At 38.3% G+C, this 144,179-nt stretch overlaps 1 protein-coding gene across 1 annotated transcript; it reads right to left on the bottom strand.

The window, feature by feature from the left end:
• Positions 1–67,166: 67,166 nt before the first annotated feature.
• Positions 67,167–68,933, bottom strand: LOC127130008 (uncharacterized). Its single transcript, XM_051059095.1, has 2 exons — positions 67,941–68,933; positions 67,167–67,454 (listed from the first exon to the last, which is right to left on the bottom strand). The coding sequence occupies exons 1-2, from the start codon at positions 68,931–68,933 to the stop codon at positions 67,167–67,169; spliced, it is 1,281 nt and encodes a 426-aa protein (XP_050915052.1).
• Positions 68,934–144,179: the final 75,246 nt, after the last annotated feature.

Genomic DNA, 144,179 nt, shown 5'->3' with positions numbered 1-144,179 from the left:
TCAAAAATGCATTTGAACATGGATCAATTGGAAGAAACTGCTTCATGAATTTATCTTCATCCATGTAACTGTTAATATGTGCAACATATAAGAAGCCTTCTCATATTCATTAATTGCATGATGAACAATCGTTGTGGTAGTCTTCAAAAATGAAGAAGAACTTTTTGAACCGCTGTTGAATATAGAATTAGAGTATCGGGTTTTTGTTATCGTCTCCACAGGGATTGTGAGATATCACCGTCGTTCGACAGTTGGTAAGTTCTTAACTTATAGAAACAATGGGGTTTTATTTTTTGGTAACGGTAGCTTGCATAAAAAGTAAGAAATTGCGGTAAAAGTTTTGGTTTTTCGATTTGAGAAATATTGTCAAAGTTAGGGTTCGACGATCACTTTGCATGCATATGTTCGATCAACAAAACTCATAAACTCCTTTAGATGTTAAATACATTCACAAAGTCCTCCCAATGTGTTTATCTCTAACACACATTGTGGATTTTCCCATTTTGATCCATTGTTGATCTCTCACACAATCTATCAAAATGACAACTTTTAGGTTCAACTTTTTAGTGAACAAAATCATTCATTACTATCTCTAGCTAACAAACAAGAATGGATGAAAACCTAGGTCAAGAGTTGGTAAACATCTCCCGATCATAAACCAACATAAAGAGTTATCAATAAAACAAAGTTTTCACCATATATTCATCATCAAAGAGTTTACAAATGAAGATCATCCCATATACACACAAAGCTTATGATCATCTACATCTAACCTTAACAAAATGAATGACTTAGATACTCATTTTCATGGTAGCTTGGTCAACAAGTTTTGGTTGAAGGTTGATCAACATCCGAGTCGAAGAATCGAGATTGGATGGGAATCCACCTTCTTTTTGTAGAATATTGTTAAGAGATGAAGGAAATGAGAAAAATGGGTTTCTAGGTTACAAAAATGTGATCCCAAGAAAAATGCTGAAAAATATCTAAGTGTAAAAGTTGTGTCCTTTCCAAAAAGTAGCCCCTGCTACTTATACTACTGGGTCCTGAGTTGTCATGCTCGCTAGGCGAGCAGAATGGTTCGCCTAGCAAGCCCCAAAATAGCCACCAGAGGCACCTGCATCCAGAGGAACATCCCAGAAAAGTTACATATGTTCGCTAGGCGAACAAACCTTTGCTAGGCGAAGCCCACGCTTCACTCCTTCGCTCCAACGAGCCTTGATGAATTTGCCACTGGAATGCTCGCTACCTGCTCGTTGGACACTCGCCTAGCGAGTGTTTGGCTACTTCCTTCGCCACAGCGAGTTCTGAAGGTTTTGCTACTGGAATGCTCGTTGCGGCCTCGCTGGATACTCGCCTAGCGAGTAAGTGCTAGCTTTGGTTTTGTCCAAGTCTGGGAGTGTTCGCTGGAAACTCGCTGGATGTTCGCCTAGCGAGCACTTCGCTACCTCACTCGCCTAGCGAGCTTGCTGATGTTTGTATTCGTTCTTGGTTCCTTTGCCATCTTTCTTGTGCCTTCTTTTTCTACTCTTTCATGCCTCATTTCTGCACAATAACACACAAATTAAAGGTACCAAGATCATTTCACATTGTATTGCAAATCATCAAAAGCAAGGGCGGCTTCGAACACTTTCTCGACAAAAAGGAGTGAAAGATGCCCACATTAGATAGCTCAAATAAGCACTTTTGGGCATCTAACAACTCTCCCCAACTAGATTCTTGCTTGTCCTCAAGCAAAGTATGCCTCTTGAAGAACAAGAGGATTTGCTTAAAGAAAAAGGTTTCTCCGAAATCGGATAAAATGGCTCAAACACAAGAGAATCACTAGACACAAGTTCCCAATGGTTAGAATAACATAATACACAAGAACTAAAATTTTATAGCAATGCAAAATATGTATCAATCCACAATAATTTTATATTGAATGAAACACCCTATCTCTCCTCTTCGAATAAGGATTGAAGAAATTACGCGTTTGCAACCGCGGGGACAATTTCACACTCCAAAAAACAATGCATAAAACAATTCAATTCATACAATTTCTAACAATTATAAATGAAAATGCGGAAGCACGAAGGTCACTAAGGTCTTTTCCGGTTGTAGCTTGGTTAGGTTTACAAACAAGGGTCATATCTAAGGCCATTGAAAACGAACTTGCCGATGCAAAAGAGACATTCACTGTACAAGCTATTCACACATCTCAACTTCGTTTCACTTGTTTCTCATTTGAAACCTTCACAACTCTTATTTCACAACTCAATATTTTTGTTTTTCACTATTTTTATTCCAAGCAAGCATTCATTTTCATTTTCTTTATTATTTTTTTTTCTTTTTCTCTTCACACTATATACACAAAATAGATGTTTCTCTTTTCTAATTTGTTTTCAATGCTTGCTCGGTTTTTCAAGAGTTGTGACACCTACCGATTCTTATTTTCGTTCTCCCCAACTTATCTTTTACTCATCCTAAGTGAATGCTCTTGACTTTTACGGCAAAAGAACAATTATAAAAAATTTCAGGGTTTTAAGAAAAAAGATTTTGACATCTCGCCTTATTTTAAGCACAAAATACTCTCTCTGCTCACGGGTAAGTTGTATTTGGAATTGGTTGTGCTCGAAAGAAAACAAGCGCATTGATCATTTCTAATTGCTTCCACAAATTCACAATAATAAAAGATAAAGCATGAATCAAATAAATCAACAAATTTTATTAGAATCCAGCATTTTAGTGTACAATGGAGGTTTCCTCACAATTTGTGGTTTTATGTCCTAGATGAATCATTCATTCAATTATGTTGCAAAAAGAACAATATTCAATTACGAAAAGAGTAAAGTTCTTAATGCATTCTAAAATTATAACTGGAGGTAACCATGTACCTTAACATTATTCGCTTGTTTATTTTTATCATTGCCATCCAAGCTCGGATGCACCTTCATTGGATACTTCCTTGAGGAGCAACCAATCTAGAAGGTTTGACCCTCAACAACCAAAAATTTATTAAACAAAAGAAATTAAACCAAACACAATAATTTAAAACATAAAAAAAAACTATTACTTTAGAATGTTAAAAATGTGCGTGGGGGACAAAACACCCCAAAAGTACATAACCAAATATCTAAAAATACTAGAAAATAAAATATAATATAAATAAAAACTTAGTCCTCATAGGACCCCGAACTCTCATCACTACCGGCCTCAGAACCGGAACCATCCTCATCATCACCATCATCATCATCATCAGCGCCACCAAAAGTATCAGCACCAGAAGCACCAGCACCTGCCCCCTCTCCGAAAACAGGCCTGTCCACATGCCAGCTAGCGTGCTGCAGGAACTACTCACGCGTCATCATCGGATGCTCTCCGGAAGGGTCACGTACCTGCAACTGTAACAACTGCATAGAATCGTGAATATCAACCATGGCACGCTGAGTTGCCGCCATCCAATCCCAATTATAATTGTAGACAACCTGCTGGAAATGATCAAATCCATGAGCAAAAGTACCAGGACCATTAGCAGTCCCGGTATTACCAGCACCTGTACTACTCCTGAAATTCTTTGGCTTACAATACTTGGCCACATATCTGTCGTTGATGGCTGGCGGAATCCTCACTTGACTGTGGGAGGGTAGCTTCACCCTCGAATGTTGGCACAAAGCCATGATGAGACAAGGGAAAGCAAGGGGGCAGTTAAGTCGTGCCCCCGACTTCAGCCCGCTCTCAACCATGGACTTCATCTCTAAAGCAATGATTCTCGCCACATCAATCTGTATATTAGTGAGAATGCAGTGGACCAGGTGTGCCACTGGGATCGGCACGGTCGAAGTGTGGGACTTGGGTTTAATATTTGTCAGAACCAGCATTAGGATCAGCTGAACCAAGGGAATCATGTCCTCCCTATGGTACCTCATAGGAACCCCAGATGGGTTCAACTCAACTGATTTTCCCTCAAATAACAGGGTTGCAGAAATAGAGTCGGTGTCTCTGTGTAGCCTCAAATATCGGTGGTATGTGTCCCTCTCATTTTTCCCCAGATGGAGCGGTTCACCCAGCACACGGTTGATAGCATCCCGATCGAAAGCAACCTGACGACCTGACACTCTTGTCGTCCAAGTGAAAAGCTCGTCGTCGTCAGGCAGTGCGTTCGCATAGAACTCACGCACTATCTCGATGTCATAGCTCTCAAGTGGAGATATCAACCGGTCCCATTTCTTGCTATGAATCAACCCAGCAAATGTCCGATAGTCGCCTTCGGGGTTGATCATAAACCTCTTTTCTGGCAAGATATTTCTTTTTTCCAATGCCACATAGCGAGCGGCTTGCTTTGCCCCGATGAATTTGTCGGTATCAAACTGAATTGGCACCGTACGGGAAGTTCTCCCGACCTTTCTCTTTTTCGAAGCGCTGGACCTGGATGCCATCTGTAAAATTATAGAAAATAAACAACACAACCACAAAACATATTAGAGAGAAAAACAGAAAAACCAACTACTGTCATGGTCGCTACTGCTTCGCCTAGCGAGGACCTAGCGAAGCTTCGCTACAGGTTTGCTTAGCGAAGTGGCAGCGAATGCTCGCCAAAGATTCGCCTAGCGAGGTGCTAGCGAATGTTACGGGATTCTGAGTTCTCATTTGATAACCATCCAAATTCATGAAACCCTAAGTCTAATGGTACCCATTTCAGAAACTAAGTGATTAAACATTCAAGGCATCGTTCTACACATTCATGCAAATCTAAACCCACATGCAAAACCTAATGATACCCATCCCCAAATTCACCCTTAATGTCACATACTTCAGAATTTAAAAATTGAAAGCTTAAAGTAATGTAGATAGGACAAACCTGATTGGAGAGATCGATTGAATTTGAAATGCAACGGTGGAGTTTGCAATGCAATGTTAGGGTTTGTGTGAGATGGAATTGATATAGGTGATTTTAAGCAAGTGAGAGTAAGTTTGATCCTTATATTCAGACTTAAAACGAAATAACAAGTTTTTGGGCCCAAATGAGTGGCCCTGTGAAACAGAACTAAAGTTTTGTCATGCTACGCTCGCTACTGCCTTCGCTTAGCGAGCAACTAGCGAATCAGCTCGCTACTGCCTTCGCCTAGCGAGCAGCTAGCGAGCATGACAGTATTTTGTTTTTTTCAAAACAACATGCAAAGCACATTTCAGCAAGGTTCTTCAAATTGAACACCAATACCACATAACAGAAAGCTGTAAATACTTACAATGTTGGGGTGCCTCCCAACAAGCGCTTGTTTAACGCCAGATAATCTCGACGGTTCGAGATGCTCACAGAGGAGCATCCAAGGAGATAGCACAGATCTCGCGATCCACAAGACCGCCAAGATAAACCTTCAAACGTTGGCCATTAACAGTCCAACTTTCTTTCTCGTCCAAGTCCTCAATGACAATAGCTCCATATTCTTTGACTTGTTTAACACGAAATGGCCCGGACCATTTAAATTTCAATTTTCCGGGGAATAGCTTCAACCTCGAATTGAACAATAGGACCAACTGTCCGGGCACAAATTCCTTCTTCCTAAGCTTTTTGTCATGATACTTTTTCACCTTTTCTTTGTACAACCAACTCGAGTGATATGCGGCATTGCGCATTTCTTCCAACTCAAGCAATTGTACTTTTCTTTTTTCACCGGCCAAATCTTTCTCAAAGTTTAAAAATTTCAGGGCCCACAAAGCTTTGTGCTCCAATTCGACCGGCAAATGGCAAGTCTTACCAAATACCAATTGAAAAGGAGTTAGCCCAATTGGAGCTTTGAAAGCGGTACGGTATGCCAAAAACCTTCATCCAACTTTTGCGACCACTCTTTTTGAGAATTTGACACGGTTTTTTGAAGAATTCTCTTAATCTCACGATTAGAGACTTCGGCTTGACCATTTGCTTGTGGGTGATACGGAGTCGCCACTCTATGTGATACACCGTAATGTTTCAAAACGTTTTCTAACGGTGCATTACAAAAGTGTGACCCTCCATCACTAATCAACACTCGGGGGGTTCCGAAACGGGAAAAGATGTTTTTCTTCAAAAAATTTATTACCGTTTTAGCATCTGCCCGAGGTGAGGCAATCGCCTCAACCCACTTAGAAACGTAGTCAACCGCCACAAGCATATATTCATTACCATATGAGGGTGGGAATGGTCCAACAAAGTCGATACCCCAACAATCGAATACTTCAACCTCTTGGATGTTTTGGAGAGGCATCTCGTCTCTCTTACCAATCCCACCACTTCTTTGGCAACTATCACAACTTTGCGCATGGGCATGTGCGTCTTTAAAAATAGTGGGCCAATAAAATCCCGACTGAAGGAATTTAGTGGCCGTTCTTACCCCATTATAGTGTCCTCCGTAAGGCGAGTTGTGACAATGCCAAAGAATACTTTGCGCTTCTTCGCTCGTAACGCACCTTCTCAAAAGGTTATCACCACCCAACTTAAACAAGTATGGGTCATCCCATACGTAGTACTTAGCATCTGAGAGAAATTTCCTTTTTTGGTTTGAAGTTAGGTCGGGAGGAACCAAACCACTAGCCTTATGGTTTGCAAAGTCCGCAAACCACGGCCTAACTTGAATTTTGAAAAGTTTTTCATCAGGAAATTCTTCCCGGATTTCCTTCTCGGAAGCGGTAACCTCCACATTAACTAAGCGAGATAAATGATCCGCCACCAAAATTTCCGATCCTTTCTTGTCTTTGATTTCAACATCAAATTCTTGCAACAAGAGGATCCAACGGATGAGCCTTTGCTTCGAGTCCGGTTTGGTGAGCAAATATTTAATCGCCGAGTGGTCGGTATACATTACAACCTTGGACCCAATAAGATAGGACCTAAACTTTTCAAGCGCATACACTATCGCAAGTAATTCTTTTTCAGTGGTGGCATAGTTAACTTGAGCCTCATTAAGAACTTTACTTGCGTAGTGTATCGCATGAAATTTTTTCTCTTTTCTTTGGCCTAATACCGCTATGATTGCATAGTCGCTCGCATCACACATGAGCTCAAAATTTAAATTCCAATTTGGAGCGACTATAATTGGAGCGGTAACCAATTTTTCCTTTAAAATTTCAAAAGCTTGTAAACACTCATCAGTTAAAAGAAATACCTGATCCTTAGCTAGCAAGTTACTCAAAGGCTTAGCTACCTTTGAGAAGTCTTTGATAAAGTGCCGATAGAAACCGGCGTGCCCCAGAAAGCTTCGGACTCCCTTCACATTCGCCGGAGGAGGTAACTTTTCAATCACTTCAACTTTAGCACGATCAACTTCAAGCCCTCTTGAAGAGACTTTATGGCCAAGCACTATCCCCTCGGTCACCATGAAGTGGCACTTCTCCTAATTAAGAACAAGGTTCGTCTTCACACATCTTTCAAGAACCGTTTCCAAGTTGTCCAAGCATAGACCAAAAGAACCACCAAATACGGAGAAGTCGTCCATGAAGACTTCCATTGTTTTCTCGATAAGGTCGGCAAAAATAGCTTGCACACATCTTTGGAAAGTCGCCGGTGCATTGCACAACCCAAAGGGCATTTTACGGTATGCGAAAATTCCAAAAGAACATGTGAAAGCCGTCTTTTCATGATCGGCCGGGTCAACCGCAATTTGGTTATATCCGGAATAGCCATCTAAGAAACAATAGTATTGCTGCCCAGAAAGTCTTTCTAGCATTTGATCCATGAACGGGAGTGGAAAGTGATCTTTTCGAGTTGCGGTATTCAACCGCCTATAATCAATGCACATACGCCACCCCGTTGCCACTTTTGTCGGGATCAATTCATCCTTTTCATTCCGAATCACGGTAACGCCACCTTTCTTCGGAACCACATGTACAGGACTAACCCATGGGCTATCCGAAATTAGGTAGATCATTCCCTCATCCAACAACTTTACAACTTCCTTTCTAACAACTTCCTTCATAGTAGGATTTAAGCGGCGTTGTGGTTGAGCTACCGGCTTAAAATCCTATTCCATTAAGATCTTGTGCATGCAATAGGAAGGACTAATTCCCTTGAGATCGGAAAGAGTCCAACCCATGGCTTCTTGATTCTTTTTCAAAACATCGATCAAACGGGCTTCTTCATTCTTTGACAAAAGATTGCTTATGATAACCGGCTTTGCTTCGGTCTCGTCGAGGAATGCATGCTTCAAATTGGACGGTAACATTTCAATTCAATCGACGATTTTTCTTCATTAACCTCCTTCTTCAAGTCTTCTTCCTCAACTTCCCACGGATGTAGCTCGTTTAAACTATCAAGTTCCCTTAGGCATTCATCAAGAGCTTGCTCTTCCTCAATTGTGAAAACTTCAAAAGAATCATCAAGAGCTAACTCCATAGGAGATATCTCATGAATATGTTTAGAAACTTCAAAAGTTGCCTCTTCGATCACATCAATGCGAAAGCTATCACTTCTATCCTTTGAATGCTTCATGGCTTCGAATAGATCAAAAGTAACTTCTTCATTTTGGACCCTTACCTTCATCAAACCGTCGTCAACGTCAATCATCATGCGTGCGGTTTTCATGAACGGTCGGCCAAGAATAAGCGGAGCATCGTCATCCTCTTCCATATCAATCACGATGAAATCAACCGGGAAGAAGAATTTTTCAACTTTAACCAATACATCTTGGGCTAACCCATGAGGATGGGTAGTTGACTTATCGGCCAATTGCAAAGTCATCCGGATGTCCTTCATTTCAATGTTGCCAAGCCTCTTCACAATAGACAATGGTATTAGATTAATGCTTGACCCCAAATCAATTAGCCCTTTTCCGACATAGACATCACCAATTTTAACCGGAAAAGTTACTCGTCCCGGGTCAACTTCTTTTCTCGGAAGCGTCCGTTGAATGATTGCACTACAACTAGCATCTAGGACAATTGTCTCCGGTTCCGTGTACCTCCGCTTTTTAGTAAGTATGTCTTTCATGAATTTCGCATACTTAGGCATTTGCTCCAATGCTTCGGCAAACGGAATGTTCACTTGAAGTTGTTTGAATATATCCATGAACCGGGTGTAATGCCGTTCATTTTCCCTTTTAGATGGAGCATGTGGATACGGAAGGTTTTGGATTGGAGTAGTGCCCACTACCTCCTTTCCTTTAGAAGCTCTAGAATTCCTCTCTCTTTTCTTTTTTACTCCCTCCACCTTCACTTCATCACTCTTATTTTTTTCGACTTCCACACTCTCTTTATTTTCTACTTCACCATTCTTTTCATTCTTTTCAACTTCTTCCTCACTCCACTCCCCAACTTCAACATCAATGCTATGGTCTATTTTTTTCTCCTCATCTTTTTCCTCATCCTCTCTTTTTTCACTCTCATCTCTTTTTTTACTCTCACTAATCAACTCCTTTCCACTTCTCATCGTTATCGCTTTACAATGCTCTTTTGGATTCGTTTGCGTGTTCGCCGAAAAAGATGGTCCGGTTTGTTGTTCCTCTAGTTGTTTAGCAAGTTGTCCGACTTGAGTTTCGAGATTTTTGATTGCCGCATCGTTGCTCTTTTGATTAGCCATTGACATTTACATAAATTGTGTCAAAGTCTCTTCTAACTTTGAAGTCACGACCGGTGGTGGTTGAGGTTGGTAAGGATTTTGACGGTTAGAAGTACCACCCCCATATCCTTGGTTATGGTGATAGTTGGCCCTTGGTTGGAAGCCTTGGTTCCCTTGAAAGTGTTGTTGTTGATTTTGAGGATGTTGTTCATACGGTTGTTGTTGCGGTTGCCTCGGTTGGTAGTCTCGTTGGTTCGCCATGTAATTCACTTCTTCGAACCCAGGAGGTGGACAAAACCCGGTGTCATGATCACCCTTGCGAAGCTCACAACACGCTATTTGTTTAGCTCTTGACGGCTCTTTCAACTCTTTGATTTGTTGAGTTAAGAGTTCAACTTGTTGTGAAATGAGCTTATTTTGGGCAAGAATAGCATCGTTTGTCCCAAGTTCAAGCACTCCCGGTTTCTTCAAAGTGTTGCCTCTACTTTGACTTTAGAGGTCATTTAGAGCCATACGGTTAATGATATCAGTAGCTTCCTCAGCACTTTTAGACAACAAAGAACCACCCGAGGTAGCATCCAATAAAGTCTTGCAATTAGCTTGAAGGCCATTCTTGAAAATGTGGATTTGCGTCAATTCGTCAAAACCATGCCCTTTGCACTTTCTAAGCATGGATTTGAATCTTTCCCATGCCTCATTCAATGATTTGTTGGTTCCTTGCGAAAACACGGAGATGGACGTCTTGGATTCCATGAACCGGTTGTGGGAGAAAAATCTTTCAATGAACTTCTCTTCCAACACGTTCCAATCCGTCATGACTGCAGGTGTTTGATCCAAGTACCAATCTTTGGCTTTGCCGAGCAAAGCATGAGGAAGTAATCTTTTGAACAACGGTAGCTCTTGAGCTTGATCAACTCCCGCCGCCAATGCTATCTCGTAAAATTTGGTGAGAAAAGCAAAGGGGTCTTCGTGGTCCATTCCGGTGAATGGACTTCCGTATAGCAAGTTAAGAGTTCCCGTCTTCATCTCGGCTTGCCTTCCTGTGTGGTTAGCAAACTGAGCTGTATTCCTTGGACTGTTGACACATGGTGTGGAAACGGGCGGTGGTTGTGGTGGATCCATGATAGGTATGAAAGGTGGTGTGTGTGTTGTAGAAGAACCTTCTCCTTGTTCTAGTCGTTGTCTAGCTTGTTGCCTCCTTTGTCTCGTTCTGCTATTCAGTCTCCTTGCGGTTCGTTCGATCTCGGGATCAAAAAGAAGTTGGTCCTCAGGAACCTGCCCTCGCATAAAACAAAAGTTACACACTAAACCAAACAAATTAACAAGCACAAGTCAAAAATTCAAAAGTTAAAAATTTAGCAACTATTGCGATGCTCGCAATATCAATTCACAATCCCCGGCAACGACGCCATTTTGTTGAATGTAGAATTAGAGTATTGGATTTTTGTTATCGTCTCCACAGGGATTGTGAGATATCTCTGTCGTTCGACAGTTGGTAAGTTCTTAACTTATAGAAACAATTGGGTTTTAGTTTTTGGTAACGGTAGCTTGCATACAAAGTAAGAAATTGTGGTAAAATTTTTGGTTTTTCAATTTGAGAAATATTGTCAAAGTTAGGGTTCGACGATCACTTTGCATGCATATGTTTTATCAACAAAACTCATAAACTCCTTTAGATGTTAAATACATTCACAAAGTCCTCCCAATGTGTTTATCTCTAACACACATTGTGGGTTTTCCCATTTTGATCCATTGTTGATCTCTCACACAATCTATCAAAATGACAACTTTTAGGTTCAACTTTTTAGTGAACAAAATCATTCATTACTATCTCTAGCTAACAAACAAGAATGGATGAAAACCTAGGTTAAGAGTTGGTAAACATCTCTCGATCATAAACCAACACAAAGCGTTATCAATAAAACAATGTTTTCACCATATATTCATCATCAAAGAGTTTACAAATGAAGATCATCCCATATACACACAAAGCTTATGATCATCTACATCTAACCTTGACAAAATGAAGGACTTAGCTACTCATTTTCATGGTAGCTTGGTCAACAAGTTTCGGTTGAAGGTTGATCAACATCCGAGTCAAAGAATCAAGATTGGATGGGAATCCACCTTCTTTTTGTAGAATATTGTTAAGAGATGAAGGAAATGAGAAAAATGGGTTTCTAGGTTACAAAAATGTGATCCCAAGAAAAATGCTGAAAAATATCTAAGTGTAAAAGTTGTGTCCTTTCCAAAAAGTAGCCCCTGCTACTTATACTACTGGGTCCTGAGCTGTCATGCTCGCTAGGCGAGCAGAATGGTTCGCCTAGCAAGCCCCAAAATAGCCACCAGAGGCACCTGCATCCAGAGGAACATCCCAGAAAAGTTACATATGTTCGCTAGGCGAACAAACCTTTGCTAGGCGAAGCCCACGCTTCACTCCTTCGCTCCAACGAGCCTTGATGAATTTGCCACTGGAATGCTCGCTACCTGCTCGTTGGACACTCGCCTAGCGAGTGTTTGGCTACTTCCTTCGCCACAGCGAGTTCTGAAGGTTTTGCTACTGGAATGCTCGCTGCGGCCTCGCTGGATACTCGCCTAGCGAGTAAGTGCTAGCTTTGGTTTTGTCCAAGTCTGGGAGTGTTCGCTGGAAACTCGCTGGGTGTTCGCCTAGCAAGCACTTCGCTACCTCACTCGCCTAGCGAGCTTGCTGATGTTTTCATTCTTTCTTGGTTCCTTTGCCATCTTTCTTGTGCCTTCTTTTTCTACTCTTTCATGCCTCATTTCTGCATAATAACACACAAATTAAAGGTACCAAGATCATTTCACATTGTATTGCAAATCATCAAAAGCAAGGGCGGTTTCGAACATTTTCTCGACAAAAAGGAGTGAAAGATGCCCACATTAGATAGCTCAAATAAGCACTTTTGGGCATCTAACAACCGCCACCATAGCTCGAGTTTGCAAGTTTAAATGTGCCTACCACAAAATGTCATAATTAAATAAGCTTCTAGGTTCAATATATATAATACCAATAAAGACACTACAATTGTTTTCTAAAAACAAAGACACTGCTGCAATTATCTTCTAAAAACAAATACACTACAATTAAAAAAGTTATACATAATTAAATTACCTTCAGTAGCGATTGTCTTCTAAAAACAAAGACATTGCTGCAATTGTCTTATAAGAACATCGACAAGCATGCACCTGTGTAAAAATATTATGATAAAAACAAATGCATATAGTCAATTGACTAACCATCTATATATTAGATAAAACCTATAAAATTGTATACAAGAAGCTTTAGTAAACATAGCATACACATGTTTAGATAGAGCTTGTAAAATTATAGAAAAAGTCATACAATTAACAACCACTAACATTTGTCATTTAAAAAAGTCATACAACCTTCCTAATATTGTAAAGTTGATTGAAAATACAAAATAAAGTAGTCATAGGTACAACAAAAAAACCCCTAATAACTCGGAATATATTCAAGATGAAGTCCCAAAAAACATACACAAAAAATAATCACATCCGATATTAATTCATTGTACTAAGAGTACAAGATCAATCTTCATCTAATGACTGATCGTCCAAATCGTCATCATAATGATGAGGATGTGATCCTATATTTGAGGCGTTAAATTTCTTCATCATAAATTCCTTCCAAGCATTCATCTCCCTCTCCATCCTCTGTGTAGTATCGATAGCAGCTTTTGCAGCCTAAGTAGCAGCTCGAATAACTTTGTTAGCCTCTTCAAATCGGACTGTTGCAGCCTCGACAATTTTTTCAGCTCTAATTCTAGCTGCTCTTTCAGCTTATAATGAAATCCCAAACATAGAGTGTTGAGGAGTTTAAGATTGCTGGGTAAAATTTTTTGATCCACGTTTTAGATTAATAGCAAAATCTGACGCGCCATAAACCTGGCCACGGCTACGGCCCCTAGCAGTCTCTCCATAGCTGATTTACATGCTCTCCATCTAAAACTCGAACATCATCTCCATTCCCTTCTTCAGTTGGCTGAAGTTCTGCATCAAATTTCTCTTTAAAAGTCTTTTGTACAATGAAAAAGTAGTTAACATGTCAAAGTTGTATGACTGAAAGTTGCGTTAAAGTTGGAGATACATGAAGATAAAATAAAGTAAAAAGCTATGAAAGCAAAAATTTTCCAAGGAGAAAATGAGATGTGAGTTGCAATATAGGTTCCGATATGTTACATTAAATTATATTAAGATATGCATGTATACTTATCTTACATGTATGTGCAAAAAATAAAAGATTATACTTTTTGTATTCTCCTGGGAAAATTGTGATGGTCTTGTAGTTGACACACTTTTGGTGTTTTGAAGTCAGTTATTCATTTGTTATGAGAAAAGTTTTTGGAATTTACAAACTGTTTGATCATGTATCTTTTCCCTTTACAAACTTTTGTTAGAAATTTTTCATGTATCTTTTCCCTTTACTATTGTGCTTAGCAATAAATGAAAAATAAGAAAAACAATATGATGATATGACCTAGTCTGTTACAATTACATCAACTTCACATGGTAGAAGATGTTGTCTGAAAATTATAGAGAACTCTGATTATGCTTCAGGAAATAATCTGCATATATATAAGAGATGAAAGACATGAAATTAAATGCAATAAGAGATATTGATGCAGTAATAGTAGTGTTTAAGCTAAGAAAGTTTTGTATGCAGTAACATTTATGAGAACTTACGTAAGTAGATGCAGCACAATTATCAACCCATTCACCATTTTTCCTCTTGTGCGTTTTTAAAAATAACTCATCGGGACGCAGATCCCTTTGAAGTTCACGTGACTACGAATAATCAATACAGAATACAAGTAAAATTACTGTGATATAAAGAATCTTCACAGTAATTATTATTTGTTATGATTTTATTACTTACAAGTTTAAGTACAACATCAATATGAGCCTTACGGTCTATGGTGTGGACTGCTCCGCCTCTTGTAGAAGCTCGATTGATTTTGTTTTGAGAAGGCACACCCAAAAACTCGGCCTTTTTCCAATAAGTTTGAAGTTCAACCCAAGCATCATCACCAATCCATGAAGGTCGAGTCCCTTTTCTCCTTGCCTTCCCCAGCATGTCGTTTAATCATTTTCTTCCTTTTTTTCAAATGCGATATAGACAAATGCATGATCGCAAGGATCCCACAAAACCTTCTCCTAAAACTAATTAAAATCGCATAATTAATATTTAATAACTGATCCGTTACTTGTTTAAATATAGTTTGATCAGCTTAAGTGACAAAAGTCAATAAATACTTACTCCAAACAACTTAAACCAATCAACTTTTGTATCTGGATCGAGTTCAGACCAATGATGTATAGGTTTATAAAATTGTTTGTGTATCACATAATTAATTGCACCTGCAACTTCTTTGGCAGGAACCAGCCTGCAAAATATTGAAAGCTTCAACTAAATAAGACTCACTAGCTCAATATTATTGAAAGATTCATGATGCAGATTATAAAAAGGATTCATGATGCAGACTATAAAAATGATTCAATATACGAATCTGTCAATTCTAGTTAGTTATTGCACTAGATGTAACTTAAAATAAAACTAACATAATATCTCATCAACTCTATCCCCCATTCCAACACTTACTCTTTAATTTTGTTCCAAAATATAATTGGTTACAACTAACATCACTTTGTAATAGCAAAAATGAGAGATCAAGGGAAACGAAAAAAGGTATAAACTGAATTAAGTTCTAATCCTTTATAAAGGTGAAAGCATCAGTGTGTTCCATACAATGAGGGCATGCTAATTTACCTTGTGTTCCCCATCCAGATAACATACCATAGGCCGGAAAATCATTAATTGTCCACATTAAGCATGCTTTCATGATGAAGTTTTGTTTTATAGATATATTATAATTCAATATTCCATTGGACCACAATCGACGTAGATCATCAATCAATGGTTGCAAGTATACATCAATCTTCAATTTAGGGTTTTTAGGTCCGGGTATGAGACATGTCAAAAAAAAGTATGGTTTGGTCATGCACATTTCAGGGGGAAGATTGTACGGAGTAACTATTATTGGACAACATGAGTATGGAGAAGCAGACACTTGAATGTAAGGAGTAAATCCATTTGAACAAAGGCCAAACCTTACATTTTTGGGTTTCCTAGCAAAGTCCGGATATACACCATCAAAGTGTTTTCACGCTTTTCCATATGACGGGTGGCGAAGGATGTTGGAACTATTTTTGTTCATGTGATGCCATCTCATTTCAGTTGCCGACTCAGTCGATGTATACAATCTTTGTAATCTGGGAATGATTGGGAAGTAGAACATTCTCTTCACTAGAATATCTTTGTACTTTCCCATGCCAGTCTTGCGAGGAATGTACCTAGGAGTATTACAAAATTTGCACTCTGACAACTTGTTATTATAATATAACATACAACCATTCTTACAACAATCAATCTTCTCAAAACCTTTATCCCTAACTTAGATACCAACTGATTTGCTTGGTAATAGTTCTCTGGCAAGCATTTTTGAACTGGACATACACTTTTAAGCATTTGTGCAACAAAATCTAAACCTTTTTGTGGAACATGCCATTTAGACCTAATTTCAAGAAGTTGGGTAGATATTGATAATATTGATTGGGTAGCTCCCTCATAAATGGGCTTGTTGAAAGATATCAACTTGTCATAAAACCGTTTAGCATCTTCGTTGGGAAACTCGTCCTCCGTAAATTCCTCATCTTCTATGTTATCATTCACGTGAGAGAATCCTCTATAATGCCTAATAGCATCATACACCATTTGATTCATTACCTCAAATTGGTCATCATGACACACATGGTCACTACTATTTGAATCATCCCTTGTATTAACATTGAGCTCTACTTCTCCATGTTGAGTCCAATCCAATAGTCTGGTTGAAATCCATCTCGATACAAGTGAAGTCTAACATTAGTTGGTGTTCTTATCTTGAGACACTTTCAATTTATACACGGACACCTTATCCCTCCCTCAGATTTATAAATAGGTTGTTTCAAAGCCCTCTTCACGAAGTCTTTAACCCCATGAACATACTCTTCTTTCAATCCGTGCCTATTGGAATATACTCTACCGTACATCAAACTACGATTCATTTTCTATAAGAAAAACAATTAACTTGTCAGTCACTAAACATTAAAACATATATTAGACAAAAACGAATGGCTTATATAATTGTCCTACAACTAGAGGGAAAAACCATTTATAAAAAATATGTTCTGGAATTTATTTTTAAAACAACAACACAAATTTAAACATTTGAAAATATAAGGTAGTACAATGTAAAGAGCAAAAATTGGCTACATTATATTGTATCTAACCAGGGTCATGATAAATAAGAGAATTTGATATAAATTAAAAATTTATGTGATTGATTCAGAACAAAAGCCACAATAAAGTTAGTAATTAGTAGACTGAAATAGATTATCACAAACGTTTATGCTTTTATATAAGTGTGCCCAATAAGTTTCTTTTTTTTTCTTCTATTTTTGATGACTTTTCAAAAATGACTTCTTAATATACATGAAGTTACATAGTTTTTCTTCTTATAGAAAAAGCAATAGCATATTCATGATTTTTATGTATATCATTATCTTTCTAGAACATTCATACTTGTTTCCTTAACAATGTGAATTTAGTATTTGAAACTAAGATAGCATATGATATTATATATTTCCCTACTTCCCAGTAAAGAAAATGACTCAGCGTTATATAATTAACAATTGTTATTCATTTAAACACATTATCTCAAATTATTATTATTAATTTGAATCATATAGTAACCATTTCATAGAAAATATAGTGAAGAGACTACCAACTTGCTAAGAAATCAAGATTGATGCATCATAAAAGAAACGTAGTTCAACGTAATATAAATGGATATATGGTTGTCATTATGATTGGCTTAAGAATTGGCATGTATTCATCTTTGTCATTGTGTCTATGCTATCAAATGCAACTTAATTAATTAAATAATAAATACTTTCTCAATAACTAATTTGTTTCTTTTACGTTTTTTACTTTCTTTCAAATTTTGGATTCTTTACAAGAAAGAATACTCCCATGTGAATGGTAAAATATTTTAATAAATAGGTGAAAACCATCGAACTACAATAATCCAAAAGTACATTAAGTGTGTAAGAATTCTAAAGTGTATAAATAAAATCAACAAGAAAAACACCAAAAACAACAGAAAGCAATAAACGGACCAAATAAAAAGAACAAGTAAAGCAAGAGAGCAACATATATAATATAGTCTTAGTATCCTATTATTGAAAGTAAGTTCTCATATTGTTGAAAGTAAATTCTTATATCACAATAGTCCCAGTATCCTATTGTATAGGCCTATCCTAAATTTAAGGATGAAATTAATTTTGCAAATTAATATATATTGAATACTCTTATTCAAATTTGTTCAACAGGTTCTTATTTCATTTTGGATTCATGTTATATATGGTGAAAATACAACTTTAACATGGCCCAAATGGACGATTGATGCCTCTCTGCCAAGCTTTACAATTATGTACTTGTTGACAACTTAACAAGGTATTTTTTCAGCAAATTCTCACTTTTAAGTATTTGTTTCATTTACAATCTTTATACATGTCATGTATTGGTTTGAAAAATGGATCTTGTTATTTTAATTTTTTTTACATTTCCACAATAGTCTATGCTCTGTCTGTGTATTTTGATTATCAGTACTATTGGTAATTGTTGGTGATTTTAGTATCATCAATGTATTTTAGTAGTAATGTGATTTACTATAGGCCGATGCAATTATGCGTTAAAGCTTGGAAACGAGTTAGGGGTAGTGCGGAGTGCACGCTCGTCGAGCCAACGTATAATTGAATGCGAATAATTGAAACGAGGTTCCAAGGGACGAAGCCCCTGGCGGGGTGCGGGGTAGCGGCCCGTTCGAAATTTTCTTTTGAACAGTTGAATCCTTTCCCAACCGACGTAACCGTTTCTGAACAGTTGCGTCTTTTCGGTTTCTGTTATTGATCTCCTATATAAGGAGTCATTTGGCCTCAGTTTAAAATAATAACGAAACCAAACTTTCTCTCTACATTCCTGAACATTTCTCTTTGCCAGAAACAAATTGTTCTTCAAGAATTATCCCCACAAAGATTTCGTGAACCCAGGCAAGAATAGGGTCGAAATACTTTGTTCGGAAAGTGTACGAACACGATTCTTCGAAGTTATCCAGGATTATCATACCCGATTCTCTCACAAACGAACAAAGTATTTTCTGATAATAATGGCTGGAGGAAGCACCGTCAAGGAGATGACTATAAACTTCGGAAAATTGGACAAGTTTCAAGGACAAGACTTCAGGCGTTGGCAGAAGAAGATTCATTTCATGTTGACAATGTTGAAGGTGGTGCACGTCCTGTCTACACCGATTCCAGAACTTCTGGAGGAAGACACGGTTGAAAATCTGAGACGCATATCAAAATGGGAGAACGACGACTACATATGCAGAGGGCACATTCTTAACGGTATGTCTGATCCCTTATTTGATATTTATCAAAACATAGAATCTGCAAAGGAATTGTGGGATTGTCTCGAATCCAAGTACATGGTAGAGGACTCATCCAATAAAAAGTTCCTGGTAACCGAGTTCAACAATTACAAAATGGTTGAATCGAGGTCTGTCATGGAACAATTCAATGAACTCCTCCGAATCCTTGGACAGTTCACACAACACGGATTGAAGATGGATGAAACAATATCTGTCTCAAGCATCATAGACAAGTTGCCTCCTTCGTGGAAGGATTTCAAACACAATCTGAAGCATGGAAAAGATGAACTGTCTTTGATCCAACTTGGAAGTCACTTGCGCATAGAAGAATCTCTAAGAGCGCAGGAGGATGACAAAGGAAAAGGCAAAGAAATTGCTGGACCCTCGGTTAATATGGTCGAAGAGGGTGGTAAGAACGGTAACAACAAAACCAAAGGAAAGAAGCGTGCTTTCAAGAACAATAAGGGCAGTTTCGGTGCTAACAAGAAACCGAAACTAGAATGCTGGAAGTGTGGCAAAACAGACCACTTCAAGAAGGATTGTCGTTCCGGAAAAAAGCATGATAACGCGAATGCAAGTGGTTCAGGAAAGGGGTGTAAGGACCAATCCGAAAACCAAGGTCAGAAATCAATTCGTGATTTGAATAGTTTGATTAAACATTCGGTTTCACTAAATTCTGAAGCATTCTATGTGCAGGATGATGCTATCGCGTGGTGGATTGATTCTGGCGCTACAACACATGTTTGCAAGGATCGTTTCTGGTTCAAGACTCTTGTTCCAGTGGAAGATGGTTTTGTCCTCTACATGGGAGATGATCACTTCGCTCCCGTTGAAGGCAAAGGAAACGTGGTGCTAGAATTCAGTTCTGGAAAGACTATTACTTTGTTTAATGTTTTGTATGTTCCTAAACTACGTAAGAATTTAATTTCTGGTCCTGTATTAAATAAGCTTGGATACAAGCAAGTGTGTGAATCCGATAAATATGTTTTATTGAAGTCTGGTGTGTTTGTAGGATTTAGATATTATAATAATGGTATGTTTATGATGAATTTGAATGGAGTTCCTAATGATTTTGGTTCTATATTTATGTCCTCTTCGAATGTTATCAATTCATCATTATGGCATGCTCGTCTAGGACACGTACATTATAAAAGAATGCATGAAATGTCTAAAGATGATTTAATTCCTGTTTTTGATAAAAATGTAGAAAATTGTAAAACTTGCATGTTAACAAAGATCACTAAGCAACCTTTTAAAAGTATAACAAGGAAATCTGTCATTCTTGAGTTGATACATAGTGATTTATGTGATTTGCATGCTACTCCATCATTAGGATATAAAAAATATTTTGTCACTTTCATAGATGATGCATCTAGATTCTGCTATGTTTATTTGCTGCACGCTAAGGACGAATCCTTAGATAAATTCAAAATTTATAAAACTGAAGTTGAAGTGCAACATAATGTGTTGATTAAAACATTACGTACAGATAGAGGTGGTGAATATTATGATCCTGTATTTTTCCAATCCATAGGAATCATTCATGAGACTACGGCACCTTATACACCTCAACAAAATGGTGTGGCTGAAAGGAAAAATAGAGTGCTTAAAGAAATGGTGAATGCCATGTTATCTTACTCTGGTTTGAGTGAAGGGTTTTGGGGAGAAGCTATGTTAACGGCTTGCTATTTGTTAAATAGGGTTCCTAATAAAAGGAACAAGACTACCCCATATGAACTTTGGTATAAGAAACGACCCAACTTAACATTTCTAAGTGTTTGGGGTTGTAGGGCCGTGGTTAGACTCCCGGACCCAAAAAGGAAAACTTTGGGTGAAAAGGGTGTAGCTTGCATCTTTGTTGGATATGCTGAGCACTCAAAGGCCTATAGGTTTTATGTTATAGAACCTAATGACTCGATTTCTATTAACACGATTATAGAATCGAGAGATGCCATATTTGATGAGAATTGTTTCTCTTCTATACCTAGACCAAAGGACTCTATACCTAATTCAGATGAATCTCTAAGGGATGATCATTCAAATGACGTGCCAAGTGAGACACTTGAACCCCGTAGGAGCAAAAGAGCTAGAAAATCTAGATCTTATGGATCTGATTTTCAACTATATTTAGTTGAGGGATCAAAGGATCAGATTGACACTCAATACTATTATTGCTATAGTATAGAGGAGGATCCAAGAATGTATGATGAAGCTGTGAAATCTCGAGATTCTTCCTTTTGGAAAGAAGCAATTGACGAAGAGATTGGTTCTATCATGGAAAATAATACTTGGGTATTATCTGATTTACCACCAGGTTGCAAACCATTGGGTTGCAAATGGATCTTCAAAAAGAAGATGAAAGTCGATGGTACAATTGACAAGTTTAAAGCTAGATTAGTTATCCAAGGCTTCAGACAAAAGGAAGGGATTGATTATTTCGATACCTATGCTCCTGTTGCCCGTATCACTACTATTAGATTGTTCATTGCCTTGGAGGCTATTCATAATCTAGTGATTCATCAAATGGATGTCAAAACAGCATTTCTGAATGGTGATTTGGAGGAAGAAGTGTATATGAAGCAACCTGAAGGATTTGTAATGCCTGGTAATGAGCATAAAGTGTGTAAGCTAGTGAAGTCGTTGTATGGGCTGAAACAAGCTCCGAAGCAGTGGCATCAAAAGTTTGATGAGGTTGTTTTATCTAATGGTTTCATTCTAAACCAAGCTGAAAAATGTGTATATAGCAAATTTGATACTTCCGGTAAAGGAGTTTTCATTTGTTTATATGTTGATGACATGTTGATCTTTGGCACCGACCAAAATCAAGTTGATAAAACGAAGAATTTCTTGTCATCAAAGTTCTCCATGAAGGATATGGGAGAAGCGGACGTTATTCTTGGTATTAAGATTAAACGGGAGAATAAGGGGATTGTAATTACGCAATCTCATTACATTGAGAAAATACTCAAGAAGTTCAATTATGAAAGTTGTTCTCCAGTAAGTACTCCCATGGATCCGGGAGAAAGGCTTATGCCAAATACAGGTAAACCTGTGGATCAACTCGAATATTCAAAAGATATAGGCTCTTTGATGTATGCTATGATTAGCACTAGACCGGATATTGCTTATGCGGTTGGAAAGTTGAGCAGATTTACTAGTAATCCTAGTAGACATCATTGGCATGCGATAACTAGGGTATTCAAGTACTTGAAGGGTACAATGAATTATGGATTGTCATATATGGGATTTCCTTCGGTGTTAGAGGGTTATTCGGATGCTAGTTGGATAAATAATGCTGAAGATTCATCCTCTACAAGTGGATGGGTGTTCTTGCTTGGGGGAGGTGCCATCTCATGGGCTTCCAAGAAGCAAACATGTATAACTGGTTCCACAATGGAATCTGAGTTTGTAGCATTAGCTGCTGCTGGTAAAGAAGCGGAATGGCTAAGGAATTTGGTATATGAGATTCCGATATGGCCTAAACCGATATCACCAATTTCTATCCGTTGTGATAGTACTACCACATTGGCTAAAGCTTATAGTCAAATATACAATGGAAAGTCTAGACATTTGGGTGTTAGACATAGTATGATTAGGGAATTAATCATGAATGGGGTGATATCTATTGAGTTTGTTCGGTCGCAACAAAACATAGCTGACCACTTGACGAAGGGGTTAGCTAGAGACTTAGTGAAGAAGTCGGTAATTGGGATGGGATTAAAGTCCATTTAAATCTATTAGCTATGGTATACCCAATTCCCTTCTAATACAACATTAGAAGCAGAATTCAATGTGGAAAGATCATAGTTAAAGATTGGAGCAATTGTGTTTATCTTCCCAAGGTATGTGCTCAGACATGCAAGTGATGGCTAGGTTGAATTATATCTTCTTAATGGTTCTTTTGGAAAATTGCAAATGCAGGTGCAAGATTAAAAGAATCACCTATGTGAGCATGAAGTTTTGCCGCTTCAAGAAGCTTGGACTTGGCTTCCTATATGCTTATTAATGGATAAGGACACATGGCTTGTAAAGTGTCAAGTATGAATAGTAGAGTATAGTAAGAAACATATGTGTACTATATCTTCAGACACTCAAATGGATTGACGGGTTCAATCGCTATGACACCCCGATTTTCGAGTATTTGGAATGTGTATTTGTACTAAGATGAAAATTCAATCGCAAGACATTTTCATTTATGCATTTGTTTGATCGTTATACCTGTGTGTTATACCCTTGTATATATTATTGTATATACTGAGTAAATCAAGGATTACACTAAAATGGGGGAGATTTGTTGGTGATTTTAGTATCATCAATGTATTTTAGTAGTAATGTGATTTACTATAGGCCGATGCAATTATGCGTTAAAGCTTGGAAACGAGTTAGGGGTAGTGCGGAGTGCACGCTCGTCGAGCCAACGTATAATTGAATGCGAATAATTGAAACGGGGTTCCAAGGGGCGAAGCCCCTGGCGGGGTGCGGGGCAGCGGCCCGTTCGAAATTTTCTTTTGAACAATTGAATCCTTTCCCAACCGACGTAACCGTTTCTGAACAGTTGCGTCTTTTCGGTTTTTGTTATTGATCTCCTATATAAGGAGTCATTTGGCCTCAGTTTAAAATAATAACGAAACCAAACTTTCTCTCTACATTCCTGAACATTTCTCTTTTTGCCAGAAATAAATTGTTCTTCAAGAATTATCCCCACAAAGATTTCGTGAACCCAGGCAAGAATAGGGTCGAAATACTTTGTTCGGAAAGTGTACGAACACGATTCTTCGAAGTTATCCAGAATTATCATACCCGATTCTCTCACAGTAATATATGGTAGGCTATACATTTTATGGAGATTATTGATAAAGTTATCCATATTTTCATCAATGTTCTAAAGAAGTTTCACCAAACAAAGAAAATAATGCAAACAAACAAAAGTATAATTCAATCAACATAAACAAAAAAGAACCAGTATAAAAATTAAAAAGCTATAAAATCATCACATTATAGCTAACTAAATATAAATCTAACAACTATTAAAATCATACAATTGTAGATATGCTAGAAGAAACATAATAATTGGTTGTATCAAAACTTGAGTGCAACAACACAAACTTAGCCATTTGAAAATATAAGGTAGTACAATATAAAGAACACAAATTGCAGTTAACAAATTTTTCTTTTCTCAGTGAGAATTCAAACTCAAAGACATGAGTTCTGTTATGCACTGTTATTCTAATCTTTCATATTATTTTTCAGCAACAACATTAACAAATCAATATGAACAAAACATCTTTGTATTAATTACTAACGGTTCAGTTCGGTTCCAAATTAACATACATTTCACCAAATCATTGATTCAGTTTAGTCAAATTTTAAATAAATTATAAGGATTCAACATAAGTAAAGTATAGTTAGAGTCAAGACTAGGGATGACTAACCTTGATAAATAGTTGTCTTTGCAAAAGCCCGAATGATATATTTCTTCACTAGTCTTTATTCTTTGATATATGTCTACGACAACAAGAATTAAGACGCATACATAATATTACAACTAGAAAAAAAACTTAAAGAAAACTGAAATATGTGAGAAAACAACGGTATGCGCTATGACCACCACCGAAAATGAAAACACGAAAACAAATAATTTCAACAAATTAAGAATCAAATTTGTGACAACAAAGAAATCCTTCAAAATAACCATTTTTATAAACCCTAAACCATAAAGAACCCAACAAGAACACTTCATCTCATTGAATTGAAGAGTTAACCATAACAATGTTTCTTGAAATTTAAGAATTATACAATCAATCACATGACAAAAACAAAAACAAACACAAAAACAAAAAATTTACCATTTTTTATTCCTGCTTATCAAAATCATTGTAGTTATTAATAAAACACTTCAAACCCTATTTTGCAACTGCATCATAAAGATTGAAAACCCATTTCAATTTCATGTTACTCAAGAAAATACTAAAAAAACATCAAAAACAAAAGTTGCTTCCTACATCCACTAAGTTGGGAGTTCATGAAAAATCAAAGTTTATCACTCTCTCATACACATGAACTAAAACTCCATGGAAATGAAAATGGATTCTTCGAAATAGAGGCATTATCTTTGATAAATCAGAAACCCTTGAACTCCATGGAAAGAGCTTGAAACGAAAATGGCTTATTCAATTGATTCACGAATTAGGGATTTCAGTTCAACTCGATTCACGGTTTAGAGAAAAAGTGATTTACGGTTTAGGGAAAAAGGAGAAAGAGATTAGGGTTCTACCATTGTTGTGAAAAGAAAGGGAGGGAACGTGAAATACAACGAGGAAAAAGGAAAGAGTGAATGTTGTGTTGTAGCGATCAGTGCAATATATTGGGGTATTATTTTTAAATATAAATACTTATTCACCATATATTTCAACAACATTGTTGTGTTGTAGCGATCAGTGCAATATATTGGGGTATTAAAAGTCTATAGTTCGATCTCTCCATTAGCATAATATTATTATTATTTTTACAATAAGTTGTTGTGTAATTTTTTTTCGAAATAGCAAATTTCCTAGAGTCGGCCAAGCGGACTCTAGATAATATATAGAATATTTAAAAATATTATATATAGACTCTAATTTAATAAATTAATTTAAAAAAGTGTATGTCATTAGATAGAGTCGGACAGGCCGACTTTAAATAATTGATTTAAATAATTAAAAGAAGTATGTGACTTAATAGAATCAGCCACACCGACTCTAAATAATAGAATTAAATATAATTTAAAGTTAATGAAGTAAGTAGACTTGGCTTAATGGACACTAATTAAATAAATAGTAAATAAAAAATAATGCTACTCAGTATTGTCGGTTAGGCCGACTCTAAATAAATAAATTAAATATTATTTAAATATAATAGTAAATATAGAGTCAGTTCGGCCGGCGCAAAAAAAAATTAGTAAAAAAAATGTTCCTAAATAGAGTCCGTTAACGTAGGTTTAGCCGACACTAATAACGTCTGAGTCGATGTCCGACTCTAAATTAGAGGCTAAAATATCATATTCTAGTAGTGACTATTAGAATTTAAGAGAGATTTTTTAAAAAAGTTAATTCTATTAATAGAATAATCTCGATGAAAGGATCTTCCTTAAATTATTAACTATAAATTAAACATAAGTTGTTGTTCTTGGAATTGTTCTTGATTAGTAATTTATCTTTGATCAATAATGTGGAAAATTTATCTTTTATCAATAATGTGGAAAATACCACAATCAAACGAGTATAAAGTTAAACTTGATGTTAGTATTATGGAAAATACCACAATCAAACGAGTACAAAGTTAAACATGATGCCAGTCTTTTTTTTGAAAAATGACAAATAGGATTCACAAGAGAAAAAGTTTCTCTATTTATATAGAAAGTTATTATAATCTTAATGTTCTTATTTTGGATTTTTCTGAAATAAACCCTATATTATTTATATTTAATTAAATATTTTAATAAAATAAAATATTAATTATATTAAATCATAGTTAATTTAATTAATTGTTGCTTTTTACTTATTTAATTAAATCATATTTAAAAAAATGTTTTATACTTGTGTTAATGTATTCAATAATACAATTAAAATTTAAATAAACTAATCTTATTTAATTTAATCATTCATTTTTTAAGTATTATATGCATGTGGATTTGTAGGTTCTCCTAACATTGACAATAGTTTTAAATCACCTATTTAATATTATAAATAGTGAGAGATATGTTGCAATATATCACTCCTACCTAAGTAACGAGAATGTAATATGATCTCACATAATCTTTCAATGATAATGATCATGTGCACAATTACTCTTTTGTTGTTATAACTATATTGAACACAAAACATAAGTTTTTGTCACTTTTGTAAGTCCAATATTATATTCTTTGATCTCCGAGTATATTCGATAACCATCAATAAGCTTAATATTGACTTATTTGAGCTCTCTCATGCATTTTACAAACACACTCGATCAAGAGAATCATAAATATTACTCTTGTTATATAAGAGGGGTGAATCTCGTATAGGTAACCATCAACCATAATTATGGTAATCCTATTGCATACAATGTTTTAAAGTTGTTGTTCTTGGAATTTTTCTATATTAGTAATTTATCTTTGACCAATAATGTGGAAAATACCACAATCAAACGAGTACAAAGTTAAACATGATGTTAGTATTGTGGAAAATACCACAATCAAACGACTACAAAGTTAAACTTGATGCTAGTCTTTTTTTGAAAAATGACAAATAGGATTCACAAGAGAAAAAGTTTCTCTTTTTATATAGAAAGCTATTATAATCTTAATGTTCTTATTTTGGATTTTTCTAAAATAAACCCTATATTATTTATATTTAATTAAATATTTTAATAAAATAAAATATTAATTATATTAAATCATAGTTAATTTAATTAATTGTTTCTTTTTACTTATTTAATTAAATCATATTTAAAAAATGTTTTATATTTGTGTTAATGTATTCAATAATACAATTAAAATTTAAATAAACTAATCTTATTTAATGTAATCATTCATTTTTTCAGTATTATATGCATGTGAATTTGTAGGTTCTCCTAACGTTGACAATAGTTTTAAATCGCCTATTTAATATTATAAATAGTGAGAGATATCTTGCAATATATCACTCCTACCTAAGTAACGAGAATGTAATATGATCTCACATAATCTTTCAATAATAATGATCATGTGCATAATTACTCTTTTGTTGTTATAACTATATTGAACACAAAACATAAGTTTTTGTCACTTTTGTAAGTCCAATATTATATTCTTTGATCTCCGAGTATATTCGATAACCATCAATAAGCTTAATATTGACTTATTTGAGCTCTCTCATGCATTTTACAAACACACTCGATCAAGGGGATCATAAATATTACTCTTGTTATATAAGAGGGGTGAATCTCGTATAGGTAACCATCAACCATAATTATGGTAATCCTATTGCATACAATGTTTTAAAGACAATAAAGTACACGACTCCACATCTAGGATCCCTAGTGGTTTTAGGTCGATGGTATACACCATTATTAATATGAGATTAACTTTACACTTACTTTAAAAACTATGTAATATTCTCTTTGCGGGTCAATCTAGTGTAAATATAACTCCTAATAATTATATCTATGTAAATACTTGATATCTCATATCCATGAACCGTGAGATTCAGTCATCAGTCTACTCACATAATAGTCTTTATGTAGTTACTTATCCGACAATAAAGCTTGACTATAAGTACTTTGAGAATAACATCCTTATGTTTAATAAGTTCTCACCATTAAGTCACACTTAAAGTACCATTAAATAAACTAATTGTTCTAGGGACTTTATCATGTCATATATAAATAAAACAAAAAATACAATGTCTAATGTTAATATATTAACAAATAATATATATCCAGGTAATAATACAAAAGTAAATAAAACCAATAATAATTGGCTATTAGGGCTTACTCCAACAACTCAAACTACTATTCCATTTATAAATTGAATACAACATGAATCTGAACCTTCGTAATCAAGTCACCATATGGTAACTATTTTCTTCCCTTTCTGTGGCATTTCAACATGTGTTGGATTACCCTAAAAGCCTTGTTTGTCTCGATTTTTTTGTTTAGTGACCATGGGCTTACCACATCTATTTTTTATACTTGTCCAAATGTAAAACTTCAAGGGATTAGCACATGGTTTCCACATAGCTCATGATACAAATATTATGGGTCACACATACAATAGTAAGAGGGAATTTATGACATGATAATGGTTCAATCATAAGTGATTGAAAAGAAAGAGAAAATCAAAATCATCCATAAATAAAGGAGCCTTAAAAGTGTAGAGAGATCCATTTTAGGGTAAATTATAAATAGTTGCAAATTCCTCAATAGAAAGAGAAATTTTAGTCTTACATACCTAGATTTTGATTTCCTAATCTTTGAGCTAAGGTTGGCGTAAAATATTTTATCCAACTTTTGTAAATTCTCTTCAGGCTTGTTGCAGACAAAAATATTTAGATTAACTTTAGTGAAGGATTTAAAGAAATCAAACTTCTTAAAGTAGATTTCATCAATATAATAAGCAAAGATGAGATGACAGTCGAGAAAATACTTGTAAAATTTGTTCTCTTGTTCTTGAGATGAGAATTCTTCGGAGACACACACTTGAGAAGATGAACTATCGGTGATACAAATTCTATTGGGGTGCCATTTTTGGTGATAATGATGATGAATGCACAAATAACACAAAAATACGAGAAATAAAAAAGATAGAAACAAGTAGAAGAATATGAGAGAGATAAAAAATTATGATATAAGGGGTATCTATTTATAGAACTCCATTTAATTGATTAAGGTTTAATTTAATCGATTAAGCCTTCAATTCCATTCGATTCCTGATTTTATGCCTAAAGTGGATGCATTTATCTATGTTTTATTTGATTAAATGAAATCTAAGATCAAGGGATGTGTTTCTTTTGAAGACACCAATAACTAATTCATTTTTTTCTTCTTTGTTCAAATGTTCAAACGCGGAAAGAAAAGCAACCATGGTCCAAAAACTTTCAAACGTGTTAAGCAACATATATACCCCCCCCTAACATTTCAAAGTTCGTCCTAACACCTCCAAACATGTTTCCACAACCCTAAACATATCTTGTTGTTTTTCCTCAAGCATCTTTTAAAAAAATATTTTAGCATACCAACCCAAATAAAGTCAAGAGTTTAAAGATTTATACCTCCTTGTTCCTCTGTGATTTTCTCTTACTATTATCTTGAGCTTCACATGTTACCGAATTCAACTAATCTTTCGTATTCTCACTTGATGGTACTACTTCAACTGTCATCCACTTACAGATTCTCACCATGTCTCTCAAGTGTTTATGTGTTTATTTTCTCAAAACTCGTAGTATGTAACATTTCAAGTTACTGGTACATGGGAATTTTCTCAAGTGCTTCAAAGAAAGGGATGTTGATCTCTAACTTTATGAACATTTCAATAAATTTCTCAAAGAGTTTCTCGTTTTGATCCTTCTTCTTCACCCTTGGAGGATAAGGTAGCATAATCACCGATTTGGTCTCATTCTTATTTTTTTCTTCAATTGTTTTTTTTTTGGACATAAATTATTCTGGTTCTTTCATGTTCTCCTTCATTTCTAGATCTACCTCTATAAAATTCTCATCATCGGTTTCCTTCCCTTCTTCATCATAATCAACCTTCTGACTTCTTGTCTTTAAAGTAGTAACATTCATATGATCTATGAGATTTGTGATTGTGGTGCTTAAAATACTCCCTTGTTCTTGGTGTGAAACTTGTATTGCTTTTTGAATCATTCCCTTTTTTAATCTTTGTGGGTGAGGAAATTAGATTTATAGTTTTCGGAAGTTTTTATTTTTGATTTATGTTGGTAACAACATTGACACTCTCATTATTTTTAGGATTACTAATGGTGTTGCTTGAGGAATTACCTTGAACTTGTTGTGAAATTTGGTGAGTTATTTGTCCCACCTGAACCTCTATATTTTTTTATAGATGTTATAGTGTTTCTAAGGTTATTCATCATTTCTTCTTGGAATTGGGAATTTTGAGAAGGAACTTTCTCAAGGGCTATCTCCCAACTTGCTTTCTTTTGAATAAATTGTTTATGATTTTGTGGAACTTGCACTAGATAGTGATTGAACTTCCATTAAGGGTTCAGATATTGAGTTGACACTGGTCTCTAAATGTTCCCTTTATGATCTTTTGAGGAAACGCTTGGATGATTTTTCCATCCTGGATTGTATATGTTTGAATAGGGATCACCCTACTTTAAATAATTGACCTCCTTCACTTGGGGTAGATGGGCTTCACAGTACATAGAAAATAAGGACCCCAACAAATTTCACATCCTACTGACGGTGTTTGTTGCACTTGAGCTACCTGTGAAGTTCCAAAATTCATGGTTTTTGTCTTCTTTCATATTTTGTTGCAAAATTTATCTTCTAGCTTAACATTTAGAGTTGTTGGTTTTCAATCGATCACCTCTTATGGTTTGTTGTTGCACCTGTCATATAAATCTAGGTACTCATTTGTTACAATAGCTTCAATGTTTTTCTTGACACCGGTGGTCACTGTCAAGTTAGTTGAGCCACCAACTAATGCATCAATTAACTACTTCATTTTCAGATGAGTTACAAAACATTTGCATCAGCTTAGTCTAATCTAGGTTGTGATTGGGGCACGCGTTGAGTAACTTTTTAAATCTTTTATACTCGTCGCCCAAAGAACCACCTTCCTTTTTCTTAAAATTATTAATCTCATAGGGTTTTTTTAAAACGGATGAAGGAAATATTCATTCATGAATGTTATCTCAGTCTTTACACAGATTATGATTTTATCTATTGGAAGTTAATAGAACCATTCTTTGGCATCTTTTGCTAAGGTAAAAGAAATGATTATCATTATCTTGCCCATTTTTGTGTCCCCTTCTCACTTCAAAGTTGAACTCATTGTTAGGAACCATTGTAAGTGCTTGTTGGTATCTTCATTTATTTTTCATGTGAGTGGTCTCTTTTCCAGCTGACTCAACATAGTCAGGTTGAATTGAAATTGAGCTACATAGGCTGGTTGATTGACAATTGTCAACCTACTTCCCTATGTGCTTTGTCAACCATTATTTCTTAAAAGTATTTCAGCTTCTACTTCTAGTGCAACCATTACTCTTTCGAGTTCTTCTTTTGTTTCGATATAAGATGGTTGGTGATTTATTTCATCTATCTTTTCCATCTTTGACAACTGAGCTTCTCTAAGATTATTATATAGTGTCCTCTAAATTTCTACGTTAAAAGAAAACTTAGCTGAGGATTCAGCTCACATACAAATGTTAAACATGCGTTAGTGAGAATAAAACAATAAAATATACCTTTAAATATTCCTAATTCTATATCGAATAGACCTTTGAATATTAAATTAATTTCTATGGCTATTAGTCAATCATAGATAAATTCAAGCATTTAGTTATCATAAACGATTCAATTTCTAGTTGATATCCCTAAGATTAGTTGATAACCAACCAAGAATATTTTTATCAAGTGTTACTTGTTGAAAGGAATTTCATAGGTAACGCTCAATAAAAATATTCTTGATTAGTTATCACCCAAGCCTAGGGATATCAATTGTAAATTGAATCATTCTTCATAACTAAATGCTTGAATTTATCTATGATTTAATAATATCCACAAGAATTTATTTAACATTCTAAGGTTTATTCGATGAGGAATTAAGAATAAATAACCTAGAGAACCAGTAATCATTAGGAATAAAACTTAGTTTTTACAAGGTCAATTTAGGACAACAAAAGTATTAAAGATCTAAGTATCATCTCTAGCATGCCTTTCTCATATTATTTTATACCTTTTGCAAACAAACCAAATTCAAACCCTCACATACCAATTATTCAACTGGAGTTGCATATTTGAATCTGGATCTTAGGGCATCCCCCGACCGACTTCCCCTAGTTTTCCAGGTTGATGCTCACGGTCGACTAGTGCGTTCCTTGACAGAATCTTGGTATGAGGCTTCCATTGATGTCATTTTCTCGGCATTGAATCGGAGTTCGGTGAATCCAACGACATAGATCAGAGATTTTGGCACCGTCAAACTTCGATTTCTTTGTCGGAGATCTCTTCGGATCTTAGATCTAAGAACCAAATATGAAATCATGGAAATCATAGGAATTGGAAGTCGATTCCCACATATAATGCCACTATTCCATTGCAGAACCAAAAATGGTAATGATTGTAGAAACTAAGACAGAATGAAGCTTTTGATGTTCTTTGCGGATGCGACGCCGTGAATAAAAGGTTGCAATAATTGTGCTTCTTGAACCATAGATAGTGGTGCTAATACGACGTTGATAACCAATGTTGTTATCTCCATTATGGTGGACCTAAGTGGGGTATCTTCATGGTTAGCACTCCAACGTCCAAGTCAGTTAGGGTTCAAGATATGTGATAGTGAAAATGGAGGTTAGGGATTGGGTGTGTGTACCTTAGAATCCATTACGAAGATATTTATACCTTGGTCCTGGCGGAGTAGGCTATCTAATGGGCCTTATTCCATTGGGCCTTTAACCGATGATGAGTAGTGGAACTAGGATCTTTGGTCGGCACGAACCTGGGGGTCTCAGATCTTTGTTGACACAGACCGGTAGGTTCTAGATCTTTGGCCGACAAGGAAAAAGTAACAAAAAAAAACAATAAAATAAATAAATTAACATGAACAATAGCAACATAAAACAGAGTTTGGTTTAGGGGAGGATTATGAAGCTTGGAGGTAGAAATATGAGTTAGGCTTAAGGTAAAAGTGAGAATATGGTGCTCTATATTTAAATTTAGGATAACCTTTTCCCTCAAATTTTCCATGTAAACGAGGAGAAACATTATTTATTTTGTATATTAAAATTAAAAAAAGGAATGTGTCATTATAATTATAAATAAAATACAAAATTGAAGTTGTTAGGAATCACTCTTATCCTTGATGGACCTTTCACCACAATTTTCCTCTCAATAGAAGGAATAGGTGATATATATTTTTAATTAAAAATTAAATTAAATGTAAGGCACCTATCGAAAGGGATTTTACCTCGAGTCAGTAAGACTGAATGCATTCAAGGCATCACCTATCTCGATTAGAGAAGCGTAAGTCTTTTAAACTCCCTGCAGGTACATATCTTGCTGAAGCTTTATGTTTTGAACACTCTCCTCTAGTAGTTTTTTCTCCTTACGATGTTGATCGGACAAAACAATATCCCACCGACCAGTCCCACCAATAGCCAGGGCGGTAGAAGCTTGGCGAGTTAATATGCCAAATTTGACAGCTCCTTCTTGAGAGCCTCAACTGTCAGATTAGCGAGGTAAGAGAAGTCCTCCTCTGAAGTAGACACACGATGCTCTTTCGTAGTACGAGGCCCTGGCCTAGACAAGAAGACAATATTCGAAGGTCCTGGCATATATGACACCCTTCTGGAATCACCGGGAATACCATCATCAAAAGCAGACCCTGAGGAAGACCCCCTCGAGAGTTCGACCAAGAGGACCGAGGAAAAATCTTCGCCATTATAGCCAAAGAAGGAGCATTGATTGCTGTTGGAGTGTTTGAAGGATCATTGATCTTTAGGGTAGCTCGATTTCCCCCATTTATTTGACAAATTATTTTCATATTCTTCTTCGATTATGCGTATTATAATGACCAAAAGATAAAGGAATTTCAAATAATAAAACAACTCATGCCAAAGTATAAAAACACTAGAAGCTTACCAAGAATGATTGTCCTCTCTTCCTTGGTACGAGCGTTCATCAACAGATGGGTTTCAACAAGCCATTTCAAGCTTTTCTTTCAAGTTTCATCATGGGGAATAACATCGCCAACACGACCCAACGCTTGACGAATGGAGCTATCTGTTTCTTCAGATAAAGCTCCTCATAAAACATATCCTTGCCTTGTAACCATACAATCTATTCTCCATTAGAAAGTGATATTGGTTCCAATTCTTATGAAAAAGTTGACACACCTGTCCTTCGTCCTGATTCTTATGGTGCATATCATCGCATAAGCCTCCTGGTGGAGAAGGGCAACCAAAAAGAACTGATTTTTGAAATGCTTCACACTATCCGAGAAAACTTCAAAATAACGGGTAACCTGCACCAATTTTATCAAGGCATAACCCTATTCGTGTTTCGTTGAACTATGTTGTACTCTAAAATGGTGAAAGAAGAAGGATAAAAATGGTTTTTCACCCAAATACTCGTACCATTACTGGAAGACATAGATGTAATCCCAACTCACAAGGTTCCGATGCGAGGGAACAATCATGAAGTGGTTAAAGACCTCTATTCCAAAAAAATTTAAAGGCAAACGGAGACCCGAGATCTCAAAAGTGCACTCATGGAAAGGAATTATGCAGTTTTCATACTCACTACAAATCCTTTTATCTTCCTCAAGGGTTTGTCCACCCCGATCTGAAGAAGAACCCACATCGAGGAAGGCCCTCTCAAGACTTCCTTCACGAGCAAATGTAGAAGAAGATGCCGAGATGACATGATCAACCCAAGAAGCAGAAGTATGCATTTTAAACTTTTGACTCATGACATGCATCACTCTTTTTTGCTACATAAATAGTATGTTGCGAAAACACATATGACGAAAGAAAAATGTAACATCTCAAGAAAATATAGAACTGACTCTCTAGAGATCGTGTGATGACTTACCAAAGGAAAGATAACAAGCACTATCAACGTCTCAAATTGTCTGAGAAAGACACTTAAGTACTTCAATCTCCAAAGATCATTATGATGGATCGTACGAAAAGACAACTGGAGCATGAGGCACATTTAAGACATGAGTTCCCAATGACATCAACGACACCTATTATTTTACTAATCAAGTCGGGTGACGACCATCGAGAAAGGGCAAAAGCTACAAAGCCCTTACACTACAAAGCATATGCAAGAGCTTGGGGGCAACTGTTCTAGGTCGGATTGAAGGCCCAACAACCATGGCATAAAGAACGCAAAAAATTACCAAGTCAGTCATAATGCAAGGGTGTTATCCTGGATTAGATCACATGCATTTCAAATCAAGGATCCATCCAACGGCTCCTTGCGTCCTTCGCATTGAGATTTGTATGTTGTTATAACCGATCCACTATACAAAGAAGGAGGAAGCACGTCATTTCCAAGTACAATTCAAATTCAAACTTCATTCACTTATCTTACTCACATACTAGCATGAGTCTTAGAGTAGTAATCCTACGTATCGACCCCTTCTTCACCGTACCTGAAGCTCAAAACCAATATTGCATCACGCAAGCTCCCATCTCTAATCCATTAAGGTTCCCTTAAAAAAAATCCTTAATCATTAGAAGGAAGTGATAATCACAAAAGTGTTAGGCCCCGATCAAGAGAAGAAAAATAACATTAAAATAAAAACCAAAAAATTGAATAAACTATCTATCTTTTAAGCATGTGGAAAACTGAGGTTAGCTCAAAGATTCATAAAATTGACGAATTGATACGCTAAAATAAATTATTTAAAAAGACCTACGCACTTTTTGTAGTGGCGTTTAAGTTTTCTATATAATTTTAAATAAATTAAAATATTTGAGTTTGTGCAATAATTTTTTTTTAAAGGTAGAAAGTAGTATAAATCGAAATATGAGAAAATTCAAAAGTGTAAAAAATATTATGCAAAATTATAAAATGATAGATTTAAAGTAACATAAAACTATTTTCAACTTTAATATTAAATATATTATAATAGTTGGTTGGGTTGTTAAAAATTAATAGTATAAATTGAAGGTCAGGGTGCTATCTTTAAAATTAAGAGAGAAACTGATAAATTTATATAAGCAAATTTTATTTTTTATATTTATTAAATAATTAATATATTTAATTTATATAAATAATTTATTATATTTTATTAGAGTTAAAATCTTGATAATGAAATTCCATGAAATCTGAAAAAACAAAAAGATCTAATTATTGTAGTAGAGTGTCTTTATGTTCTCTTGGATTTGATAATCATATCATATGTGAAATCACTTAAACACATATACAGAAATGGTATACACAAATAGGTGTCAAATGAGAGTAACACATTTCGGACGCCCCGATGTTACGAAAAAAGAGAATGAAAATGATAAAAAACTATTTCATGTCTCTTGAGTATATCCAAGTTTGTTCCTTTAAAAAACTAAGCAATGAGTTCACATAGAAAAAGTTATTAATTATAATAATTCATTCCACTTCTATTTGCAAAATTTTGATTATTTTATAACCTTTTATAGTAGAAAAATATTGATAAAAACAAGAATAATATTTTTATGTATTACTCAATGTCTCATTTGTTTTTTAAGGCAATTACTTAGTTAAGCCTCCTAGAGATGTAAGAACTTAAAAAAGTGAGATAACATCGTTTAGAAAGATAACAACAGTCATATAAAAATCCTTTACCATAAGCTAATTGCCATTCTACACGTAACAAACAAATTATTAACAGATTCAACTGTCCTAGCACACACCCCATAAGAAATATCATTAGGGTCTAGAGGAACTGGTCTATTCAATAAAAAAGTAACAATTTTGAGGGAAGTAGAACTACACCAAATAAAAGCCAATATTGTCTATATTGCAATATTGTGTTATATTTTGTTGGAGAATTAAGCTAATTAGAGGTTCAAGTTCAGAACGATATATGAAATCTATATATAGTCATAAAAGCATTACAATGTTAGATGTTGGTATGTACATTATGTAACTTAAAATAGAGCTTAAAACCTTGGCAGTCTTAAAAGGATTACAATACCATATTTTGGTATGTACACCATCTTTTTATAACAAACCATTCAAAACTTATCCCTCTTGGGTCATCAAATCTTTGGGGTTAGCATGAGAGAGTGTTTTTTTATTGGATCATTTCAATATGAACAACATATCTTATGAGAGACATATCACATATTCATTCAAAATTTTAAGGTGATAGTTGTATGAATTTTCTAACTTATAAAGAATTCAATCTTCACTTTTCTAACCAATTTAGGATTTCCTCACACTTGTTTCTCAATACCTCTAACTCACATTTATTTTTCACAACACTTCCCCTCAAGTGTGATTCTATCAACAATGCTCCCTTTCAAGCGGAAGCTTGTTCATCCACATAAATTTGTACCGCCATTGCCTGTGACACCCTAAAACCCCAAACTCTTTTTTCTCTAAAACATATTAGACATGACTTTTGCAGAATATTTATTTAATATAATAAACATGGCATTACATTAACTCAAAATAACCCTCATATATGAGAATTTGTTCAAACATTAAATCAAACATGGAATTTAAAAGAGAATTCTCGACTCCATGATATCACAATATCAGAGCTTTATTACAACCGAACGTACTAGCTAACTTAACCATTCAACAACATAAACACAAAAGAAAACTAATGAAGAGGTCTTCTACACCATCCCCGATAAAAATACCACACTATTCCTCAGTCTCGATATGAGGATATTCTGCACATAGATTCCAATCATAAGGACATATAAATAGAGGGGTGAGAATATATTTTGCAAGTTATAAGGTATAATAACAACAAAGGGTAGCATAAATCATAACATACAACTTTACACAATAATACAACATGACACAATCATACAACATTACACAAAGTTACACGATATTATGTGATATACAATGAATTCTTATGTAACGCGCCTTATCATCTACTCTATATGTATAAGGTACTAGTAATTAAACTCATGGCTTATTCTGAAGGACATGAAGGTTATCTTACGTACCACAACACTCTTCTTGAGTTCCATAGTTTAGGAGTACATGTGAGCTACTTTTTGTACCACAACACTCTCTATAGACGTTCGTAGACTCTCAAATATCTAGGAGGACATGCGAGCTACGTACGTATTACAACATTCTCTCTAAATTCTAATCTAGGAGAACATGCAAGCTATCACTACTACAAATAATATATTTTGTTGTTGGTGGTGGTGGTGTTGATGATGATGATGCAAAAGATTTTGAATTTGTCAACAAAATTGATGCTTTGCAGATTAAAACAAAGAAAAAAAACAAGTTAAAAATAAAATTTTGTAAGCAAGACTTTATACAAAAACTGAGGTAAAAAGTAGCGCTGTTTTGAAAATCCAAAAAATGAAGTTGTTGGGGATCGAACCCATGACCAGTGCCACATTTCCCCTTGGTTATTCAAAAACCGAGGGATAAAGTGACAGGTTTTCATGTCATCCTTTGTTACCTCGCCTGTATAACTGAGGTTATATCTCCTTCGCGTCCGAGGTGAAATGATACTATTTGTAGTAGTGTATGTCTGTACTACAACATTTTCTATAGACATTTGTAGTCTCTCAACTAACTTGGAGTACCTGCGAGCTACATTCGTACTACGATACTATCTCTAGACACAAACTTACAACCACTCTAGTATGATACATGATGATCAAACATATGTGAATTCCTCCTGAACCTCCTTCTTCTCTTGAAATACATTTACCTTGATTACCACATTTGGGTTTTCACAAGGTCTTACCACACATTCACTTTGATTGTTTTATTAGGGCTTCACAATGATTTTATCAAACCTTTAACTCGATTACCACACTAGGGATTCAGAATGATTTTACCAAACGTTGGACTCATTTACTATGGTTTACCTCACAATCATTTATTATCCAAAGTATTACTCATACATATAGGAATCATGAAACTTTACCATAAGATAGGTATTTGCGTTAGATTTCTAACGCATCTAGATGCACCTCAATCAAAGTTTTTAAACTCAAGATATGCAATTTTCAGTAACTCTCAAACATGTATCGATTACATATTTGGTGTAATCGATTACACTACTGTATTGTTTGAGTTTTCACAATTATTGAAGGGGTGGTAATCGATTACACTAATGTAGCGGCAAAAATTTTGAGATTAAGTTATTGATTAACTTAATTCACAAAGCAAGATTCACCATCACGCTTTTATTGTTTCTAAAGGAAAAGGGAAAAAGTACGAATAAAACCCGAAGAAGTTTTAAAACAAAACTAATAAAAAGAGAACAAGGGTTCGGGGGTTAGTTATGCAAAGAGAAGGTATTAACACCTTAAACATCCATGGTACTCCAAGGGAACCTCTTTGAAAAAGTGCATATTTGGTTTGAAAAATGTGTTCTTTGTTAAAAGATTGAAGATATAGGAAAAGAAGCATTTTCTTTATTTTTATGTTTGCCAAGACTTTTGAAGTCTCATGCCTACGTACCAACAAGGTGTAATGGAGGATCAAAACCTCATAGTTTGTGGTAAAAATAACAAAGGGAGTATGTTTTGATTTATTTTTATGGAAAAGACATTTTGTCATTTTAAGGAGAATACTCAACTAGTCACCCACAAGTATGAGAACTTTGCATCATCATGAGAAGGACTCAAACTTGGATAAGAATCAACAAGTATGCCACTAGCTCCCACAGATGGAAAAGGATTATCATAAATACTATGGAGATAGGAGAATTATAACTCAACTATGGAAATTACTCATGTCTAATGCCTTGAGAAAAGTTTTAAAAGTAAAAGGGCACAAGGGCACAAAATGGTTTGATTGAGTTAGGCATTTTTTAGTCTTTTGAAATTGGTCTAAATATGCTTAAGATGAATTAGTATTAATTGAGAAAAAGGTTTTAAAAATAAATTGACAAGAGTCAAGGTTTATTGAGAAAGAAGTTCAATTTAGAAAGCAAGAAGGTTTTGAAAAAGAGAGAATATTTTGAAAATTAAAGAGAGGGGAGAAGAAGAAAAGACTATTCTAGAGCATAAAGTAAAAGCCAGGGAAGAAAGATCTAACCAAGAAATAACAAGCTTTATGACATAAGTCAAGCAAGAATTCCCTCCTCTAGATTAAGCCTCAAGCAAGCAAAATAGGCAAATAATAATCCATGTGTTAGATGAAATCAAAGTAACCAAGCCAAGTCTTCACAGAGATGTCCAAAGTCATAGGTATCAGATGAATTCCAAGGTCTCAAGTTACAAGTCCCAAAGCAAGGGTTAAAATCCTAATTCTAAGTCCATGACTCCACAATGATGCGAAGGATAGTAACCACAAATCCATGAGTTAGGAGTAACAAGTTTTTTTTTTTATTAGTGTTTTATTTACAATGATACAAAAATAAAGGTTCAAATGGACAAAGAACAAAAATGGCATAATCAGAAACAATATGATATGAAATGCAAAATATAAAGTATAAAATAAATGACATAAAATAAAGGCATAAAGAAAATGCCTTTGAAGTAAAAGTTAATACAAGTAAGGTGTTAGTGAAAGATGAAAAGATGTTTTGGTAATGTTTTGGAGAATACTCAACTATCCACTCAAAAGTATGAAAATATGAACATATACATCATTTGTAAGAAGGCCTCCAACTTGGATAAAATCAACAAGTATTCCACTAGCTCTCACAAATGGAAAAGAGCAATATTTTCATACAATACCATGAGGAATAGGAGACTTACAATCTCACTTATAAAAATCCCATTTTCTTCGGGACAAATATAGCGTTATGTTAAGCAATCGTAATTAGACTTATGTAGAAGTCACAACTATCTGAGGCTGGTCAATAATAATGTTTGTGTTATTACATGCTATAGAAATGATATGTAAATCATTCTCCTAAAGCCATTCCACACAAGAAAAGAAAAATGGATGATCAAGCACAAAGGCTAGGAGGATGATCCATTACTTCAACCCACACTTCATGACACTTAGGACAAACTTATGCATCAATCTAAAGTACCTTAAATGATCCATGATCACTTAGAAGGTAGATTTGAAATGATGAAAGTTCATCAAGTACAAATCCATACATCATGAACAAGATGGACATAAGTCATCCAATTGATCAAAGGGAAAAGAAGGAGATGAAGAAGAAAGAATCAAGAGAAGTCACACCCAAATTGGGTAAAAAGTTTGATCAAGTCATTATCAAAATCAACCATCCATTTTGGTGGATTAGGGTTTTCACCCCATCAACACCCAAGATCCATTGAGTTTGATGAGACTTGAATTTCAAACCATCACGATCCAATGCCAACAGAAGTTCACAAGGTCACACAAATATAAAATGTAATTAAATGAAATAAAAAAGCTCCAAAGGTATTTTTAAAATAGAAATAAAACGGAAAATCCATTAAGTACTTCAAAACACCAAATAAATGGGTAAGAAAATTATGGAAGGTTAGAAATAAAATAAGAAACATATAATAAAGTTTTCAGAATTTTAAAATGCAGAAAAGTATTTTTAGACCAATTAAAATAAAGGAGAAAAGATAAAATTCATGAAAAATAAAAAATCAGTGAAATAAAATGTAAAAAAATAAAAATCAGATGAAGAAAAATAAAAGAGAATTTTATAATTTATTTTGGGATTTTTTGGATGAAAAATGAAATTACTATGAGTTTTTAATGAAAAAGAAATTAAAAATAATAAAAGAAAAATAATTAAAATCAGAAAAAACACGGAGCGTTGGATCACACCTCATTAATTGACGTGGCAGATCCAACACTCCAAGGGGTATGATGCACGATGGAACACGCTGCAAGTCAAACACATGATCTAGTTTAAATTCAACCAATCAAAACATTTTGTTTTGCCAACGTATCTGGTCCAAACTCAGACCACCTGAGGAAAACTCCAGTCGTTTTCTCTGATGAGCTCTCATCGGAGTTACATCATTTGGTAAATTTAAAACACGAGACCACCACCAGTGTAATCCTCTTCTCATCCCAAAATCAACCCCATACTCCAAATTCATTTATGTGAATTAAGCAAAGGGAATTTCAAAGAAGTTTCAGAAACAAGCAAGCCATGAAAAGTACAATTAAATGATGAACACGATCAATCAACACCAGATAAGTTAGGGGAAAGCATCAAAGAGTGAAAGACTACATTGTGGTAACTTGTTTGAGTTCAAATGACGCTCAGAACTACCTTGTCCAGATGGTGATCATAAGTTGATGAAGCTCAATCTAGTTAGAGCACTTCAGAAGGTCTCAGAGCTTGGGTATTGTTGCAAAAGTTTAAGAGGAGTTAACGGAATCAAGAAATTGGATTGAAACAGGCTGAAACTCAAAACACGATAGTTGAATTTTCTGTAAAAATTCCAAGTTGCAGTAGGGGTTTCTTGGATCTCCAAAGCTTGAAAATGAAGACAATAGCTCCCTCTATTTATAGGGAATGTGTTTGGATCCAAATTCGTGTGGAATGATGCTGAATTCATGCAAAACGAATTTGATCCAAGTGTGTGAAAAGTGTGACTTGAAACTCACCAAAACTCAGCCAAATGATGCATTTTAAGTGTCAATTAACTTTTGGAGTCTTTTTAAAACATGTTTAGGACCAAAACACTTGCTAATTTGGCTTGGAATTAAGATTAGTCATGATCAAATTTCGGGCAATGGTGATTTCTTCCGTTTCAAGTCACCATGTTTAACTCAATGGGGCATCCTACTCAAGAGGCTTTTTTATCCCATTCTTTTTGCAATGTGTTAACATCATGACCAAGATTACAATGTGCCAAGAAAGGTTGAATTTGGATGTTTGAGCATAAAGTTATGGCATGTTTAAGTTGGCATGAAAATCTGGCTCCATAACTTGGAAAAATTTGAGTGCTTCATGGCTGAAAATGGCCTATAATGTCCCAATGAATTCCGTGGCCTTCCAAGCATATTTTGACCTTGGTCCTTGAAGAAAACTTGTAGAGGGCATCACCAATGACATTGGGAAAAAAGAGTTAGCTTCATATGTTGAAAATTGAGGAAGTTATGATCTTTGAAAGTTGGAAAAAAACCACTTTGAAAATAGGTCGAATTTCACTAAGTCCACAAATGACCTATAATGTCTCCAAACATTTGATTATCCTCCAAGCATAATTGGCTCTTGTCATGTAAAGAGAAGTTGTAGAGGATGTTGAGAAGAGTCATATGCAAAAAGGGGCATTCAAAAATGTTGAGAATTATAGGAGTTGTGTCTTTGGAACTTTGACTTCAAAATATTGACTTTTAGGTCAAACCCCTGGGGACAGGCTTGTGTATTTGGACTTTCCTTGCATTTAAAATCACATGGGTCATCATATGAACTCAAGATAAGATGTCCTTTATTGCCTCTTGATTAAGTTTCTCAAATCTTGAAGCTTCTTGTTGAAGAAGGCATGGAAATAAACATATGAACCTTTGACTTTCCTTGAGAAGTAAGCAACTAAACTTTGAGATGCTCTTGATTTGAAAAACCCTACCTTTCACAATAAACTCAAGGGAAATAAGACATTTTTTTGGTATTTTGATTAATGGTTAAATAAGAAATGAATAAAAAAAACACAAAGGTAAAACAAAGAGGTTCTTGGTGATCCTTGCAAGAAGCAAACCCAAAGATGGATGAGGAAATGACCAAGATGTGACCTTGCTTGTGTGTAATAATGCAAATGATATGTGGGATATTTGGATTAAAAATTAGGGTATGACATATGCCCCTATTTAAGTTTCTTCAATTTAGAGATATGAAGGTTGAAATCTTCATCTCGACAAGATTGAAGACTCTTAAATATCAAAGATCCAATTTTTGGTCCTATGATACCGCAAGATGTTTATGATATGATATGAATGGAAACCAGGATCTCTGTGGGGAGAAGCAATTTCCATAGGGAGAACTGGCCAGGGAAGAGAGGAGATTGAAATTCTGCGGGGGGGATGACAGATTCCAAAGGGGGACCCAGCTGGGAACACACAAAGTTCCACAGGGGGAAAAGGAAGAGCTGAAAAATAATCGACACTCAGTTATAAAATGAGTTAAAGATCCAATGGGGAAGACTTATCAAAGAAAGACTTCGTCGAGGAAAATCAATCAACAAAAGGGGAAAATCCCGACTCTGTTAGGAGAGGAATATTAACTTACTATCAACCGAGTGAGAGCGTAGCAAAGGTAATAAGCTCAAAAGGAATGATTACCAACTACAATCCAAGTGATAGATTAACAAAGGTAACCAATCAAAGGTAAAAATAATATTACCTACTATCATCCAAGTGATAGCTTAACAAAGGTCATAAGCTCAAACATATTGATTACCAACTACCAGCCAAGTGATAGCTTAACAAAGATAACAAACCAGAGGTAAAAGGAACTATTACCTACTATCAGCCGAGTGATAGCTTAACAAAGGTAATAAGCTCAAACAAAATAATTACCAACTATCAACCAAGTGATAGCTTAACAAAGGAAACCAATAAGAGGTAAAAGGAACTATTACCTACTATCAGACGAGGGATAGCTTAATAAAGGCAATAAGCTTAAATAGAATGATTACCAACTACCAGTCAAGTGATAACTTAACAAAGGTAACCAATCAGAGGGGGACCGAAGCTCAGACCAGGAATGAACTGGAGAGAAGCGGTCAAAGAGGACTCAATCCAATGAGGGCATGAACTAAGTGGGAGATTGATCCCGTCCAGATAATGAACTGGAGGGGAAAACTGAAGCAAAATATTCCACGAGTATCAGACTCAGTGGGGAATTAGAAAGGATAAAGTCTTTCTGCTTAAGGTCAACACTCTTTTAGAGAGAGGTTACACACACTCTATAGGGAGAAAAGTTCCATAGAGTGGGGAGGAATTATCGCAAAAATGTAAAAATGTGTAAATAAACATCTTATGCATATGCGTATGATTATGCTGACAAAACACACGCAAAGGCACGAGACTAATAACACGGTACAACCAGATACTCGGTTAATCTCAACAAGATGGAGATACTGGAAGATATTCGCTAAGGATCCTAACATTCTTGCAATCTGATTTTGGAGAGACTATTAAAAAAGATAATTCGGCCTAGGGAAGTTACTGAATTCGACTCTTCAGGATATTACCATCCTTGGGATTACTATTAACATTCCTCTTTTGTATTCACAAGTTAAGGAAAATACACATCTTTTTTGTAAGATGGTCATAAAAAATAAATGAAATTTCTTAAACTAAAAAAAAATAAGAATAATAAACAAATGGGCAAAAGGCTCAAATTTTATTGATAGAATGGTAGTCCGCAAATGGCGTGACTCCATGGACCATTACAAAGTTGGAAAATGTCAAATACATGGAAAGGGATACATTGAAATACAATGACCACTATTCTCCCTAACAACTTTGAGTTCCAGTATGCTTTGGACTTCGCTCGAGGATGATAGAAAAGGAACATGTGATAGACACTGTTGCTTCAAACGATAAAGTCTGGCCTGATGTAGTTACTTGCCATAATCCCTAACTTTTGCCTAGATTTCCTTTTCAGGGTCAATCTACCGGGATGATTATTTTCTGTTTATGTCTCTAACTTTTTCCTGGACCTCTCTTTCAGGTTTCAAATCCACCGAGACACTCATTTTTGCCTAAACTTCCCTTTCGGGTTTTCAACTTAGCGAGTTGTTCTTTTATTTTTTCTAGGCGAAGTATTTCTTGACTTCATTGGCATTCACAGGACAATGGTGCTCCTCACCATCCATAGTTTTAAGAATCAATACACAACCAAAGAAAGCTCTCTTAACAACATGTGTGCCTTCATAATTAGGAGTCCACTTGTCCCTAGAATCAGTGTTGAAAGACATGATCTTCTTGAGCACAATGTTACCTTCTCTGAATACACGAGGTCGGACCTTATTTTTAAGTGCTTTCTTCATTCTCTTTTGATATAACTGACCATGACACAAGGGTGTCATTCTTTTCTCTTCAATCAAATTCAACTGATCATATCTGCTTTCACACCATTCATCCTCAAATAAGCTGTCTTCCATCAAGACTCGCATTGATGGGATCTCAACCTCTATGGGGAGCACTGCTTCCATACCATACACAAGAGAGAAAGGGGTCTCCCATGTTGAAGTGCATACAAATGTATGATACCCATATAAAGCAAACGGGAGCATCTCATGCCAATCTTTATATGTCACAACCATCTTCTGAATGATCTTCTTAATGTTCTTATTTACGGCTTCAACAATCCCATTCATCTTGGGCCTATAAGGAGAAGAGTTATGATGTTCAATCTTTAAGTCATCACAAAATTCTTTAAGTCATCTTCGACCCATTATCAGTAATGATCTTACTTGGAACACCGTATCGGCAAATAATCTGATTCTTGATAAATCAAACCACAACATGTTTGATCACATTAGCGTAATGTAGCGGTAAATTCATGACCATTAAGCTATGGATAAACTTAACGTCAATAAAACCAGAGTCTCCACCGCGCTTTTATTTTTTCCAAAGGAAAAGGGAAAAGTATGAACAAAACCCAAATATAAAATGCCAGAGATTACAGGTAAGGGGGTTGGTTACACAGAGGGAAGGTGTTAGCACCCAAAGTGTCATAGGTACTCCTAGGGAGCCCTTTCTTATGTGCGTATGTGTTTTTGGTATAAAATGATGTTTGCAACAAATAGAGTGTGGGGGTGAGAAAAGAATTCATTAATTATACTTTTTTGTTTGACAAGACATTCGGACTTGTGCCTACGTACCAACATAAAAATGAGGGATCAAAACCTCGTAGTTCGTGGTATCAATTTCAAAGTGAGTGAATTGCTTTTAACAAAAATTTAAGTTTAGAAGAGGCACAAAGGGACCTAAAAGAGTTTGAATGAGTGTTAGTTTTTTTTGTGTTTTGAAATTTTAAGTCATTATGGTTAGATTTTTTTTTTCATTTACAAGTTTGATTTAAGAAAAAGAGTTTAAAATTACAATGGCATAAGGCCAAAGTTTCTAATTTGCAATAAAGTCTAAGTTTCAAAATTACAAGCAAAGAAGATTTTGAAAAGGGGGAGAGATTTGAAATTTAAGAAATGGGAGGAGATGAAGAGACTAATCCTAATCAATAATTTAAAAGTTAAGAGCAAGGCATCAAATAAAGATAGCCACATCCAAGCTAGCAACTTCATAGTATTCTTATTAGTATTCTCATGCATCAAATGACATACTCCTTGAATGGCTAAGAATAAGGCATTAGACACAGGTTCAAAGTAACATTTGCATCAAGACCATACAACAGATGAACTCATGTGGATCTCAATACTTGCATCAGATGAAAATTCAATTCACAATAACTTGGTTTCAGAAAAGTTGGCAATGGCCAAGTCCTTTTGCATAAGGAATGTTACCTAATTCTAAGTCCAAAGCTCAGATCAAATCCAACAGTCCACACAAACATCTTTTAGGGTTTTTGTTGTTTATTAAGTATTTTAAGGTCCTAAGACCACAAACAAAAAACAAGATACACAAACAAATATATACAATCACAATATATGGCTCAAGTGAGCAAAGTGACAATGGCATTAACATAAACAAGTTAAATGATATGTAAAATGGAAAATGAAATGGTAAATGACTTGAATTTAAATTGCATAAAGTAAATGACTTGAAATTAAAAAAAGTTAGTCAAATGTTAGTTGATTAGAAGTTAGTGGAGTTTTGTTTTTTAATTGTTTAAGTCATTCTTTGGAGAACACTCAACCCTCTATTCACAAGCATGGATCCTTGAACCAAGACATCTTCCAAAGGAAGGAAAATGACCAAGTTTTCACACAATACCATGAAAGGGGGGAGACTTACAATCTCACTTACTAGAATGCTATGCTTTTGGGTCAATATTTAACGCAATGTTAAGCAATCGTAATTGGACTTATGTAGAAGTCACAACTATTTCAGGCCAGACAATAGAAATTTTGGTGTTAATGTATGTTAGAGACATGGTATGATGAACCATACTCCTAAAACATACCACAAAAAAAATAAAAGTGATAAAAGGATGGACCTAATCTCATCCATACTTGTATTGGTTCATCTAACACAAAGTTATTGATGAACCAATTAACCTAAGGATATTGAGACTTCATTGGTCAATGAAAGGGATGGGATAAAATGGGATTGAAGATAAAGAGGGAGGGGAAATGAGACAAACACAAATTGGTCATGGCAGGAATTTTATCAAATTAAAATCATTCATTCATTTTGGGAGATGAAATGTACATTTCATCAATCCCCTAAATTCAATGATTATAATCCAACAAAAGTCAAATCAACCTTGACCAAGGCCCAAACACATAGTCAAACTTCACAAGTCAATAAAAATGGCTCAACATGATTTCTACACAGTTAAACAATTAAAATGCATTTAAATTAAATTATGTTTGATCAAAATCCTAAAACCTATTCAAAACACCAAATAAATGACCAAGACATTTATCATAGGTCAAACAAGGTCGAAGGACCTTGGAGAAAAAAATTCATTATTTTTGAAAAGTCAGAAGTTTTTTTAAACAATTAAAAATATGCACAAAAACAATTAAATCATGAAAAATATCAAAACTAATCCAAAAAATAATTTTAATTCAGAAAATGAAAGAGAAGAATATTTGAATTTTTTTGGTGAAAGTCCCATATTTTTTGGATTAATAATGAAATTAATATGAATTAATTAAAAATAAGCAATTAAAGAAATATTCAGAAATTCAGAAAAAGGAGAGCCATCTGATCTACCTCATTAGTTGAGGTGGCATATCATATGGATGGAAGTGTGCGTTCCATGATGCACTGCAGTCAATGCGGCATAGGCTTGGTAATCAAAAGCAATGCACGAGATTAAAACGTTTAAACTGGATCCTATGGTTGAGATGCATGATAGCACATCACCGGAGCCAAGGCTTCGGTCTTCTTCTCCGGTGGACCTCACCGGACTGGTCCACCATCAACCATCACCAAAATGAAAAATCAAGACATGGTTTAAAGAAAAAATGCTCAGGAGCTCGGATATGACTTCAATTTTGTCCAATTCCAAGTATATAAAAAGATACAGGGATTTGAATTTTAAGGATCATGAACTGAGTTGCTTCGATTTGACCTCAATGCAACTCAATCTTCTTGGCTACTGTAGCGGGGTATTCGTCACCATTAGAGATATTGACTAAATCTAAGGTAAACCATACAAGTCGAGTCGCCACCGCACTTCTATTTATCCAAAGGAATGGTTAGAAAGCGAACAAAAACCTAAAAGTTTTATCGAATCAAAAACTAGTAAAAATGTCAGAGATCTGGGTAAGGGGGTTGGTTATGCAATGGGAAGGTTTTAAGCACCCAAAACATCCTAGGTACTCCTAGGGAGCCCTTTTCATACTTGTTGTAAGGTTGGTATTTTGTGAAAATTTATTTGTGCAAACATGATTGAAGAGATGAGAAGAGAATATACAAGTTTATTTACATTTTGTTTGGATGGATAAACCCATTGCCTACGTACCATCTTAAAGAAGATTAGGATCAAAACCTCGTAGTTCGGGGTAAAAATCTCAAAACAAGTTGGTGAATTGATTGGTCCAAAAGCCTTAAGGTCTTTTGTTATCCAAGGGAGAAAACTCAACCTAAAAACCACAAATCCACCATGTGAGGATAGCTTCAAGATGCTAGTGAGGGGTTAACCCTATAATAAGCATGGAAGACTTATTGTCCATCACTAAGGATATAGGTGAGTATTACTGAAGGTGAGAAAAACAAGAAAGGGGGGGTTTGAATTGTTTTGGAAAATAAGCACTTTTTAAAATAAAAACCACACAAGGAATTTATACTGGTTCGCTTATAACACAAAGCTACTCCAGTCCACCCGGCCAAGGTGATTTCGCCTTCAACAAGGACTTAATCCACTAATCTTGAAAGATTGTTTACAACCAACGTCTAAGAGAAAGATCTCTTAGTCCTCTCAAGTATACAGACTGCGCAGAGTCACTTGAGGAAATAAAACAATAGATGAAAGAGAATGTAATCTAGAGTGCTTCTAAGATAAGCAAATATTACAACAGTAAGAACAAAAGTGTTTCACGTTTTAAGCAAAAGCTTTGTGAAATATTGAGAGAGATGAAAAATGTTTTTGTGTATGCTTGCTTCTTAACCTCTCAATGTTAATTGCTGTCCTTTATATAGGAAAGAAAGAGCCGTTGAAAAATCATAGCAGATAATTTGTCTTGAATAATAATTAGTGCCATAACTTATGTTGTTTGTTGCCAAAACAACTTTTTCTCCTCGAAAAACTTCTTTCCAAAAATGGTTCCTTTCCATTTGAATTTGAAATTAACGTTACTCTTCCTGTATTAGGAAATCCATTTCCACATTGAATTTCAAGTTAACGTTACTCTTTCTGTATTAGGAAATCCATTACCAAAATCTGCGTGACTCTGGGAATCTTGGAATCTTGCTGAGTTGATTCGGAGCTTCTGGAATGATATACCGTTGGTCAGAGTCAGAACTTCTAGAGTGTACTTCTTCTTCAGATGCTTCTGATCTTCTGCTGTTTTGCTCAGAGTTAGAACTTCTTGAGCGTGTTTCTACTTCAGATGCTTCTGATCTTTTGCTATTTTGCTCAGAGTTAGAACTTCTTGAGCGTGTTTCTACTTCAGATGCTTCTGATCTTTTGATAATTTGTATCTGATATGATTCTGTATCTGATGATGTCATCAGATCTCTTCCTTCTTTCCTTAGAACCCTGCACACTTAGAAACTTTTCGTTAGGGTGCCATTTTTGGTTTCATCCTTTGTTATCATCAAAATCATGGAATCTGTTGTAGAACAATTTTTGTTCTTACAATCTCCCCCTTTTCGATGATGACAAAACAAAGTTAGATAACAGATGAAAGATAACAAAAATCAGATCAGATAGAAGAGGGCTCCCCCTGAGATAGGTTAGGGAGTTCAGAAGTTCTTACCAGAGCTTCTGAGGGAGTGAAGTTTCTCTTATACCTTCTGCAATTTCTTAAGTCCAATGTTAGATGAATTTATATATTTTTTTAAAATAATATGTTGCAGAGGCTTAAGGTATTAGACAATGTTCATCAGAGCTATATTGGTTTCTCCCCCTTTTTGTCAGAATCAAAAAGACTTAGACAAGTAAATCAAAAAGATGTTATATTCAGATAAAAAAAAAAAAAAAGCAACAGAGATAATGGCAAGAGAGAAAATAAGCAAACATCAGAACAAGGAAAACATGACAACAAACAAACAAAATCCTAAGTGCCTAAGGGTTGGGAGGCGGAGGCATCCTCTGAAGCAGTTGAGCCAGCATGTTCTGAATGTTGTCGTTGACAGAGTCTTGTTTATCCATTCTGGCACGGAGTTCCTTCTGGTCGTTCTTGAGTTCTTCAAGCGTCTGGAGAACCATAGGGATAACTGTAGAGGACTCCCCCTGAGTCAGAGCACTCTGTGCTTCAGCAGCGGCCTTTGCTTCAGCTTCAGCGGCAGCTTATGCTTCAGCTTCAGCAGCGGCAGTAGCATCAGCCAGAGCTTTGGCTTCAGCTTCCTTTGCCCTTTGGATTTCTGCTTGTCGAGCTCTTTCTTCTTCTTGTCTTCTTGCTTCTTCTTCAGCTTCTCTGGCAAGTTTTTCTTGTAGTCTTGCCTCAGCATCTCTGATGAAGTCGTTTCTGACTTGCTCAGAGATGTGCTTCAGCTTGAAAGCCTCAGAAGTCATCCAGCCAATGACTCTGTTCCAGTGTGTCCTTACAGAGTCAGGATCATCACTGATGCCAAAGTTAATGGTCAGAGACTTGACCTTCTGTACTGAAGCCCCTGCGAACAACATTATGGCTTCCTCAAGGGTAGGAATGGAATGTTCAGGTTCAGGTTCAGATGTTTGGGGTGGAGAGTTTGGAGGGTTTAAGTCTAATGTTAGAGGTTCAGGTTCAGCGGAAGTGGTTTGGGGGGTGATGTCAGAGGGTTGAGCTTCAGAAGGGTCGTTGGTTGTTTGTTCTGGGGGTGGTGAAGTAACTTCAGTTTCAGGTGGAGGTTGTTGTGGTTGTTGTGAGTGTTGGTTTAGAGAGTAAAGGTGAGCTAAAGTGGGAGAAGCGGGGTCAGAAGGTTCTGGGTCAGAGGAGAGGATAAGGTAGGGGGGTGATTCTGGATTTGAAGATGAAGAGGTGGTTTGATTGAGTTCTTCAGCTTCGGATAGAGGTAGTGATGTATGGGCAACATTAAATTTAGGTAGAGGTTGTGAGGTTCTGGTTGTAGAAGGTGGGGTTTCAGAGGTGGTGTATATAGGTGCTGGGAGAGGATTAGAGGAAGCCACAGAAGGTTCAGAGGGAATAGAGGGAGCAGACTTACCAGTAGATACTTGTAGAGGCGCTGGAGATCTTGTTTCAGAAGTTTCTCCTAGCCTTGCTCTCTTTGCCTTTGAAGACTTCTTTTCAGAGGGACCTCTTTTGAACTTGACGAAGTCTTCTGCAGAATCTAGACAATCTTCCAGTCTGAAGTCAGAGATGTCAACTCCTTCATCCTTCAGGCGCTGCATATAGTGAAGGATTGCTTCTCTGGGTTCATTCTTGAAAAACCTGGCAAGACCATGTGGTAGCTTCCTCTGATCTTTTAAAGCATCCCAGGAGGTGTCCAGCGTAGGCTTGACTCGAATCTCCTTCAGAATTCCCATGCTTTTTAGATTTCTGGAGTTAAGAGGCTTTCCAGTATCTATTGCCAGATCTTCCATAAGCTTGTTCTTCTCCAGATGATCTACAAGCCCATTTTCGATGAAAACATCAGACATAAGTCTTCCCAGAGGGATGTAGGATCTGGGTTTCATGTTGTTTCTGGTCTCCCGTACAGAGTCTCTAAGATACTTGAAGAGGAGTGCTGGGAGGCAGAGCTTCAAACCCTTGTGAATGCAATACAGAATGCACTTCTGATCTGTATTGATGTAGTCAGAGGAGTTTGATGCTGGCCGGTGATGAATGGTTCCCAGAATGATCTTGAGCCATACTCTGAGGTTCTGATGAAGTTCTTTGTTCTTTGATGGATTGCCTTCAGTGTTTTGTTTGAAGATGGTGGGATTGATTTCTGAAGCAATGTACCTTGATCTAGGGTTGATATCGTAGATTCTTCTTCCCCCAGTTTTCTCCATGTTCAGTAAAGAAGCAATTGACTTTTCAGTAATTACTATCTTGACCCCCAACACATAGGAGACGATGAAATGGTCATCAGCGTCAGCAAATCTCCAGAATTCTTTGATGAGGTATGGGTAAACAGGACCATAAAGACGTTGGAAATAGTTTTCCCAACCTTGTTGACGAAGTTCTTCAGTAAGATCTACTTCATTCCTTTTCATGTTGTTGAAGTCTACCAGTGTTTCACATAAAACTTCCAGTCCTTCAAAGGGGGTTGCTAGGTTTATATGGGGTTCACGATCAAGAACATGGGGTTCCTTGTACACTGGAGTAATGGATACGCCTGTAACTGTTGGAGTGGAAATGCTTGAACTTTGAGCAGTAGTGTTGGATTCCATTTGTTGAGAAAAGTTGAAAACTTGTTGTTGTTGAGCATCCATAGTTGATGAAAAAAGGGTTGAAGATGAACTGCTTGCAGAAATGCTTCAGAGAAGTTTGAGAGTGAGTGAGAGTGATAAGTGTGTGAAGTGTGAGAGGAGTATTTAAATACCCTAAACGAGACACATGCAAAACGACACACTATTCAGCGTTAGCACAAAACACAAGTTAGCATGCTTGGGGGAAAAATGATTAAGGCTCATTAATGAATGTATAATCCCAACAGTATGCACACTGCTCGAGGAGATCTCAATCGTCTGGCCTTTGAATTTCTTCTGGACAGCTGTCTAGAAGTTCCAAGGTTAGACGCTAAGTGCTCCACGTGTTTTGATGTTTCTGATCTTCAGGAATACCAAAGGATTGGTTCCTGGAGATTTCTAACTCAGATATCTTCTTAACTTGGTAGAAGTATCAGAGTCAGAGACAGAAACTTGTTTGTTTTTGTCAGAGTCTCATTTTACATCTTCAGAGGCACAATTTATTCAGGGCAATTTTGAATGTTCAGATTTTCTAAGATAAAAAGAAATCTATCTTCAGCTAAAGGCTTAGTAAATATATCTGCCCATTGATGATCTGTATCAATGAACTTCAATGTTACTATCCCTTTCTGAACATAGTCTCTGATAAAATGATGTTTTATTTCAATGTGCTTAGCTCTGGAGTGTAGAATGGGATTCTTACTTAGACAAATGGCAGCAGTATTATCACAGAAGATAGGAATGTTACTTTCGAAGATTTGCAGATCTTCTAACTGATTCTTCATCCAGAGCATCTGAGTTGTGCACAGTGATGCTGAGATATATTCTACTTCTGCAGTAGATAGAGCAATAGTTGACTGTCTCTTGCTGGCCCAGGATATCAGATTGTTTCCCAGAAGCTGGCAATTTCCAGATGTGCTTTTTCGTTCTAGTCTATCTCCTGCATAATCTGCATCACAGTAACCCGAAAGTCTATACTCTGATGTTTTCTCATACATCAGGCCCAGGTTAAGAGTTCCTTTCAGATACTTGAGAATTCTCTTAACTGCTGTTAAATGAGATTCTCTAGGATCTGATTGGAATCTGGCACAGAGACAGACACTAAAGAGAATATCAGGACGAGTAGCAGTTAGATAGAGAAGAGAGCCTATCATACCTCGATAGAGCTTCTGACAAACCTTTTTGCTTACTTCTTCCTTTTCAAGAATGCATGTCGGATGCATGGGAGTTTTTGTAGAGTTGCAGTCAGCCATATCAAATTTATTTAGAACATCTTTAATGTATTTGCTTTGATGAACGTATGTAACTTCTGAAGTTTGGTTAATTTGAATTCCCAAAAAGAACTTTAGTTCTTGCATTAAGCTCATTTCAAATTCTGCCTGCATTAACTCAGAGAATTCTTGACAAACAGAGGCGTTAACTGAACCAAAAATAATATCATCAACGTATATCTGGCATATCATGAGATCATTGTTAAGGTTCTTACAGAAGAGTGTGGAGTCAACTTTCCCTCTGATAAAATTGTGTTCCAGAAGAAAATTGCTTAAACGTTCATACCAAGCTCTGGGAGCTTGTTTAAGTCCATATAAAGATTTTTTAAGTTTAAAAACATGTTCTGGAAAATTTGGATTTTCAAAACCTGGAGGTTGGTTGACATACACTTCTTCTGATATATAACCATTAAGGAATGCACTCTTGACATCCATTTGATATAATTTGATAGAGTGGTTTATAGCAAAAGATACAAGAAGACGAATAGATTCTAACCTTGCGACTGGAGCAAAGGTTTCATTATAGTCAATACCTTCTTGTTGACTATAACCTTGAGCTACCAGTCGAGCTTTGTTTCTGACGACTTCTCCTTTCTCATTCAGCTTGTTTCTGAATACCCATCTAGTTCCAATAACGTGAGTGCCTCTGGGCTTTGGAACAAGATCCCATACATCATTCTTTGTGAATTGATCTAATTCTTCTTGCATGGCTGAAACCCAGTCGTTATCTTGAAGTGCTTCATCACAGGACGTAGGCTCGATCAGAGACACTAGTCCCAGAGGAGTATCTTCAGAGGTCCTGAAGGTAGATCTGGTTCTGACAGGTTCGTCCTTGTTTCCCAGAATCAAATCTTCAGATACGTTGATACGACTTTTAACTTTCTTTGGGATTTCTGGGGATTTAATTTCTTCAGAGTTCTGAGTGACAGTTTCTTCTGGAGCTTTATCAGATCCTGCAAGAGTGATTTCTAAATCTGCAAAATTTTCAACTAGCTTTGACTTTTCAGGGTCAAGCTTATCATCAAATCTGACATGAATTGATTCTTCCACAATTTTGGTTTCTGTGTTGTATACTCTGTAGCCTTTAGAGCGTTCTGAGTATCCTAACATAATACCTTTCTGTGCTTTGGAATCAAACTTGTTCAGATGTTCTTTAGTGTTTAAGATAAAGCAAGAACATCCAAAAGGATGAAAATATGAAATGTTTGGTTTTCTTCCTTTACACAGTTCATAGGGAGTCTTTTCCAGAATAGGTCTTATAGAGATTCTATTCTGAATGTAACACGTTGTATTTACAGCTTCTGCCCAAAAGTGCTTTGCCACATTAGTTTCATTGATCATAGTTCTGGCCATCTCTTGGAGTGTCCTATTCTTCCTCTCTACAACTCCATTTTGTTGTGGAGTTCTAGGACAGGAGAAATCATGGGATATTCCATTAGAGTCAAATAATTCTTCAAAATCTTTGTTTTCAAATTCCCCACCATGATCACTTCTGACTCTAACAATTTTAGAGTCAAATTCTTTTTGCACTTTGGAGCAGAAACTAGTGAATACAGAGTGAGACTCACTCTTGTGCTTTAGGAATTTCACCCATGTCCAACGACTGTAATCATCAACAATGACTAGTCCATACTTCTTTCCATTGACTGATGCTGTTTTCACAGGACCAAATAAGTCAATGTGGAGAAGTTCCAGAGGCTTAGAGGTAGAAACAACATTTTTCTTTTTGAAAGACGTTTTTGAAAATTTTCCTTTCTGACATGCCTCACATAGAGCATCTGAAGAAAACTTCAGTTTAGGTAGGCCTCTGACTAACTCGAGTTTATTTAGCTAAGAAAGTTTCCTCATGCTAATGTGGCCCAAGCGTCTATGCCACACCCATTGCTCTTCGTGAACAGTCATCAGACATTTAACATTTTGTTCTTTTAAATCAAAAAGATTGATTTTATAAATGTTGTTTTTCCTCTTGCCTGTGAATAGGACTGAACCATTGTTTTGATTTATGGCTTTACATGTTTTTTGATTAAAGATCACGTCATAACCGTTATCACTTATTTGACTTATGGATAACAAGTTATGCATTAATCCTTCTACGTAAAGAACATCAGATATAGAGGGAAGAGTGCCATTACCAATAGTTCCGGAGCCTCTGATCCTTCCTTTCTGATCTTCTCCGAAGCCTACGAATCCAGCATCTTTAAGTTCCAGGCTTTGGAACATAGACTTTCTTCCCGTCATGTGTCGCGAGCATCCAGAGTCCAGGTACCATGACTGGTGTCTGAACTTTGCTGCATAGGATATCTGCAACATAAACAATCTTATCTTTTGGTACCCAGAATCTCTTGGGTCCTCTTTGATTAGTTTTCCCAGAGTTTCTTATAACTTTGGGTTTTCTAGCATTTTCAAATTTTTGTTCTTGTGTGTGCGTATAGTGATATGAAAACGGAGATTTAAGTTGGTCACCAGTAGAAATTTTTTCTTCCTTAGAATCATACCCAATTCCCTTTTTATTGTTCTGACTGACTCCATAAATCATGGATGCCATGACACTCCTTCCTATCCCATTTTTCAGAAATTCTTGAAAGGCTTCTTCGTATTTATAAATTATTGCATTTGAAGTCTGTGGAGTTTGAGATAACACTTCTTCCAGTTCTAAACGTTTTTTATTCGCTGCATCTCTTTGTAATGTTAAGGATCTGATTTCATCCTCTCGTTTTAGAATTGTCATATTAAGTTTGCCACATTCTTCAAATTTTGCTTCAAGACAGCCTTTTATATTTTTAAACTTTTGTTTTAATTTCTGATATGAGCTAAGAGTTTCTGACAAGCATGATTCTAGATCAGATCGAGAGAGTTCAGAAAATACCTCTTCAGATTCTTCATCTAAGCTGCTCCTGGATGTGGTAGCCATAAATGCCATATTTGCCTGTTCATCAGAGTCAGATTCTGATGAGCCAGATTCACTATCATCCCAGGTAGCCATTAATCCTTTCTTTGTCCTGAAGGTATTTTTCTTGAAGCTTTCTTTTCTAGAATTGTCTTTCTTTAGCTTGGGGCATTCATTCCTGTAGTGACCTGTTTCTTTACATTCATAACAAGTAATATCTTTGTTAGTTTTACCTTTTGAGGTTGATTCTGATCGATCCCCTCTGGGTCTTGGTCTTCTGAAGTTGTTGTTCCTCTTTTTACAGAGTTGTTTAACTCTTCTGGTCAGGAGGGACAATTCTTCTTCATCATCAGAATCTTCTGGTTCAGAGTCATCAGCATCTTCAGTTTCTGCCTGGAAAGCTTTGGTTCTGTCAGATTTGCGTCTTTCAGATCTGGACTTTAATGCTACAGACTTGTTCTTCTTCTGAGGTTCATCTTCCTCTAGTTCTATCTCATGGCTTCTGAGAGAACTGACCAGCTCTTCAAGACTGATATTGTTCAGATCCTTAGACAGCTTCAGAGCAGTGACCATGGGTCTCCACTTCTTTGGCAAGCTTCTGACTATCTTTTTGACGTGGTCTGCAGTTGTGTACCCTTTGTCTAGAACTTTGAGACCTGCAACAAGAGTTTGGAATCTAGAGAACATTACCTCTATGGCTTCGTCATCCTCCATTTTGAAGGCTTCATATTTCTGGATAAGCGCCAGAGCCTTTGTCTCTTTGACCTGAGAGTTTCCTTCATGAGTCATCCTCAGAGAGTCAAGTATGTCTTTGGTTGTTTCTCTGTTGGTGATCTTTTCATACTCGTTGTAAGATATAGCATTGAGGAGTATGGTTCTGGCCTTGTGATGATTTTTGAAAACTCGCTTCTGATCATCTGACAACTTACTTCTGGGAACTTCAGCTCCATCCTCTGTGACAGGGGGTTTGTATCCATCTGTGACAATGTCCCAGAGATCAGCATCATAGCCTAGAAAGAAACTTTCAATTCTATCTTTCCAGTAATCGAATTTCTCTCCATCAAAGACAGGAGGCTTAGCATTGTAACTATCTTTTTCATTTGTGTGGGCCATAGTTTTTCTCGTTCTGGATCTCTCTACACTGTTAAGTGTTTGATTAGAAAATCAATAACAGAGCCGGAGCTCTGATACCAATTGAAGGTGAGAAAAACAAGAAAGGGGGGGTTTGAATTGTTTTGAAAAATAAGCACTTTTTAAAATAAAAACCACACAAGGAATTTATACTGGTTCGCTTATAACACAAAGCTACTCCAGTCCACCCGGCCAAGGTGATTTCGCCTTCAACAAGGACTTAATCCACTAATCTTGAAAGATTGTTTACAACCAACGTCTAAGAGAAAGATCTCTTAGTCCTCTCAAGTATACAGACTGCGCAGAGTCACTTGAGGAAATAAAACAATAGATGAAAGACAATGTAATCTAGAGTGCTTCTAAGATAAGCAAATATTACAACAGTAAGAACAAAAGTGTTTCACGTTTTAAGCAAAAGCTTTGTGAAATATTGAGAGAGATGAAAAATGTTTTTGTGTATGCTTGCTTCTTAACCTCTCAATGTTAATTGCTGTCCTTTATATAGGAAAGAAAGAGCCGTTGAAAAATCATAGCAGATAATTTGTCTTGAATAATAATTAGTGCCATAACTTATGTTGTTTGTTGCCAAAACAACTTTTTCTCCTCGAAAAACTTCTTTCCAAAAATGGTTCCTTTCCATTTGAATTTGAAATTAACGTTACTCTTCCTGTATTAGGAAATCCATTTCCACATTGAATTTCAAGTTAACGTTACTCTTTCTGTATTAGGAAATCCATTACCAAAATCTGCGTGACTCTGGGAATCTTGGAATCTTGCTGAGTTGATTCGGAGCTTCTGGAATGATATACCGTTGGTCAGAGTCAGAACTTCTAGAGTGTACTTCTTCTTCAGATGCTTCTGATCTTCTGCTGTTTTGCTCAGAGTTAGAACTTCTTGAGCGTGTTTCTACTTCAGATGCTTCTGATCTTTTGCTGTTTTGCTCAGAGTTAGAACTTCTTGAGCGTGTTTCTACTTCAGATGCTTCTGATCTTTTGATAATTTGTATCTGATATGATTCTGTATCTGATGACGTCATCAGATCTCTTCCTTCTTTCCTTAGAACCCTGCACACTTAGAAACTTTTCGTTAGGGTGCCATTTTTGGTTTCATCCTTTGTTATCATCAAAATCATGGAATCTGTTGTAGAACAATTTTTGTTCTTACAATTACATCTACCTCAAGGATAACTCAAACCTAATAGCTAAAGGTTATGAAAAGTTTTTGATAAGAAGTGGCCATTGAAATCACAGAAGTATTTGAATGAGTTATATTTACCAATGAAGAGTATTTACAAAATATGGTCAAAGTTGATTTAAAAGTTCAATTCAAAATAAGTGTTATGAAAAGAAAATTTTGAAAATCAAAAGCATAATGCTTAGGTTTCTAATGTTTGAAAACAAGTGTTAAATGTTTGCACAAAAGTTTTGGCTTAGGTTAGAGTGGAGGGAAGAAGAAGAATGGCTAAAATCCTAATCATACAAGAGGTAAGGGATAAGAAATAAGACCACAAAAGAAGTTCCTCTCTTGAGATCATATTGATGATCCAAGTAGCTCACATCCTTTGGAATATGCAAGCAAGATAATAGTAAGCTCAAGCAACAATCAAACAAGTCTCTTAAGGGATCCTCGATGCATCTTGTATCTTTCATTTTGGATGAACATGGCAATGGTTCTTCAATTTAAGCTCTCATAGAATTCCCTAGCACAAAAGCACACACATCAAAGAGTTTTATTGAAGCAAATCAAGAATGGACAAGAGTGAGTTTAGAGGTTTGGTCCTTCTAATCCATCTTCAACATTAATGTCCTTTTACTCCAATTTGCATAGGGAAAGTCCTAGAAACTAAGTCCATTTGTCCATTTCTTTGCATTTGGTTCACAACAATCAAAACAAAACACAAGCACAATAGTATATACACAATTATGTGCTCAAGTGAGCAAAAGACAAATTGCATTAACATAAACATGTTCTCAAATAAGCAAAGGAAAAAGCAAATGAATAATATGTGCAAGAATAGTAAATTGCATAAAAGTAAAGAGAAAAAGGTAAATGTTAATTGTTAATGGTTAGTGTTAGTAGTTAGTGTGCCATAAGGCAAATTTAGCGCTATGTTAAGCAATCGTAATTGGACTTATGTAGAAGTCCCAACTATCTGAGGCCGGTCAATAACAATGTAGGCAACAACACAAGTTAGAAGGCTTGATTAGTGAACCAAGTTCCAACAACTTGCCATGCCAAAAAAAGAAGAAGAGAAATGATCTTGTATTGGTTTAAGTCCTTTGCATGATTTAGGAAGCAATCTATCCTTAATGCAAAGCCATTCACTTGATCATTTGATCAAGATGAATTAGATTTGGATCAAGGAAGATTAAACCTCCCTAATCAATGCTAACTTATCAACCTTTAACTCATTGATCAAGAAGAGAAGAAGAAGAAGAAGAAGAAGAAGATGGATAAAGGAAATGAAGAACATAAGGTGCATTAAGTAAAATGGAATGTACCAATCCATAAATGTTGACCAAAGATAAGGAAGATCAAGGTTAAACCCTCAAAATCAGAAATGAGATGAAGATTGGAGGTCAAGAAATAAACAAAGTATTTTTGGCATTTTTAATATTTGAAAATAAACTTGAATTAAAATATTAAAGAAAGGTCAAACTTCAAAATCACTTCAAATCAACTTTAAAAAGTCCAAGTGAATTATCCCAAGTTCAACAAGGTCAAACAAAGTTTGACAAAAAATTTCAGAATTTTTAAAAGTCAGAAACTATTTTTAATCAATTAAAAATGAATAAAAATAACCTAATTGAACTAAAATCTCAAATAAATCTCAAATCAATTAATAAATTGATGAGAATATTTTTCATAGATCCATCATCATTCAAAGAGGTTAGAAAAATATTTTTGTATTTTTTGAATATCAAAAACCATTTAAAATGAATTAAAAATAACCAGAAAAGAGAAAATTATTAAAAAATAGCAAATGATAAAATAAAAAAGATTAAAAATCATTTTCAGAAACTAGAATTAAAAAGAGAAATAATGCAATTGGTCCCATATTCTTTGGACCAATAATAAAAGAGATATGAATTTTTGAAATAAAAGGAAATAAAGAAAATAGAAATCAGAAATAAGAAAATAGCAAAAATCAGGAAGCGTTGGATGACTTCATTAATTGACGTGGCAACATGCAATGGATCAGGAGCGCGCGCGTACCATAGTCATTAGTCAACTGAGAAACATGTTGAATTAAATAAAGTCATAACATCCAAGCGTGGAAATTAGATCTGGAGATTGAGATCAATGGCTCACATTTAATCTGGGAATGAGACGGTGGCTAGCGCCACCGTCTTCTCTGGTGAGCTCCGACAAAGGCCAAAAAACATAGAGGTTCAAATGCTCACTAAAATGGACGATCCAGGCACCGTTCGAAAGGTGAAGTGATGTACATCACTCCTATACCACTCACTTCCACTCTAGATTCCTATTAAGAGAGAAATCAGAGATGGAAGCTTGATGGTGTTCATCATGAACTTGCTCGATTTAAAAAATTAAGCATACAACAATGACGCCTCTATAGAGAGGACTTCAGACAACACAATATCAAGGCCAATGGATCAAAGAACAAAGAGATTCGAAGCAAAAACCAGTTGATCCAAACCTTTGGATTATGAAGATGTGAGTCCCTTTCCTTGGTTCCTTTTGCAAAACAGAACTTCAATGGATCAAATGATGAAGGTTTAGGAACTTTAGATCTGAGAACTCAACCAAATGTAATTGAATTTCAGATCTGAGTTTTTTGGAAAACTGAACTTAGTTCCTTTGGTATGGTTAGAGATTCACTCTTGCAGCATTTCAGGTGCCTTCAGGTTGGAGAACTATGAAGCATAACACATGTATTTATAGCTGGAAATGGCTGAGCAAGTGAGGAACTCGTGTGCATGGCAAATGGCTTTCTCATTGCATGGGCTTGTGTGATCATGTGGGAGGCCCAAAATCAAGTGCAAATGCAAGCTGATATCATACTAAATTGAAGTGGACGTGCATTCTGAGTTGCAATGGCTTGTGCATGGAGATTTAACATGAAATGCATAATTGGTCACAAAGCTTCAAGTCTTCGAAAGTCCCTTTTGCAAAATCCAAACATAGGCATGTTGGTAATGGTTGGAAAGGTCTTGACATAAGGAACAAATGTTATGTTGAGCAAAAACTAATTTGGAGTATGAAAATTAGGGAATTTTGAGTTTAAAGTGTAGGGTGCAAAACATCCATGAGTGAAGTTTCCAAATTTGGCCAATGTTCAAGCCCTTCTGTCTCAATGATGCAAGCTTCAAATGATAAAACCTTCAACATGAAAGTTGTAGATCTGTTCAAAAAAATCAATATGGAATTAAATTTTACATCATTTGGATTTTTGATGAAGAAGTTATGGGCACTTGAAGTTGGACTTTTTTTCCTTTTCAATGCATTTGGCCCAAAGTGACCTATAATGTTTTGCATTATCACATGTATTTCGTTTGAGATTTTGAAATTTTGCTCAACATAACATTTGAATTAGACACAATACTCTTTGCAATTCATTTGGTTCCACCTCAAAATCATAAAAAATGAATGAGTTATGTTCTTGGGAAGTTGACCCAAAATTAGGGTTTCAGTCAAAGTGACCTATAATGTCTTGGAATGGAAGATGACTTTCCAAGCTTCAAATCAAATTTTGATGAACATGAAAGTTGTTCATATTGTTCTTATGAACAGTTTTTCTCTTGGGATCATCTCCATTTGACCAACACATAAAAAGTTAGGTCTCAGTGCATTTCAAAATAGATAGATGAATTGATTGATCAACTTCTCAACTTCTCAACTCCACAACTCATATCTTGATGAATTGATGATTGATGACACTCAAATAAGTTCAAATATGCATGGAATGATGAATTAAAGAACTTCCCTTGATGGTTTTTGACCATGGGCTGAGGTTGCTTCATGAGCAAGGCATTGTTGATGATTAGATGAATTAGGGTTTCCTTGAGAGACAAACCTCAAACCCCTTGACTTGCTTTGATCAAAATGATGGATTGAGATACTAGGGAGGCATATTTGATGGATGAGAGCTTTGGGAACAATTTCCATGCTTGCTTTCGTCTTCTCTTGACTTTATCATTGCACAAAGGATCTCTTAGAAGCTTTTAGACCTTGTGATTGCTCAAGCTACAAACAAGAAATGTTAGTGACATATTTTTGTGCTTTTGGTTAATAAATAAAATGAGAAAAGAAATGATATAAAATTCAAGCATGCTTGGTGATCTCAAACCACTCACAAGAGGTCCTACCCAAAGGTAAAGGGAACCAAGCTGCTCATGATCATTGAGCCTTTGCAAATGCAATGTTATGATGCCATGAGGGATCTTAGGGCCAAAACTGGGGTCTTACAGATGCCCCTATTTAAGGTCATTCTAGCCGGAGAAGTGAAGGTTAAAATCTTCGTCTCGACGTGGTAGAATGGGCTTAAATAATAACAAAGAGACGAATTTTGGTCCCTAAGAGACCTCATTATGCAGATGTATGTATGCAAAAGAGTAATACTTCGTGGAGATATGTGTCCACAAAGAAGAAAAGAAATCTGGGGAAACTGACAATCCACATGAGTAATACACTCAATGGGACGAAGACTCTGGGACTTTTATGGGGATAGAGAAGGGGATAAATTGCGTGAGCAGGACACAACTCAAAGCTTGAGGAGTAGAATTCCAAAAGAATAAATCAATGGGGAGACCCGAGCTGACTCAAAGGTGCATGCATTGGGGAATATGCCAATACAACAGAATTATCCACTGAAATTCTGGTATCAGATATAAGATGTCGAAGGTAATGTTACGACACTGATATCTGCTAACACACAATGGATAAGATAAAAACAGAATGGTAAAGCAAATCACACAAGCAATTGTTAACCCAGTTCGGTGCAACTCACCTACGTCTGGGGGCTACCAAGCCAGGAAGGAAATTCACTAAAATAGAATTAGTTCAAAGACTATCCGTACACTTCAAAAAGTTACAGTCTTTCTCACCTAATCTCTACCCGTGCAACTTCTACCTAAGCACTCTTAGATATGAGAACCCACTCACTTCCCTTACAATCACACACCCGTGATTTTAAACAACAATCCCTTGTGAAAAGAAAATACTTTTCAATTACAAACTCTTGATTTTACTTCACAGTTTCAATCAAGAAGACACACTTTTGATCTTGCTTCAAAGCTTTGATCAAGAAGACACACACTTGATCTTGTTTCACATCTTTGATCAAGTAGACACACACTCTTGCTTAACAGCTTTAGAGTGACAAATTACAACCACAAATCAGTCCAATTCAATCATCAATGGATGACTTGAATGACCTACAAGTCTTACGACTAAAATAGACACAAACCCTAGCTCTCTCTCTATATTTCGCTCAATCTTGGTTGTGTGTTCAAATAGGTTTTCTAAGTCCCTTTTTATAGAAGCTCTCAGCTGGGCTTGGACATCTTGAAAACCCTAAATCTATTTTCCAATCAAATCTTTTTATAACAGCTGTATAGATCTCCTTGGAAAATAAGTAAATCTGGTTGTAATCCATGATTGAATGCGCCAGCTAGCCATATCTTCAATCATACAAAGATTGCCATTAATTGTGCAATCATAAAACACCAGACATTCATACTGAATGTTCTGTGTACATGATGTCATGACATCGGGTCTGACATCCTGGAAAAATCCTGCATAGTCCAATTTCCTTTTATAGCAGGTACAGCCATATCAGATACCATGACATTGTGTATGTCATCTGAAACAATCCTGCATGAACATGTTTTCCATTTAAGCTCCAGCAGGTACAACCAATATCAGAAGCCTTGTTATTGTATGTGGCATTCTGAAACAATCCTGCTTGCACATGTTCTTGAATTCCAGCAGGTACATAGGATATCTCATGTTAAGACATCACACATGACATCTTGTGAACACTCTTTGTTTTACCAAAATTGCTGCCAACACTTAGAATCAACAAACTCCCCCTTTGGCAAATTTTGGCTAAAACATATATCTGTCCTTTTTGTTCACAAGGCAAATTATCAGCAGTTAAACAACTTAACAGTAGTTTAATCAGCAGCAGAAGCAAAACAATTACTAGCTATGGCTACTAGTAATACACACATGCACAAGGGTACTTCTCCTCCCCCTAAATCTGTGCAACAAACAACAGAATTACTAGTTATGGATGCAACTAGTAAGACACACAAATGCACAATGCACCAGGGTACTTCTTCTCCCCCTAAATCTGTGCATTCATAACAGCTACTGATCTCTAGTACCTGTACCATCCAGAATGTCATACTGACATCTGCTTTAACATCAACACCTGTGCACCATATCAGACATCGTGTTTGACATCTGTAAACAGACAAACATACTGTTGTAGCACCTGTGCACCTCTTTCAATAATAGCTGTCCTCCAGTCCAGCCACATACAACTTCCATAACTTTCATAACAGCACTTCTCCCCCTTTTTAGTCAAAATTGACCAAAGGTGACCAATGAGACAAAATAAATGTCTATTAGCCTAGCAGAGAATGTTAGATCAGATGTTATAACATTAAGCATGTTAAAACAAAATATTCAGGAAGTACACACCATCATTATACACAGCTGTGACAGCTGAGACAATGAACAAATCCAAGGAACTCTTTAAGAGCCCTAAATATTACATAACAGGCATCAATAAGGACTGCCACAAAATACAAAAACAGAAAACACATCAGCCTTTCAATCAGCATCAGCTTCCACCAAACTTTCCAGCACACATCTCAGTCTTCAATTCAGCCAGGAACCATTAATCAGAAGTAGAGGTATCACTTGTATCTTCTCTTGCATCTTCAGAGTCTTCTGAACTTCCAGAGTTACCACTGGATTGGGATATTGCATTTGGATCCTTACCAGCCTTCTCTATTTCTTCCCTTTCCAGGCTACAAATGAGAACTTCTAAGGCTTCTTTTCTAGCCTTTGCCACCCTTATGCCATTGTCCAATTCTTTGCAGGTCTCTTTTAGTTGGTCAATCAAACTTCCTTTAGATGTAGACTCTCTTCTGGCAGATGTCATGACATCATTGACATGATTTCCCTCAAACAATTTGTAATGTATGGATAGAGGGGTTTTTCTCCTGCTTGGGATGTCGCTTGTACTCAGAATCCCTGGTTGTTGGCTTAGGATAATGCCATAGATAAGGGAGGGGAAGGCAATGGGTAACTTTACAGCATTTGTAGAAGCATGTCTAATGGTTTGATCAAATATGAACTTGCCAAAATCATAGTTAACCCTTGTTTCAATTGCATGAATGATTCTTCCAAGATTGATGGAGATGGTAGAGGCATGATTAGTAGGAATCCAATTAGCTGAGCCAATCTTGTGCAATATGGCATATTTAACACTGAGTTTTCCAGCTGATAAGTGATTCCTGCTAGGCCATTCCTTAATTTGGCCAGCTGTGATAACCCTACAGACCTCATTGTCTGTGGTCTCTAGGTTTACTCCTCCATCCATTCCTCTTCCTAGGAACTTGTTGATGACACTTGGTGAGAATTTCACACATTTGCCCCTTACAAATACCTTGCAAAACTCCCTGCTGTTCTTATCATGAATGTCCTCAGGGATATTAACAATAAACTCTTTAACCAACCCCTCATAGCATTGGGGGAGAGTTACCACAGTCTTCATGAGTCCATCATTTTTAATCAGCTCAATTATCTCCTTTACCTCTATAGATTCTTGTCCAAACTCTCTTTCAATGGCTACTCTTCTCTGAATGACATATTTCCACTTTGAAGCTCCATCTTCCAAGTGAAAGGAGATTTTGTCAAGATGTACACCAGTAGCAGCATAAGTCTTGCTAGGAGATTTCTGAACAGCCTGCCTTTTTGCAGGGGAGATGTCTGGGACATCGTCTTTAACATCCTCCTCAGAGTCAGAGCTGTCTCTTTCCTTCCTTTTCCCAACCTCAACCTTGCTCCAGGGTTTTGAGGGTCCTATACCTGCAACCTTTTTCACTCTAGCAGCTCTCATTTTAGCCATACTTTTCCCTTTCTTAGTTCTCAGTTTCTCAGCTATGCTAGGTTTAACCAGATGAACCAAAGGATCATCCTCTCCTTCAGTGCTTTCTTCCTCTAGATCAATAATATTTTCTTGAGGCACATTTTGTTTCTTGCTAGGTAGGGTTTTACCTAGAGAGCAAAGCCCTTCAGCAACACCTTCTTTTTTTGATTTAGATGAGTCCTCGTCTTTATCAGCATGAGGTTCTTCCTCAGGAGAGGGTTCCCTTCTAGACAGAGGGGTAGAAACCCCTTTGACTTCATGCCCTTCTCTCAGAATCCTAGTAACCAGTCTCCTTATAGCACGATCAGTATAATGCATGTCTTTAGGGAGAGAGGAGTTACCAGAGGTATTACCTTGTATATCTCCAGTATTAGAGGAGGTACCTGTGGTGTCGCCCGGTATCATGCACAGAGGAGTGACGTCCATTACGTCTTCATCAACAAATTTCATGGATGGAGTCTTTGCATGTTGGGAGGATTTAGAACCAGATGATGATGGATGTTGAGACATGTTGTAGGACTTTTGAGGCAGGTTTCTTTGCCCTAGCTGAGCTTTTCTTAGAAGTTGAATGGAAATGGCAGTTGCTGAGTTTAGGTAGCGTGTGCTAAGGGAATAGATACTATTTTCAAAGCTTGAGAATGATTTATCATTAATGGGGCTCTTTCTTTTAAAAGGGCAGACATTATTTTTATTTCTTTTATTTTTTCTTTTTAATTGCCATAATTTCTCAAGAGTCCAAATCCCTAATTTCCCTCCCTCATATTCACTTTTACCCAAATTCCTTGCAAGCTTGTCTGCTAGTTCCAGTCCAAGCTTTAGACTTCTGAATTTGTCTTTCACAGATTTCCTAATGGAGTGATAATAGCTAGACCTGTACTTTGTCCATCTGTGTTGAATCTGATTTTTAGACCTGGCTTCAGCATACAGGAAGTCATAATACAATGTCATGACATCGTGTGTGACATTGTAAGTAATCAAGGATTTCATCCAACCAAGTTGAACCCAACTGCTTCTATCTTCTATACATTTTACATGTGTAGATGCAGGTGTCTTTCCAATATCCTCCACATTGTTCTTGGCCTTTTTGTTTTGAGATAAATTAATAGTTCCATTCTGCTTATGACTGGTCATATGTCCACTTATTTGATCTGTCTTCTCAGTTGTTTGGGTTATCATAACCTTTTCTCCTCTGAGCTTCTGATGAGACATCTTTGTCTGACATTTCCCACAGACTTGTTTGTCATTACTCTTGAGAGCATCTATACTCATCAAATGCTTTACGGGATAATCAATTTGAGAGCTCCATATGTAGCAGTTGTTTTGGGACCTGATTCCTTTCATAATTACTTCACTATTTTTGTCAAAGATTAGACATTCAGTTTTGGTGAAGTTAACATTCAAGCCTTGATCACATAATTGACTGATGCTTATTAGATTTGCAGTCAAACCCTTAACTAGTAGAACCTTGTCAAGTTTAGGAACTCCACAACACCCAAGCTTTCCTGTTCCCTTGATTTCACCTTTTGCTCCATCTCCAAAGGTTACATGGCCTATGATATGATGATGCAGATTAGTTATCAGGTCTTGGTTCCCAGTCATGTGTCTGGAACATCCACTATCAAAGTACCACTCTTCTTTGGCTGATATTTTGAGGGGTATGTGAGCTATCAAACCTGTAGCAGTAGTCTTAGGAATCCATTGCTTCTTAATGATAGGCCTATGTTGCTTGGGTTTGGATTGATAGTGATTATGATGATTAGCAGGCTTGGGATAACCATATAGTTTATAGCAGAATGGTCTTAGATGACCAAATTTCCCACAGTGATGACATATCCATCTTTGTTGTTTCCCTTTCTGCTGTCTTTTTCTCTGGTGTTGTGACATATGATGTGACATCACAGATTTACCTTTATTATGGATGCACTTAGATTTGGCTTGAGATTTTGCACTAGGGTAGCTGCACTCAGGTTTTGAGTAATTATACCCAATACCAGATTTGTCTCCTGCTATTTGTCCAGTTTGGAGAATCTTGTCTAAGGAGTCAGATCCATTGCTTAACATCCTTACATACTTGGTCATCTCTTCTAGTTTAGATTTTAGAAACATGACTTCAGTTTTCAACTTAGAGATAGTATTCACATGGTCTGCCTTCTCATCTTCCAGCTGTGCTATCTTCTCTCTTTCAGCTTGAGGATTTTCACCTAGCTTGGCATTTAGACCCACTGCTTCTGTTTGTAAATTTGAGATGATTTCCAAGTATTCTTCCTTCTCATTCTCTAGTTGAGTTATTTCCTTCTTATTGTGTTCAACCTGTTTGCACAGCTCTACACTTTTGATACACAACTTTCTGTAGGTAGATGCCAATTCTTCAAAGGTTACTTCATCATCACTTGAGTCTTCATCAGATCCCCATCTTCCTGTCAAGGCAGTCACAAGATTTGCAGCCTCCTCTGTTTCACTTTCATCAGACCAAGTGGCAGCAAGACTCATCTTCTGTTTCTTGAGGTAGATTCCACATTCAGTCCTGATGTGTCCATACCCATCACATTCATAGCACTGAACCTCTTTTCCTTCTTTGAGCTTCTCATCTGATCTTGCTTTTCTTCCTGCATTGTTGGATTTACTGATGTCTGATGAGATGTTCTTGACATTTGCCCCTGATCTTAAATCCATCTTTTTCAACAGTTTATTGAACTGCCTTCCCAACATTGCTACTTCATTGACCAGATCTTCATCATCCTCCTGACTCTTATCCTCTTCTGTGTTTGACATAAAGGCCATGCTCTTTGTTTTCCTTTCAACACCATCATTTATCCCCAACTCAAAGGTTTAGAGGGAACCAATTAGCTCATCTACCCTCATGTTGAAAATGTCTTGAGATTCTTCTATAGCAGTCACCTTCATTGCAAATCTCTTAGGAAGTGACCTGAGTATTTTCCTTACCAGTTTTTCATCTGTCATCTTCTCTCCCAGGGCTCCTGAAGCATTGGCATATTCAAGGATACTCATGTGAAATTCATGAATGTTTTCATCTTCTTTCATCCTTAAGTTCTCAAACTTGGAGGTGAGCAGCTGAAGTCTAGACATCTTTACCCTAGAGGTCCCTTCATGAGTGGTCTTGAGAATGTCCCAAGCCTCTTTGGCTACTTCACAGTTGTTTATCAGCCTGAAAATATTCTTGTCCACTCCATTGAAGATGGCATTCAAGGCTTTAGAATTCCCAAGGGCTAGATCATCCTCCTCCTTGGACCATTTTTCTTCAGGCTTTTTCTCAGCAGTGGCTTCTCCTTCTTTAGAAACTACAGGATGCACCCAGCCTGTCAAGACAGCTTTCCAAGCCTTGTTATCAAGGGATTTTAAAAAAGCTACCATTCTTGGTTTCCAATAGTCATAGTTAGAACCATCCAAAATTGGTGGCCTATGAACAGATCCTCCATCCCTCTCCATTGTACCAGAAAGTATTTCCCCTAGATCTCACCCAGAGCCAGAGCAGGATGCCTTCTCTGATACCAATTGAAATTCTGGTATCAAATATAAGATGTCGAAGGTAATGTTACGACACTGATATCTGCTAACACACAATGGATAAGATAAAAATAGAATGGTAAAGCAAATCACACAAGCAATTGTTAACCCAGTTCGGTGCGACTCACCTACGTCTAGGGGCTACCAAGCCAGGAGGGAAATTCACTAAAATAGAATTAGTTCAAAGACTATCCGTACACTTCAACAAGTTACAGTCTTTCTCACCTAATCTCTACCCGTGCAACTTCTACCTAAGCACTCTTAGATATGAGAACCCACTCACTTCCCTTACAATCACACACCCGTGGTTTTAAAGAACAATCCCTTGTGAAAAGAAAATACTTTTCAATTACAAACTCTTGATTTTACTTCACAGTTTCAATCAAGAAGACACACTCTTGATCTTGCTTCAAAGCTTTGATAAAGAAGACACACACTTGATCTTGCTTCACAGCTTTGATCAAGTAGACACACACTCTTGCTTAACAGCTTTAGAGTGACAAATTACAACCACAAATCAGTCCAATTCAATCATCAATGGATGACTTGAATGACCTATAAGTCTTACGACTAAAACAGACACAAACCCTAGCTCTCTCTCTATATTTCGCTCAGTCTTGGTTGTGTGTTCAAACAGGTTTTCTAAGTCCCTTTTTATAGAAGCTCTCAGCTGGGCTTGGACATCTTGAAAACCCTAAATCTATTTTCCAATCAAATCTTTTTATAACAGTTGTATAGATCTCCTTGGAAAATAAGTAAATCTGGTTGTAATCCATGATTGAATGCGCCAGCTAGCCATATCTTCAATCATACAAAGATTGCCATTAATTGTGCAATCATAAAACACCAGACATTCATACTGAATGTTCTGTGTACATGATGTCATGACATCGGGTCTGACATCCTGGAAAAATCCTGCATAGTCCAATTTCCTTTTATAGCAGGTACAGCCATATCAGATACCATGACATTGTGTATGTCATCTGAAACAATCCTGCATGAACATGTCTTCCATTTAAGCTCCAGCAGGTACAACCAATATCAGAAGCCTTGTCATTGTATGTGGCATTCTGAAACAATCCTGCTTGCACATGTTCTTGAATTCCAGCAGGTACATAGGATATCTCATGTTAAGACATCACACATGACATCTTGTGAACACTCTTTGTTTTACCAAAATTGCTGCCAACACTTAGAATCAACATCCACCAAGGGATACTTCGGACGAAAGTCCAGGCCAAGATGGGGAGAATCCACTAAAGGATCTCGCTGGGGAACATCCAAACAGGATTCCTCTGGGGGGAAGCAACAGGATGAGGTATTACCGGTTACTGGATAATAAGCTCAAGGAGACATGTGATCAAAACACCGGTATAAGGGTGAGAGAACAACATGCTCGGGGAGAATGACTATCTAAGACCGGTATAAGGGTGAGAGATATCAAACATCCAAGATCATCTGAGGAAAACCTAAAGGTATATTTCAACTCAGGAAAATCTGACTCCACAGGGGACAAAGGTCATAATAGGGAGCAGATAGGAAGGAACACCAGGGATACCGGTTACTGGGCATGTAATAGGTGACTGACTAGAGCGTGAATTGGGGAATATTTCCAAGACACTCATCATCCAAAAGAGGGCTAACAGCAAACTCGACTACAGGATGGGCATTCGACTCCGCAAAGGGGATACGAATCTTACTCGACTGGGGAAGAACAAAGACTTCAACCGAAGAGTGCATGAGATATATTATCTATTGCCGTCAAAACATAGATAACATACTCGCATGGAAGATTATCCACAACCGATTACTGGGTTAATAAAGGATAAATCGACCGGAAAGAAAGGACATTGGGATACCGCAAACCAGGTATAAAATAATGACTAGTCAAGGGGAGAAACGATCATTATCGACAAACGGCTAATGAAAGATGACTCGCTGAGGATACATTAACGAAGGTAATGATCCGGGAGATATACTCAAAAGGGGGTGAAGGACTATCAATACCGAATATTGGATAATGATAACCGTCAAGGAGGGGATTACATCTACCGAATACTGGGTAGAAAACCACGGAAAAGTAACCTTCATCGGTTAGGATGAATAAAACGCTAACCCTGCCAAGGGGATAAAAATAGGGTTTACAACCACTGGTATGAGGGTAGAAAACCAAAGAAATGGGACTTATGACTACCGGTATAAGGGTAGAAGGCCACAGACTCCACCGGGGAAAGGATGGATAATTACTGGTTAATGAGCAACTATTCATCTAAGCTACGGGGGGAGCGCTGGAAGCGGACACAAGAAGCCAATCTGGGATCAAACCAGAGAGGCATGATGAAACAAGACTTGTCCCTATGAGAATATAATTCAATGGGAAGTTCCCTCCAAATATATGTGTTGGGAGGAAGACAGAAACAAACATCATCCATGAGGACATAACTCGGTGGGGAATATGGAAGAAAGGATAAACATTTTCTGCTTATGGGGCTGACTCTACATGGGGAGATCTGACACAGACATCTGCTTGGGAGTATATTTCCGACTAGCAGAAGATAACAGACAAAGATATATGGCAAAGGATGCAACATGAATATCTGAATGTTAAAATTATGCATGTATGTATGGTTTATGTATAATGAATGGTGACAGAACAGACATATCTAACACAAACAAGTCCACCGATCGATTGAGTAAACCTCCGGTACTACATCCCAAGAGAGAAAGCCAGGCTCAAAGGAGAACATCCCACCTGCCAGGGATCAGGAACAAAGATCTCTGCAGGGGAAATAAACAATCATTCAAACCGGGAACATGATCATGGCACAGATAAGTTCCGCTGGGAAAGCCACTCCACCGGGGAAATTATCAAAGAGGTGATGGATCTTCGTGGGGATACAACCACCAATCAGAAGCTTCCGAGGGTCAACCAAACCAAAAGCTCACACCTGCTGAGGAGGAAGGAGGTTGAAATACCTTTATCATGCACTCTGTTCGGGAGGAAAAACACAAAAGGCTCAGGAGGAAGAGGATATAAACACGCCAGTAATATGCACAAAGGTCTTACCCTGTCGAGAATCCTACTATCCATGGGAGAGCACTGAGGACATCCCCAGTATCCTTTTTGTCATTGTGAAATGTTCACTTTGTTTAAAAACAAGTTATGAAAAAGTTTAATTCTTTAAAGCCAATGATATTCCTCAATTAAAACATGCAAAACATTTGTTGAATAGGAACAAATAAGAGTGTAAATAATTGGATAAAGGCTCAAATTTATTTGATGAAATGGTAGTCTGCAAATGGCAAGACTCCATAGATCTTTACAAATTTGAAATTGGTGATATATATTGGAAAAGGGCTACATTGAAAATAATGACCATTTCTCCACCAACTCTGAATCCGATGTTTTTGAAGCTTTGGATGATGATGACTGAGCGAGAATCTCTGACGGATGACAGTTTGTAGAACGCAGTCTTGTCAGGATGCAGTTACTTGCCAAATCCCTAATTTTTGCCTAGATTGCCCCAGGGTGAGGTACTCAATCTAGCGGGATACATATTTATTTTTTATGTCTCTAACTTTTTCCTGGATCGCCCTTTCGAGTTTTCAATCCACCGAGACACTCATTTTTGCCTAAGTCGCCCTTTCGGGTTTTCAACTTAGCGAGCTATTCTGTTTTTATTTTTAGGCGAAGTATTTCTTGACTGCATCTGAATTCACAGGACGAGTGAAATCCTCCCCATCCATAGTTGTAAGTATCAAAGCACCGCCTGAAAAGGCTCTCTTGATAACATATGGACCTTCATAGTTAGGAGTCCACTTTCCCCTGGAATCGGGCGCGAAAGACAAGACTTTCTTGAGCACAAGGTCACCCTCTCGGAACACACGAGGCTTGACCTTCTTATCAAAAGCTTTCTTCATCCTCTGCTGATATAATTGACCATGGCATATGGCAGTTAATCTCTTCTCTTCAATCAAATTCAGCTGGTCATAATGACTCTGAACCCATTCAGAATCAGTCAACTTGGCTTCCATCAAGACTCTCATTGATGGGATCTCCACCTCTACTGGGAGTACAGCCTCCATGCCGTAAACAAGAGAGAAAGGGGTTGCCCCTGTTGAAGTGCGGACAGATGTACGATATCCATGTAAAGCAAATGGCAGCATCTCATGCCAATCTTTGTACGTAACAACCATCTTCTGGATAATCTTCTTGATATTCTTATTAGCAGCTTCAGCAACCCCATTCATCTTGGGTCTGCAAGGAGAAGAATTATGATGTGCAATCTTGAACTCACTACACAGCTCTTTCATCATCTTGTTGTTCAAGTTAGATCCATTATCAGTAATGATTTTATCTAGCACACCATACCGGCATATGAGTTGATTCTTGATAAACTTTACAACCACCTGCCTGGTCACGTTCGCATACGAAGCCGCTTCAACCCATTTGGTGAAGTAATCAATTGATACGAGAATGAATCTGTGACCGTTGGACGCTTTCGGCTCTATCATGCCAATCATGTCGATTCCCCACATGGAGGAGGGCCATGGTGAGGAAATCACATTCAGAAGTGTCGGAGGAATATGAATCTTGTCCGCATAAATCTGACACTTATAGCATTTCTTCATGTATTTGCAGCAGTCAGACTCCATTGTCAACCAATAGTAGCCTGCTCTCAACATCTTTCTAGCCATGGCATGTCCATTGGAATGAGTACCAAATGAACCCTCATGGACCTCAGTCATTAACAGGTCTGCTTCGTGTCTATCCACGCATCTGAGCAGAACCATGTCAAACTTTCTCTTATAAAGTACATCACCATTGAGGTAGAAACTACCTGAAAATCTCCTCAAAGTCTTCCTATCTTTCACAGATGCCCCAGGTGGGTAAATCTAGCTCTGAAGGAAACACTTGATATCATAATACCATGGCTTATCATCTTGCACCTCCTCTACTGCAAATACATGAGCTGGTCTATCCAAGCGCATCACAGTGATATTGGGAACTTCATTCCAAAGTCTTACCACAATCATTGAAGCAAGTGTAGCGAGAGCGTCTGCCATCCGATTCTCATCTCGAGGAATATGATGGAAGTCAACCTCAGTAAAGAACGTTGAAATCCTCCTCGCATAATCCCTATATGGAATGAGGCCAGGCTGATTCGTTTCCCATTCACCCTTAATCTGATTAACAACGAGGTCCGAATCACCATAAACATCAAGATGCTTGATCCTTAGATCAATGCACTCTTCTAATCCCATGATACAGGCCTCATACTCAGCCATATTATTCGTGCATTTGAAAGTTAGCCTTGCTGTAAAATGAAAATGTGTGTCCTGAGGAGTGATAATCACTGCCCCAATACCATTTCCGTACTGATTTACAGCGCCATCAAACACCATACTCCATCTGGAACCAGGCTCTGGCCCTTCATCGAGTGTAGGCTCATCGCAATCTTTCATTTTCAAATACAGAATCTCCTCATTTGGGAAGTCATACTGAACTGACTGATAATCCTCAATTGGTTGATGTGCCAAGTGGTCAGCCAAGATACTACCTTTAATAGCCTTCTGAGCTCGATACTCAATATCATACTCAGATAACAACATCTGCCAACGGGCAATCCTCCTAGTTAAAGCAGGCTTCTCAAAGATATACTTGATCAGATCCATTTTGGATATCAACCAAGTCGTATGATTCAACATATACTAGCGTAAGTGCTTAGCAGCCCAAGCCAAATCACAACATGTTTTCTCAAGCATTGAGTATCGAGACTCACAATCAGTGAACTTCTTACTCAAGTAGTAGATAGCATATTCTTTCTTCCCTAATTCATCTTGCTGACCAAGGACACAACCCATTGAGTCTTCAAGAACTGTCAGATACATAATCAACGGTCTCCCTTCCACAGGCGGAGACAAAATCGGAGGCTCAGACAAATACTCTTTAATGCTATCAAAAGCTTTTTGGCAATCCTCGGTCCAATCATGAGACTTATCTTTCCGGAGGAGCTTGAATATTGGCGCACATGTGGCAGTCATGTGGGATATGAATCTGGAAATATAATTCAAGCGGACAAGAAAACCACGGACTTGCTTCTCAGTTTTGGGCACAGGCATCTCTTGTATTGCTTTGACCTTTGCAGGATCAACCTCAATACCTCTTTCGCTGACAATAAAGCCCAAAAGCTTGCCGGAACGGACCCCAAATGTACACTTGTTGGGATTCAGACGAAGCTTATATTTCCTCAAACGCTGAAAAAGCTTTAACAAGTGCTCTACATGTTCAACTTCCGTTCTTGACTTCGCAATCATATCATCAACATATACCTCAATCTCTTTGTGCATCATATCATGAAACAAGGTAGTCATAGCTCGTTGATACGTGGCTCCGGCATTCTTCAAACCGAAGGGCATCACTCGATAACAGAATGTTCCCCAAGGTGTGATGAATGTTGTCTTCTCCATATCCTCGGGTGCCATTTTGATTTGATTATATCCGGAAAATCCATCAATAAATGAGAAGACATTGAATTTAGCTGTATTGTCTATTAACATATCAATATGTGGTAGGGGGAAATCATCTTTCGGACTAGATTTATTCAAGTCTCTATAGTCCACACACATCCGGACTTTTCCATCTTTCTTAGGCACGGGCACAATAATGGCCACCCATTGAGGATATGCAGAAGTCACCAGAAACCCCGCATCAATTTGCTTATGAACTTCTTCCTTGATTTTTACCGCCATATTGGGATGAGTTCTTCTGAGCTTCTGCTTCATAGGCACGCACTCAGGCTTCAAAGACAAGAAATGTTGCACGATATCTGTATCTAGACCAGGCATGTCTTCATATGACCAAGCGAAGACGTCAACATATTCTCGTAGCAATTCAATCAACCCCTTCTTAACGGATTCTTCTAGGAGTACCCCAATCTTTACTTCTCGCACACAATCTTCAGACCCCAAGTTGACTATTTCCAGATTCTCAAGATGCGGCTGAATGATCTTTTCTTCATGCTCAAGTAGACGGGTAATCTCGTCAGGAATCTCTTCAACATCATCTTCTTCTGCTTCAAATACAGGGAATTCAAAGTTGGGAGATGGTGTTGGACCATTATGTTCAATGGGTTTGATCAACCTGCATAATGATTTTGGATGTAAAAGAGACTTTAGAATTTAAACAAAACAAATCATTATGCAGATGAAAAGGTTGATTTTATTTTTATTTTTTAGGGTTTTATGTGATCACCAATTTCATGCAAAAGTGGAAAGGGAAAATAATTGGAAAAACAAACATTTAACATGAGTTTATTGAATGAAAATATCATTGTACTTATGCGCCAACAATGTCATCACTTCTCCTTTTGGCATGGGAGAAGGGTTTTTAAACACAATGAACATTACTTTGACTTATGGATAACTGTCAGAATATCAACAGCGACCCAATTATTGTAGATCCCTCAAGGGATGATGAAATTGCCAGAATCCTCTTCCTCTTCTTCTAGAATAGCAGCAGTCTCTTCGTCTTGACCGGTGTGGATGAAACCTCCACTTTTGAACAATCCTTGCTTGTTGAAGACCCCAGAAGAATAGCCTATGCCAGCCCAAGATTTGTTGTCTTCCAACTTGATCATTTGCCCCAAACCGGCAGTTGCACCATGCTTAATGGCCAACTTTGCATCTTTATAGGAAGCAAATGAAGGAGCTTTCTTCTCAACAGGTTCAACAATGGATAAAGCTTGGAAGGGAGTTCCAACTTCATCCTCAGCATCTATATAAGAGAAGGAAGACAAATGGCTTACCATGAGAGCCTTTTCTCCCCCTACCACTACCAGCTTCTTATTCTTCACAAATTTCAACTTCTGGTGTAGGGTGGATGTCACGATGCCAGCCTCGTGAATCCATGGTTTGCCTAGGAGACAGCTATACGATGGGTGAATGTCCATAACCTGGAAGGTAATCTGGAAATCACTTGGTCCGATTTTGACTGGGAGATCAACTTCACCAATCACAGTTTTGCGAGACCCATCGAAAGCCTTCACAACTACTCCACTCTGCCTCATGGGAGGCCCCTGATATGATAACTTCGCAAGAGTGGTCTTTGGCAATACATTCAACGATGACCTAGTGGTCTTTTGCCAAAGAGGTCTTTCCCCCTCAGAGTCTTCAGTTCCTTGCGAAGCTCAAGGAATTGGTCTTTCATATCATCCATCTTCTCATAAACATCTGGACCCTCAGATTGCTCAGAATGGTAGATGGTATCTTCAACTCTTGGTAATGTGTGCACAACGGGAGGTGGCACTGAAAGGACCGGGCTAGATGCCGGCAAAGAAGCAAGAGTAGGAGCAAAACCCTCTGGCATAAAATTGGTGGGCATTCCCCAAGGGAACCCGACTGGCATAGATGGCGCAAAGTGGGTTGTTGCAGCAGGCACAGTAGAAGTCACGATCTCAGAAATGACCGTCCTCTGTGGAAGAGTTGAGGGTGTCGGAGAAGTCTGGCTCTGGCAGCCATGAATGACTCCATCAGGGCAGTCAGTCTGGCTACTTCCTCCTTCATCTCGCGGTTCTCTTGTTTCAAATGATCCATCAGTCTCAATGAGTTGGCTCTGGTGTAGTACCAGTGAGCCAGCTTGTCTTCAAAATAAATGAAGAACACATAGTTAGACCATAGGACAAGAAGCCGGGAACAAAACCTGCTTATGCACATGATGCATGCAATGCTTGTGCATATGATTTGTTTTTTTATACCAGAGGAACTTTAGAGTTCTATTTGCAATTTTTGGGAAATATTACACTTTTATCATATATGGAAACATCTCATAATATCTGGAAAGTATTTTTTTACACCAAAGAAGTACAACATTGATAACCAAATACAAGAGAAAAGGAAAATAATCATCCTATGGATCCCTAGAAACAATCATCTAAAGCTCGAGAGATCGGAAGATAAGATGCATGAAGCCTTTTCACCTCTTCCTCATAGGCTGCCTCCATATCTGCCTTCTCCTTGGCGAGTCGATCGTACTTCCTCTTCCAAAACCTAGAAGACTGAGGAAGTAGAGAAGTCCATGCATCATTAGGATCATCAATAACTTGATGCTCGAGGAACTCTATCAAAGCATCCTTCTCCTTGATTTGCTGAAGCAACTCTTCTCGTTCACGGATCCAAGCACGTGAACGGTCTTCATCTCTCAACTTCTTTACTCCTTGATCAGGGAGGGTTGAAGGCCCAGCCATAACCAAAGGTGTAGGTCTCAGATACTCGTAAGGCATGAGGTATTGGACAACTCTCCTCCTAACCCAAGAAGTATAAGGTTCCAAAGAAATACAATTCTTCGGTCCCAGCTCCTTCTTTCCTTTCCTATGGATCTTGCGCCAAGCGCGAACCATCCTACCCTTCAGGCCTTGGGGATCTTTACCCTCCTGAAAGAACACACCCTCTAACAGAATGTTATTGGGTTTATCCTTTAGGGGGAACCCAAGTGGACGACGTGCCAAAATAGGGTTGTAGTTAATCCCACCATATGTACCAAGAAGAGGCACATTGGAGAATTCACCACAAGAGTCGATAATCCGCACACCATCATACACACGGTTGTACCAAAAGATATTATCAGTAGTGAGAGACATAAGCCTCGTGGACCACCGTAGACATCCTTTGTTTTCCTTGAAGGCGACCGTCTGCGGCAAGTGCGAAATAAACCACTTGTACAATAGAGGCAAACAGCACACAATGACGCCCCCACCCTTTGCATTCCTCATATGCAAAGAAAAATAAGTGTCACCCAACAAAGTCGGAACGGGATTAAGAATAGAGAAAATCCTAATAGCGTTCACATCCACAAACTTGTCGATGTTGGGGAACAGTACTAGCCCATAGATGAGAAGTACAAATATGGCCTCAAAGGCATCCTCACTCATGGCCTTCCCATACATGGTAGCTTGAGCAATGAGGAACTCGGAAGGGAGACCTTGAATTTCACCTTTGGTAGTCATATGAGCACCAACCAGAGATTCATCTATATGCAACATGTCAGCTATCTCTTGAGAAGTAGGAATACTCTCTAAGCCACTGAACGGTAACTGATCTAGAATAGGTATACCCATGAGGTAGGCATAGTCCTCAAGCGTAGGCAAAAGCTTGAAATCCGGAAAAGTGAAGCAACGGTACAAGGGATCATAAAACTGCACCAATACACTCATCAATCCTTCGTCCACTTGAGTAGTCAGAACAGAAAGAAGCTTCCCAAAACGAGCCTTGAAACCCAAGGGATCTAGTACATAGGATGTAAAATTCCTTAACTCTTTCAAGTCGGGTTGTCTGAAACTGTACTTCTTTGTATTCCTTCTTTGTCTTTCCATGTCTGAAAATTTGCAAATAGACCTCTTAAGTTCCTTTAAAATTTTCTTATTATTGATGATATGGATGCAAATGAGTGCATGAATGCATGAATGCAACAATCACACTCAAGGATCAAGCAAAGCACACCAAACAAAGGTCATGGGATGGATCATGTCATCCTTAATATCAATCATCCATTTTGGTGGATTATGGTTTACACCTTATCAACACCCAAGTTCCATTGATATTAAGGATATATGACCAGATCAACCATGAATCAAAGGTTTGTTGCAAGTCACGAGCATGGAGTCTCGGTTAAAAACCACTCAAAGGGAGTGTATTAGGGTTTAAACCTGCCAAACATGTTCTACAAGAGGTTCCCATAGTCATCATTCCATCTTTCGGATATTATCGGATAAACGACTACTCGTATTCCAAAAAATATTCTCAAGAGAGACTCTTATGAGTGTAGTATCGCGTAACAATCGTATCAAATCTTACACTTGAACGACTTTCGCACTACATCCTAAGAATAGGCCAAGAGGGGCTTGGTAAACTAAGGTCCTTGGCTTCTAAGGTCTATATTGGAAAGAGTAATGTCTAACCACAACTACTTGTGTGACATTATTGATCCCAACATGACCTCCACCAAGTGAATGGACTTGCAAGTCGACTTGCTAAGGAATATCTCCACACAAGTCAACAAGACTATGCCATTCTCCTATCCTAAGTGCACTCGAGTTCGGGTATAGAACTCATCTCACAAAGATCACCAAGCATACAAGGAATTAATATTCAAGCAATTCAATCATTACATACAATACAATAATCCCAAATTGCACAAAAATATGTCACAAAACAAAATACAATACAATACAACAAATATGAAAAGTAGGCAAAACCCACTAGGCAAATTTTCCCCAGCAGAGTCGCCACTTTTCTGTAGCGGGGTATTCGTCACCATTAGAGATATTGACTAAATCTAAGGTAAACCATACAAGTCGAGTTGCCACCGCACTTCTATTTATCCAAAGGAATGGTTAGAAAGCGAACAAAAACCTAAAAGTTTTATCGAATCAAAAACTAGTAAAAATGTCAGAGATCTGGGTAAGGGGGTTGGTTATGCAATGGGAAGGTTTTAAGAAAATGAAAGAGAAAAATATTTGAATTTTTTTGGTGAAAGTCCCATATTTTTTGGATTAATAATGAAATTAATATGAATTAATTAAAAATAAGCAATTAAATGAAATATTCAGAAATTCAAAAAAAGGAGAGCCATCTGATCTACCTCATTAATTGAGGTGGCATATCAGATGGATGGAAGTGTGCATTCCATGATGCACTGCAGTCAATGTGGCATAGGCTTGGTAATTGATCGGAAAAATAGCAAGTGTACTATTTTTACCGATGTAGTAATAAGGAGTTTATTTTCCAGTATCAATCTCAAGGATTGCGTAGGAATTACTTATTTTAATTCGATTCTATTAGAACAAAAAGATAATGATTGGGTTGTTTTGGAATTTAGAACAGTAACACGACAATAGTAAAATAATTGATTAAAATAAAAGATGCTAGGGAGAGTGGTTGAGTTAACCGGTTATGAATTAGTCCCGATTTCCTTACTACATATGATACATTCAATCACCTAACCTCAGAATGTTCTTACTTAAGTCCTTAAGGAAGAAACTATTAAACTACCAATTCTTACTCAAATGTCCATTCAATTAATCATTGGTTTTAATCATACAAAATATCAAGGTTTACGGTAATTTATGAAAGGTTCTAGTCCTAGATGATGCATTCATAAACCCAATTGTGTGAAAACCCTACCAATCACAATCCTGTTATTGGAAGTCATAGATTAATTCGTATTTGTCCGATACAAAAACATAATAACATTACACAATTGAATTGAACTACATAACATAGTATTCAAGGAATCATTGGTTTACATTCATAGCATACGGTAACATCAGGACCACCCCCTTAGCATCAGGGGGTTTAGCCTCTCATAGTACTTAAAGAATTCATAAGGTAAAGATTAGACATTACAAAGAATGAGGAGATTTTGATCTTCAATGGTGGCTACCCTTGAATCTCGCCGTCTTCAAATCCGTCGTATTCGCTATCTTCTCCGATGTAATGCTTTCGTTCGTCCGTCAAAAGTCCCTTCCTCTTTCTCTTCCAAGCCCTCTTATAGTTTCAGATGACTCTCTTCCAAGCTAAAGGTCCAAACTACCCTTAATGAGCATAATCGGGTCAAACAGCAAAAATTAGGTTTTACAAGCTGCGTTCAAACAACACGGCCGTGTGGTGGCACACGGGTGGCCGTGTTGTTCTTCAGGATTAATTAATTTCAGCATACGTTACAGTGGCAACAACACGGGCCGTGTCCCTACACACGGGTGCCCGTGTTAATGCACTGTTTTAATCAACACGGCCGTGTGGTGGCACACGGGTGGCCGTGTTGATCTCTGTTTTCTGCTTCATTTTTGCTCTGCTTGCTCAACAACACGGCCGTGTGGTGGCACACGGGTGGCCGTGTTGACCCGCTGTTCTGTCATATTTTCGTCCTTCCGAGTGTCCAGAACCTCACCATTCTTGCTTTTAAACCTGGAACAATGACACTACCAAACGAAGCATAAACGAGATCTTTTTTTTTGACATAAACTCGTAAGCGAATGCAATGCAATACCAAACTAACAAAACATGATAATTGACTCAAATTCAACTAAAAACAAACATAAATCTTACCAAGGTGATGAAAATATGTCGGATTAGCGGCGGGAATTCAATGGAAATGGTGACCGATCACAACCCCAAACTTGTCTCATTGCTTGTCCTCAAGTGATGTATTGAGTCCAAACAAAGGTCACCCCCGAATTCGTTTTCCACAATGCCACCTAGTCTTTCACATTCGTGTTCTTCCTTTTCAATCGAGTTTCAGGTCTCTCCGATTCAGGCAGTTTACCACATTTCCACATCCGAAACCTCTTCACCTGCAAGCTTTTCACACACTCACAATATCTCTCAGGGTTAGGTGTGTACACTCACAGCACAGTATACAATATCAGACTCTTAACTTTGAATACATTCTAATGTCACCACCACAGCAGATTCCGCACACTTTTTGAGGTCTTTTTATGTTGTAACGGGGCTTGGGTACGATGGGATAAACAAAAAAATGGATAACAAAGGGTTTTTGAACTCGGGGGTCATGTTGTGTATTTTTTTCTTTCTTTTCTCTTTTTCATGCATCACGTATACTCTGGGGTAAAAACTCTTTTGACTCTTTTTTCTACTCAAATTTTCCGAGCATTTTATATCTGTTAGAGTCTAAGGTCTCGGCAAGTGCATTTTTCTCTTTTGTTTTTCTTTTCTTTTTTTTTTCTTTTTTTTTTCTTAAAGAAGATACATACTATTTTTCTTTTTGTATGATCTCATCTTATGCACTTGCCTTCTCTTTCAAGATTTCCACCCCAAACTTAGTTTTATTGCACATTCTGCACTTCACATAATCATACCGAGTTATGACACAAAGGGAAATGGATGATTAAAAGTTAACAGGGGGTTTATGATGAATACTGCTTACCGTTAACATAGGGTTTACAATGAACAAAATGGCTAAGGCTCAACGGGGTTTTACGAAGGGAAACATACATATAGGGATGGCTAGAAAGGCCCTGGCTAAACAAACAACTTGCCTCAGTGTGTGTTGTTATGCTGTGACGTGTCAACAGAACATACGCAAAATCAGAGTGATAAAGTCATACCTGGCTGAACTCTCATGTTGATATTTCGTGTTTGGCTTTTTGTGATCTCACCATGTTGGTTAGCTTGCAAGCTCTGAAGTCTCTTCGTGTTATGTGGTTCTTTCCTGACTTGGTCTTTCCATACTGCTTTCTTGGTCCGGTGTCCCCAAAATGTGTCCGACTTCTTTTCTCAAGGTTGCATCAACTTCCGGGGTGCCTTATCAGCCTTAGTTTGAGGGGTGTCATTCATCCACTACCATTGACCCCAGGCTCGTCCAACCGTTTCTCATCACCCTGTACACACAGTAGGTCCAAAAGAACAGAAAACAAACAAAACAAACAAACATACTAATATAATGATAACATAACAAAAACAAAACAAATTGAAAACAAATTGAAAGAAAATAAAACATGAAAGGTGAAAAATCCCCCCCCCCCACACTTGAACTAAACATTGACCTCAATGTTTAAATTCAAACACGCAGGGGACTTACAGTGCTCACTGTTGAGGAGGAGGCGGAGGATCGTGTGGGAAATGCAACATCAGATGTTGCATCATGGCCTGCATATCATCCATGACTGTCCCTTGCCGAAACAGTTCCACACTCTGTCTATCAAGTTCCGCACCTTGCCTGGTCTGCTCGGTGCGGAGAGTTCCCATCTCCGTCTGGATCCAACCCCACTGATCCTGAGACATAAAAGAGGAGCCTTCACCCGGTAGGCTCGAATCATGTGGGGGCGGCATACCGTGGGTCTCATCTTCTTCCATGTTCTCACCTGAAAGATCATGGTCAAACTGTGCATCTTCACCTCCCGCTTGGGCCGAACCTGTGTAAAACCAATTAGCAGCATTGACAATGCAAATGGGCCCAGGTGTCGGAAGTGCGAGCACTTCCGCATTGTGAATCATCAGCGCGTAATGAGTTGGCCTGATGGCAATCATTTGTTGATTGACTAGCGTGTGCATGTCAATCCTAGTCTTGCCCATTACTGCAGTCTCTTCCATCAGCAGTTGATCATATCCAAAGTGGCCCGCTATCTGCGTGATCATACCACCTACAGAAATATCCCCAGTAGTTGCATGGCCCACCTGTTTCAGATGATTGGCTGCGAAAGCCGCTGCATTGACTCGCTCATTGTGAGCCATGCAATACAGAAAATATAATTCTCTCTTTGCCGCAACCCCAGTACTATCACCCCGTCCGAACAGGGTGTATGCTAACCCTTTTTGTGCATACCGAAAGCACGGGTTGTGAATTCCAGAAGCCTTTCCCGAGCTGGGGTTATACCCCGTTTTACCTGTAATAGCTTTCCAGAAATCAACAGCAGAAAAAGTGTCCGGAGGGGATCCGGGTCCAGATACCGGGAGTTTCAGAATACTCCCCAGTTCCGCAACCGATAGCTCATGATCTTCATCAAACATGCGGAAAGTAATTTGCCCATAAAACTCCAACTCCGACCCTGTCCACCTTCTCCGCATCTTGAACTCCACCGTACTAAAAAATTCAAGGGTTATCCGAGCGAAGGTCGGTGCCTCAAATTGCATGTATTCCAACATACCAATGGTGTGGAACATGCGGTGCACTTCTTCTTTCAAACCTAACTCATCCAGGGTGGCATCACACATATATCTAGTCGGAATAAGCTTACGTTTGGCTAGAATGGCATACCTCTCTTGATGCTCCTGTTGGTCAAACAAAATGCCATGATTGTTTGTAGCGCATCTAACCCGTTGCTTTGGTCGAGAAGACGTAGCTACCTCCTTCTCCTTGCTTGCACGCTTTGGAGGCATAGTGTACCTGACAACAATCTCTCAAAATCCAACAAAAAGGTTAGTGAAAACTGCAACCGTCACTGTGTAGAGGACGGCGAGGGGAACACTTTTCGTGAAGGTGAGTGGGTGTGAAAGTGAGTGGAGCTAGGAGAAAATTGAAGCTTAGTATGATAGAAGCTAGGTTAACAATGGAGGAAGAGGTAGAAAGAGGTTTCCAAAATCAGAAAAAAAGTGAAATGAGTGGTGTGGAAGAGATATAAACGCAAGTGGGGCCCACTATTGAAAATACCCAAAATCAAAAATTTTGAAATTTTTACCCGTTACAAACAACACGACCTTGTTCCTGCACACGGGCACCCGTGTGAATTTTCTGTTTTAATTAACACGGCCGTGTGTCAGCACACGGGTGTCCGTGTTAACTCACTGTTTTAATTAACACGGTCGTGTTCCTGCACACGGGCACCCGTGTTAATTTTCTGTTTACATCTACACGGCCGTGTGTCAGCACACGGGTGACCGTGTTGATGCCCCTGTTTTTCACATTTTCTGAATTCGGAAATGCTTCTTTGGTCCGGCATCCTGTCGCTGCGATGCGAGTATGATTATGGTATCCTTTCTCCTTACCTGCAACAACATGTCACACTCATACAGAAAAGAAACGAAAAAAAAAACAAAATAAGTTAGCAATCAAACACGTGGGTTGCCTCCCACGAAGCGCTTCGTTTAACGTCGCATGGCTCGACAGTTGCCCACCTCATTAGGTGAGCCGCATCTGGTCAATCAAACCCAGTTGTTGGCCCCTGTAATATGGCTTCAGCCTCTGGCCATTTACCTTAAAGATATCTCCATTGTCTTGGTTCTTAATCTCTATTTCCCCGTGTGGAAAAACCTTATGCACGACAAATGGTCCGGACCATCTGGACTTTAATTTCCCAGGAAACAACTTGAGCCGCGAATTGAACAACAACACCAGTTGTCCTTCCCAGAAATCTTTCCTGATGATTCTCTGATCATGCCACTTCCGAGTTTGCTCCTTGTACATCTTTGCATTTTCATATGCCTGATTACGAAATTCTTCTAACTCATGAAGTTGAAGAATTCGGGATTCACCGGCTTTTGCAAGATCACAATTTAAGAATTTGGATGCCCAAAAGGCTTTATGCTCCAATTCCAAAGGAAGATGAGAAGCCTTACCATAAATCAGCTGATACGGAGACATGCCAATTGGTGTTTTGAACGCGGTTCGGTACGCCCATAGCGCGTCATCCAGTTTGATTGCCCAATCTTTCCGTGAAGCACTAACTGTTTTTTCCAAAATCTTTTTAATTTGCCGATTCGACACTTCAACTTGCCCACTCGTTTGGGGATGATATGGTGTGGCAATTTTGTGCTTCACATTATATTTCTTTAATAAGTTCTCCATGAGCTTATTCAAGAAATGTGTTCTTTCATCACTGATAAGTGCTCGAGGCACACCAAACCTGGAGAAGATATTTTGTTTAAGGAAGCTTAACACTGCTCTAGCGTCATTAGAGGGGAGAGCTACGGCTTCCACCCATTTGGAGACGTAGTCCACAGCCACCAGAATATAATTCTTCCCAAATGAGGGTGGAAATGGTCCCATAAAGTCTATTCCCCAGACATCAAATAATTCCACCTCAAGCATGCCTTTTTGAGGCATCTGATTCTTTCTAGAGATATTTCCTGTCCGTTGACATTTGTCACATTCTTTCACCACTACTTGGGCATCCTTAAACAACGTGGGCCAGTACAACCCGGATTGGAAGACTTTTGCGGCTGTCCTGTCTCCACTAAAGTGTCCCCCATAATCTGAGCCATGACAAGCCTTTAAGACTTCATTTTGTTCTTCCTCAGGGACACATCGACGAATTAGTCCGTCTACCCCTTTCTTATACAAGAATGGTTCGTCCCACAAATAAAACCTGCAATCATAAAGAAACTTTTTCTTTTTGTTATAATCAAAGTCTTCAGGAATTATACCACCTACCAGGTAGTTTGCATAGTCCGCAAACCAAGGAACACCCACCATCGCGAGGATTCTTTCATCTATAAACTCATCCTTTATGGGATAGTCCTCTTCCGTCTCTTCAATCGGAGACATTCGAGACAGATGGTCAGCAACGGTGTTTTCACACCCCTTTTTATCTCGAATTTCAAGGTCAAATTCTTGCAACAGCAAGATCCATCTGAGCAGTCTTGGCTTCGAGTCCTGTTTAGAAAAGAGATATTTCAACGCAACATGGTCAGTATAAACAATTACCTTCGTTCCCAACAAGTATTGCCGAAATTTGTCAAAGGCATAAACCACCGCCAGTAACTCCTTCTCTGTGGTTGCATAATTCATCTGGGCTGGATTCAACACATGGCTAGCATAGTAGATGACGTGGAGGTGTTTGTCTTTTCTTTGCCCCAAGACTGCCCCTACTGCTATATCGCTCACATCGCACATTATCTCAAAGGGTAGAGACCAATCAGGGAGATCACTATTGGAGCAGACACCAATTTATTTTTCAGAGTCTCGAAGGCTTCGTTACACTTCTTGTCAAACAGAAACGGAGTATCCTTTACAAGCAGGCTAGTCAAAGGTTTTGCGATCTTGGAGAAATCTTTGATGAACCGCCGATAGAATCCTGCATGTCCCAAGAAACTCCGTATACCTTTCTCGTTCACAGGATGAGGGAGATTGGCGATCACTTCAACTTTTGCCTTGTCAACTTCTATCCCTTGATGGGAAATTTTATGACCTAGTACGATCCCTTCTCTCACCATGAAGTGACACTTTTGCCAGTTCAGAATTAGATTGGTTTGTTGACACCTTTCCAGCACAAGTGACAGATTATACAAACAATTTTCGAAGGAAGATCCAAAAACCGAAAAATCATCCATAAACACTTCCATGTGCTTTTCAAGCATATCGGAAAATATGGATGTCATGCACCTCTGAAATGTTGCAGGTGCGTTGCATAACCCAAATGGCATTCTTCTATAAGCAAAGATTCCGTATGGGCATGTGAATGCTGTTTTTTCTTGATCCTCCGGTGCCACCACAATTTGGTTGTACCCTGAGTACCCATCCAGAAAATAGTAGAAATCATGACCTGCCAATCGTTCCAACATCTGATCGATAAAAGGTAAAGGAAAGTGGTCCTTCCTTGTAGCAGTGTTCAGTCTTCTATAGTCTATGCAAACTCTCCATCCTGTAACAGTACGGGTGGGGATCAACTCATTTTTTTCATTTTTGATCACAGTTGTCCCTCCCTTCTTTGGTACCACGTGAACTGGGCTCACCCATGAACTATAAGATATTGGGTAAATTAACCCCGCATCTAAAAGTTTCACGACCTCCTTGCGAACAACTTCTTTCATAGCTGGATTCAGTCTTCTTTGAGGTTGGACGACCGGTTTCTGATCATCCTCCATTAAAATCTTGTGCATACACATTGTCGGGATGATTCCTTTCAAATCATCCATCGCCCACCCAATAGCACCTTTGTAATTTTTTAAGACTTTGATTAGCTCTCCTTCTTGTGTTTCCCTCAAACCTGAATTAATGATTGCTGGACATTTCTCCTCATTGTCAAGAAAAACATATTTGAGATGTTCCGGTAATTGTTTCAACTCTATCCCCTTTTTCATATCCTGGTTTGATTCTGAAGATGTTTTAGGTCGAAGCTCCTCCCAACGTTGCAGTCGGGAACGAGCCCAAGGCGGTTGTTCCTTTAACATTGCTACCACTTCGGATTCTTCCTCATCAATTCCTTCAGTATCTTCCACAATAGATAAACTCAAAACTCTCTCCAAAGGAAGCCTGGGCGTTGTAATCTGCATAGATTGAGCAAAAACTGTATCTAACACTTCAATACTTTTACTCGCCCCTTCGTCCTCTTTGAATTTCATAGTATCCCTCACATCAATTTTAAGCTTTTCATCGTAAACTTTGAGGGTCATGGTTCCTTCTTCAATGTCTATCATGCATCTTCCCGTTTCTAGGAACGGTCTTCCCAGTATGAGAGGAATCTCCTCATCTTCCGGCATCTCAAGTATCACAAAATCCACCGGAAATACAAATTTATCAATCTTCACCAGAACATCTGTTGCTATACCATATGGTCTCTTCATAGAATGATCCGCAAACTGCAATGTCATGCGAGTATCCTGCACCTCCCCTAACCCAAGTTTTTTGTAAATTGAGAGGGGCATTAGACTCACACTTGCTCCTAAATCGATCAATGCTTTCTTGAAGGATCTATCTCCAATGCTACACGGCAGAGTGACTGCACCTCTATCTTTTTTCTTCATCGGAATTTTTAGGCCCTGCAAAATAGCACTACAAGTTTCAGTTAGCATGACTGGTTCGCTGTTGATCGATCTTTTCTTTGATATGATGTCTTTCATGAATTTGGCGTAGATCGACATCTGTTCCAGAGCTTCGGCAAAAGGTATGTTGATCTCGAGCTTCTTGAATAATTCTAAGAATTTCTCAAAAAAAATTTCATGGAGATCTTTCTTCTTTGTTCTTGTCGGAAAAGGGAGAATGATCTTTGGTTTTTGTTTCTCTTGCTGGCTTGTCGGCTCGACTAACACCTCTTCAGTCTGTTTTGGCTCTTCTCTAATCTCCAAGTCAACTTCCAACAATCCCTCTTCTTCAACCTGTTCGTCAACTTGTGGTTCCTTAGCTCTTCCTTTTCTGGTGACTACAGCTTTAATGTGACTTTGATCACGGGGGTTAACGATTGTCCCACTAGGAAGCGTGCCAGGTGCATGGGAATTTGACGCTAACTGTTGGGCAATTTGACCCATCTGAATTTCAAGATTTTTTATTGATGCTGTGGTGTTCTTCTGATTATTTCGAGTTTCTTCTTGGAATTGGATGTTGTGAGCTGCCATTTTTTCAATTGCGATCTCCCAATCTGCTTTCTTAGGTACCTGTTGTTGCGGCTACTGATATTGATTTTGATATTGACCCTGTGCCGGCTGTTGCACGTTCCCTCTTTGATCTTTCCACGCAAAGTTGGGATGATTTTTCCACCCCAGATTGTACGTGTTGGAGTAGGGATTGTTCTGCTTTAAAAATTTTATATCTTCGATTTGTTGCGGTGTTGCAAAACAGTGAACAATATTGTGTGGTCCATTGCAAATGTCACACACTTCACTCGGTGCCTGTTGCACTTGAGCAACTTTCTGAGCACCTATGTTTAGTGCTCTCAGCCTTTTCTCTACCTCTGCAGCAACAGCTTCTTCAATTTTTACCTGTTTATTTGTTTCAAGCTTCAAGTCAATAACTGCAGATTTGCTTGACACCCTGTCATATAACTCTAAATGCTCGTTCGAGGCAATAACTTCAATTATCTTCTTCATACCGGTGGCTGTTGCAAAGTTGGCTGAGCCACCAGCTGCTGAATCAAGGATTTGTCTTGTTTGAATTCGAAGACCATTGACGAACATTTGCATTTGTTCAGTCTCATCCATGTTGTGAGTAGGACAAGCCACTAGGATTCTCTTGAATCGTTTATAGGCATCTCCTAGTGACTCACCCTCCTTCTGTTTGAAGTTCAGGATCTCATATCTTTTCCGCAATGACACAGATGCGGGAAAATACTCTTGCAAGAATGCTGTTTCCATGTGCTCCCATGTAGTGATACTACCAGCAGGTAAGGAATAAAACCACTCTTCAGCCTCATCTGCTAAAGTGAATGGGAACATACGAAGTCAGACTGCTTCTTCACTATGCCCCGGCATTTTCAGTGTTGTGCTCATGGTTAGAAATCTTTAAAGATGCTTGTTGGCATCTTCATTCACTCTTCCAGAGAAGGACCTTCTTTCGAGTTGGTTAATGGTGCTGGGATGCAGCTGGAATTGTTCCACAGTAACTGGTTGGTTGACAATTGTCATACGACCACCCGGGGTGTTGGTTCCCCCATAGTCACCGAGGAGTCTCTCTGGTGGTGGTGGATTAGCAGCCAAAATCAAGTGCAAATGCAAGCTGATATCATACGAAATTGAAGTGGACGTGCATTCTGAGTTGCAATGGCTTGTGCATGGAGATTTAACATGAAATGCATAATTGGTCACAAAGCTTCAAGTCTTCGAAAGTCCCCTTTGCAAAATCCAAACATAGGCATGTGGGTAATTGTTGGAAAGGTATTGACATAAGGAACAAATGTTATGTTGAGCAAAAACTCATTTGGAGTATGAAAATTAGTGAATTTTGAGTTTAAAGTGTAGGGTGCAAAACATGCATGAGTGAAGTTTCCAAATTTGGCCAATGTTCAAGCCCTTCTGTCTCAATGATGCAAGCTCCAAATGATAAAACCTTCAACAGGAAAGTTGTAGAGCTTTTCAAAACAATCAATTTGGACTTACATTTTACATCATTTGGATTTTTTATGAAGAAGTTATGGGCACTTGAAGTTGGACTTTTTTCCTTTTCAATGCATTTGGCCCAAAGTGACCTATAATGTTTTGCATTATCACATGTATTTCTTTTGAGATTTTGAAATTTTTCTCAACATAACATTTGAATTAGACCAAATAATATTTCCAATTCATTTCGTTCCACCTCAAAATCATAACAAATGAATGAGTTATGTTCTTGGGAAGTTGACCCAAAATTAGAGTTTCAGTCAAAGTGACCTATAATGTCTTGGAATGGAAGATGACTTTACAAGATTCAAATAAACTTTTGATGAACATGAAAGTTTTTCATATTGTTCTTAAGAACCTTTTTTCTCTTGGGACCATCTCCATTTGACCAACACATAAAACGTTAGGTCTCAGTGCATTTCAAAACAGACAAATGAATTGACTGATCAACTTCTCAACTCCACAACTCATATCTTGATGAATTGATGATTGAGGACACTCAAATAAGTTCAAATATGCATGGACTTATGAATTAAATAACTTCCCTTTATGGTTTTTGACCATGGGCTGAGGTTGCTTCATGAGCAAGGCATTGTTGATGATCAGATGAATTAGGGTTTCCTTGAGAGAGAAACCTCAAACCCCTTGACTTGCTTTGATGAAAATGATGGATTGAGATACTAGGGAGGCATATTTTTTGGATGAGAGCTTTGGGAACCATTGCCATGCTTTCTTTCATCTTCTCTTGACTTTATCATTACACAAAGGATCTCTTAGAAGCTTTTAGACCTTGTGATTGCTCAAGCTACAAACAAGAAATGTTAGTGACATATTTTTATGCTTTTGGTTAATAATTAAAATGAGAAAAGCAATGATATACAATTCAAGGATGCTTGGTGATCTCAAACCACTCACAAGAGGTCCTACCCAAAGGCAAAGGGAACCAAGTTGCTGATGATCCTTGAGGCTTTGCAAATGCAATATTATGATGCCATGAGGGATCTTAGGGCCAAAATTGGGGTCTTACAGCTACATTGATAGGACTTCAGACAACCAAAAATCAACAAGAATGGTGAAGAATTGAGAGATAATTGTAGAGAAGAAGTTTCTAAAAAATCACCTTCGAGTTGATCTAATTCCAATTGATCTTGACCAGGATTTGATTGCTTTCTCTTCCTCTTGCTTGCAGGAACCAATTGAGATGAAAAGGGAAGTGAATTTCTGGAGTTTGAACTTCCAAACAGAAGATGAAGTTCAAGGTCGATTTCAAGATAAACCTTCAGAAATTCTATGGCAGTGGGGGTTTGAATCAGTCTAGAAAAGCTTGGGCAAGGTGTTGATGACGAATCTGAAGCCTTAAGCTTGTTTAAGTAGGCAATGCACTTGATATTTGCACCACTTGAAAATTGGCCAATTTTAGAAACTCATTTGCATGGATGCATGGGCAATGATTTGGGCCTTAGGAATGATGCAATCCACTTCTAATTCGTGTGCAAAGTGTACTGAATCCATCATGTGGAAGCATGCAAAAGAATTTGATCATTTGAAATCCAATCTTGCCAAAACACTTCCCATAATGAAGCCATGCGCAAGTCCCTCAATTTTGATCCAAATGATATGAGCTTTGACTTTTTAGAAAGGTGACATCAAGGGGAACAACTTTCATGTTGAACACTTTTTCATTTGAAGCTTGGATCATGATGAATTTTGAGGTGGAATTTGGGAAATCAAACATATTTGAAAATTTTCTATGGAGTTCAAATGAGAAACGTTCCTTCATAAAAGTTGTATATATTTAAAAACTATTCAATTTGGTCACAAATTTGACCTCATTTGGATTTGGTATGAAGGAGTTATGCATTTTAGAAGTTGAGGAAAATCCCTTGTCAATGGTGTTGGCCCTAAATTGTCGCATTACGCGAAAAACCGGCGGAAGACACGAAACAACAGAGCCGCCACCGTGCGTTATTTATCCCAAAGGAGGGAAAGGAAACGCTCGAAGTAAACCTGGAAAAAGCATGGTCTCGCGACCAAAGAGAATGGGATCGGGAGTCGGTTATGCGAAGGGAAGGTATTAGCACCCCTACGCATCCGTCGTACTCGACGGGATCCACGCACTATAGGAAGGAAAATGGTTGCTAAAACACTGCTCAAATAAACATCTACACAGGCTGAAAGAGACACAAGAAAACAGACTGAAACTGACTCGGCAGGATATCACATCCTGGGCCTACTTAGTCTATCAAGCATAGACATCAGAGTCAAAGTAGTTCGGACTAGGGAAACGACACATGCTCGCTAGGATGTCGCATCCTATGCATACGTATCTCCTTTGGACGAAGGAGAATCAGAGCATTCGTAGCTCGGCTAACACGCACACAAACAAACACAGGCAAAGGCAAACGTGGAGCCTGAATGCCAATCACTGGACTTACATCAGCATCCGAACCAAACACACACAAAGAGGCAAACATGGAGCCTGAATGCCACTCACTGGGCTTACATCAGCATCCGAACCAAAACACACACTGGAACCCGAACGCCACTCGATGGACTTACATCAGCTTCCAAGCACACAACAACACAAAACAAAGACACAGGCGCCCGGAGAGATCTGCTCATCTCCTGCCTACGTACCTCATCTGGTATGAGGATCAGGGCGACGTAGTTCCCCTACAAGGGACACAGGACTAGCCTAACCAGATGACAGAGGGAAACACAACTAGGGAGACTAACTCGAGCCTAGCTGTTATCATGCAAAGTTGTCCCTAAGTCAAGGTTTCTAGCTAACTTGCACAGGAAGCAAGCCTATCCTATTCAACACAAGTAAACAGCAAATCAAGCATTCACAAGTAGCACACACTATATGCACACAAATGGGGCTCAATCAAGGGGTAAGACTGCAAGAGCAAGTCATCTGTACAGAGGTATGGTTAGCTCTTAACCTTGCCATTGAGGGGCTAAGGTGAAGCTGATGAAAGGTGAGTGAAGATAAGACTTCACAGCTCTTATCCCTGGCCAGGGAGAGCTTCAGACAAAGGAGCGTGGGTTCAGAATGGAGGAACCCTTCTACACTCAAGACTCTGACACAACTGTACATTGTACAAGATCTTGGGTTTGTGTCCCAATGCATCAACACAGTGGTGTGAGCAGAGGGACGACTCAACAGAATAGTGGGAGATAGATTACATATCTCTTTGATCCACCAATTGCCTCATTGAGGTCTTTACCTGCTTGGCACAAAAGTAAACAATCACAAACATCGCCTCTTAAGGAGGACTTCAGACAGGTGCCTGGCCAAGTAACAGGCCAGGTCTTCCAGACTACATGGAGACAAGAGAGTCTACCTCAATGCAAATTGCTTAGCAAGCAAAGCAAAGCAAGTTCTTAAGAGAACTGAGCAACTAAGGGTACCTGAAATCAATCAAATATAATCAGCATCCCAACATAAACAAAACAGACAAGGTAATAAACCAATAGTCAATCACAATCAAACATGTGCAAAGCACAAGGCTCAAAGCTCAAATGAGCTAAGCATCCTACAAAACAAACAATTAGTCAAATGAATTCAACTCAAATATGCATCAACCTCCTTAAGGCATTAGCTTTTTAACCTGAAAAGTCAAAGTCAAGCTCAAACATAAGTAACTAGACCACTAGGACAAGCCTAGGGTCCAAAGGAGGGAAAAAACTTAAAACAGCAAGTAAAACATGATCAAAGTCAACATTAATCACATACAAAGAGAATCCAATTGGTCTCATGTCTAAACTATACACCAAATTAATTTCATGCACAATTTAAGTCAAGCTAGGCAATTATGAGTCATATAGGAGCAAACAGAATGATATCACTCAAACAAATACCTAAAAAGCTCAATAAATTACACAAAAATTCCAGCATAATCAGGACACATTCAATGAGCTACATATCAATTTTCATGCCATTTGGACAACAGGAAGTAGGTCAATGAAAATCATAAAGTCAGCAGCAATCCAAACAAGTCAACACATGGTAGCAAAATGAGCATCAACTTCAATCACATGCCAAACAGTGAAAACAACTAAGAAATGGATGGGACCAAAGCCAAACTACACCTAAACATGTTATGAATCACTCCATTAAATTTCACATTCATATGATATGGTATGAGCATTCAACAACACATGTAAAGTTTGTTACACAAGAAACAACCCAAAGATGCTAAACAGCAATCAAAAATCCAAATCAATTAGAAAATGGACCAATTAAATCCACAAAAAATCATGTTGAAAGTTAACATATACATGTCATCTCATGCAAAAAATCAGAGCCATAGGCCTAATGAAAGCATGGTAAATTAATTCATGAACTCAGCATATCATAATGTGACACATATTGTCACACTCAAAAAGAAAAAATCATATCTACAAATCCAGAGATCCAAAAATTACAAATGATATACCAAAATCTCTAGAAATGTGTCAAGAATCATCATATGAAATTTCATTAATTTTGGATAATGTATGAGCATTTGGTGATTAAAATGGAAAAACATACAATTATGTCACACATGTCAAATATCAATATACCATTCAAAAATTTTACCAGGCACAACTTACACTACTATGCCTAAAAAAAAGTAGATAAAATTTGGAAACTAACAAAAAAAATCCCACCTAATTTGGACTAATATTGAATTTTTTATGAATTTTTTAAGTTTTGTAATATTTATTGAGATAATCATTTAATGTTATACGAATTTATTAATTTAACCTACAGCAGGTGGCATTTCTATGAATATCCAAAACGCATGTGCAGTACTTCATTCACTACGTGGCGCAGTGTGGTTGGTGGACTTAGGAGGGAAACACATTTTTGAATGCGCGGCCAAGGCTACCGGATTGAACATGGAAAAAATCCAGAAAAGCTTCGGTGTTCTTCGCGGTTCTTCGTTCTTCCATTTGCAGCTTCGGTTACGGGAAATTCTTCACCAAATCGCGCGAACCTTATACCTTTGCGATCGTCTCTCCATGTAGATTACGTATATGGCAACGCTTTTGGCTAAAGATTAACGTATAAAAAGATCCGATCGAAAGAAGCTTTGACGCATAAACTTTAAATCCAAATATCTCCATGAATACTCGACGAAATTACGCGATTCAAACGGCAAAATATTCTACATTCAACGCACTACAAGATGCATATAACAATTGCGTGAATTAACGAGTTCGAAATTTCACCTTCTTGGAGTGGCGGTGCGAAATCTTTGCGTATTTAGCTCCAATTCACAAAAACAGATGTAGTAGATTGATTATGGAGGTGATTGATGGTGAAAATTCAGCTCATAAGTGCTCGAATCCGAAGAAAATTGCAGCTGCCATGGAAGAACTCAAGCTTCCAACAATGGAGTTCTTGTGCGAATCTTGCTTAAAATGCCGAAAACAGAACTCTACCGATGCCTGCAGACGAAGATTATACCAAAAACAAGCACAAACAATGGTGAATTATGGATGAAATGGTGAAAAAATGCTTATGTGAAATTGTGAAAAAGTGGAGAAAAAGTGAGAGAATTTGGAGATTTTTTGGATGAATCTGAAAAAATGATTAGTGGTTAATGATTACAGTTACAATTAATAATATATACTAATCCATTAATCCAAAATTAATCATGATTAAGCATAATGGAAAGATTAGTGTTAAGTGTATTTTTTCAAGTGTGTGGCCAAAATGCCCTTCCTTAATGCAGCTCATTTTCTGTCCAAATTTGGTTCAAACAAGTCACAAATGATATTTAGAAAGTGTTGCAAAAAGTCCCATCTCAAAATTCCAAGTATTTCTCAAATTGGACCATTTTGCCCTTGGATTTTAATTAGTGCACTTGAAAATTGACCTTTTTGTGTGAATGCTTTTGGCAAAATGTGATGATGGATTATGAAAGTACACATTAAATGTGATTTGCTCAAAGAAAAACCATCCAATTTGGCCACTCCATGTGAGAGTTATGGCACTTTGATTTCGGGCATTTTCTGAAAATGATTGGACCATATCTTGCTAACCACACATGGGAATTTCAAGTTCTTGGACTTTTTGGAATGGTGAGATCAAGATCTTCAACTTTCATGTTGGACAAAATTCTATTTGAAGCTTGTATGATGAAGTTATTTTGAGGAGAAAAAGTTTCCATTTTGGGCAGCTGAAATTACAGGTCACCTGCCATTTTAGGAAACTTCTTGTCTGACCTCCAAATCTTCAACCTTGGTCTTTGATATGTCAAATGAGACTTGTATGGACATGAATGAGGCCTTTCAAACCATCTCACACCTTCCAATCCATAAAATCAGGCACAGTTGACCACAGTTGACCACAGTTGACTTTCTATGGTTCCAGCTGAAATTCAGCTTGACTGATGAGCTTTGATCATCCAATCTTTGTCCAAATCACTTCACAATGATCCTTAGACCCTATGAACTTGATAAATCAACCCTAGGGCTTTGTTCCAATGAAAATAGCACTGGCTTGCTTGTTTGACTGATTCTCCTGACCAGTTTGACCCAATTCTTCTGACTGGCTTGCACTTGGGCAAATGGACAATGCAATGTTATGCAGTGGCCTATGTTATGCTATGACCTAATATGAAATGAATGTACAAAAGGTAGGGTGCAAATTTGAGGTGCTACAGCTGCCCCTATTCAATCAACTGGGAACCCGAATGGATGAGAGCAACGGCTGTCAGACTTTCAGGGTAAACAGGGATTGAATACCAAGAACCGTAGAAATTTGCACACTGCTGGGATTTGTCTCTTTTCTGTTTTTGTCTTCTTTCCAAAGCACAACCACATCCAGACATCGACACACGATGAATGGGAACAGAAATCTCCACTAGATGCCAGCGGACAACTAGGAAAAACTCAACGTTTACCAAGACCAACGGAGAGGTAAATCAACTCTACTGGGGATGACCAGGAAAGGATACAACCATACGTCAGCGGACGTACTGGGAAAAACTCGACGTTTACCGAAACCAACGGAGAGGTGAATCAGCTGGGACAACCAGGAAAAACTCAACGTTTACCAAGACCAACGGAGAGGTAGCCAGACATCATCGGATGAATGGGAAGACTCGACCAGACGTCAACGGACGAAAGGGAGAAGCTCGACGTTTATCGACACCAACGGAGAAGGAGAAAACTCAACCAGACGCCAACGGACGAAAGGGAGACTCGACCAGACGTCATCGGACGAAAGGGAGAAGCTCGACGTTTATCGACACCAACGGAGAAGGAGAAAACTCAACCAGACGTCATCGGACGGAATGGGAGACCACAACCGGACACCAAATAGGACGTCTACTGGGGATTCTGGTTGGGAAATCAACCAGACATTAATGAATGACTGGGAATAGGGTATACAATCAGACGTCATCGGACGAATGAGAAAAACTCAACGTTTATCGAAACCAACGGGGAGGTAAATCCGCATGGGGAAAGGTACGACTAGACATCATAGGACGAGTAGGAAAAACTCGACGTTTATCGACACCAACGGAGAGGAGGAAACTCTGAGGGGAATCATCTGGCATTACCAAATGATCTGCGGGGAATAAGCAACTAGACGTCATCGGACGCATAGGAAAAACTCGACGTTTATCGACACCAACGGAGAGGAGGTTCAACTGGGGACGACTCTGTGGGGAAAGATATCAACTATACGCCAACGGACGCATAGGAAAAACTCGACGTTTATCGACACCAACGGAGAGGAGTAAAGCTTCACCAGGGAAGGAGAACGATGTTACGAACATCGAAAGATGATGTTTACAGACACCAAAGCAGACCAGACACTACGCATGACTGGGAAAGCACCGAAAGATGGCGTTTACCGACACCAAAGAAGACCAGACACTACGCATGACTGGGAAAGCACCGAAAGATGGCGTTTACCGACACCAAAGAAACAACACACGCGGGTGCTGACAGGATACTGGCATCTACAAGCCTGGGCAAGGCTACACACTTGCAGGGGATCTCACTGGGGAACAAAGTCACTACAGCGAGCAAACAGGGAGGAACACCAAGGATACCGGATTGTAGGTATGAAACGGGTGACCGACCAAAGCGTGAATTGGCTTGTGTTCCAAAACACTCATCATCCTAAAGAGGGCTAGAAAAACAGTCTTGTTAGAGGATGGGCATTCGATTCCACGAGGAATACGAATCTTACTCGACTGGGGAGGACGCCTTCGACCCAAGAGCGCATGAGACATATTATCTATAGCCGTCGGAACGTAGATAATACACTCGCATGGAAGATTATCCATAACCGGGTTGCAGGTTGTTAAATGGATAAACGACCGACATCATCCTAAAGAGAGCGAAAGCAAACTTGTTAAAGGATGGACATTCGATTCCGAACAAAGGAATACGAATCTTACTCAACTGGGGAGGACGACTTCGACCCAAGAGCGCATGAGACATATTATCTATAGCCGTCAAAACGTAGATAATACACTCGCATGGAAGATTATCCATAACCGGGTTGCAGGTTGTTAAATGGATAAACGACCGACATCATCCTGAAGAGAGCAAAGGCAAACTTGTTAAAGGATGGATATTCGATTCCACGAGGAATACGAATCTTACTCTGCTGGAGAAAACAATCAAAAGACTGACCAGAGAGTGCATGAGATATATTATCTATAGCCGTCGAAACGTAGATAACATACTCGCATGGAAGATTATCCATAACCGGGTTGTAGGTTGTTAAATGGATAGATCGACCGAAAAGAAAGGCATCAGGGTACCAGGAATAGGCATGCAAAGATGACCAATCAAAAGGGGATGAAGTTGCTTACTCGGAGCAAATATCCGAAAGGAAGGGGAAGACCCACTGGGGACAATACTGCTTGATCAAGGCAAGTATCCAGAGGGGACAAGACTATCAATACCGCAAACCGGGCACCGATAACTATAAAGAGGGGATTACATCTACCGGTAAGTGGGAAGAAAACCACAGAAACAGTAACCGTCATCGACTAGGATAAGCACAAAGGGTTAACTCCACCAAGGGGAGAACGTGGGATTTTACAACTACCAGCTAGTAGGTAGAAAACCACAAAGATAGGACTTACAACTACCGGTTTGCAGGTAGAGGCCAACAAACAGAATGAACCACAAAGGCTACCTCTGCTAGGGGATGAAAGTGGGATTTTACAACTACCAGGAGTAGGTAGAAAACCACGACGATAGGACTTACAACTACCGGTTTGCAGGTAGAGGCCAACAAACAGAATGAACCACAAAGGCTACCTCTGCTAGGGGATGAAAGTGGGATTTTACAACTACCAGGAGTAGGTAGAAAACCACGACGATAGGACTTACAACTACCGGTTTGTAGGTAGAGGCCCACAATTCCGCTGAGGATAGGATGAATGAGTGTCGGTTAGTGAGCAACTATTCATTTATGCCCCAGGGAAGTACAAGAGACAGCCGACAGGGAGCCAATTTAGGATCAATCCCAAAAGGCAGACTGAAACAAGACTCATCCTAATGAGGAAAGAACTCAATAGGGAAACCCGTCCCGTGAGGGGGGGAACGGAAACAACCGTCATCCACGAGGGTATAACTCAGTGGGGAGCGCCGAAGGAAATGGTAGACACTTTTCTACTTAAGGGGTAGACTCTACATGGAGAGATCAGACACACCCACATCTGCTAGGGGAATTGTACTGCTGGGGATACCCACTCGACTAAGGAGTCACTTGCTGAGAAAACACCAACCTCTCAACCATGCTGGGGAACCCGACTCTGAAGCCGATCCAATGGCGCGATGCTAAACTCTTTCCAACAACCCAATCTCGGCTGGTCACCACTGCCTAGGGCTAATGGACCTGTTTGCAATGTTGATGCATGAGTTTTTTTTTGTTTTACACAATGCCCCATGATCATGGAAATGCTATGCACTAATGATGCAATATGTTATGCTTGTCTAAATGATGAATGCATAAAAATACGTCCCCTCCAGAGACAACACCGGGGAACTCCAGGAACTGTGCTGAGGATCTCCTTGCCACGTCAATTTCCACCCTGCTGGGGAAAGACAATCCTTGCTGGGGATGAACTCCATCGAACCCGAACTGCTTGGCGATTACCCTGCTAGGGGAGGCAACCCATGCTTGTCTCTACTCGGGGATGATCCTCCGGACTCGATCCGCTTGAGGACCTCTCTGAGGGAAAACCATCAACACAAACCCTACTGGGAAGGCAGTAACCTTCAGGCTTGCTGAGGAGACACTGATCTCAAATCTGCTAGGGAGATGACACTCTCAAACCCATTGGAGAAATACGGCCTATCGGACACGGGCCACCCTTTGATTCGTCGAACACCGGTGTTCACCATCCTACCACAGTGTTGACTTTCCACTTTTGAGAACTCCTAGGCTCATCCGGACTTTTCGATCCATCACCTTGTATTCCCGACTCCTCCGTACTTTACGGGGATCGAACTCCTGGGATTCATACAACTTTCCAGTCCTCAGACTTTGAAGAGTCTTCTTGGTTAACTTTCCAGGATCGCCGTCGTAATCCTTCACCGTCCTTTCACTGTTCGTCTATCCCTTGCCCCTGGTTGGACTCTGTGGGGATCTTTTGTCAAAAGGCTTCGTATCACCACTTGCCAGCGAATGAAGATATCTAACAGCACCTGCACAAGAGATTGTTAGATAAAAGCGTGCCCCAGGCGTGCCAACACTTCAACATCTTGGTCACTCAAACTTCCGAATAAGATTTCCAGATTTCAATCTTATAAGCATGCATCGGAAGGGACCTCTATGTTTCAAAATGCAAATATTCTTTATCAAAATAAACGGATGTTTTCGTAATCAAAGCGGTAATGAAAACAAAAACAAAATTATTTGACCGAACACGCATTTTATTGACTGAAACAAAAAGGGGCTCGAAGTCGAGCACCACACAGGAGCAAACCCTGGAAAGAGGTGATTGCGCACAAAAGGAAAAATCTATCCTAATGGCAATGTGAAACCGTGATCTCATCGGGTTCCAACTCGGTTACACCTCACATGTCCTCAAGACTTTCCGCACTTTCAGCCTTCTGAACAAGACGCTTCCAATCGACCTCTGCCGGAGACTAGCTGTGATGTCTTAACCAAAGCACAAACGATCATGCTAGACGCAGTTGTTCGTTTCATTCCCTCTTTTTCCTGGACCGCCCTTTCAGGCTTCAGACCACCGGGATACCCTTTTTTGCCCAAGTCGCCCTTGTGGGGTTTTCGACTTGCCGGGTGTACAAATTCTTTTCATGTCTATCCCTAACTTTTGCCCGAACCTTTTCTCTTTTTTCCTTGGTTCGCCGGGATGCCCTTTTTTGCCTGGACTCTTTTATTCTTTTTGTCCGGCGGGTCTCTTTTTCACGAAGTATCTTCTAACTGCGTCCGCATTCACATGGGATGGAAAATCTTCATCATTCGTGGTCGTCAACAACAAAGCTCTGTCAGAGGAGATTTTTTTTTTGACCATGAACGAGCCTTCATAATTTGTTTATCCACTTGCCCCACGATCGTTGAGGAGGAAGGATCCTTTTCAACACCACATCTCTTCCATACTACCCACGAGGTCCCACTTCTCGGTTAACAACACGCTTCATTTATTGGGTATAACTACCCCATGACAAGTAACTGTCAGCCCTCTTCCTCAGCCAGGCTCCATGCGTCGTACCGAGTCCTTATCCGCTCAGCCTTTTTCAATTCTATGTCCACCAAGACTTTCTACGACGAAACCTGGGTCTCAAATGGTAGTACAACTCTCATCCCATACCTGAGTGAGAAAGGCGTTGCCCCAGTAGATGCACGCACCGAAGTACGACACTCAGGATACCGACTTCGTACTCAGCCACCATCGTTGGTGCGTTCAAATGTTATCGGGGAAGCACTATCTTATTCACTTTAAACTCTCCCCATCAGACATCAGAATCCGTTCGGATTCAGGGTCAGGCCCCTCCTCCGGGATCGGTCACTCTCAATCTTTCGATTTGAGTACCTCGAGATGTCCTCATCAGAGACTTCAAACTTCCTTGGTTGAGAATCATCGATGGGTTGTTGGGCGAGATAACCATACAATACCCTCTTCTTGATTGCTTCCTGGGAGGTATGCTGAATATCGTATCCAATCAACATCATTTGCCCTCTCGCAACCTGTCCGTTCAACGCTATCTCCTCAAGCACATACTTGATCAGATCCATTTTGGACATCCACAAGGTGGTATGAACCAGCATACTGTCTCAGTCGGCGAGCAGCCTATGCCAAAGTACATCAAGTTTTCTCGAGCAGTGAGTGTATTGTTTCACAGTCGATAAACTTTTTGCTTAGGTAAATTGCATGCTCTTTTCGACAAGACTAGTCATGCTGACCCAATACGCCTCATAGACCCCTTAAAGGCTGTCAAGTACCAGATTAACAGTTGTTTCTTCCAAGGAAGGTATCAGAATCAGAGGTTCCTGCTACTCATTTTTTTTTCATTTTTCCATGCCCCTTGGCAGTCATCATTCCACCTGACCATTTGATTTCTTTCTCTTTTTTTCGGTTCAGGCGTTTCTTGTATTGTTTTTTTTTTCTCCTTCTTTTTTTTTTTTTTTTTTAGCAGGATCGACCTCGATTCCTCTTATCCGTTCACAATAAGCTTCGGCAGCTTACCGGACAGCACTCCATAAGTGCACTGATTCAAACTCAACAGCATGAATTATCTCAAACCGGTCAAACAATTTGCCCCAGATCCACCGGATGCCCCTCTTCCGCTTGGGACTTTGTCATCATGTCATCAACATGGCATTCGCTTTCACGATGAGTCATATCATGAAACAAAGTCACCGTAGCCCTTTGATTCGTGGCACCGGCCTTCTTCTTCACCTTACAACAAGAAGGTACTCTTTGGTGTCATGGACATTGTTTACTCCATATCATCTGGCGACAATTCCACTTGATTTTGGCCAGAAAGCCATCCCTGAAGGTAAACACCGAGAATTGAGTTGTACTATCAACCAATACATCCATGTGGAGTACCGGGAATTCATCTCTCGAACTAGCTCTATTCACGTCTCGATAGTCCACCCACATTCTCATCTTTTAGCACCGGTTTCCGCCTCACTGGAGGACAACTTTCTCTCCATGGTAGCTCGTGCCCCATAACATGGGTATTCCAACCTGGTGTATCTTGATGCAACCAGGTGAAGACATCAACCTGCTCTTTCAACAGGGCTACCATTCTGTTCTCGACTCGCCTCTGAAGCGGCCTCAACTTTCATTTCCCTTCTGACCTCGGCGGTACTTGGGATGACAATCTTGACTCGCTCCTCGTGTGGTTGAATCACCTTCTCCTCTTGTTTCAACAACCTGGCTAATCCCATCAGATCACAATCTTCTTCGCCTTCTTCTTTGGCATGATAGCTTGGATTGTCGAAGTCATACAGAGGTGTAACCAAATTGTTATCAGTGAGATCAGGAGAGTAACCACTTTTGAGGTTGGAACCAGATGAATCAAAAGGAAAGAGAATAAAAACATTGCCATTTTTATTTTTATTTTTTAAAACTGCAAAAAGTGAAAAACAGGGAACACCGCTTTAATCACAAAAACATCCATTTATTACTGATGCAGAATGTTGTATAATGAAACACATAAGATGGCCCTTACAATGGACCAGTACGTTTCGGGCAAAACGTATGGCTTTCATGCAAACAAAATTAAAACACAGAAATACTACACTTCTGGATGAGTGACAATGATGCTTTCGGAGGCTTTCCAATTGCCTGGTACGCACGACTTTATCCGCAACTCGAGCTCGCGGTCACTGTCGATCTCTTCGCTCACTAAACAAGCGTGATCAGAATCCAGCATTCCTGCACTGACAAAGGTGTACGATAGACGACGTCCTCTGTTTGGTCTAGACGACTCTTGATCTGGATAACCAATCCCGAACATGTCCGCATTTACCGGTGTTGAGTGGATCCATCAGTTTGGATTTGTTACCCCTAGCAGGATGTCTGAGCAGACGAGCTATGTGTACCGGTTGACACCTACAAAATAGCAAATGGGTTAGTATGACTCACGCATGCAATGTCTATCCGTACTAGGAATATTCTGTCCTTTGATTCCGGTTTCATCGAGACAGATAAAATTTTATCAACAATGACATCTGGATGTCCCTCAACCTGAGTCTCTGTTAAAAATAATGGACCCTGAGTACGGACAGACATGAGTTGAATGCAGATGAATGCGAAATGGGACGATGCAAATGCATGAATGCAGGTCACTGTGCCACCAAGTCATCTGAAGACCCATTCTCAGAACCAGTCACAGTCAACTGAGTCACCATAAATCCGACTTGGGGAGTTCCGAAATAAACGGAACTGGAGATTACATCACTATCTTCACAGGAACATCCACTGAACGGATGACAAACGGATCCTCTGAACGAGTACTCTCAATTCAACCCGGGGATCCGAAATAAATGGAACCCGCTGATAAACCACGGACAGAACTCCGACGTCCCAGAAATAAATGTCCATAATTCACAGTCATCATCAGTACCAAGAGTCACCAATAGGTCACCAACAATCAGCAACTGTACCTGTAAAGATCGTTCCCTCCCCACTCACGGGTGTCATCTAGGTCAGGGTAAGGCTGAGAGAAACGCAGGATAAACAACCCTTTCAAGAATATCATCCTGTGCACACCAGATGTATGCACCGATGATACCCCATCAGAATCTGAACTGCTCGTGATGTCGATGTTCCGCTAAGTGGCGTACACCACCCGCTTCCCATGAATCACTCTATTCCTGGGTTTCCTAGATTGCACTCATAGCCTGGGTATTGGGCCTTTTACCTCGAGTAATTCCCCCCCCCCCCCCCCCCCCCAATCAGAGAAAACACAGCCAGCACAGCAGATGAAAATGAATGAATGCAAACATTAATGCACACAATAAATGCAAACAATAAACAATGAATGCAACAAATAACAGCACAAAGTAACCAAAGCCCTAACCTAGAGAGCGCTAGGAGAGACTCGCTCGGGGAAGATGGACCAGCAAGAGGTCAACTTCTATATATCCCCAGCAGAGTCGCCAGCTGTCGCATTACGCGAAAAACCGGCGGAAGACACGAAACAACAGAGCCGCCACCGTGCGTTATTTATCCCAAAGGAGGGAAAGGAAACGCTCGAAGTAAACCTGGAAAAAGCATGGTCTCGCGACCAAAGAGAATGGGATCGGGAGTCGGTTATGCGAAGGGAAGGTATTAGCACCCCTACGCATCCGTCGTACTCGACGGGATCCACGCACTATAGGAAGGAAAATGGTTGCTAAAACACTGCTCAAATAAACATCTACACAGGCTGAAAGAGACACAAGAAAACAGACTGAAACAGACTCGGCAGGATATCGCATCCTGGGCCTACTTAGTCTATCAAGCATAGACATCAGAGTCAAAGTAGTTCGGACTAGGGAAACGACACATGCTCGCTAGGATGTCGCATCCTATGCATACGTATCTCCTTTGGACGAAGGAGAATCAGAGCATTCGTAGCTCGGCTAACACGCACACAAACAAACACAGGCAAAGGCAAACGTGGAGCCTGAATGCCAATCACTGGACTTACATCAGCATCCGAACCAAACACACACAAAGAGGCAAACGTGGAGCCTGAATGCCACTCACTGGGCTTACATCAGCATCCGAACCAAAACACACACTGGAACCCGAACGCCACTCGATGGACTTACATCAGCTTCCAAGCACACAACAACACAAAACAAAGACACAGGCGCCCGGAGAGATATGCTCATCTCCTGCCTACGTACCTCATCTGGTATGAGGATCAGGGCGACGTAGTTCCCCTACGAAGGGACACAGGACTAGCCTAACCAGATGACAGAGGGAAACACAACTAGGGAGACTAACTCGAGCCTAGCTGTTATCATGCAAAGTTGTCCCTAAGTCAAGGTTTCTAGCTAACTTGCACAGGAAGCAAGCCTATCCTATTCAACACAAGTAAACAGCAAATCAAGCATTCACAAGTAGCACACACTATATGCACACAAATGGGGCTCAATCAAGGGGTAAGACTGCAAGAGCAAGTCATCTGTACAGAGGTATGGTTAGCTCTTAACCTTGCCATTGAGGGGCTAAGGTGAAGCTGATGAAAGGTGAGTGAAGATAAGACTTCACAGCTCTTATCCCTGGCCAGGGAGAGCTTCAGACAAAGGAGTGTGGGTTCAGAATGGAGGAACCCTTCTACACTCAAGACTCTGACACAACTGTACATTGTACAAGATCTTGGGTTTGTGTCCCAATGCATCAACACAGTGGTGTGAGCAGAGGGACGACTCAACAGAATAGTGGGAGATAGATTACATATCTCTTTGATCCACCAATTGCCTCATTGAGGTCTTTACCTGCTTGGCACAAAAGTAAACAATCACAAACATCGCCTCTTAAGGAGGACTTCAGACAGGTGCCTGGCCAAGTAACAGGCCAGGTCTTCCAGACTACATGGAGACAAGAGAGTCTACCTCAATGCAAATTGCTTAGCAAGCAAAGCAAAGCAAGTTCTTAAGAGAACTGAGCAACTAAGGGTACCTGAAATCAATCAAATATAATCAGCATCCCAACATAAACAAAACAGACAAGGTAATAAACCAATAGTCAATCACAATCAAACATGTGCAAAGCACAAGGCTCAAAGCTCAAATGAGCTAAGCATCCTACAAAACAAACAATTAGTCAAATGAATTCAACTCAAATATGCATCAACCTCCTTAAGGCATTAGCTTTTTAACCTGAAAAGTCAAAGTCAAGCTCAAACATAAGTAACTAGACCACTAGGACAAGCCTAGGGTCCAAAGGAGGGAAAAAACTTAAAACAGCAAGTAAAACATGATCAAAGTCAACATTAATCACATACAAAGAGAATCCAATTGGTCTCATGTCTAAACTATACACCAAATTAATTTCATGCACAATTTAAGTCAAGCTAGGCAATTATGAGTCATATAGGAGCAAACAGAATGATATCACTCAAACAAATACCTAAAAAGCTCAATAAATTCCACAAAAATTCCAGCATAATCAGGACACATTCAATGAGCTACATATCAATTTTCATGCCATTTGGACAACAGGAAGTAGGTCAATGAAAATCATAAAGTCAGCAGCAATCTAAACAAGTCAACACATGGTAGCAAAATGAGCATCAACTTCAATCACATGCCAAACAGTGAAAACAACTAAGAAATGGATGGGACCAAAGCCAAACTACACCTAAACATGTTATGAATCACTCCATTAAATTTCACATTCATATGATATGGTATGAGCATTCAACAACACATGTAAAGTTTGTTACACAAGAAACAACCCAAAGATGCTAAACAACAATCAAAAATCCAAATCAATTAGAAAATGGACCAATTAAATCCACAAAAAATCATGTTGAAAGTTAACATATACATGTCATCTCATGCAAAACATCAGAGCCATAGGCCTAATGAAAGCATGGTAAATTAATTCATGAACTCAGCATATCATAATGTGACACATATTGTCACACTCAAAAAGAAAAAATCATATCAACAAATCCAGAGATCCAAAAATTACAAATGATATACCAAAATCTCCAGAAATGTGTCAAGAATCATCATATGAAATTTCATTAATTTTGGATAATGTATGAGCATTTGGTGATTAAAATGGAAAAACATACAATTATGTCACACATGTCAAATATCAATATACCATTCAAAAATTTTACCAGGCACAACTTACACTACTATGCCTAAAAACAGTAGATAAAATTTGGAAACTAACAAAAAAAATCCCACCTAATTTGGACTAATATTGAATTTTTTATGAATTTTTTAAGTTTTGTAATATTTATTGAGATAATCATTTAATGTTATACGAATTTATTAATTTAAGCTACAGCAGGTGGCATTTCTATGAATATCCAAAACGCATGTGCAGTACTTCATTCACTACGTGGCGCAATGTGGTTGGTGGACTTAGGAGGGAAACACATTTTTGAATGCGCGGCCAAGGCTACCGGATTGAACATGGAAAAAATCCAGAAAAGCTTCGGTGTTCTTCGCGGTTCTTCGTTCTTCCATTTGCAGCTTCGGTTACGGGAAATTCTTCACCAAATCGCGCGAACCTTATACCTTTGCGATCGTCTCTCCATGTAGATTACGTATATGGCAACGCTTTTGGCTAAAGATTAACGTATAAAAAGATCCGATCGAAAGAAGCTTTGACGCATAAACTTTAAATCCAAATATCTCCATGAATACTCGACGAAATTACGCGATTCAAACGGCAAAATATTCTACATTCAACGCACTACAAGATGCATATAACAATTGCGTGAATTAACGAGTTCGAAATTTCACCTTCTTGGAGTGGCGGTGCGAAATCTTTGCGTATTTAGCTCCAATTCACAAAAACAGATGTAGTAGATTGATTATGGAGGTGATTGATGGTGAAAATCCAGCTCATAAGTGCTCGAATCCGAAGAAAATTGCAGCTGCCATGGAAGAACTCAAGCTTCCAACAATGGAGTTCTTGTGCGAATCTTGCTTAAAATGCCGAAAACAGAACTCTACCGATGCCTGCAGACGAAGATTATACCAAAAACAAGCACAAACAATGGTGAATTATGGATGAAATGGTGAAAAAATGCTTATGTGAAATTGTGAAAAAGTGGAGAAAAAGTGAGAGAATTTGGAGATTTTTTGGATGAATCTGAAAAAATGATTAGTGGTTAATGATTACAGTTACAATTAATAATATATACTAATCCATTAATCCAAAATTAATCATGATTAAGCATAATGGAAAGATTAGTGTTAAGTGTATTTTTTCAAGTGTGTGGCCAAAATGCCCTTCCTTAATGCAGCTCATTTTCTGTCCAAATTTGGTTCAAACAAGTCACAAATGATATTTAGAAAGTGTTGCAAAAAGTCCCATCTCAAAATTCCAAGTATTTCTCAAATTGGACCATTTTGCCCTTGGATTTTAATTAGTGCACTTGAAAATTGACCTTTTTGTGTGAATGCTTTTGGCAAAATGTGATGATGGATTATGAAAGTACACATTAAATGTGATTTGCTCAAAGAAAAACCATCCAATTTGGCCACTCCATGTGAGAGTTATGGCACTTTGATTTCGGGCATTTTCTGAAAATGATTGGACCATATCTTGCTAACCACACATGGGAATTTCAAGTTCTTGGACTTTTTGGAATGGTGAGATCAAGATCTTCAACTTTCATGTTGGACAAAATTCTATTTGAAGCTTGTATGATGAAGTTATTTTGAGGAGAAAAAGTTTCCATTTTGGGCAGCTGAAATTACAGGTCACCTGCCATTTTAGGAAACTTCTTGTCTGACCTCCAAATCTTCAACCTTGGTCTTTGATATGTCAAATGGGACTTGTATGGACATGAATGAGGCCTTTCAAACCATCTCACACCTTCCAATCCATAAAATCAGGCACAGTTGACCACAGTTGACCACAGTTGACTTTCTATGGTTCCAGCTGAAATTCAGCTTGACTGATGAGCTTTGATCATCCAATCTTTGTCCAAATCACTTCACAATGATCCTTAGACCCTATGAACTTGATAAATCAACCCTAGGGCTTTGTTCCAATGAAAATAGCACTGGCTTGCTTGTTTGACTGATTCTCCTGACCAGTTTGACCCAATTCTTCTGACTGGCTTGCACTTGGGCAAATGGACAATGCAATGTTATGCAGTGGCCTATGTTATGCTATGACCTAATATGAAATGAATGTACAAAAGGTAGGGTGCAAATTTGAGGTGCTACATAAATGACCTATAATGTTTCCTCTTGGCACATGCATTTGAAAGTTGAATTTGAACTTCCTCCAAAAATAAAAGTTGAATTAGACACCTTGAATTTGATTATGGAATTTTAATGGCTTTCATATCATAAAAATTGATCAAGTTATGGTCTTGGGAAGTTGACCTCTAAACTATGGTTCAGACAAAATGACCTATAATCTTTCACCATAAAAAATTACTTTCCAAGAAAAACTAACTCTAGACTTCAATATTAAAGTTGTTTGTAATGTCATTTTGAGTAAAGTTTCTCTTGTAATAATTTTCATATGACAAAAATTGTAGGAGATAGGGTCTAGGGAACCCCAGTTTTGACTAGTTGACTTTCTCTGGTCAACCACTATGAACCAACTTGTCAGCTAGACATTCGCTTGACTTTTGGGACTCATGGAGGATCATATATGTATACTATGATGTAATGTTAAGTATAACTTGAAATATTTGATCAATTGTTGAAGAAACTTGCTGAAGAAGTCACACAAGATACCTAGATGAATTAGGGTTTCCAAGGCAAACCAACTCCAAACTCTTGATGAATTCTTGATCAAAATGACATGTGAAGATCATGGGGATCCATATATTATACTTTAGAGTAAATGTAAACCAATTCTTTATTGAGCTTCTTGCACTGAGGGTCTCAAACCCTAGATATGAGCTTGATAGAGCATAGGTGAACATACACACTACCTACAAAAGCAACAAACTATATATTGACATATTTTTTGTATTTTAGTTAGTAACCAAATAAAAAATGAAGTATGATACAATCAAATGTTCTTGGTGATCTCTACCAATGCAAACCCAATGAATGAGGGATTATAAGACCCCAATTTTGTCCCTAAGATCCCTCATGGCATCATAACATTTCACTTGCATAGCCTCAAGGATCATTAGCATCTTGGTTCCCTTTGCCTTTGGGTGGGACCTTCTGTGAGTTGGTTTGAGACCACCAAGCATGCTTGAATTGTATATCATTGCTTTTCTCATTTTGTTTACCAACCAAAAGCACAAAAATATGTCACTAACATCTTTTGTTTGTAGCTTGAGCAATCACCAGGTCAAGAGCTTCAAGGAGATCCTCTATGCAATGACATGGTCAAGAGGAGATGAAAGCAAGGATGGTAATGTTTCCCAAAGCTCTAATCCATCAAGTATGCCTCCCTAGTGCCTTAATTCAAAATTTTGATCAAAGCAAGTCAAAGGGTTTGAGGTCTTGTTCTTCAGAGAAACCCTAATTCCTATGTGCACCACAATGCCTTGCTCATGAAGCAACCTCAGCCCATGGTCAAAAACAATCAAGGGAAGTTCTTTAATTCATCATTTCATGCATATTTGAACTTATTTGAGTGTCCTCAATCATCAATTCATCAAGATATGAGGCATGGACTTGAGAAGTTGATCAGTTAATTCATCTGACTATTTTGAAATACACTGAGACCTAACTTTTTATGTGTTGGTCAAATGGAGATGGTTCCAAAAGAAACAATGTTCTTAAGGACAATATGAACAACGTTCATGTTCATCAAAAACTGATTTGAAGCTTGGAAGGCCATCTTCCATTCCAATACATTATAGGTCATTTTGACTGAAACCCTAATTTTAGGTCAACTTCCCAAGGACATAAGTCATTCATTTTTTATGATTTTGAGGTGGGATCAAATGCATTGGAAAGCGTAAGATGTCTACTTCAAATGTTATGTTGAACAAAATTTCAAAATCTCAAAGGAAATATATGTGATAATGCAAGACATTATAGGTCCTTTTTGACCAAATGCAAAAAAGTCCAACTTCAAGTGCCCATAACTTCTTCATCAAAAATCCAAATGATGCAAAATGTAGGTCCATTTTGATTCTCTTGAAAAGATCTACAACTCTGATGTTGGAGGTTTTTTAATTTGGGGCTTGCATCATGGAAACAGAGGGGCTTGAAAGTTGGCCAAATTTAGAAACCTTGCCTTGACATATCATGCACCTTGCACTTTAAACTCAAATTTCATAAATTTCCACACTTCAAATGAGTTTTTGTCCAACATAACATTTGTTTCTTATACAAAGACCTTTCCAACCATTACCCATATGCCTATGTTTGGACTTTCTAAATGGTACTTTCAAAGAGATGTTTGTTTAGGTACAAATGAGGAATTCACTTGAAATCTTGGTACATAAGCAATTGCCTTGCAAGTCACACGTCCAATTTCATTTGGCTGATGCTCAGAATTTATTTGGCATTTTTTTTGGGCCTTGTGCATGATCATGCAAGCCCATGCAATGAAGCTCCACATGCCATGCACACGGATTGATCACATTCTCCTTGCCACTTCCTCTATAAATAGAGACCTCATTCCATTCATTTCACACGCCTGATTCAACCTGAAATGCTGCAGAATTCTCTTCATAGCCATCACTAAAGAAGCAACTTCACTTTTTCTCAAATTTTTCAGATCTGAAATTCAACTTCATCTGGTTGAATTCTTAGATCTTATGCTTCTAAACCTTCATCATTCATCTCATTGAACTTCTGTTTTAGCAAAGCAAGCAACGCATCGAGCTCAAGCTACCAAAATTCAAGCTTACATTCTAACTGGTATTTTCTTCGATTCTCATCATCCATGGACCTTTTTGCTTGGATCTAATGTTTTATGAAGTCCTCACTTGAGAGGCAAGCTAGTGGTAGCTTCAATTTTGCTTTTCCTTGATCTGCAATTTGCATACCTAAATCTTCCACCTCAGATTTCTCCATTTATAGGAATCTTGAGTGTGATTCAAGGTTACAGGAGTTATGTACATCACCCCAGCTTCATTTTGGTATAAGGATCGTGCATTTTCATTAAGGTTTAAAGACCTGCAAAATTGGCTGGAATCTGCAGGCTCACCGGAGAAGAAGGTGGCTCTGGTGGCCGCCTCTCTCCAGTTTGAATCCTGGCCGTGTGATCTTTTTCCCAGATCGAATCCTGACCATTGCTTGTTATGACTTTTATTTCTTTCCCATGTGATTGCATTGACTTTGGTGTTCCATGAGCGCGCGCCTCTGGATCCTTGGATCTGCCAGCTCAATTAATGAGCTCAGATCCAAGGGCTCTCGTTTTTTGCATTTTCTAATTTCTGTTTTTATTTTCTTAAAATCCATTTTATTTCAAAAATCAATATCTCTTTCATTTTTAATCCAAAAATTATGGGACCAATTGCATTATTTCCCAAATAATTTCTAGTTTCTATTTCTGATTTTTAATATTTTTTATTTTGTCATTTGATATTTTTTGTGAATTTTCTCTTTTCTGGTTATTTTTAATTCATTTTAAATAGTTTTTGATATTCAAAAAATGCAAAAATATTTTCCTAACCTATTTGAATGATGATGGATCCATGAAAAATATTCTCATCAATTTTTGAATTGATTTGAGATTTATTTGAGATTTTAGTTCAATTAGGTTATTTTTATTCATCTTTAATTGATTAAAAATAGTTTCTGACTTTTAAAAATGCTGAAATTTTTTGTCAAACTTTGTTTGACCTTGTTGAGCTTGGGATAAATTACTTGGACCTTCCAAGGTTGATTTGAAGTAATTTTGAAGTTTGACCTTCCCATTTATTTTTAATTCAAGTTTATTTTAAATATTAAAAAATGTCAAAAATAGTTTATTCATTTCTTGAATCCCAATCTTCATCTCACTTCTGTTTTTGATTGTTTGACCTTGACCTTCAATGTTATTGGTCAACATATGAGGATTGGTACATTGTATTTCATTTAATGCACTTTAATTTTGCCACTTCCATTTCTCTTATCCATCTCCTTCTTCTTCTTCTTCTCTCTTTTGATCAATGAGTTGAAGGTTGATAAGTTAGCATTGATTAGGGAGATTTAACCTTCCTTGATTCAAATCTAATTCATCTTGATCAATTGATCAAGTGAATGGCTTTGCATTAAGGATAGGTTGTCTTTTAAATCATGCAAAAAGGCTTAAACCAATACAAGATCATTTCTCTTCTTCTTTTTGGCATGGCAAGTTGTTGGGACTTGGTTCACTAATCAAGACTCCTAACTTGTGTTTGTTGCCTACATTATTATTGACCGGCCTCAGATAGTTGTGACTTCTACATAAGTCCAATTACGATTGCTTAACATAGCGCTAAATTTGCCTTATGGCACACTAACTACTAACACTAACTATTGACAATTAACATTTACTTTATGCAATTTACCTTATGCAATTTACTATTCTTGCACATATTATCCATTTGCTTTTCTCTTTGCTCACTTGAGCACATGTTTATGTTAATGCCATTTGCCTTTTGCTCACTTGAGCACATAATTGTGTATATATTATTGTGCTTGTGTTTTGTTTTGATTAATGTGGACCAAATGCAAAGAAATGGACTTAGTTTCTAGGACTTTCCCTATGCAAAGAAATGGAGAATTGGACTTAGATTCTAGGACCTTCCTTATGCAAAATTGAAGTAAAACGATCTCAATGATGAAGATGGATTGGAAGGACCAAATCTCTAAACTCACTCTTGTCCATTTTTGTTTTACTTCATGGAACTTTTGATGTGTGTACTTTTGTGCTAGGAGTTTCAATTTGAGCTTAATTGGAGGACCATTGCCATGTTCATCCAAGTGGAAGATACAAGATACATTGAGGATCTTTTAAGAGACTTGCTTGGTTGCTTATGCTTTGTGGTTGCTTATTCCAAAGGATGGGAGCTACTTGGATCATCAATATGATCTCAAGAGAGGGACTCCATTGTGGTTTTGATTCTTCATCCCTCATCTTTTTGTTTTACTTAGGACTTAGCCCTTCTTCTTCATCTCTCCCCTCTAACCCAAGCCAAAACCTTTTGTGCAAACATTTAACCTTTGCTTTCAAACATTAGAAACCTAAGCCTTATGCTTTTGATTTTCAAAGTTTCTTTTCATAATACTTATTTTGAATTGAATCTTTTAAGTCAACTTTGACTATTTTGTACATACTTCTAATTGGTAAATATAACCCATTCAAATGTCTTTTTGTGGTTCCAATGGCCACTTCTTAATCAAAATCTTTCATAACCTTTAGCTATTAGGTTTGAGTTATCTTTGTGGTAGAGGTAATACTCACCTATATCCTTAGTGATGAACAATGAGTCTTCCATGCTTATTATAGGGTTAACCCCTCACTAGCATGTTGAAGCTATTCTCACATGGTGGATTTGTGGTTTGGTTGAGTTTTCTTCCTTTGATAACAAAAGACCTCAAGGCTTTTGGACCAATCAATTCACCAACTTGTTTTGAGATTTTTAACCCGAACTACGAGGTTTTGATCCTAATCTTTTTATAAGATGGTACGTAGGCAATGGGTTTATCCATCCAAACACAAAATGTAAATAACTTGCATATTCTCTTCTCATCTCTTCAATCATGCTTGCACAAACAAATTTTCACAAAACAAACAACCTTTGCCACAAGTATGAAAAGGGATCCCTAGGAGTACCTAGGATGTTTTGGGTGCCTAACACCTTCCCATTGCATAACCAACCCCCTTACCCAGATCTCTGTTTTCTTTTACTAGTTTTTGTTAAAATTATTAGGTTTTTGTTCGCTTTCTAACCATTCCTTTGGATAAATAGAAGTGCGATGGCGACTCGACTTTGTATGATTTACCTTGGATTTAGTCAATATCTCTAAATGTAACGAATACCCCGCTACAGAAAAGTGGCGACTCTGCTGGGGAGGACATGTGTTTGCCCTAGTGGGTTTTGCCTACTTTTCATACTTGTTGTATTGTATTGTTTTGTTTTGTGACATATTTTTGTGCAATTTGGGATTACTGTATTGTATGTAATGATTGAATTGCTTGAATATTAATTCTTTGTGTGCTTGGTGATCTTTGTGAGATGAGTTCTATACCCGGACTCGAGTGCACTTAGGATAGGAGAATGGCGTAGTCTTGTTGACTTGTGTGGAGTTATTCCTTAGCAAGTTGACTTGCAAGTCCATTCACTTGGTGGAGGTCATATTGGGATCAATAATGTCACACAAGTAAGTTGTGGTTAGACATTACTCTTTCCAATATAGACCTTAGAAGCCAAAGACCTTAGTTTACCAAGCCCATCTTGGCCTATTCTTAGGATGTAGTGCGAAAGTCGTTCAAGTGTAAGATTTGATACGATTGTTACGCGATACTACGCTCATAAGAGTCTCTCTTGAGAATATTTTTGGAATACGAGTAGTCGTTTCTCCGATAATATCCGAAAGATGGGATGATGACTATGGGAACCTCTTGTAGATTATGTTTGGAAGGTTTAAACCCTAGCACACTCCCTTTTGGGTGGTTCTTAACCTAACTCCATGCTCGTGACTTACAACAAACCCTTGATTCATGGTTGATCCGTTCATGAATCCTTAATATCAATGGAACTTGGGTGTAGATAAGGTGTAAACCATAATCCACCAAAATGGATAATTGATATTAAGGATAACATGATCCATCCCATGACCTTTGTTTGGTGTGCTTTGCTTGATCCTTGAGTGTGATTGTTGCATTCATGCATTCATGCACTCATTTGCATCCATATCATCAATAATGAAGAAAATTTTCAAGGTACTTAAGGGGTTTATTTGCAAAATTTTCAGACATGGAAAGACAAAGAAGGAATACAAAGAAGTACAGCTTTAGACAGCCAGATTTGAAAGAGTTAAGGAATCTGACTACTCAGGTGGATGAAGGGTTGATGAGTGTATTGGTGCAGTTTTATGATCCCTTGTACCGTTGCTTTTGCCTACGCTTGAGGAGTATGCCTATCTTGTGGGTATACCTATTCTAGATCAGTTGTCGTTCAGTGGTTTGGAGAGTATTCCTACCTCTCAAGAGATAGCTGACATGTTGCACATAGATGAATCTCTAGTTGGTGCTCATATGAATACCAAAGGTGGAATTCAAGGTCTCCCTTCTTAGTTCCTCATTGCTCAAGCTACTATCTATGGGAAGGCCATGAGTGAGGATGCCTTTGAAGCCATATTTGTACTTCTCATCTATGGATTGGTATTGTTCCCCAACATCGACAAGTTTGTGGATGTGAACGCTATTAGGATCTTTTCTACTCTTAATCCCGTTCCGACTCTGTTGGGTGACACTTATTTTTCTTTGCATATGAGGAATGCAAAGGGTGGTGGCGCCATTGTGTGTTGATTGCCTCTGTTGTATAAGTGGTTTATTTCTCACTTACCTCAGACGGTCGCCTTCAAGGAGAATAAGGGATGTCTACGGTGGTCCACGAGACTTATGTGTCTCTCTAATGATGATATCTCTTGGTACAACCGTGTGTATGATGGTGTGCAGATTATCGACTCTTGTGGTGAATTCTCCAATGTGCCTCTTCTCGGTACATGTGGTGGGATTAACTACAACCCTATTTTGGCACGTCGTCAGCTTGGGTTCCCCCTAAAGGATAAACCTAATAACATTCTGTTAGAGGGTGTGTTCTTTCAGGAGGGTAAAGATCCCCAATGCTTGAAGGGCAGAATGGTCCGCGCTTGGTGCAAGATTCATAAGAAAGGAAGGAAAGAGTTGGGTCCTAAGAATTGTGTTGCTATGGAGCCTTACACTGCTTGGGTTAGGAAGAGAGCTTCTGAGTATCTCATGCCTTACGAGTATCCGAGACCTACACCTATGATTATGGCTGGGCCTTCAACCCTCCCTAATCAAGGAGTAGAGGAGTTGAGAGACGAAGACCGGTCACGTGCTTGGATCCGTGGACGCGAAGAGTTGCTTCAGCAGATTAAGGAGAAGGATGCTTTGATTGAGTTCCTCGAGCATCAAGTTATTGATGATCCTGATGATGCATGGACTTCTCTACTTCCTCAGTCTTCCAAGTTTTGGAAGAGGAAGTACGATCGACTCGCCAAGGAGAAGGCGGATATGGAGGCAGCCTACGAGAGAGAGGTGAAGAGGCTTCGTGCATCCTATCTTCCTGTGTCCCGAGCTTTAGATGATTGTTTCTAGGGATCCGTAGGATGATTATTTTCCTTTTCTCTTGTATATGATTGACAATGCTGTACTTCTTTTCCCTGATATTATTTTATGAGATATTTCCATATGTGATAAATGTTTAGTATTTCCAAAATTTGCGAATAAAACCCTAGAGTTCCTTAGAAATAAAAAAAAAAACTAATCATATGCACAAGCATTGCATGCATCATGTGCATAAGCAGGTTTTGTTCCCGGCTTCTTGTCCTGTGGTCTAACTCTGTGTTCTTCATTTATTTTGAAGACAAGCTGACTCACCGGTACTACACTAGAGCCAACATTACAAGATTGATGGATCACCTAGAACAAGAGAACCGTGAGTTGAAAGAAGAAGTGGCCAGACTGAGTGCCTTGATGGAATCATTCTTGGCTGCCCAGAGCCAGTCTTCTCCGACGTCTTCAACTCCTCCCCAGAGGACAGTCATCTCTGAGATTGTTTCCTCAACTGTGCCTGCAGCTAGTGCACATTTTGCTCCAACGGCCATGCCAGCCGGATTCCCGTGGGGGATGCCTCCCAACTTCATGCCTGAGGGTCGTACTCCAATTTTTGCTTCTATGCCAGCATCTAGCCCGGTCCTTGTTGTTCCTCCTCCTGTCGTGCATACTATACCTAGAGTAGACGACACCATCTATCATTCTGAGCCGTCTGAGGGCCCAGATGTCTATGAGAAGATGGACGCTATGAACGGTCAATTTCTTGAGCTTCGCAAGGAATTGAAAACTCTTAGAGGAAAGGATCTTTTTGGCAAGTCTGCTGCCGAACTGTGTTTGGTTCCCAATGTGAAGATCCCGGTGAAATTCAAGGTCCCTGACTTTGAAAAGTACAAGGGAAATACTTGTCCTCTCAGCCACCTGGTCATGTATGCCAGGAAGATGTCAACTCAGACCGACAACGATCAGTTACTCATCCACTACTTTCAAGACAGTCTGTCCGGTGCCGCTCTGCGTTGGTACATGAGTCTGGACAGTACGAACATCCGATCCTTCAACGACCTTGGCGAGGCCTTTGTCAAGCAGTACAAGTACAATGTGGATATGGCTCCCGATAGGGATCAATTGAGGGCCATGTCCCCAAAGGACAAAGAAACGTTTAAAGAATACGCCCAGAGGTGGCGAGAGTTGGCAGCACAGATCGTGCCTCCGCTAGAAGAGAAGGAAATGACCAAGATCTTTCTGAAGACCTTGAGTTCATTCTATTATGAGCGGATGATCGCTAGAGCTCCTTCTGACTTCACCGAGATGCTGAATATGGGGATGCGTTTAGAAGAAGGGGTTAGAGAAGGGCGTCTAACCAGAGAAGAAGGCTCTTCTGCCAAACGTTATGGGGCGTTTGCAAAGAAGAAAGATGGAGAGGCACATGCCGTGACTTCCCATGTGAAACCAAGAAGACCCTCGATGAGGAGGAAGACCGCGCGTCCCGCCGGTAACCAGCATCAGGTGGCTCATGTAGCACCTGTTTTCAGAGACAATCAATTGTATCAGCAACATAATAACAATCAGCAACCACATCCACAATATCAGCAACAACAGCACCGACCGCAGCAGCAGGCCTACCAGCCTCGAAACAGTAATCAAAACAGCACGAGTTACGAGAGGAAAAGGGTCACCTTCGATCCTATTCCAATGACGTACGCAGAATTATATCCCTCTTTGATAGAGAGGAAGTTGATTGCTCCGAGAGATCCACCGGCTATACCTGCTAACCCCCAGTGGTGGTATAAGCTCGAATTACATTGTGTTTACCATTCTGGTGCTCCCGGCCACGACGTGGAGAATTGTTACCCTTTGAAGACCAAGGTTCAAGACCTTGTGAGGTGTGGCATTCTGTGTTTTGAGGACGTAGGTCCTAATGTGAAGAAGAACCCATTTCCCGAGCATGGGAAATCTGTCAACATGGTCCAGGGCTGCCCTGGCAAGTACAAAGTCAAATATGTCAGTCCTATTCGACAGTCTCTTGTCGAAATGCATCGTTTGCTATGTGAGTATAGTCACTATGGGCACGACCATGATAGATACCGAGTATGCTCCGTTAACCGATTGGGTTGTCGCCAGGTGCGCAACGATATTCAGGAAATGCTGGATGAAGGAGTCATTGAGATTCTTCAGAATAGGAATGTTGACGAGGATGAGCCTGAGGTCAACGTAATTTCCCCAGTATTCCGGATGCCCGAGCCTGTTATCATCAAGTATGATGGTAGCAAGAAGAAGGCTTCTCCTGTTCTTATCATTAAGCCTGCCGGTGCAGTACCGTACTCTTCTGAAAAAGCAATTCCCTTTCGTTACAACGCTGTTGCTGTAGAAAATGGGAAAGAAGTGTCCTTACTATCTTCCTCTGTTGTTAATATCACAGATGTTAGTGGTTTGACCCGCAGCGGTCGTGTGTTTTCAGCACCTCCCAAGCTCCAGGCTAATGCTGACTTTGTTGAACGCCCGATTTGGAATGCTGTGAACACCCCGAATCCGGCACCTATTGTTAAACCCTCCTTTACATTGATAACTCCTACTTCTGTTGGCCCGAGTGGCAATGTGAAAGAAGAATGTGATGAGATGCTAAGGCTCATCAAGAGAAGTGAGTACAATGTTGTAGATCATCTTCTACAAACACCATCCAAGATATTTGTGTTATCATTACTTCTGAATTCAGAACCCCATAGAGAGGCACTGCAGAAGGTATTGGATGTGGCATATGTAGATCATGATGTCACAGTAGACCAATTCGATAACATTGTTGCAAACATTATTGCTTGTAACAATTTGAGTTTCTGTGACTCTGATCTCCCTGAGGAGGGAAGATACCACAACTTGGCTTTACACATATCTATGAATTGCAAAGGCGATGCCATGTCCAATATGCTGGTGGACACTGGGTTATCACTGAATGTATTGCCAAAAACCACTCTCTCAAAGCTGTCATATCAAGGGCCTCCCATGAGGCAGAGTGGAATTGTTGTGAAAGCTTTCGATGGGTCGCGTAAAACTGTGATTGGGGAAGTGGATCTCCCAATCAAAATCGGACCGAGTGATTTCCAGATTACCTTCCAGGTTATGGATATCCACCCGTCGTATAACTGTCTGTTAGGCAGACCATGGATTCACGAGGCGGGCGCCGTGACATCCACCCTACACCAGAAATTGAAATTTGTGAAAAATAAGAAGCTGGTGGTGGTAGGGGGAGAAAAGGCTCTCCTGGTTAGCCACTTGTCTTCCTTCTCGTATATTGATGCTGAGGCTGAAGTTGGAACTCCTTTCTAAGCTTTATCTATAGCTGATCCTATTGAGAAGAGAACTCCTTCATTTGCTTCCTACAAAGATGCAAAGTTGGCCATTGAGTGTGGTGCAACTGCTGGTTTAGGAAAAATGATTGAGCTAGAAGCCAATAAGTCTCGGGATGGCATAGGCTTTTCTTCTAGGGTTTTCAATACCAAAGGGCTGTTCAAGAGTGGAGGTTTCATCCACACCGGTCATGATGAAGAAGCTGCTGCTGTCTTGGAAGAAGATACAGGGAATTCTGGCAATTTCATCATCCTTGGAGGAATCTGTAACAATTGGGTCGCTGTGGATATTCCTACAAATATCCATAAGTCAACGTAATGATCACTTTGTTTAAAAACCCTTCTCCCATGCCAAAAGGAGGAGTGATGACATTGTTGGCACATAAATACAATGATATTTTCATTCAATGAATTCATGTTAAATGTTTGTTTTTCCAATTATTTTCCCTTTTAGCTTTTTGCATGAAATTGGTGATCACATAAAACCCTAAAAATAGAATAAAATCAATCTTTTCTTCTGCATAATGATTTGCCTTGTTTGAATTCTAAAGCTTTTCATATCCAAAATCATTATGCAGGTTGATCAAACCCATTGAACATAATGATCCAACACCATCTCCCAATTTTGAGTTCCCTGTATTTGAGGCAGAAGAAGATGACGTTGAAGAGATTCCTGACGAGATTACCCGTCTACTTGAGCATGAAGAGAAGATCATTCATTAACATCTCGAGAATCTGGAAACAGTCAACTTGGGGTCTGAAGATTGTGTGCGAGAAGTGAAGATTGGGGCACTCCTTGAAGAAACTGTTAAGAAAAGGTTGATTGAATTGCTACGAGAATATGTTGACGTCTTCGCTTGGTCGTATGAAGACATGCCAGGTCTAGATACTGATATTGTGCAACATTTCCTACCTATGAAGACATGCCAGGTCTAGAAAAGGTTGATTGAATTGCTACGAGAATATGTTGACGTCTTCTCAAATTCAATTTCCATAAGCATTAACAGCTCAATAAAACACTAAACCCCAATGGGATCCAGGCTCTGGCCCTTCTCCACAATGGGTCATTGCAATCTTTAGCTTTCAAGTAGATAACATCTTCATCAGGGAAGTCAAACCTGATGGATTTATAATCATCGATCGGATGGTGAGCCAAATGATCTGCAATAATACTTCCTTTAATTTCTTTCTGAGTTCGGTACTCAATAACATATTTATACAATAGCATCTGCCAACGAGCAATCCTTCCAGTCAAAGCAAGCTTTTTAAAAATATACTTGATTGAATCCATTATGGATATCAACTAAGTTGTATGATTGAACATATATTGGTATAAACGTTTGATATCCCATGCTAAACCACAACAAGTCTTTTCAAGCATGGGATACTGAGACTCACAATCGGTAAACTTCTTACTTAAATAATATATGGCATGCTCCTTTCTACCAGTTTCATCTTGTTGTTCAAGAACACTGCCCACTGACTCTTCTAACATGGTTAAATACATAATCAAAGGTCTTCCTTCCACTGGAGGAGATAAGATATGAGGTTCAAGTAGATACTCCTTGATGTTGTCAAAAGCTTTTTAGAAGTCCTCTATCCAAACAAAACCTTGATCTTTGCGGAGAAGCTTGAAGATGCGTCCACACATGGCAATCATATGAGATATGAATCTGGATATATAATTCAGACGCCCGAGGAACCCTATGACTTGCTTTTCTATCTTTGGTGTAGGAATCTATTGAATAACTCTGACTTTATCAGGATCTACTTCATTACCTTTTTGACTGACAATGAAACCCAACAACTTTCCTGAACGAACACCAAAAGTACATTTATTAAGATTCAACCGAAGTTTAAACTTTTTCAACCGCTAAAACAACTTTAACAAATACTCAAGATGATCTTCTTCAGTCTTCAACTTAGCAATTATATCACCAACATAGACTTCTATCTCTTTGTGCATCATGTCATGGAAAAGAGTAGTCATGTCTCTTTGGTACATTGCACCAACATTCTTTAAACCGAAAGGAATCATTCTATAGTAGAATGTTCCCTAAGGTGTAATAAATATAGTTTTTTCCATGTTTTCGGGTGCCATCTTGATCTGATTATAACCGGAGAATCCATCCATGAAGGAGAAGACATTGAGCTTAGCTGTATTATTTACCAACATGTTAATATGTGATAGAGGAGAATCATCTTTCGGACTACCTTTGTTCAAGTCTCTATAATCAACACACATTCAAACTTTACCATCTTTCTTTAGAACGAGTACAATGTTAGCCACCCACATAGGATACTCAGCAGTAACAAGGAACCTATCATCAATATGCTTTTGAACTTCTTCTTTAATCCTGACAGCCATATCAGGGTGAGTTCTTCTCAACGTCTGCTTGACCAGTGGAAATTCTGGCTTCAACGACAATTTATGCTCCACAATGTCAGTATCAAGACCCGACATATCTTGATAAGACCAAGCAAACACATCCATGTAATCTCTAAGAAGCTCTACCATCCTCTTCTTAACATTTGGACAAAGAAGTGCCCCAATCTTGACTTCTTTCTTGTTATCTTTGGAACCAAAATTAATTACTTCCAACGACTCTTTGTAAGGTTGAATGGTCTTCTCTTCGTGCTCAAGCTACCGAGGAATCACATCAAGAATCTCATCGTCATCCTCTTCTTCCATTTCGAACACATAGAATTCAAAGTTGGGAGAGGGCATAGGGTCATTGTTTTTAATGGGTTTAACAATTAATCTGCACAATGATTTTATGATTGATTTTAGAATATGAACAAATAAATTCATATTGCGTTACATATATAAAAGTGATTATTATTTTGTTTTTTATGTTACCATTTTTCCAGAATAAACAAAAAAGAAAAACATAATATGGATAAACAAAATAACATTTTATTAATGATAATGAAATTTGAAATAAAGCCCACATAAATTCATTTTCACCTTGGGCATAGTGAAAGGATTTTAAAAATAACAAAACAAACAAACATATTACTTTGACAAGCGAATAACAGAAGGAACATCAACAACAATCCAATTCTAGCACACTAATCCACGTGTCACAAAGTCTGGCACTTATTGCTCTTCATCATCTTCTAAGATTGCAGTCATAGATTGATCATTAGAATGAATAAAGCTAGCACTGTAAAACACTCCTGGAATTCGTTTCAGATTTCTTCGGGTTGCTCCAGGTGAAAAAACCCAAACCAACTTTGTTCTTGTTCTCAGCAAGCTCAATAATTTGTCCCCATCTAGCAGATCGACCACTTTCTACCATAAACTAGGCATCTTTTAAGGATGACATGGATTCACCATCCTTCTTAACAACAACATTATCAACAGAAAGAGCTTGAAATGACACCCCATCAGCTTCGTCGGCATCGATGTATGAAAATGAAGAGAGATGACTCACCAACATGGCCTGCTCGCCACCCATGATCACTAACTTCCCATTCTTCACGAACTTCAACTTCTGATGTAGAGTTGATGTAACTTCCCCAGACTCATGAATCCATGGACATCCTAAGAGACAATTGTAGGCGGGATGAATATCCATCACTTGAAAAGTGATCTGAAATAAGCATATACCTATCTTTATTGGGAGATCAACCTCCCCAATTACAATATTCCTTGAGCCATCGAAAGCCTTCATAACAACTCCACTGAACCTCATTGGAGCAACTTGATAAGCAAGTTTAGATAGTGTGGACTTCGGTAGAACATTTAGAGAAGAACTGGTATCCACCATCATATTGGACAGGGCATCTACCTGACAATTCATAGAGGTATGCAGACCAAATTGTGGTTCCTCCCATGCTCGGGCAACTCTTCATCACGGAAGCTCAGATTGTTACATGCGGTAATATTGGCCATAATGCCATCAAATTGATTGATTGTCACGTCATGGTCCACATAGGCCTGCTCTAGGACTTTTTGCAAAGCTTCTCGGTGTGCTTCCAAACTCATCAGTTGGCATAACACAAATATCTTGGACAAAGAATGCAACAACCGGTCCACCACGTTGAAATCGCTCTTCTTGATCAATTTCAGAACCACATCTTGATCAATATTCTGATTCACAATACTGGATTGGCTGGCTTGTACAACAAGAGCTTTCTCTAAACTTGATTTCTCTATCACCACATCTTCAGTCCTCTTGGGAGCTGTAACAACAAATATCTGACCACTTCGGGTCACACCACTTACATCGGTGATCGGCGATGTTCACAACAAATGGAAAAGCAGGAATAACCACTTCTTTTCCATCTTCTATCATAGTAGAATTTTACATGTAAGGCGCAACTTTATAAGACTCATAAGGAGTAGGGCCTAAAAAACAGATAATTAATGGAGAAACATCGGTCTTCTGTCCATCATACGCAATTACAACCGGTTCTGGGAGACTAAAACGGGGAACTATGACGTTCATGTCATGCTGATCTTCATTTATGTCCCTCCTAACTTGAATAAGATTCTGATCCAACATCTCTTGCAAGTCTCTTTTCGCAACAACACATCCTCGGGGATCTCCAAAACAAATTTGACAAGAAGCATGGTCATGCTCATAATAGCTCAACTCGCACAAAGTTACATGCATTTCAACCAGGGATATTCTGATCAGATTGACGTCAAAAACTTGGTACTTTCCAGGACATCCTTCGATCATATTCATAGTTGCATTTCCATGTTTGGGTAGCGAATTAGCTTGTACATTGGGATTGGAATCTTCAAATGAGAAAATACCATTTTGCATTAACCTTCTTACCTCAGCCTTTAGGCAAATTGTAAAGGCCTCTAGGCACAACTCTGTTGATTCTGAATGGGTAAAATTCTAAAGGCCTCTAGGCACAATTCTGTTGATTTTGTTAATTTGCGCGTTGCTCCAAATGCGGTTGATAACTCGGTGCTACTTGAGCAACTAGAGAAGAATTAATCATTGGAGTCACAGATGCCACGTGCTGATGTCATTGACTATTCCTCGGAAGACTTCTACACCTCTCTTACAAGATAGTGTTTTCATTTTGTTCCTTCTTATTGAATAAAGCATTCCCATACATTCTGGAACCATCAGACGAACTACCTTCTTTCAATTGTCCCTCACAGACTTCTAACTCAGAGCCATTTGGCGAACTTGCTACCATCCGGTCGTAATAGAATGGACCCAATATCTTCAAAAACAACTTTGTCATTTCCTTCTCCTCTAACGGAGGACTAACCTGTGCAACGATCTCCCTCTACCTCTGCGCATATTCCTTGAAGGTTTCCTTTTCCTTGCGGGACATAGCACAAAGGTGATCCCTGTCTGGTGCCATGTCGATATTATATTTGTAATGGCGAATAAAAGCCTCACTTAGGTCATTAAACATTCGGATCTGAGTAATGTCTAACCCGATATACCATTTTAGAGCAGCCTCAATCAAACTGTCTTGAAAGTAGTGGATCAACAATTGATGATTGTCAGTCTAAGTCGACAATATCACCAGATGACTCAGAGGACAGGAGTTTCCTTTGTACTTTTCAAAATCTGGAACCTTGAACTTTTGCGGAATCTCCACATTAGGAACCAAACACAAATCACGAGCATTCTTCCCAAACAGATCTTTGCCCCTCAAAGCTTGAATCTCCATATGCATAGCCTGAAATTGATCTTGGAACTCGTCCATTCTTTCATAAACACCGATGGTTTCACTTTTGTTAGTGTGAAAAACATGTTCTTCGACACAAGGAACAACATGAACCACAAGAGGCGATACTGACATCATAGGTTGAGCCACTGGAACTTCAGGTTGGTACCCCTCAGGCACAAAGTTGGGAGGCATACCTCAAGGAAAACTAGAAGGCATGTGGTGTTGTGGAGCACTGATAGAAGCCACTGAGACGGCATAGATACGATCTCGGAAATCACGGTCCTCTGAAGCGGAGTCAGAGGAGAAGGTGGAGGCTGATTCTAAGCAGCCACCAAAGCTTCCATCATAACAGGAAGCCTTTTGTATTCGTCCCTCAAAGATGTCACATCATGACGAAGTTCACGATTCTATTGCTCTAGGCGGTCCATCGTTTTCAAATGATTAGATCGAGTATTGTACCGGTGAGACAACTTTTTTGAATAAAGACCAAGAAAGAAATAAGACCCCTGGATAACTTGCTCAAAGCAAGCCCAAGATGTAACATGATGCATGATATGCAAATGTGAATGTTATTATTGTTTATTTTTTCAAGGAACTTTGAAGCCATAGGTTGCAAATATTGTAATGGGAACAACGCATTTTGATGTACTAAAAATCTCATTTTATTAATAATATAAAGGATTACAATAAAAATACAATTCCAATCATCATAAATGGAAAGAAACTAGATCTATGGAATCATGTCCGATGATGACCCAACTCCAAGATGACACTTCTTGCGAAGCCTTTTGATCTCTCTTTTATAACTGCTTTTCATAGCACATTTCTCTATCACGAGCTGGTATACAATGCCTCTCCAAATTCCAGAAGTAGGAAGATGAGCGGATGATGAACTGTTATCGGAAAATAAATCCTCTTGGCCTCTTGATCTCTTAACAACATGTTGCTCGAGCAATTCTACCAAGTCGTCATTTTCCTTTAGTAGCTTGTGCAATTCTGCTTTCTCAAGGTGTGAGGTGTAAAATTTGCCTTCCCAATCATCCCTCTCTTGCTTCCTCCTATCTAAAGCCTCTTGCAACTCCTCTATGGTAGGCAACAACTGATAATCAGGGAAAGTGAAGGACTGGTAGACAAGATCTTAGAACTGAATCAAAGTACATAGAAGACCATCCTCAACATCAGTAGATAACACAAATAAAAGTCTTCCAATATAGTCTTTGAAACCCTTAGGATCATCCACAAAAGATGCTAGCTTCCTTAGTTCCATGAGATCAGGACATCTGAAACTGTAATTTCCATGATCAAAATATCTGCGATGTTTGCAACAAGAGTCTCTAAGTTCCTTGAAAATTGAGTAAACTTCTTATGAATGTCATGAGTGCATGATGCAAGAATCACAAACAAGGTCATATAAAGCACACAACACAAGGTCCAAAGGTTCGTAGTCACGAGCATGGAGCCAAGGGTAGGAATAAACCCACAATGTATGTACTAAGGGTATAATCACTTGTAGAACAAGGTTCGAAAAAGTTCCCAAAGTCGTAATTCCATCTTTTAAATATTATCGATTTATAAGACTACTCGTTAACCAATAGTATTCTCAAGAGAAACTCGTCCGAGTGTAGTATCACGTAACAACTAATTCAAGCCTACACCTGAATAGACACTGCACTATGTCCTAAAAGGCCAAGATGGGTTAAGGGTTCTAAGGTTCTCAACTTCTTGGGCTCCCAGGTCGGAAAAAGTAATGCCAACTACGACTACTCGTGTGACATCAGTAATCCTCAAGTCAACTTATTAAGGATTAACTTCACGTAATCCAAACATGACTATACCACCCTCCTATCATAAGAGCTATAAAGTTTGGGTATATGACTTATCTCACCACAAAGAGATCACCAAGCACCACACAGAACAAGAAATAACAAACAACAATAATCATAATATATACACAAAAACAAAGATGGGCTTAACCCACTAGGGACTACTACCCAGTTGAGTCGCCACTTTCTTGTAGCGGTAAATTTTTTGAGATTAAGCTATTGATTAACTTAACTCACAAAGCAAGAGTCGCCACCACACTTTTATTGTTTCCAAAGTAAAAGGGAAAAAGTACGAACAAAACCCAAAGAAGTCTTAAAATAAAACTAATAAAAGAGAACAAGGGTCTGAGGGTTAGTTATGCAAAGGGAAGGTATTAGCATCCTAAAAATCCATGATACTCCATGGGAACCTCTTTGAAAAAGTGCATATTTGGTTTGAAAAAGGTGTTGTTTGTTAAAATATTGGAGAGATGGGAAAAGAAGCATTTTCTTTATTTTTAAGTTTACCAAGACTTTTGAAGTCTCGTGCATATGTACCAACAAAGTGCAGTGGAGGATAAAAACCCCGTAGTTTATGATAAAAATAACAAAGGAGAATACTCAACTAGTCATCCACAAGTATGAGAACTTTGCATCATCATGAGAAGGGCTCCAAGTTGGATAAGGATTAACAAGTATGTCACTAGCTCCCACAGATGGAAAAGGATTATCATCAATACTATGGAGATAGGAGAATTATAACTCAACTATGGAAATGACTCATGTCTAATGCTTTGAGAAAAGTTTTAAAAGGAAAAGTGCACAAGGGCAGAAAATGATTTGAATGAGTTAGGCATTTTTTAGTCTTTTGAAATTGGTCTAAATATGCTTAAGATGAATTAGTATTTATTGGGAAAAAGGTTTTGAAAATCAATTGACAGGAGTCAAGGTTTATTGAGAAAGAGGTTCAAGTTAGAAATCAAGATGGTTTTGAAAAAGAGAGAAGATTTTGAAAATTAAAGAGAAGGGAGGAGAAGAAGAGACTATTCTAGAGCATAAAGTAAAATCCAGGGAGGAGAGACTTAACCAAGAAATAACAATCTTTATGACATAAGTCAAGAAAGAACTCCCTCCTTTGGATTAAGCCTCAAGCAAGAAAAATAAGCAAATAATAATCCATATGTCAAATGAAACCAAAGTAACTAAGCCAAGTCTTCACAGAGATGTCCAAGTCATAGGTATCAGATGAATTCGAAGGTCTCAAGTTACAAGTCCCAAATCAAGAGTCAAGATCCTAATTCTAAGTCAATAACTCCATAATGATTCCAAGGATAGTAACCACAAATCCATGAGTTAGGAAACAAGTTTCCTTTTTTATTAGTGTTTTTTACAATGATATAAAAAGAAAGGTCAAAATGGACTAAGAACAAAAATGGCATAATCACAAACAATATGATATGAAATGCTAAATATAAAACATAAAGTAAATGAGATAAAATAAAGGCATAAAAAAATGACTTTTAAGTAAAAGTTAATACAATTAAGGTGTTAGTAAAAGATGTTAGTGAAAGATGAAAAGATGTTTTGGTCATTTTTTAGAGAACACTTGACTATCCACTCACAAGTATGAAATATGAACCTATACATCATTTATAAGAAGGCCTCCAACTTGGATAAAATCAACAAGTATGCCACTAGCTCTCACAAATGGAAAGGAGCAACATTTTCACACAATACCATGAGGAATAGGAGACTTACAATCTCACTTATAAAAATGTCATTGCCTTCGGGACAAATTTAGCGCTATGTTAAGCAATCATAATTGGACTTATGTAGATGTCACAACTATCTGAGGCCGATGAGTAATAATATTCGTGTTAATACATGCTAGAGAAATGATATGTAAATCATTCTCCTAAAGCCATGCCACACGAGAAAAGAAAAATGGATGATCAAGCACAAAGGCTAGGAGGATGGTCCATTACTTCAATCCACACTTCATGATACTTAGGACAAACTTATGCATAAATCCAAAGTACCTCAAATGATCCATGATCACTTAGAAGGTAGATTTGAAATGATGAAAGTTCATCAAGTACCAATTCATACATCATGAAAAAGATGGGCATAAGCCATCCAATTGATCAAAGGGAAAAGAAGGAGATGAAGAAGAAAGAATCAAGAGAAGTCACACCTAAATTGGATCAAAAGTTTGATCAAGTCATCATCAAAATCAATCGTCCATTTTGGAGATCAACACCTAAGATCCATTGAGTTTGATGAGACTTGAAGTCCAAACCATCATGATCCAAGGCCAACAGAAATTCACAAGGTCACACAAATATAAAATGCAATGAAATTTAATAAATGTATTTTTAAATGATTCTTAAAATAGAAATAAAATGGAAAATCTATAAAGTCCTTCAAAACACCAAATAAATGGCCAAGAAAATTATGGAAGGTTAGAAATAAAATAAGAAATATATAATTAAATTTACAGAATTTTAAATTGTAGAAAAGTATTTTTCCAATTAAAACAAAGGAGAAAAGACAAAATTCATAAAAAATAGAAAATCAGTTAAATAAAATGTGAAAAGATAAAAAACAGATGAAAAAAAATAAAAGGGAATTTTAGAAATTATTTTGGGTTTTTTTGGATGAAAAATCAAATTATTATGAATTTTAAAAAACAATTAAAATAAAAAAAACACGGAGCGTTGGATCACGCCTCATTAATTGACGTGGCAGATCCAACACTCCAAATGATGAGAAATATGATGGAACTACCCCGAGAGCGCGATAGGGGAAAAAGTTACTTGAAGGCTCATATTGGGGCAAGCTACCCCGAGAGCGCGAGAAGTCAATCACTCCTAAGATGGTTAATCAGGAGAATACAATTTCAAGATGTTGGGGGCAAGCTAGTTGAAATAATCAGATGATGAAACTACCCCATAACTAGTAATTGGGTTAGTTGGTGCAAATACCCAGTGCATTGGAGCAGAAGCAGGCTACACAGGTACAAGCTCTCTCCATGTTTCAGACATAATCTAAAGGTGTGACAACAACTTTTTAGCTTGAAGTAGGTGTCGGAGAATCATGTCTGGATGACCATTATCCTAGCCTAAGATTCCCATCTCCCTCTACATGAGCATCTGACTTAGCCATTACATAAATCACCATCATGCATAAGACACGCCATTTCACTACTACATATCATTCATAAAGCATAACATGAAACCGTGCAAACGAGAAAAGCCAAAAATTGAGTTTCATTGACTAACCTAAATCCTAACCTTAGCTTGGCTCTCATCACATTACATTCATTCCCAACGGGATTTTTTTTTGCTACGTTAGTATTTAATCCTCTTCTACCTTGAATGCCTGAAAAGCTTCCACAATTCTTGTATTCAGGTTCAAGAAGACTAAATAAGGGACATATGGTGTACCCCAAAATTTGCCCTCCACTTTTTCATATTTCCATCCAACCACTTGACTTTGGGATCAGTTGCATATATTAACAACTCATTCATATGCATCATCCATCCATTAGTGGAGCATCCTAGATTTAAAACTCTTGGCTTGTGAAGCTAGGGTTGGCATATGGAACAACTTCAAAAGCATGGCTTGGCAATTCATCAGAGCATAGGGGATGTGAAATCCTAATCATTTGATGGTAGAGGTATGAACTCAACAAGGGGCTACCTAAGCAATCCTCAAGGGTCTTAAAACCGTAGTCCTTGGGTTTGAGGTTTGTGAACCATATGGTTTGCGTTAAGGTAGTGGAAACCCTGATTATGATTCATGGCATCGATGCGCCACTTGAGTTTACTTCTCACCTGGCTTGAGATTCTTGATTGATACATAGCTTTAAACATTGACCTAGTAAACCCTAATTCATGGTGTTATATGATTGATTCAAGGCATGTTTACATTCATGTTTCATTGACCTCATGGTCTCATGAGCCATTTGATTTGAGTCTTATTTCATCCCGACTTCATCCATTACTTTCATGGTTTTATTAAAATGTCAAGATTCATTCATGCTTTGATTTATAGTCCCATTGATACAAATTCACTATCCATTTGATCAAGTAATTCCATGACCCATTAATTCAATTTCATTCATTCATTCAAGGAAAGCTGAGCCATTATGGATCACACATGACCCCATGCATCAAAACAAAGGAAAAAAACCCATTTTGCATGATGTAAATCGATTACCATGTTTGGGAAATCGATTTCCATGCTCCAGTAGCCAAAAAAATGCATTCCTAGGTGATAGAAATCGATTACCATGTTTGGGAAATCGATTTCCCTACTCCAGTAGCCAAAAAATGCATTTCTGGATGATGGAAATTGATTACCATGGTTGGGAAATCGATCTCCCCTGCTCCAGTAGCAAAAAGAGCCATTTTTCATGATGGAAATCGATTTTCATGCTTGGTAAATCGATTTCCCCTGGGACAGTGGGCCAAAATACATCATTTTTCAACAATAATGCAGTTTCCTTTGCACTTCAAAACAGTTCCAATGCTTGCATCAATGTACATTGAAATCTCTACATAATTATGCAACAACCAACCATAACATTCATGCATTAAACCAAGTATTCCACTCACTTCAAATCCTCAACTTTAAGCTATTTTAACATCCCCCAATTGTCATAACAGTCCCAAACTAATTCCGAACCATATTAAACTAATTCCAAACCACATCAAACTAATTTCAAACCTCTTCAAACTATCTCCAAACCATTTTAACTAATTCCAAGCCTCATTTAACTAATTCCAAGCCACATCAAAACTAACTCCGAACCTCAATTTGATCCAAAACTGTAACCTATATAAACACAAGGGGGAGCAAAAACTCAAAACTTGATCATTCTCTCAAATTAATCATTGCAAATTCAACTTTTCTCCTCTCACTTCATCTTCTCCAATTCCCCTCCCTACACCAGAGCTTAAATCACCATTGGAGAAAGCTTCACATTGAAGTTTGTTATCAAATGAGCTAAACCTCTTGCATTCAACAATCATCCCTACATTCACATAATCAACATCAGCAACAACAATTCAACTCAAGATTTTCAGACTTGATTCTTGAAGAGGAGTAGTTCATAGTAGACGTATAAGATTAAAGAGTTCAAGTAGCATACCTCTAGTTTTCACTTCTACTTCTTCATCTTCATCACTTTCAAATTTCAACAAGTTCCAAGACAATCCTTCGTCTTGCAGGTCGGTGAATTTTCATCTTTGTTTGTTTGCTGAATTTTTGATACCATAATGTAGCTTTGTAGTGGAGGACCAAAACCCCAAGGTTTGGTGGTTTGATTCTCCTCCATCCCTATTTAATTTCAGATTTTGTGCTTAGGGTTCTTGACTTTAAGGGCTCAATTTCAAGAATTTATTAACTTCTAGTTAGAGTGGATGACAGATTAGGATAAACGATGTTGAGAGGAGTAATAAAGTGGTGCTTTTTCTTGATTTTGGCCAACTCTAACGCCTCTGGCGCGGTGGTGTCGGAGCTCTGGTGGTGGTTCTGTTATGACATGTGAATTGGAAGATGATGTGTAGAGAAGAGAGTGTGTTTCTGAATTTTTTCACATGTCCCTTTGCAAATTCTATTGGGCTGATCCATTAAGCCCAATATTTTGCTTTCTACACCCCTGTTTTGCTTAGCAACATGCTGAATCCAATTACCCTTGTTGGTATTTGGGCTTATTCAGGTGGGCCCAAAGCCCCTTTTACTGGATTATGCACTCTATTCAGGGCTTGCATCCCCCTTGACCCAACATTTAAATTATCATTTAAATTACCTTTAATTCCATTTTATTTTGTGTTGATATTTTTGGTAATTGTTTTTTTAGCATTTTAATTAGGTTTATTTAGGTTTATTTAGTTGGGCCCAAAACCCCTTTTGCTGGATTATGCACTCTATTCAGGGCATGCATCCCCATTGGTCCAACATTTTAATTATCATTTTAATTACCTTTAATTCCATTTTATTTTGTGTTGATATTTTTGGTAATTGTTTTTTTACCATTTTATTTAGATTAGAAATTAGAAAATAATTAGATTTTAGTTAATTGTAGAATTTAGTTATTTCTTAAACATTAGGTTAAAATAGATTTTAGGACTTAATCAATTTGTAGGTTCTAATTAGACTTTAATTAAAAATAAATTATATTCATGGATGGATATTTTTGGGAAATGACCTTTTTACCCTTAGGGGGCATTTTGGCATTTTGACCATATAATTGCACGCTCCCTCAGGAATAGCCTTTAAATTTAATTCTAACCTTTAAATTAGGTCGTAATCGGGTTTCCAAATTATTTCAAGCCCTCTGATTCAAATTGATCAAAAGCAATTTTGATCAATTAAATCCTTTGAACTTGTATAATCTCACAATCTAGATTGAGTGACCAAAAGACCCTTGGTCACTTAATAGGACTTTTTTTTGTAAGATGTGGAGCTCGATACTTCAAGTCAGATCTTCAATCAAGGCATCCTCAATCGCATCAAGCAGCGAATTATACAAGATAAATCAAAGGTCAACACTTGGTAAATACGATTCAAATTGTAAGATACGAGCCTTAAGTAATAAGGAATGATGAGACAGAGTTTCTCCTATCCTTGTCTGGAATGACTTTACGTACAAGGTGTAGGCATTAATTATTCAAAACACTCACCCTTATTCATAGAATTTAGTGTGATACAAATCAATTAAACTACCCAGTCTTCTTCACACAAAATAACATCAACACAAGGAGTAACACATAAGATTCTTCTCCAACAACTTATTAGTTATGAGAAGCATCATGCGCCATGAGCCTTAAGAAATAAGGAATGATGAGATGGAGTTTCTCCTATCCTTGTCTAAAGTGACTTTGCGTACGGGGTGTAGGCCTTAGCTATTCAAAGTGTTCGCCCTTATCATAGACTTTAGTGTGATTCTCGTCAATCAAATGTCAAGTCTCCCTCTCCTTATCATTGCAAGAAACAACAACAACGATTCTCCTCCAGCAACTTGAAAGTTAGGATGAGTGTTACATGCCACGAGCCTTAAGTGGTAAAGAACGAATGAGATTGGAGTTTTCCTACACTCATTCGGGATATCTTTGGGTGCGGGACTTTTGGCCCGTTGCTTATCGTGTCCACCTTTACTCATAGACTTTAGTGTGATTCTTATCAAGTAACTATCAAGTCTATTCCACTATTTAATTTCAATCAATCACTCATCTCTCCTCCTTAATCATCCTTGTTTTCAGCCCTAGTAGGCTGAACTACAAAAGCTATGATTTCCTTATTGCACTATAAGGATACGTAGGTAGGAGAACCCAATAAGAATTCGAATGAATTTCCATATGCAGGAGACTTACGGTGTTAGAGACGATACCGATCTTGTGAATTTTTCCCAAGTCTCCGCAAACTAATCTCAAATTAGTCAGTCTATAGCCTAAAACTTTCAAGAAGATGCATTTTTTAATTATTTTTTTATGACTGAAAACAAACAAAACACTAACAAAAACAAGGAAAACAAACGAAACAAACGATTTCCCTCCCCCACACTTAAAATAAGCATTACCCTCAATGAAAAGACATTACTAATAAGGTAGAGAGAAGGAAAGAAAGACTCCCTGATCAAGTTGCAGGGTAGTTAGGTGCTTCCAAAGAAAGCTCCTCTATGCTGACATCTTCAGTTATTGAACTTTCATGGAATAGCTTCAAGCGCTGCCCATTGACTTTGAAAGTGTTGTTAGTACCCACACTTTTTATTTCTACTGCACCATAAGGGAAAACATTAGTAATAACAAAAGGGCCAATCCATTTGGATCGAAGTTTCCCAGCCATAAGCTTAAGGCGGGAGATAAGTAGTAAAACCTGTTGGCACATAGAAAATTCCTTCCTAGAAATCATTTTATCATGGAAGTGCTTAGTTTTCTCTTTATAAATCCTAGAGCTTTCATAAGCCTCTAGTCTAAGCGCTTCCAGCTATTGTAATTGGAGTTTTCTTTCAATACCTGATTGTTGCATCTCCAAATTACAACTTTTCACCGCCCAATAAGCACAGTGTTCTATCTCAACAGGAAGATGACATGCCTTACTAAAAACAAGTCGATAAGGAGACATCCCAATGGGTGTCTTGAAAGCTGTTCTTTGGGCCCAAAGTGCGTCTTCTAGACGACGGCTCCAGTCCTTCCAGTTTGGATGCACCATTTTCTCTAAACCGTGTTTGATCTCCCTGTTTGAGATCTCAGCTTGCTCATTAGTTTGTGGGTGATATGCAGTAGAGACTCTATGCACAACTCCATACTTCCGGAGCAAGGCTTCCATGGTGCGGTTACAGAAATGAGTGCCTTGGTCACTTATGATAGCTCGTGGTATTCCAAACCTGCAAAAGATATTAGACCTGACAAAATCTGCAATAACTCTAGAATCATTAGTCCTAGTGGGGATAGCTTCCACCCACTTTGAAACATAATCAACAGCAAGCAAAATGTAAAGGAAACCAAATGATACAGGAAAGGGACCCTTGAAGTCCATTCCCCATACATCAAATACCTCAAGAAAAGCATAGGCTGCTGAGGCATTTCACTCTTGCGAGTGATGTTTGTACCTGCTATCTAGCACTCTTTACAAGTGCGGTAAGTCTCATAAGCATCCTTAAAAACAGTTGGCCAATAGAAACCTGAATCAAGGACTTTTCTTGCAGTCTTTTGCGGACCAAAGTGTCCGCCAACTTGAGATGCATGAGAAGATTTCAAAATGGATTCAATCTCATAGTCGGGGACACATCTCCTAATTACCTTATCACTACCAAACTTCCAAAGATATGGATCATCCCAAACATTATATTTGGCATCGCTATTGAGTTTGTGAATCTGTGATCTAGATGCACCTGTAGGAAAAACACCAACAAAAAGAAAATTAACAATGTCAGCAAACCAAGGTGTAATCCCATGCAAAAGAAAAAGATGCTCATCAGGAAAGTCATCATGAATAGGAAAAGGATCTGCATCTCCTTCTATCCTGCTCAAGTGGTCAGCCACTAAGTTCTCAGCTCCACTTTTGTCTTTAATCTCTACATTAAATTCCTCGAGCAATAACATCCACTGAATCAATCTCGGTTTTGCATCCGGCTTCTTCAACAAGTACTTTAATGTTGCATGGTCAGTAAAAACAACAACCTTGGAACCTAGAAAATATGATCTGAATTTATCAAGAGCAAAAACATTAGCTAGCAATTCTTTTTCAGTGGTAGTGTAATTTGACTGTGCAGAATCTAAAGTTCTAGAAGCATAGTAAACAACATGGGCAGCCCTGTCAACCCTTTGTGCAAGGACAGCCCCAACAGCATAATTAGACGCATCACACATAATTTCAAAAGGGAGGGTCCAGTCCGGTGGCTTGATTATGGGAGCGGAGGTCAATGCTTTCTTCAAGAAGTCAAACGCTTATTTGCATTTGTCATCAAAGTTGAAAGTGACATCATTCTTCAACAAGTTTGACAGCGGAAGAGCTATCTTGTTGAAATCCTTGATGAAACGCCTGTAAAAACCTGCATGACCAAGAAAAGAACGAATCTCGTGAACGCAAGAAGGGTAAGGCAGTGTAGAAATCACATCTATTTTAGCAGGGTCAACAGAAATTCCTTTTTCTTAAATCATGTGACCCAATACAATTCCCTGATCAACCATAAAGTGGCATTTTTTATAATTTAAAACAAGATCAGTTTTGATGCATCTTTCTAAAATCAAGCTTAAACTGCTCAAGCATGCATCAAAAGAGGAACCATAGACAGTGAAATCGTCCATAAAGACTTCCATGCAATTTTCAATGAAATTAGAAAAAATGCTAATCATGCATCGCTGGAAAGTGCCAGGAGCATTGCAAAGACCAAAAGGCATCCTCCTGTAAGCAAAAGTACCGAAGGGACAAGTAAAAGTGGTATTCTCTTGATCTTCCAGTGCAATATGAATCTGAAAGTAACCTGAAAAACCATCAAGAAAATAGTAATGTGATTTACCAGCAAGTCGTTCAAGCATTTGGTCAATGAACGGTAAAGCAAAATGATCCTTTCTCGTAGCCTGGTTCAATCCCCTGTAATCAATACAAACTCTCCAGCTGTTCTGAACTCTAGTGGGAACAAGTTCATTCTTTTCATTTTTTACCACTATGAGTCCTGATTTCTTAGGTACAACCTGCACTGGGCTTACCCATTTACTGTCAGAGATAGGATAAATGACACCTGCTTGCAAGAGTTTTGTTACCTCCTTCTTCACAACATCAAGAATCAAAGGATTAAGCCTCCTTTGGGGATGCCTTACTGTTTTTGCTCCGTCCTCAAGTAATATCATGTGCATGCACATCGACGGACTAATACCTGGGAGGTCGGCTAATGTCCACCCGATTGCCTTCTTGTGCTTCTTTTAAACCTGCAAAAGCTTGTCTTCCTGATCGAAATCAAGGTTAGAAGAAATAATAACAGGGAGTATTTCATTAGTCTCCAAATAAGCGTATTTCAGGTTTTCAGGGAGTTGTTTCAGCTTTAAAGACGAGGGTTGCTCGATGGATGGAATGCTTGGGGAATCCGGGATGTCAAGAGTATCAACTGTAAAAACAGCTTCATCGGCAACAACTTCACCTGTAGGAAATGTATCAGGTTGCAAGGCAGCATTAATCTCAGCACACACAACACAAAGGTTAGTGTCAATATAATCAACACATGAGTAAATATCATCGAAACCAGATAAAGATGGAAAATCAAGTGAAAATAAATCAGAACAAGTGTCCTCAACCAGCTCAGATATCAATTCCATATGAAAAACAGAATGCTCTTCCAAGGGGTGTTTCATGGCATCGAAAAAGTTAAATTTTGCGACAATGTCACCAAATTCCATGGACATGGTTCCATCGTCAACATCAATTTTTGTCTTTGCCGTTTTCATGAATGGTCTGCCTAAAATGATGGGAGCTATGCTTGTCTTAGTCTCTCCTTCCATGTCCAGAAGGTAAAAATCTGCAGGAAAAATTAAATCGTTAACTTGGACAAGAACATCTTCCACTACGCCAGTCAGGTGTGCGTTGCTCCTGTTCGCCAGTTGGACGATCAAACCTGTATGCTGCAAAGGACCAAGATTAAGGTTATTATAAATAGAAGTAGGCATAACAATAATGCCCGCTCCCAAATCAAGCATGCAATTCTCGAATTTACTATCCCCGATGGTACAAGGGACAGTAAAAGTTCCCGGATCCTTTTGCTTTTGTGGCAAGAGCTGAGTGATGGCTGAAACAGTTTTCTCGCCTGTAACTTTTTCAGATGAAGGCTTAGGCTGAATAAAA

This window comes from Lathyrus oleraceus, chromosome 3, assembly GCF_024323335.1.
Source record: "Lathyrus oleraceus cultivar Zhongwan6 chromosome 3, CAAS_Psat_ZW6_1.0, whole genome shotgun sequence".
Taxonomy (NCBI): Eukaryota; Viridiplantae; Streptophyta; class Magnoliopsida; order Fabales; family Fabaceae; genus Lathyrus; species Lathyrus oleraceus.
This window is presented reverse-complemented; position numbering and strand designations above follow the sequence as displayed.

What these genes read in the sequence shown, in the direction of transcription:
- LOC127130008 (XM_051059095.1), bottom strand. Translation starts at nt 68,933, where the DNA reads ATGTCTCAACATCCATCATCATCTGGTTCTAAATCCTCCCAACATGCA. An exon ending in ACAGCAGGGAGTTTTGCAAG is followed by an intron (nt 67,455 to 67,940) that starts GTATTTGTAAGG and finishes AAATTGTTTGAG; the next exon opens with GGAAATCATGTCAATGATGT.